A 144,179-nucleotide genomic window follows, 5' to 3' on the forward strand; every position below is an offset into this window, starting at 1 on the left:
CTAGATTCAAACCATTTTCCTGACCTTGATGTGTTTGTTCAGGTTAAACAAAAAGGGTAGAACATTCTCGGTGCTTTATTGTAGTACCTCATCTCAATGTCAACAGTCAAAAGTACAGAGTCCAGATAAATCTCCAGATAAATGTTTTGATCGTACATAGTGAACCGTACTATCATATTCATTTTGGAACATGTGAAATCCCAGAGAGAGAAAGACACATCAGTGGTCCGCCCACACACAAGGTTTCTCTATAAAAGTACAAAATCAGTATATGCATGTACATTTTCCACACTGCCTTCAACTGAAAAGTCGACCAGGATTTCAAACCATGAAACTCTTTTGCTGGGCTCTCTGTCTGTGCTTGTCACTTGTCTTCTCTAATGCCGCGCCAATGTGGGTACACACACACCCACACACACACACACACACACACACACACACACACACACACACACACACACACACACACACACACACACACACACCACACACACACACACACACACACACACCTCTGTGAGGTTAGTGCTGGAGGTAAGTTAAGGTAAGTTTCATTGAGGAGGATTTAAATGTATTTTTAAAACAACACAGACAATTAATTCTATTATATAATTATAGAATCCAGAATCGTGATTGAGGCGCTGCACCTTGCGGCGGCTTGCGCGAGCACCTCGTGTCGATTACACACATTTGAGTATTTTTTAGAGCTTATGCCGTATGTATATGTCACACACACACACACACATACGTGCGCGTGCTTTCTGCTTTCTTTGCAAGGCTTGTATTGATACTGCCCTGGCCACTGTCCATCCATTTTATAACTCTGTTTGCTATTTCACAAAGTTCACAGATGGATCAATTGGCCAAACAAAAGCAATACTTAATCATAGCATTCCTTCACAACTTCTGCCCTGCATTCATCCACCATTATTATTACTTTTGGATGTGAAAGTGATGATTTTAATAAATTGACTTATAACTTCCCCAGGCACCATGACGATGGAATGACTGGTGAGTCCTATATGTACATATTGTTGTGTATGACTATGTGTTTGCATTGGTGCCAATGTTTCTTCAGTTTCATTATACCTTTGTAAACATTTCAGCTGGATTCATTTTAATGTGTGTTTTTCTTACCTTTACATGTTAACACTTTCCCTTAATTCTGTTCGGCTGAAGAAGATGACGATGGACTCCATCTTAACCAACTAGACCGATGTGACAATATTGAGTTTGATGCCATTACACCAGACGAGAAAGGAAACACCTTATTTTTCAAAGGTGCAGACAATAATTCATGGGTGTCTTTTTAAACCCTGGAGTAAGCAATAGACAGTAATCTAAAAGAGACAATGCGTACATACATATATACATACATACATACTGGATACATCCATAGTACATACATACGAGAATCCACATATTTTTTAAAGCAACGGTTTCAGAAATGTTGAGTTAAAAGTATAGATATTTGCTTTGAAATGTAGTAAAGTTTAAGAAAAAGTCACAGAAACTGATTATACTTGTGCAAAGCTACTTGAAAAATGTTCTTAAGTAAGATAGTAAGTATTTGTTATTGGTTACTTTCCTTCACTGCCACTATCTTTCTGCGCTGTTTGAGGAGCGAGCTGTTGAGCAGGGCTCTCTGCCAGCTTACATGCAATGCAGATGCATTGCATGTAAGTAAATTGCTTTGGTACTATATTTAATTATAGTCTTAAGTATATTCAGTTTGGGAGGCTATTCTAGTACATTTCAAAGCAAATATCTATATTTTTTTCTCTACTCCATTTCTAACACCGTTGTGTTCAGGATTTATATTTGAAGATATCAAATGTAATCCACTGAATCAATCAGATGGCCATGTTGCTCCAACTTTAGGTCAATTCCTTTCACCACGAATGCAGATGGTTGGCCTCTGAATCATTTTGGTCTTATGGTGAAACCTACATTGTCTTAAAGAAGGGCACTGGATTTGACAAGTACTTTTACTTTTAATACTTTAAATACATTTAAGAGCAACTACTTGCCTCATTTTACTTAAGGGAAATCAGGTATGTTAATAAAGTAATTTTGTGTCATGGTATTTGTACTTTTGCTGAAGTAAACTACTTAATTGCTTACTACTGCTGATAGATAGAAGAATATTTAATTAATCCCTGGAGGGAAATTGTTCTGATGCGTGCTGCCCATAACACTGCAAATAGGCAAAAATAGCAGAGGGATCAAATAAAAACATAATAAAAATAGAAAGAATTTAGATAATTAGATGTTGTAGAAAGTATTTTCCAAAAGAAAAAAAAACGTGTGTGTGTGTTGTGTGTGTGTGTGTGTGTGTGTGTGTGTGTGTCTATATATATATATATATATATATATATATATATATATATATATAAAATATGCCTGGTTGTATAACTTTTAGGTGACCACCTGTGGAAGGGCTTCCACGGAGCAGCTCAGCTCTTCAATGAGTCGTTTAAGGAGCTGGACAACTTCCATCATCTGGGCCACGTAGACGCTGCCTTCCTCATGCACACCAACGAGAACCCCCAGGACCATGACCACATCTACTTTTTCCTAGTAGGTCGAGCCAAAATGCCACCATTCCTAAAATATCTCCACTCTGAGACTCAGATTTGCATAAAGTGGGAGGTGGTAGAGTCCTGATATTAAGCTGTACTCTCTGGTTTGACATGTTGATTCAGTATCAAGGAAGAACACATATCGACATACAGTATATAGAAAGTGTACTTTCCTCATCGAGGTTTTTTACAATTTTAATATTGAGTACTGATTATTGAATATTAATAATAAATGTTTAATATTGGAAAGGAGTGTTCAGGCACAGGGCCAGGGAATGAGGAAGAGGAGGCAGGTGGAAACGAAACAGCGCCATGCCGTGTTTATTGTTCAGTCTTTTAAATCAACGGTGGCTCGTGGGCCAAAAAGGAAACTCAGGGGCTCGCAGGCCAACATACAAATAGTCCGTGCGGATCACCGCTTCCGCGATCTCTCGCTATCTATCCCGATGGCTTGCCTGTCGGGCTGAACTCGCCCAGTCCCGTCTGACTCGCAGGCATGTCTTCCTGATTTGGGATCAGGTGAATCGGTCCCGGGATGGGAGCCTGCACCGCCTGTCCGCGGCGGCGGCTTGGCCACGCCCCCTTGTTCCACCACAAATATTAAATATTAAAAATATTTTGAAAAATATGCCAAACTATTGTCACTTCTTTATCTGTATAATAAACAAACATCTATACTTTTGAAAAAATAAATATATTACTTAATAATCTTTTTTCGAAAATATATAGATATTCTTTCCAATTTATAACAATATTCTGGTAATTTAATATGAAAACTATATTTATTTCAAACATATGCCTGGGTCATCTCTCGATTTTAGAGGTTTTTGGAAATTGTTGCTGAAAATATTCTTTACAATACTTTTAATTGACAAGAACAACGAGACAACTACAATTTCAATATATTTGACCTTCATACACATGAAATACATGTCAGTTTGTGTGCTTTTGCTGAAATCAATCATGCAGTGTATCTCAATCCCAAGCTACAGAACAATTGTTCTGTGCATAAAATTCTGTATATTTACACCAATGAACCATACATTTGCCATTGGCATCTTGTTCCAATGGCATCTGTCAAGAGGTGGGATATATTAGGCAGCAAGTAAACAGTTCTTGAAGTTTATGTGTTGGAAGCAGGAAAGATGGGCATGCGTAAGGATCTGAGCGACTTTGACAAGGGCCAAATTGTGATGGCTAGACGACTGGATCTGAGCATCTCCAAAGCGGCAGGTCTCATTGGGTGCAGTTATTAGTACCTACCAAAAGTGGTCCAAGGAAGGACGACCTGTGAACTGGTGACAGGGTCATTGGCACCCAAGGCTCATTGATGCGCATGGGGAGCGAAGGCTAGCCCGTCTGGTCCGATCCCAAATAAGACCTAATGCAACACACATTGCTGAAAAGGTTAAATGCTGGCTATGATAGAAAGGTGTCAGAACACACAGTGCATGGCAGCTTGCTGTGTATGGGGCTGTGTAGCCGCAGACCGGTCCGAGTGCCCATGCTGGGTATTTAACCGGGACCCGGTTAAATACCCTAGGAGTGACGAGGAAGGTGAAGACAGGGAGGTGATACCAGACGGACAGACAGAGGGAGCCAGAGAGAGGTATAGGGACCTAGCGACAGAGAGAAGGAGCCAGAGAGGGCTAGAAGGAGACCGAGAGAGACAGAGAACACCAAGGCAGGGCAGCATCCTGTCTTGTGCTGGAACAACAAGCCCGATCCATGGAGACCTCATCTTGCAACTTACAGGACTTAAAGGATCTGCCGCTAATGTCTTGGTGCCAGATACTGCAGGACACCTTCAGAGGTCTTGTGGAATCTGTACCGGGTCAAGGGGGCGTGGTCAAGCCGCCGCTGCAGACAGGTTGTGCAGGCTCCCAACCCAGGGCCGCTCAGCTGCTGGGGATCAGGCGAATCAACGGAGGTGCTCAGTTGAATCGTTCGATACCGGACCAGAAGATAATTGTTCTGTTTTTCTCCGCAGTAGAGGAGGTGCATGGTTTTTGGAGACACGGGATCAGACCCGGCAACACACACGCTAAGTGCAGCAGACCGGCCACGATACGGCGACAGCGCGCATAAGCGCAGACGCGCCGGACTCTCCTCCTGTTTGCTAGCGAACTAATGATTTTGCCTTTGGCCCACGAGCCACCTTTTTGTTCAATCTGTAGTAAATACACGCCGACCGGCGCTGAGCTGCCTTCGCCAGCCAGAACACCCGGTCAGAGTCCACGCCTCAATGGGTCAGAGCTGTTTGGGCAGCACGAGTGGGAGCGACACTATAATAGGGGCGGTTTTAATGTTGTGGCTGATCAATGTATATTCTCTTGTTTGAATTCAAATTGACAGAATGACAAGGTTTTCAGTTACTACGGCCATATTCTAAAAGAAGGATATCCAAAAGAAATACAGCAGGATTTCCCAGGGGTCCCCAGTCACCTGGATGCTGCTGTGGAGTGCCCGAAGGATGAATGCATCTCTGACTCTGTCTTGTTTTTTAAAGGTATTTTTCGATTCATTCCGATCACTAATGATGCAGTGGTTCACAATGGAAATGTTTTCTATTTTCCACCTTCATTCAAGAAACGCACATATATCTAGACGTAGGTGCCTGACAAGTAATGTTTGGAACGATCAATGTAAAGTATAGGCCGACACAAAAAAATTGTTTACTTGTTAAAATTATTTCACTCATTTACCCAATCTACCCTTTCTATTACCGCGAGCCTGAGTAAAATGACCCTGTACCGATTCATCCACACAGTTGATTCGCTAATAATTATAAAAAAACTAAACAATATTTCCTGCCTTAAATTTGAATGACGCCTAGGTCATGGTTGCCAGCCATGAATGTAGGTGGTCTATTTTTCCTGACATACCAATTTTTTCATAGACAGACAGACTTTTTTTTTTTAATAGACTCATCCTACTTTGATGAACTGCCCTCATGTAACTGTATAATATATTTACTTTATCAATGTTTCCTAGTAGTCAGTGGTAGAGTTACGGAACATTTTTTTTTGGATAGTTGAACGATGATACAGAATAATGGACACCATCAAGTTTAGATTTGTTTTTATGGACTGACCATAAATTTGTAAATAGCTGACAAACAAAACAAACAAGTTTCTTGAGCATTGAAAAATGGTAACCTTCTCTCCAATGACAGGACATGACGTGTACAATCATGACATCGTTACGAAGGTAGTGAAGAAGAAGACGTGGTCCCACTTGCCCAAGTGCACCTCTGCTTTCCGCTGGCTGGAACACTTCTACTGCTTCCATGGGCACAACTTCACCAGATTCCAGCCTTTGTCAGGGGAGGTGACAGGGGCCTACCCAAAAGATGCCAGGAATTACTTCATGAAGTGCTCGGACTTTGGTAAGAATAGCGTGAAACTAGACAATTCCTGGTGAAATTGTAAAAGTGTGCATACATTTGTATGTTTGTGCCTTCTGTGTGTATGTGGCTCGTAAACTGTGGGAGGAGTAGTTGCTATAATGATACTAATGTGATGTGGAATAATAGTAAGTGTGTAGCGATGCCATCACACTTAATTAAAAAATGCCCAATCCTTTTTCAATGAATGAGTTCCCACTTTTCCACCCATTTGCTCCTGTAGATGACTGGAAGGTATAGCAATATTACTAAGCAATACAGAGCAGTTCCCATATTGCAGTTGTTAAAATAAAATGATCTATGCTTCCACAGGTCATGGAGGTGGCTATAGTCTACCTAAATGCAGCCAAGTCAGTGTCGACGCCATAACTTCTGATGATGCGGGCAAAACATATGTCTTCAAAGGTAACAATGAAAACAAATGAGTTGGCTAAAGATGAATTCCTTGAGGACTCCATAATGTTCTCATTAATTTTAGGTCCCATCTACATGCGTCTCGACGTGGGCCACGACAGCATACACGCCTTCCCCATCTCCAGGATGTGGAAGGAGGTGCACGACACTGTAGATGCTGTCTTCTCCTACAACAACAAGATCTATCTCATCCAAGTAGGTCTTTTTCTGCTGTTTTTTTTGTCATAGGTGTGACAGAATAACCCCTCGTCACATATCTATTGCATTACATAACATTACATCATGTCATTTTAGCAGACACTTTTGTCAAAAGCGACTTAATAATTACATTTTGTTACAATATCAAACCAACTGTATGTCAGTCACAGCCAGCTAAACACTCACTTGGAGAATGAGCAGCATTGGTAGAATTTCCTTTTTTATTCAATTCCAACTGTCAGAAAATGTAACAAATTCAAAATATAAATCTCTTTTCTTCACGATTTTGCTTCATTTTTTTTTGTTTTTTGGTGTGTTATTAGTTGTTTGGTTTCACTTGCAGTGATTGTCCCGCATGATGGTTAGTTATTTAAATGCAATCTAATGACTGTAAGGCAGGGGGACGAGGTGGTGAGTGACATGTTCAAATCATGAAGGTCAACTTTATAATTTGAATTAAGAATCTTTATTTGTCACATGACCACACTACAACACATGCATATATATATATATATATATATATATATATATATATATATATATATATATATATATATATATATATATATATATATATACATACATACCTACCTACCTACCTACCTACCTACCTACCTACCTACCTACCTACCTACCTACCTACCTACCTACCTACCTACCTACCTACCTACCTACCTACCTACCTACCTACCTACCTACCTACCTACCTACCTACCTACCTACCTACCTACCTACCTACCTACCTACCTACCTACCTACCTACCTACCTACCTACCTACCTACCTACCTACCTACCTACCTACCTACCTACCTACCTACCTACCTACCTACCTACCTACCTACCTACCTACCTACCTACCTACCTACCTACCTACCTACCTACCTACCTACCTACCTACCTACCTACCTACCTACCTACCTACCTACCTACCTACCTACCTACCTACCTACCTACCTACCTACCTACCTACCTACCTACCTACCTACCTACCTACCTACCTACCTACCTACCTACCTACCTACCTACCTACCTACCTACATACATACATACATACATACATACATACATACATACATACATACACACACACACACACACTTTATGGGTGGTGGCCAGTGAAATGTGGCCTCTGCATTTTTCCCATCCTGGCTTGTCCTTCCTCCGGGGGGGCAGCCAGGAGCAGTCGACGCGCCCGGGGACCTCGTACCAAGTGTCCATCGCTGGTCAGATGATGGTGATGTGTGCATGTTTGAGCATGGGGTAAACATGCAAACTCCACACAGAAAGGCTCCTATTTGGGAGATAACCCGCCGGAGCACGGTGCCAACAGTGCCCCAGGCGGGAATCTAACCCAGGACCTTCCTGCAGGTTGGGAATTCCACTGGATGCAGTGGCGTGCCGATCTCTCAGCTGTATGCCCCACCTGCTAAAGACACAGATTAAAAAAACAAATAAATAAATAATGCAGGGGGGGGAATTGGAAATTATATATATCTTTTTTATTTTTATTCATTTTTATTTTTTTCGTAAAAATGAAAATCCCTGAAGGTTTCTTATTGTGTTCTTTCCATCAGAGGGATCAGGTCTACATCTACAGATCAGCTGGCCACTACATTCTCATCGAGGGCTATCCTAAACCACTGCAAGAAGAGCTGGGCATCGAAGGCCCTGTGGCCGCTGCGTTTGTCTGTGCTGAAAACCACGTTGTTCACATTATCCAAGGTACATTGAAATATGTTGAAATGTGTCAAGACCTTCGACTTGTAAACGATGAACAACCACAAATTGTAGCATTGACTTTCACCAAATTCCCACAAAATCAGGATTATCAAAGCTATAGACCTATTTTACAATGGAAAAGTTCCCTTTTGATTTACAAATGAGTAGTTAAATGTTTACCAGGCAAAAGAATATTGTGATATTTGGATTTTGTCTATCACCCATGGTCCTACTCAGGTTTCCAGTGTGTTAATTCCAAAGTTTTCTCTTTAAATCCAGTAATAATTCAAAGACAATTCCCTGTGTTTATCTCCCAACAGGACAAAAGATGCTGAACGTCGATCTCTCTGCAACACCTAGGGCAGTGAGCACAGAGACCCTCTTGCCTGTCTCCAACGTCAGTGGCGCTCTGTGCGGTCCTGATGGCATAAAACTTTTTAAGGGCTCAGAGTACTACCGCTATGAGAGCCCTGAGGTCCTGGGCCGGAGCAAGATTGCCCCTGAACCACTTAATATCACCTCAGCCCTCATGGGATGTCACGATTAGGTGTCAGAAATTAGGTGCGTAATGAATCATCATTCACAATTCAATCAAAACGGCGACAATCCAAGAGCAAAAAGTTATTTGGATTGGGAGTGAAATTGACACACCAAAGCACAACTGACTGATGAATGATGACTGCTTGGTAGATATTAAATGATAAACATACAGTTGTTTTTTTTCTTTCAGTCTATGTATTAATTTTGAAAACAGCTTGTGTTCTGTATATGCGAACCTGTTTAACTGTTTTCACATTAAAAATGAATGCAATGGAAACAAACAAATTGAGTGTCTCACTTATCCTTATACCGTTTAATTGATCACCAATTGGCCTAGTCATGATGAGTTATAAGATAACAAATTAATATTATTTTCAGAAGAGTAATTGTTGATTTTGTGATGTCAACTAAGTTTAGTAAATTTAACTAGGCCTGCAGACAAGAAAAAGAGACCCACAAATCCAATACTGGATTAACACCACTAGAGGACCTAATGAACGAAGAAACATGATCTTCCTGAAAATTTTTCATTAATGGTACCCTGTGTGTGTGTGTGTGTGTGTGTTGTGTGTGCGTGCAAATATGTGAAGCAGTACACATATTTAAAAAAAGAATCATACACAAGGTATTGAAATGTGTGACAAGGTCTACACTTGTGTAAGTCTGGGTATATACCCAAAGATATAACAAACTTTTGTCTATTTAGTTCTAATTGTTTTTGTACAGATTTTTATTATTAATCTTTAAACTTCTTTAAACTTAAATATGTTTTGGGTACCTCAGAGACCATATATTAACTTGGTGAAAAGGAGAAAAATGGGTCTGCTTTAATAATAATAAATGGCAGCAAAACACATCTAGTTTATTCGTTTTAGGTACGTTTTACCCAATTTGGTTCCTTGCATGTGAATCAACAATTGCATACCACAATCCCTGCTTGATAATTGCACATAAAGAAGAAGATGATTACCAGAAACGGTTAATAAACATGCATCATTATAATTTGACAGTGATGTCTTAATTGCTCTGTCAATTGGCATAGCTTTATTATCCAACGCAGAGTCATAGTGATCTACACCAATGCAGCCAGTAAACGGCTCGGCATGTTGTATTGTACAATATGTTGTATTGTTGTATTTTCATATCCTGATAAAGGTTATTTCCTTTAATCAAAACATTGTCTAGTTCATTTTGTGTCCATGTGCAAACATTCTGGATCTTGTTCTTAAGAACTGCTGTTAAACTCACAACAGCACACTTCCTACTGTAAATGATCCTGATTAAATGAGCCTCTTAACACTGACAGATATGGTGAATTAACACTTATATTTAACATTTTCTCATTAGTATTTTTTTCACAGTATTTTTCTTTGGCACTTATTTTTGAATATTGATATTCAATATTTATTATATTTTTTATTTTAATAATCTACAATTGGAAAATTCAGTTTAATAGCTTACTTGTCTATATTGTAATACAGACAACATTTATGGAACTGTTACATTAATTTGGCATTAGAATTATTATGGAAGAACTTGTCAATACTGAACCCTTTCTTTCCATTTAACCTTTTCATTTAAGTTTGCTACGTTTAGCTCTAAGAAACTGTATATACATGAGGTTTCTTTAAAACAACCATTTATTTTTTACATTAAACCAAACCTTGTCATTGTTATAAATTATCTTGTTGTGTGAAAGTACATGTGCAGTCTCAGGGACGCAGGTGACATTTGGTCTCGTGCGCGTAAATTATGATGTAATTACGCAGGTTTACATTACGATAGTAGTCGAACTTACTTCATCTTAGTGTTGACTTCTTTCCTTGGATTACAATTTCAGTAAGTTATGTTTCCATGAAATACAAAAAACGTTGTTGTATTTCTGTGAGTAATTACCATATTACAGCTTCTATTTTTCCGACACCTCGCTGGATCTTGAACAGATCACTCACTCGTACAGTTGAGTGGACTCGACTCGACGTGGTTACGAGTTTTTGTGGACGAATGTTTTTCGTATTCCTTCATGAATCCAGCAAAGTAATGGGGACCAAAACGATAAAATATCAAGCGAACATGACTTAGACTGTGTCTGTGATTTGGGTCACATTTGGTCAGTTTTTCAGTAATTTCTGTGTGTGGATCGATTTGGATGAAAGTTGAACCACAAGACGTTTGTGACCTATCGGTTCAAATGAGACGTACCTAACTAAAACAGTTTTAGCCTGAAAATGTCAGATAATTTAATGATAATACTAATACTAATACTAAAAATAATAATAATAATAATAACAATAATAATAATCCTATTATTTTATTATTTTATTATTATTATTATTATTATTATTATTATTATTATTATTATTATGTATGATCATTAGATAATGAACACATTAATATTAATTTTCTTAATTCATTTGTATTCATTATTACTTTGTATTAATCACAAATGTATTAGGTTTTAAAGGACGTTCCAATGGCTCCGATCCAAAACAAGGCACCCCTACTTCTTTTCACCCCGTCACGCCTGGCTCCACTCCTCCTCACTGCAGCGGCCATATTGGATGTCTCCACAAATCGCCTTACTGGTGGATCCCACTTCTACCGCTCTCCTACCGTGTCCGCAGGAATTGAGGATACAATCGTTACAAGAAGATATTATATCGGATGATTTCTAGGCTTTTGGAGAGCTAAACATTTATAATTAGAGAGCTAGAGAAACGCCTCCCCGGTGAGTTCCTCCCTCAATATGAGGCTTGTTCGTCTCTTCTTTAAGTTTGATGCGGAGATCCTCGTGTTGGCTGCCATTAATATCTCAACAGTGATGTGAAATCTTATTCCAACTGTACGAAATAGCCCAAATTGTTATTGTTTAGATGAAATTGTTGTTTGATGGTGTGCTGAAATTGCAAGAAGCTATTTCTTTTCATATCAGGGTTCCTTAACTTCAAGTTAGCCGGTGTTGCGGGGTCCGTTATAGTGATGCCGTGTTTCTAACTTAATTTTGTTTAATTTAAGTATATATCATTCGTATCCTCTAAAGGCCACTAAAGGTTAGTATTTTAAAACGTATTCAGTTCTGTATTACACAGACGTATCATTTGAGTTTTCACAACGTAAATGTGAGTTGTTGGTCGTTTTTCTTTAACTTTATGATGAAACGACATTTTGACGACGCCTATAAGCGTCGTTTCAATTGAACGTTAAGGGGAGACTTTAATCGGCGGGTACATCTTTTTTTTTAGTTTCCCACATAATAAACTAGAGTTTTTGGTCTTTATGATTAAGCTTGCTCCTTTGCGTCATTTTGACGGTGCCAAAAAACCCCAACACATTATGGGGGGGGGGGGGTATTGTTTGCTTCAGTTGGTATTTTTTTTTGCAAGCTAGTTTTTGAAGCATGATCTGAACATGTATTATTGGGCAATTGATAAGCATCAATTTTTGCCCAATGTCTGTGACGATAACAAGTTGTCATACATATAATTTTTGACAGCTGTACAGTAGATGGACTAGAAAAAGCATGTCCGTTAAATTTTCTCCTTATGATGTGTTTGTAATATTGAAACATGGGATCTTTGTTGCCAATTTAGTAATGTTGAAAGGCATCTCTGAGCATTTAAAATGCTAATGTCAATTTAATTTGTTTACATTTGTGATAGGCATAAACGTGCATTCCAGGTTTTTGGTGTGTCCAAGTTGAATATCTTTTCTTTTGTATCAAGCTTTTCACGCAAACCTAATGAACATGCAATGTCTCAAAATACAAATTCTGCAACACTAATGGGAGTTTTATTTGAAAGCTAGTAATAGGATAATAGGTGACCAATACACCCTGTACCTTTTAAAACTTTCTCTTCCACTTTACTCCCAATCTAGTTTAGACATGTCCCAGAAATAGTGACTTTATGTCTACTAGTACGTTCTATGTTCACACTACTACTTTTAAGCGTGAATACATGTAGTGTTGGAAGGTGAGGCCACTTCTGTCTGAAGCACGTACCTTCCAATTATTCTACTTTCATGTGTTCACGGCACCAATTTCAAATACTACCTGCCGTAACAGTCTATTAAGATAAAAGTGATCAAGGTATTCTTGGATTATAATTTGCTATTTGTTAATGGTAACAAGTTTAGTGCACTACCTTTTGGTTGCTATACCAGCTCCATTATCGTATCCAGTAAAATCATTTCTTTGTCTCTTTAAGGTCTTGTGATACAGGGTTGTCCTCTTTGTTGTTTGGTGAAAGGAGTGGAGGAAGCAAAGATGCCTAAACCGGTAAGTGTTAGTAGGTTCCAGTCCTAAAAACATGTTTTAACATTAAATTGAAGTGGAAATACAGACGATCATCTGTATTGGGACAATTACGCTGCAAGTCCCAGAATTCCATTTGATACTTGAACAGTTTTTCTGTGTTTATCATTGAATTCACTCTAAAGTTGCTTTCACACATGAAGCAAACAACTGGAGATTTTCTGTGTCAGATGTGTTTACACCTACTGGAAAAACTCTGTTTGGTTTAAGCGTGGGGCTGAGCCTGGATAGAGTGTAGAAGAGGCAGGATGCAAAGCAATTAGGCATTATGCTGCAGAGTTTTACAGCACGCCTAAGATGGCTGGCAAGGCTACTGACGTATCAGTAATTGTAATTGTGATCTACAATATAAACGAAAGTGGAAAGAAATATAAAGGACAGCAGAAAGGAGCAGGTACGCCCCGACTCTTTTTCACCCTCGGCGAGTGGCCGTGTTGATGAAGTCTCTATCATGCGGCAGTCGCATGATAGACATCATCATCACGCGACACGCCTACTTGCTCGCAGTGAGTTCTCTGGACAATCACCTGCTCTGTTCACATATACTGCTCAATTGGACATTAGGCGGACTTTGTACTAGGGTGCTGGCTGGATAAAGTCCATTTAATGTCCAGTCCAATTGATTCAGACGTTCACACATACAGCTCCTCTGGATAATGTCCAGATAGTTTCAAGGTTGCAGTGCATGTGTGAAAGCAGCTTTAGACGGTCAAATCATTTTCTTCTAAATTATGTCCTATTGATCGATTCGTTCAGCAACAATGGAAACATATATAGAGGAGCACATGCATGACACAAATACATTTATTGAACAAAATGTATAAAGTATAGGACATTATAGGATTTAACAAAATAATATTGGAGATTACCACTTTTTTAAGATTTTAAAAACAGCTTTTTTATTTTTTTCTTGATCCCCAACAGTATTGGGCATTCAACATTTTAAATATCTTACCCTCTAACAAGGCAGTAAAGGGGAACACATGTATAACTTTTTAAAGGATGAATAGAGACTATAGTTGACTAACAAAGCATGAAGAGAGATACTGGTGATGGCTGCTCCCACTTCACATTGGTCTTGTGCAGGCAAACAACAGCCAGAGTGTGAAGTAAACTGTGTGGCCCCTTAGGTCAATCTCCACCAGAGACACAGGCTTTCAGTTGCAACACTGCAGCTGTTGTTGCCAGCTAGAAGAGAGGACACCAGAGGTCTAGGATGAGAGCAACAGTACAACCAAACCATTTTGATGGTGTTGCTGTGTAGCAGCCCTGTTCCCTTTTACATCCACTCCCCCTTTTCATTTTCTTAGCTTGAATCAAGCACATGAGTGCTTCACGTGCGATATTGTACGTTGCTCAATTATCTGTCGCTTGGATCCTTGGAATTTGTAATGTATTATTCGCAGCGGTTGATAATGAATTGAGGCCAGTTTCCAGGCCAATAACTTTTTATTTTGTTTTAATTAATTATTTGACATTTGTGGTTTAGAGAACTGGTGCATTTGACTTCCAACCATTTTATATACAGTAAGTTTCATATATTTTTCCTCAGAGGAAAAAGATGCGTAATAGATAATGACTCGTCTAAAAATTCAAACTGAGTACTAGAGATGGTTTTGCACCTCATCTCGAGATATGTCTTGAGTGTGTGTTAACTATACAATCGTTATACAATTTATTTAGCTGTCTGTGGGTATTGTGTTCATTTGTGCATCCTTTATTGTGTGTATTCAAGAAGATAACGAGAGGCGTATTGTGTACATCCTTTTTTTTTTTTTTTTTTCTTTCATTCAATAAGGAAATTCAATAAAATACATCTAAAATAAAAACACCATGTTTTTATTTGCTTTATTTAGAGGAATGGAACACGTGATCGCTCCCGCTCCAATGTTGCTATTACACATGGAGAAGGGTCTCGCTCAGAGGAGCACCCAAAACTTATTTGCAGTTTTGATCAATGATATGATATTATTTTCGAGAGCTTTAATGCATGATCGGAATGACAGATGAATAGTACCAGGGCTATGACAGTTTGTATGAACCAGAGGTTATTGGTAGTGAAAAAGTTTACCACCCGCCTCTTCTATCTGATTGGCTAAGCGACCATGATGTGACATTGACGAGTGCCGCTGCTGTTTGGCTCGAGTCGCACGGGAGAGGAAGGCGTCATACAGAGGAATACAGACGATTTTAAGCAGTATGCTCCAAACCATAATATTTAGTGAAGTGTGGTTTTGAAGCACCAGAGGGCGATTGGCAGCTCGGGCATTGCACCAAAAGCTGCATTGGAATACGGTCCAGAAGATACCTATTGTATAGCAACCGGTGCCATAGCGGTGCTGGGTCTCGCTCTCGCTCTCGCTCTCGCTCTCGCTCTCGCTCTGGCTCGCTCTGGCTCGCTCTGGCTCGCTCTGGCTCTCTCTCTCTGTGTATGCGCTACAATTAAATACGATTTTTCTTATTCTAAATAGTAAAAAAGTATTGAGAATCAATCTATGGTGGTCAATGTTGATATTTTGATTAACCAAACAAATAAATAATAATTCAAAAGAATTAGGTACAGCCGTATGCCGTGGGTCTCTATGCCACCACCGAAGCAGCCCGCAGAGGTCGCTGCTTTAGGTTACGTGCACCTCTCCAGAAATGTAACTACACATTAGGGCGGCGCAAGACTACAAGAGCTGTGATTGATTCCACTTTTTCCCACTACGTATTTCCGTTTAGTTTCTGCCAACAGTAAATGCCAATAAATTGGGCAGATCAAAGAGAGGCTGGCTGAGGAGGTTTGAAAATAAGTCAATTTATATTATACATCATCTTCTCACTACAAAGACCAACAAATGACACTCAATTTGTAGGGTGAAATATCTGCGAACATCGGATGTGACACGATGGAACGTATCCGTTTTTATTACGTATGTGCTAAAATAGACTCGACACTGCCATCTAGTGTTTTGCCAGTCTACGTGCATAATTACCGATGCAGAACCATAAATACAAGCAGCGGCAGAGACACCCACGGCATACCCACGGCGACTATTCGATGCAGAACTATAAATCAGCTGATATAGTCAGGGAAAGAAGAGTGTGACACTAAAAGTGAGAGAGAATGGGGTATGAGTTTGTTGTGACAGAGACAGGGTAGGTATTTTTAGATGTAAAAAGTGTCAAGGTTATATGGATGGAGGTAGTGGGACATTAGTTCCAGGCAGCACTGAAACTGTTTACTAGCTGTTTACTGTTGGATGCCTCACATAATTCGCAATAGCCGCTTTTCCAAGGTACAGGAACAAAGTGAGGCCGTGAGCCTTCTGGAACAGGAACTTTAGCAGTCCCTGAAATAATTATTGGTTGCTTTCCTACCACACTTAGAAATCCATGTCTTGTTATGTGTGTCTTGAACCTTTTTTGTGGAAAACGTTTGCATGTTTAAGTACAATTCTAGGGTGCCCTGAAGTAAAATGCACCTTGTACAATCGGTGTACAAGGTGATAACAGAGGGTTAATCAGACAGACTGTGCTGCTGAGATCCCAGCAGGCCAGATTAGCAGCTCTACTGATTAAAGTGTGTCTGTGTTTTGCATGCTGCATGCTTGCCCATGTGTGTTCCTAATGGCCTCTAACAGCAAAGCCCCTCTAAACGGCTTACAGTAACTAAACAGCTGCGCATTTAATAAGAGGGCTGTCTGAGGAAGAACTCATCTTCAGAGCTGAAAATGAGAGGCAGACAAGAGTCGGGGACAGTGAATGGAAAAACATGTTGCACCTAAATACTGTCTAAATGAGGTTTGTAAACAACTTGTCCCCCTCCTGTCCCATTGTCCTCAACTGTTGCCATTGTGTGAGGGATAATGGTCTCTTTACACTACAATAATAATATCCTCTAATTCTCTATTCCGTCCATTTATTAATTGCTCGCCTCTTCTCTCCAGCTAGGCTGTGTCCCGTTGCAGCATTTTTATTTTTTTGAAGTTGTCAAGTCACCGTTCCACTCCACCACTGTGTTGACTTGAAGCTGGATGATGTCAAATGAGGACAGGCCTGCGATAGACACTCCTTCAAGTCCCCTGGGTTTGGCGGAGTGTGTGATTGGCTGTGTCAGAGCACTGGCATGCTGTCCTCCGTCCCCTCCCCCTTTTCTATCTACACAGGGGGGCGGAGAGACAGGATTAACCCACTGTCTGGCCCTTTTCTGACTTGTTTTTGGGCTGAGATGCACTTCTCTGTGCGTTCTCTTGCTATATGCTATAAGATGTTTATATCATTATTTTCATTATTTCTATACATTTTAAAATTCATTCAAATTTTTGGATCAGGTTAGATCCAGAAAACACCCAACTTGGTTCAGATTGTGTCAGTTCTGCAATATCTCCGGGGGGGGGGGGGGCTCTGGGAATGTAATAAATATATTTCTAATCGTCTGTTCTAGAATTTGAAGACCTCTAATTCAGAGTGATGTGCAAGCACTTCAGTTGTTTTACCGTGTCACTGGCAAAGTCTACCACAGTTTGCGCTTGGCAGGTGTTTATTTCGGATCTTGTCGGCTCATCCGAATAATTAATTGTTCGGTCATACTACCTACAGATTATTGGACCATAAAAAATACAGCACAACCGAAAGTATGTTTTCTTTCACATCGGCCAGTAGCCCCCACAAAGACATCAGCAAAGTGACTTTTTCAGAGTTAGCCATTTCGAAAGCGCAGCTCAGCCCTACAAACTTTTATTAACCACTCATTTCACATGCACTTAATGAGGCGACTGCTCCTCAATCCAACGCAAAGTCATGTGAACCGTGAGTGCCATTAGTGCTTAGTACATGCGGGCCACCACATGCACTAAAGCATGCAGTGTCCCGCCTGTTGTTTGGCTTAATATAGTCGGATGTAACTGAGATGTAGTGGTTAATAAGTGGATAGTGGTGGAGCCTAATTTACTGTATGAACTTTTGTAGAAGTAAATAAAGAAAATGTTCTTGGGCTTACCATGAAAGATACCCATATTTGAGAATCAATCTGAACTTGTGGAGATGTGCCCAGTAGGAACACCAATATAAGTTACATTGGTACAGAACCCAGCTATAAACTGAAGCAAGTCATATATATTAAGACTGGAATAATCAGCCCAACATACAAATGGTAAGTCAAGTATACTGCCTGGTCAGCCATACAGTGACTACTCTACCATTACACCTGATAAGTGTCCAATTTCCTTCTTTCCAAACTCCACCCTGAGGCGGGCTGAGAGTAGACCAATCATCATCGGGGGTAATTGTGATGTCACGGTGGGTCCTAAAAACCTGCCATGACTGCAGCACTGACTGATAGAAGGGAGTCAGCCCTGTTAAGTCCATCTCCTCGGTTTGCGGCAGGAACAGCTGCTTGTCATAAGAAAGGCGCCCTGCCCGTCTTGGCAGCACCTTCGCTGTGTCCAGCCAACTCAGTCCAAAACTGTACTGCAGCCTCTGCGCTGTCTGGAGTCGGAATGCCCTGACCCTGGATGTATGTCAATAAGGATGTCAATAAGGCCTTGTCCCCCCCACCTGGACTGGTAGATACAGGGCTCCTGCTCTGATCCAGTGCTGACCAGACCAGAAGAAGTTCACGATGGCCCTCTGGATCTACTCTAGCAGGCCTCTGGGTTAGTCTGTGCCATAGGGTCGAGGCAATCAAGTTATTAGCAACCAGTACCCTCCACCTGTAGGACAACTGGGGTAGCCATTCCACCTGGACAGTCTGGCACACACCTTCTCCACCACCCCCTCCCAGATCTGCATCTGGTACTGCTCCGAGCCTTAAAACCTCCATTCCTCTCTTTTCCTACCTCAGGCCCCCTTGTAAACTGGAAGTTGTTTTCCTCTCCCACCTTCCCACCTGCAAGGCCTTGCTCTTTTCCCAGTTTACCTTAGCAGATGAGGCCTTCTGATACATTTCTAAGCAAACTACTAACCTCTGGACATCATCCTGGTTGGTAATGAAAACATTGACATCGTCTGGGATGACCAGCTGCGGTAGCTCTGGTAGGCAGAGGCCACTCAGCCTGTTTCTTAAAATGTTTTAAAAAGGTTCTATAGCAAGGGAGTAGAGTTGCCCAGAGATGGAACAGCCTGTCTAATCCTCTCTGTACAGGGAGTGGACGGCTCACCCCCCCCCCTTGATCATGCAGAATGCTCTTTTATAAAGGAGCGCTACATATTTAAGAAAACTTAACCCTTTATGGTAGACCTTTTATGGTTGAAAATAAAAAGCCATGGTCCACACGGTCAAAAGCTTTCTCCTGATCAAGGAATAAAATACCAACATCGATGTTATTGAAATTACACAGGTCAAACAAATCCCTCATTAAAACAAATTGTCCTTGATATGCCTGGTATGCAATAAGACTGGTCTTTGAAAATCAACAGCCTCCTCCTTTCAGCCTATTGGCCAGGAATTTTGAGAAGAGTTTGCAGTCCATGCAAAGCAGTGCAACGGGTCTCAAGTTTTTAAGCAAAGCCAAGTCTCCTCTCTTGGGTATGTGAGATAGGGCTGCTCGCTGAGAGGAGACTGGTAGTGCACCAGTCCGCACAGACTCCAGCAGCACCTGGTGTAGATCGTCTCCTATCAGGATCCAGAAATGCATGTAGAACTCTGGAGGCAGACCGTCTATCCCAGGAGCACGCCCAGACGCCAGCTGGCCCACACCAGAGTTGAGCTCCTCCATTCCAGTGGCAGCGTCCAAGGCGTCACCTAACGCTCCCCGACCTCCAGCCGAGGCAGCCCCTGAAGAAGCTCGGCAACACAATCTTGATCACAGTCCTCCGCCCTGTAGAGGGTGGTGTAGAGGCCACCGCATGCTTCCTCATCTCCACTGGGCTAGTGCTCACCCTGCCATCCGGAAGACGGAGACAGGCCATCTGTCTGGACTGCTGAACAGCCTTCTCCAGGTTGAAGAAGTAGGAGCTGGACGCCGATATGGTCCGATATGGTCCATATCCCTGATGCTGAGGTAGTGAGCCCTGAGCATGGCACCCTTTACTCTACTGGAGGAAAGTGCTCAGCTCCTTCTCCTGCAGCCTCCCACCGGCAGGGGTGCTGCCACTAAGGAGGTTTCCCTCAAGGTCCCTGATCTCCTGCTCTAGTGTTTTTATGGCCTCTTTAACCTTGCTGGTGGAGTGAACACAGTGCCGTTGGCAGAAGACAGATTTGTGCTTTGCCTACCTCCCACCACTAACTCAAGGAACTAAAGTCCCCCTTTCAGCTCCTCCAGTTTTCCCAGAATAATTTAAAGCTACTGCTAAAAATGCCGTCTTGCGGCAACTTTACATTAAAATGGCAATAAGAAAAATGCTTCGCGCTGGGTGCAGTGCATAGCTCAAGAGTGACATGGTGATGATCTGTGAAACCTAGTGTGAATGGAACTGTTTAGTAACCTGGAACTGAGTGTGTGTGATATGTAAAGCCTGTCCAGCCGAACTGTCTGTCTGTCGTATGTTTTGTTCTCCATCTGTCCATGAGGTCATGCCAAGCTGTAAGTTCAGACAGACAGGTGGAAGAAACTCTGTGGGGTTCCTCACTGGTCCTATCCAGACTATAGTCCAGGGGCCGGGAACCTTTTTGGCTGGGAGAGCCATAAAAGCCAAATATTTCTAAATGTACCTCCTTGTGAGCCATATAATATTTAATAAAATGGAATGCAGCTTAATGCGTGTATTTTTTAGGTAAGGCATACATTTTTAACGTATAACACATCTCTGAGTACTTAAAAAAGCGCTATATATAATCAGTTTCTCTTTATTCTTAATATGTTGTTATACTGTAGCTAACCAATAATAAATAAAATACTTTTTTACCATTAATGCGACTTCTGGTGCTGCATGGTTTTGCTGATGGCCTTGTAGTCTGGTTTATACGTAGTGAGGTTAAGCTTCATGCAGGCATTGAGGCTTCCATCAGTTAACGTGAGCGTAGGTTGCTCTTAATGTTTCTCAGATGCGAGAAAGACTGCTCATATTCGTATGTAGAGCCAAACATGGTCAATACGGCAATACTCACACGCTGCATTGTGTGGTATGTGACGGGAAGCTCGTTCCAAGTTTTAAGAATCAGCTGGTCTTCAGGTTCAAGTTCAAGAGATTATTTGTTACATACATATAGAATTTTTTTCCATTTCCGTCCACTTGTGTTCAGCTAATTGGTCCGACTCGTGGCAGGGAGTTTTCTTAATGTTTGTCTGTCTTACAGAGGGGATCGGCGCAAGGGCTCGTATGCAGCCCAGCAGTGGAATGCCATTCCTCCCGCGCCCAAGAGGATCATTATTATCCACAATTATTATAATAATCCTCAGTGATATATATAATTGTGGCCTGCGTGCTGCATATTGAAATGAACAATAAAACTCTGGCCATGTTGGCGCACCACGGCCAGAAAGACTACATCTCCCTCCCTAAACCCTTACCTGTGAGCAGAGACTCTCACAAGTGGCGCCGGAGTCTTTGTGCTCCGCAGCTGGTGCTTGACTACGCCCCTTTGTCCGCCACATTTATATTTTGAATTTTATTTTCAAAATTGCAATTTCTCTTACCTGTTTTACTTTACAATGCCACAGAATAATTATTTATTACTTGTTAATTATGATGAAAATTGTCTGCGAGCCATATACTGTCATCGAAAGAGTCATAATTGGCTCGCGAGCCATAGGTTCCCGACCCCTGCTATAGTCCAATATACAGTTCCAGTCCCCACCCATCGCAATGTAGTCACTCTGATCCCCCCCGTTGCAACATTTCCTTAGATTTTTTTTTTAAAAGCTACACCCTCTGCGAGCCTAGATCGGGAGCATATACATTAATGAAACAGAAGTTAGAACCCCCTGCCTCCACCCTGACCATCTGAGCTCTACCTGTTTCTATCTCGCTTCTATCGGTGCTGGCCAGAACCCCATTTGACCCTTTTGAATGGAGGATCGCTGTCCCTGCACTGAAATTGGTTCAATGGCTGAGCGACAGCTCCCCCCCCACCACAAGGCCCAGTCTACCTTGATGGCTGCGTCACTGTGTTTCTTGCAGAAATATCACGTCTAACTTCTTTTGCTGAATCAATTCCGCAATCAGAGCTCTCTTCTGCTGCTGTCTCCCACCATTGATATTTAAAGAGCAAACCCTGAGCTTGTGCATGGGAGTATGTGTGGGAGAGAAAGGGGAAACAGTTGAGAGAACCAACAAAAGGAGAGAAATAACCCTGTGAAACACAGCCATTCAAGTACCTAATTATGTTTGGATCTTCTCATTCCCTTTCCACTGTTTGCCTGCAGGTTCGCTTTCCTGAGAGCTGTCACTTAAACAGATTTCCTAAACGGGGTGTCTAGAAACCCATCTATTTTATCTGAGGTATACAGGTCTTCATTTGGGGCCTGGGAGTCTGTCACTGACATGCCTTCTGAGTCTTGTCACTGACATGCAATCCCAGTCAGATCCTAATTCATTATTATCATTAGTCCGTCACATTAACATTCCTCCTCCGCCAGTCCGCTCTCTAGGGCCGGATCCTCAGCCCACTCCCTGCCACCAGAGCCGGCTCCCTTAGCTGGCTCCTCGCCCCTTGAGCTGGGCCCCTCAGCCTGCTTCCCGCAACCGGCCCCCCCAGCCCGCTCCCTGCCACCGGAGCCGAGCACTGCTGCGGCCCCTACTGCAGCGCTCCCTCCAGTCCCGCCACCGACAGGCTCCTTGGGTTGGTCCGGGCCGGGTAGTGCCAGCGGCGTAGAGACAGTCTGTCCACTCGTACCCTCCCCCGCGGCCAGATCGGGTGCCCGCACGCCGGGATCCGCTCAAGCAGGCTTTCAAATGATCATCAGTCATGTTGGAACGGTATTTGGACTTAGCCTTTTCCCACATGAAGAATATTAACTTGCATAAATAGGTAGAGCCGAATAATGCAGTCAAGGAGGTATCACATTTCCTCATGTTTAGGTACTTTTCCTCTGTGAGTAAGTTCCAAAACTGTCCATGAGACCTGGACTTCAGCTGAATGTCAGCCTGTAGTGTCAACTCATCCTCCACTGCAGACGAGTTCAGGTGAAACAGTGTTGCAATTTTTGATGCAAGTGAATTAACCTCAATATCTTCCCTAAATGAGTAACACATACGTGTAGCAATTGGCTCGGTTAAAGCAAAGTCTTGAAACCGTTTGTCAAAGTCTGACAGACAATTTTCAATCTGCTCTGTGTAGCGTGTACGCTGTCAAGTTGCGCACACGCCTTCCCTTGGGTCCAGCTCTAATGTGAGGTTTTGAAAGTTCCCCAAATCATGGCGCTGCAGCTTTGAGGGCAGAAGTGGCATTTTTCGTTTGAAAGCATTAACTGAACTGATCATGTTGACCACGGTTTTGTCTTTTCCTTGCAGCTCTAAATTAAGCTCATTCAACATGTTGGTCAGATCAGTTAAAAAAATATATTATAATTTTGAATGGCACGTGATCTACCCGCACTACCTTTGCGATCTGCCGGTCGATCGCCATTGACTTATTGGGCACCCCTGGCATAGACCGTATAGTAACCATCCCCATGTTTTATCCTAAATGCATCATGAACATCTCCCTCTTCAGAGACTGGATGTGCTTCAGTTTATCATCCTTACATCCCAGGCTCACTGTGCGGAACCCGCTCGCCATCATCCTGAAGCGCTGCAGCTCTCGCTCCAGAACCTCATGGGGGACAAACGGGGGGACCCCCGACACCGTAACCCGGGTGGAGGGCACGGTCACTTGGAGATGCACACGATTAATAAAGACACCGTTCTCGATCAGCTGGGAGACGAAGCGCTCCTCCTTTACAAATAACACCACAGATTTATTCAGCCTATAGCCAAAGGACAGATTACAATGTCCGATCTGCTCCCCCAGGGCCAGCAGAACCTCCTCCACACTCACAGCGGGGTCCGGCGCAACCCTCATTCCATGACGGAGCGAGAGAGAAGGCGACTGGCGAGACGCCATCCGCCAAACAAATCCCGCGCAAAACCAAAGCTCACAATAAATTGATAAATGACTAAACTGAGCCATAAACAACAACCATCTACAGAACAAAATGCACAAAAAATATGAAATAAGATTTTTCTCTCTCTCTCTCTCTCTCTCTCTCTCTCTCTTTGTGTGAGAAAGAGCTTTTCTAGTTATTCAGATCCTTAGTGTATTTCCTCAGCAGTTAGATTTTATGCAAATTGGCATTTGTCATGATGAGACATTCTGGTAAATTACTGTATTGACCTTAATATAAGACAGGTTTTTTTTTTCCTGGAAATAAGTCAGGGGAAAAAGTGGTGTCATCTTCTATTCAGGGTTTAGACTTTTAAATGTTAATATACGGTAGAATAATAAAACGTGCTTGAGGAGGAGGTTTCAGGTTTCAATCTGTTTCTGCACACATACCCTACAACTGTCAAAAAACGCCGACACACTGTCCTCGTCCAATCCACCACTCACTCTCCATTGCTGTCGTAGGTCACTGGGAATCCGAAATTCTCCCACGCAGTTGATTTAAAAGAAGCAAGCAGATCTTCTAGCTTGTCGGACTCATTTGCACTCGCCTGTGTGTGTGTGTGTGTGTGTGTGTGTGTGTGTGTGTGTGTGTGTGTGTGTGTGTGTGTGTGTGTGTGTGTGTGTGTGTGTGTGTGTGTGTGTGTGTGTGTGTGTGTGTGTGTGTGTGGTTGCGCGGGGGCTGCTTGGAGGGGAAGCCTGGCTGCTGGGCTTCTGGATGGTCCTGGCGATGCCTGTTGGGCAGACAAGCAAACTGCCAGCGGTTACCTGTGGTGGTTGCTGCACTGCTTCTCCCCTGGTGCTCCGCTGGACCCCCTAGGTGCAGCTGCTACCAGTCGGGAGAGGGTTTGTGCTGGGGCTGCCCGTTGGACTGCTGGTGGCTCCAGGGCATCTTCGACGGTCCTTCTGTGTCCCTTCCCCGTGCCGGAGAGTCCCTGCTCTGGTGTTATCAACCCCCACGACAGGGGGTTGATAACACCAGTTTATTGTAGAGATAAGGCTTGGTGGAATTATCCAGGAGCAGATGGAACATGTCATGACAGGGCTCCTATCCTGATTGAGTGTGTGGTTGGGGTTTTTATACCCGATGCTCGTTAGCCCAACTAACAAGCTATAGCTATTGCTTCTGACTTTTTTTTTTTAATAGTCATTTGTATCATAGCCTTCCAGTCTACAACTTTTACACAAGGATACAGTATTTGTCTCTAATTGCCGCAGTACACATTTGAGTCACTACGAGGCAGACTGTAGTCTGCCTAGTAGTACCACTGAACTACTGCGGTCTGCCTCGAATTCTCACTCAGAGGTGAGAATTCCTCTCTGTAGAGGGGGAATCAAATATCCAGTTTACTATCATATGGTTTATGATTATATGGCATATACCGTTTCTCCTATAGAGGCTCAAATGCAGAAATTTGTTGTGATATTTCAAAATTATTTTAAGTAAAATAACAATTATTTTAGATAGTTAAAAACCCCTCATTTTTAAATCAAAAGGCCGAAGACTAGAAACTATAATTTCCCACACTTTGCCACTTTAAAAAGAGGCTAGTAAAACTTTAAAACTAGTCACTTTAATTTATCAAGTATTGCATACCTGTTTTGCAGTAGTATACTGCAGTGTTTGTCTTACAACACTGTCTATCTTACCTTTCAGTATGACACTGCATTGTTGTGGCCCACAGCTATTTAATATGTCCACTATCAAGTTGACTCAGCATTATTGTCTGCATTTTATTTTGTCTTTCTTTTAGGTAAAAAGTTATATATTACTTATACAGTGGTACCTCAACTTACCACTGTAATTCATTCTATAAGAATGGTCGTATGTTAAAACAGTCGTATGTCGAAGCAATTTTTCCCATATACAACACGCTCATATTTTTCTATGATTTCCTTCTCAGTTTCAATGGGAGTCATTGCCTTTTTCTTTTTCCCATCATCTTCCTCTTAGGACTCATCATAAAGGGTGAAAATAAACAAAATACACAGCACAAACACAGTAAATATGAAAAAAATATCAATAAGCCACGAACTACGTTCACACATGATGTAGGTCGCGCGCTGACTGACTGCTGACTGGCCGCCGACACGCCAACTGCAAATTTCCATGCTCCTATCTTGGAGCGGTCGGTCGCAAGTCAATAACAATTTTCACGATTATTGCTACTCGTATCTTGGATTAGTCGTAAGAAGATGCAGTTGTAAGTCGAGGTACCACTGTACTACACTGCTTCTTTCCATTTTAGATTTTTAAATGTTGTTTAAAAATTAACTGTTTAAATACTATTTAAATTCTGTTTTTAAATACTGTTCTATTTTGATCACTACTATACCCTTATTTTACGTATTATGTAAAGTTGAGTTAGCGCTGAGACTAAGAAGCTCATTACTGGTAATAATGATTGCATTGTTATCAAGTATTTGACAATAAAATTTAAACTATAATAAGTTGGACTTAGTTTGAGTGCTCTCATTACAAAGCTATTGAACTTTGTAATTTAAAAAAATTAGATGTTAATAATTAGATAATGTAGATTAAAATAAATCATTAAGACCTGTTCTCATTCATATGACAAAAAACAATTGCACTTTGAAAGATGACCTCTGGTCAGGGTTCAAAGGACAATATCTCAGGTAATGAGTCAGGGTTAGGGGTGAAAATCTGAAATCTCTCTGGAATGTGATGGTGTTTTTTGTGAAGTTAGCCAGACACACTGCAATTTAATAAATGGGCGTGTTTACAGCCAAAATTAAACACGCCCTTTCGGGACACATGAGAAGGAGGTGGGATTCCAGGCGAATGGCAAACCGGCTGGGAAGTGCATGGTGGTTGGCTGGAAACTGACTGGATCTTGGTTGCAATTCAGCTGTCAGCCGTGTGTGTGTGTGTGTGTGTGTGTGTGTGTGTGTGTGTGTGTGTGTGTGTGTGTGTGTGTGTGTGTGTGTGTGTGTGTGTGTGTGTGTGTGTGTGTGTGTGTGTGTGTGTGTGTGTGTGTGTGTGTGTGTGTGTGTGTGTTGACGGTTGTTGAGTGGTCGCGCCACAGGGGTTGGTAGGGCAGCTTTAAGCTGTAGGTGGGTTTGTCTAGGCACAGTAAGAAGGTTACGACAGTAAGTCATCATTACATCATCTAATCCTTCTAGTGTTTTGGGACCCGTGTTCATGGGCTCGCAATGCAGGATCTCATACGGTAATAATCCTGTGGAGGGGTTTGTGCGGCTGCGCATAGCGGTTAGCACTAATGGTGGACACGTCACCCAGTCCATGCCTGTGTCTTCCATTGCTTTAGTTTGTTTTTTTTAATGTGCCATTTGCATGTTCTACCATTCCGCCGCTCTAGGTGTGGTAGGTAGGCCGCTAATTGTTTGAGGGCCCCATTTACAAAATGTGTTATCTGAGGAGATTTTCCGGGGAATCCTCCACCTAGGAATCTCCGTAATCAGTGCCTTAGCTACTGCTGCCGCATTGGCCTTGGCTGTCGGGAATACTTCTACCCATTTTGAAAATAAGTCAATCACTACTAGGCGATGTTATTTACCTTTGCATGGGTTGAGGGTGATGAAGTCCATCAAGGTGGTCGAACAGTGCATCCGGGACTGGTGTCATGGACGACACTATTGGTTGGCTGTGACCAATGTTGGTAGTGGTACAAATTAAACATTTTTTACAAAAACTTGGAGATTAATTTGTAAATCCCCCTCCCGTTATATCCCAATGCTTCTGTAGTTCTCTCACCATTCCCTCTTGTGACATGTGGTCCTTCCTATGTGTCAATGTTGCATAATAAGGGTATAAACATTTTGGGAGGAAGGGGTTACCATTTTGTTTCTACTGTTTCTACTGTGCATGACGTTGACCTGTTCTTTGTTTAGTATTGGGTTACCATCTTGATTTCAAAAAGCCCCTTAACTTCCACAATGCACTAAAGTCGTGAACAACCCCGCAAGTGTGTTGGTGTAGACAGTAAGAGTGTATTGTCTGTTTGGGTTTGGTAAACCCAATGTTGGCGCTGTGCTGAGGGCCCTTTTCAGGTCCTCAGACTCTGCGTCGTCAGTCCATTCTACTTTGTCTTGACCCCTCAGGTCATGACCGTGGGTCAGTCTTGCATAGTCAGTTATCCAGCTCCTGCAGTAGCAGGTGCACCCTAGAAATGACATTAGCTGTTTTTTTTGTTCGAGGGTGAAGTATTTTTAGAATTGCCTCCACTCTCTCGGGGCCTATTTCCTTCCCTTTTTCCAAGACGACATGACCTGGATATATCACTTCTGCGCAGGCTATTTGTAGTTTTGATTTGCTTATTTCTTTGCCATTTTTTGCAAGATATTTTAGCAATAATACAGTGTCTGCCTTGCAGGCTTGCTGGTTGGGGGAGCAGATTAATAAATTGTCGACATATTGGATTAATGTGCTGCCATATTTGAACGTAAAACCATCAAGGTTTTCGCCGAATGACTGAATACTGAATACTGAATACTGAATACTGCGGGGGACTCCGCCTACCCCTGGGGAATGCGGATCCAGGTATAACGTTTACCTTTAAATGTGAACGCAAACCACTGCTGTGATGTCTCTTCTCCACTGGTATACTAAAGAATGCCAAATCTGAATCATAGTAAACACCTTCGCATGCCGGCTACTTGGGCTAGTATGGTAGTGGGATTGCGGACCCCCAGGGCGCGACAATGAACAGCATCATTTACCCCCCTTAGGTTCTGTACAAAACGCCCATTCACCCCATCTGCCTTTCGGACTGGGAGTTTGGGTGCGTTACATGGGTAAGCGGGACATTGTATCACAATTCCTCTTTCTAACAACGAGTCAAAAAGGGGTGCAATGTCGATCTCAGCCTCCCTTTTTAGAGGGTACTGAGGTTTGCATGGCCTGTACGAAGATTTTGGGTGTATCTGTAGTGGGGTGGCTCCAGCCATTAGGCCCACATTGTTTTTGTCCTGAGCCCACAGGTGCTCTGGCACCGAGGCCAGGAGCACCTCTTGAGCTTCTGTCAACACGCACTGTGGCGGAGTCGTAATCTTGTTTGTTTGGCACCGGGTGTACAGCTCCGCGGACAAGGAACACCCAGTTCATAGGTTCTCGGTAGACCCGGCCCCTGGGTGACCACAAAGGTCCTCCTGGGGTTGTGGCCTCCCAATCCCCCATTCCGTCCAGGCGATCCATCTCCCCAGATCCTCCTAATCCTCGGCAGGATCTTTTTGTAACGATACGTGGGGCATGCGTCGTGGTATATCGAAAAAACAAACTCTTCCTCATCCAATCCTACACTTGCCGTCACTTGTGTCTCATCCCAATAGAGATATTTAGCCCTAGCCAGGGTTGTCTCTTTCCCTTTCTCAAAGTATTTACGCTCAATCTCCGGGTCAGCTTTTGCAGCTAAAATTGCTGTTACATGTAAATCTTCTGCGGGCATGACATCTCCTCCGGGACACTCTATGAGCATGTCGTAATAATTCTGTCGTAACTGACCATGGACCATCCATTTCTAAATCCCAGGAATAATACAACTTGTTGTATGGACTCGTATGGACGAGTGTTTCACTCGCCGGCCAGGGCCCTCCCCATCCTCCGTGAAAGGCTCCACCGTCCACTGTCCCTCCGGCCCCGATGGTAGAAATAGTCTGTCCATTCAGGGCCGGGACGGGTGTCAGTTCAGACAGCCATATGACAGAATGCCCGCCCCAGAATCTACCAAAATCTTTTAACTTTTCGGGTCAGATATCTGGAGTTAAGAGATCCAACGCCAATTGTCGGCAGGATTGCCATTGTGGTGGAAATTCTAGCCACTCAGTTGCGTGGGGTGAGATAGTTCAGGTTATGCAGAGAATACAACTGTCACTTAGTCTAAGTTTATTGCATAGAATATCGATCAGCAGGGAGCACTTCAAAAGTCACAAAGAAAAGTAAAGAGCAACTCCCCCTAACCAGCCGGCTGGGGGGGGGGCTTTATCACATCGGTCACATGGACTATTAATGTCACAAAGGCAGTTGCTGAGGGTGTAGTCATATACACAGGTCACAAAGGCAGTTGTAATTGTTTCAGCAGTTTCAACATATTTCATCATCTCGGCGTGTGTTAGGGGGTATGCTGAGTGAACCCAGGTGCAGAGAACAAGGCAGAGGCGAGGTGGCAAAAATAGTGGTTTACTCAAAACAAGTACAAAAAACTGGGCAAAAACAACTAAGAAGTCTCGGGAGCGTGGAACAAGAGCGTTGTCATGAGGTTAGACAAACTCAAGACTGAGCCCCCGAGGACACAAACGACAGGGTCTAAATAGGGACGACCAAACGAGACACAGGTGAAACATATCATCTAATGAGGCAGGGTAATCAGGAACAGAAATAGGTGAAGCAGAGCAACCTTGAAAAGGCAGTACTGACGGCATCTAGTGGCTGATGCTGGTAGGACCCGGGCGAACCCTGACAGCGTGCGTGCGTGCGTGCGTGCGTGCGAAGAAAACAGTTGGATGTTCGTATACAATATTGCCAAAGTGTCAAATAATGAGGTAAACTAATGACAAAGTTATTGCTGTGAACAAAACACTCAGGCTTCTGAATGCTCGGTTTCCAACGTTTTTTTCTATTCTTCATGAGCTGACGTCAGCTTGTCATCGATTTCTTTATGGTCGTCTGCTCCATTGGATTCTGTTGCCTAGTCTCATGTAATATTAGACACCTCTCGCGTGAGCATTACGTAATGTATCCGTAACAGTCATCTAAGTGGGAACAGACTCCATACTGAACTTTTCCGTAAAGCAGGCTATGTGGGAATGACTACTTACTGCCTTTGCCGGATATTTTTCATCCCATTTTTTATCCAGAAATGTCACGGATTCCATGTGGGAAAGAGGCTTATAATTATACTAATCCTTATCTACTGTATTTATACCAGAGATTTTCTTAAAATTGAGTCAGTACTTTCTAGAAAGGGTTTGACCTCAGGCCCATTGATTAGTCAAACCCCCCCTACTACCCTGCTTTTTTTTTTGGTGTGCTGTCAGCATGCTGGGCATACAACAGAGTATTTGTATGCAATTTGCATCCAGGACAGAGTTAGTCTGCAAGAGGAGTTCAAGTTGTCAACCTGCAATGCAACTCTTTATTAATTTTTAAATCATCAAGACTCATCATCAAGGCTACAATAACTCTGTTCTGTGGTTGCCCTGTAGAATGACAAGAGCACAGTTTTGGTTATGGAGAGCCACCACCAAACTCCCTCGGAGAAGTGTACATGACTTATCCCCATTGGTACTGGTGTAGAAGGTATTATGTTGCGGCGCCTCCAGGCACAACAAGGGGCCCCGAAGCCCCTGAATTCCACAGACCCGCGGACAATCCCCGGCTGCAAGAGATCCTCGGGTACCCCTCCCTGCGGCCTGAGACTCCCGGGTCCCTCATGCTCCTCGCGCCCAGCCCGAGGAGCATGACCACATCCCAGGGAGCACGAGGAGGCCCTGCGCCCCAGGGGCACACACATACAACCAACCCCCGGGCGCAGGTCCCGGCACAGAACCCGGGCCACGGGCGCAAGGAACATCCCCACGGTGACAGACCGACACCCCGCCCCAGCACCCGGGGCGCCCGCTGTCCTTCCTCCGGGGCCACAGCCAGGAGCAGTGGGCAGCAAACGTGGACGCGCCCGGGGACCAGGTGATAAGTGTCCATCGCTGGTCAGACGATGAAGTGTGCATGTTTTTGAGGGGGGTCCTTACTGACGTGAGGTGGGGGAAACCCCATGTGAGCACGGGGAGAACATGCAAACTCCACACAGAAAGGCTCCTATTTGGGAGATAACCCGCCGGAGAACGGTGCCAACAGCGTCCAAGGCGGGAATCGAACCCAGGACCTTCTTGCTGTGAGGCAGCAGTGCAATGCACTGCACCAACGTGCCCATCGAAGCCCCGCCGCAGAAGCAAAACACCAACAGCCACCCCCCACACCCCAACCCACACCCCCAACGACAGGCAGTCCCCCCCAGGGGCCCCAGAAGGCACTCGGCGGTGCTCTCCGCAGCCCTGCCAGGTCGCAGCACATCACAAGCCAGGCCACCAGGCGCAAGCCGTCAGGACTCCCGCCAGGCCGGGAGGAGGGGCCCACCCGACCGCCCCCACACCAATCCGCCAGCGACCGGCCACCCCGGAAAACCCCAGTGCTCAATGTGTGCTGTTGGTAACTGCAGTTAAATTTGCGGGGCTGGGAGTACGAGTCCTTAGGCAAGTCTAACTCAAATCACTCGCACCAGTCAAACCCAAATCACCCCCCCCCCTACTATCCTGATTTGCATTTGCATAGCTCACAGGCATTTTCAGTCTCCCCTGGACTAGGGACTGGGGGGCACAACTGCCATGCTTTAGAAATTTTAACCCCATGTAAATTCCTGGCAGTTCGTGGTAGTTTTCTGTGCTGCCTACAAATTCCCCTGAACAGTTGTTAACCTACATTTCCATGGCATTTGACAATAATCCCAGTAATGCAGTGTAGCTTCCCCTATCTGTTGCTTAAACTCCCTCCTCTGCAGGACACTGGCAAATAATTTTGCGTAGCAGTCTACCAAGCATGTAACTGAATCTCTCTACCCCAGTGGAGAGCTGTGAGGGCCGAGTGGCATTGGATCTACTCCCACTTGATAACATTTTTTTTTTTCTTGGAAGTCAAGTGTTGGACTTGGTTGCCCCAGTTCGGATGAACCATATTATTGCCGTGTGTCAGTAGCGTAGGCAGCCACATTTTTTGACACAGACTTTCATAGCAGATCAAAAGTTGGACAACATACATACAATGAATGTGTAAATTACTAATTTGTCTCTGTATGCTGTAAATACTTTTACAGTGTATATTACACTGTCAGAAACTGACCTTGCAATCAGAGGGGCATAGCTGCTAAAAGGCAGTCTTGATACATTGGCATTGTACTGTAATGCCAACATTTATGCTGATAGTATTGAAGCCATTTCTCACTTCTGGGCCACTCAGAACGTGCCACGTGCCACAAGCAGTTTCACTAGCAATGCCTAAGTACTGTTGGAAACTGTTGTTGAAATGGTGTGCTGGTTATCAGCAGATTACAAACGAACCACTGTGTGACTTGAAATCTGTTACTTGTACTTACTGAAGACTTTATTGACGAAACTTATGAACAAACAGTTGTAACAGTTCCAACTAATAGTCAGCAGTTTACAACTACTGACTATTAGTTGGAAAAAAAAAGTCCCTTTTTACTAAAGCACCTGCTACAAATCTGTAAAGATTTGACCGTGGACGGGTATGTGTCCCTGAAAGAGCTCCATTTCTTTCATGTCTTTTCTAGATCAATGTGCGAGTGACCACCATGGACGCAGAGCTGGAGTTTGCCATCCAACCCAGTACGACAGGCAAGCAGCTTTTTGACCAGGTAAACACCAACTGTACATATTATAGCAGTGGTTCCCAAACTTTTGACAGTCCCGTACCCCTTCAGACATTCAACCTCCAGCCGCAGTACCCCCTGTAGCACCAGGGTCAGCGCATTCTGATGTTGTTTTTTCCATGTTTATTTTGTTTAACAAAATAAATAACCTATTGAAAGAAATAGGCAACTAGATTCAAGATTCAAGATTCAAGATTTTTATTTGTCACATACATATACATACTTCCATACATATATGCAGTGAAATGTAATGTAATGAAATGTAACTAGTCTTGCCATCTGTGTCTAAAAATAAATAATTGTCCTTATTGGAGAAACATAAAATGACGTGTTCCTTATTTTATGGTTCAAGTTTTTTCTTATAGTTTAATGGTTTAAGGGACATTTTTCTTAAAAAACAAAACAAAAAAAAGCCTAAGCATGAACAATAAGGATGCAGTGGTCGGGGCATCCATTTTGTAAGGATCATCGCAATTGATTGTGCATTAGCCCTATTGGCTTTCGCCCGTCCCTATACATTTGCATAAAGTTGAAGTCAACCACCAAACTCGCGTACTCTCTAAGCAACCATACGCTTCGCTGCAGTCACAGCGATAGATGCACACTCTGCACAATTTGTAATTTTCCAGGTGAATTGTTAATTTTATAAATTGTAAAAAAAAAATTCACTACACGACTTTTAAAGTGGTCAATGTACTCACGCTACACAACTTTCTTTCTTGTGATTGGAAATCTAGGAAGTTGTTTGGTTTGCACACTACATGACTGATCGGTTAGAGGGGGTCACACATTACAAGATCTTTCACCAGGAGGAATCCCAGATGAGTCTGTCTGGTCTCCAAACTGCGTTTTGTCACGGAAACACACGTGATAAGTGATACGACGCGATACCATGCGCATGACAGGATTTGTTTTTTCTTCCTAAATTGATGTCCGCAAGAAACGAGTGGTCCAAGTTGTTTGTGCGCTGATTTGGAATGAAAAAAATATTAAATTGATTATATTAAATATTACACATAACATAATTTATGGACATCTATGTTTTGATTTCTTTGTATGTGTGGATTACTTGGGTTGTTACCGACATCAGGTAAAAGATTTCATGTCAATAGCCCCATCAGAAATATATATACTGAGAAAAATGTTGACGTGTTCAATACTTGTTTCCCCCGGTGTGTGTCTGTCTGTCTGTCTGTCTGTCTGAGATTATTTGTCACATACACATAAGATCATACATATATGTGTGTGTGTATATATGTTCAAGTTCAAGAGATTATTTGTCACATACACATAAGATCATACGTGTGTGTGTGTGTGTGTGTGTGTGTGTGTGTGTGTGTGTGTGTGTGTGTGTGTATACGTCTATGTATGTGTGTGTGTATATGTGACCCACTGCAGACTTAAGGTACATTTGGTGGCTTTTGACTTTTTTTCCCTTATCACTTGAAAGTGAAGAATCAGAGCTTCAAAACAAGGTGTCACTTGTGCAAATCAAGCATATATTTTCAAAGCTATGACTTAATGACAAGGGTGTGGCAAACTGTGATTCTGAGATAACCTTCAAAGTTTTCCCCACACTTGGCTTCATTCAGCCAGCTCCCAGAATGCAAATGGTTGGAGGACCAACACAGCCTGGCTACTTGTGACATTGCTACTTGACACCCTGCTGAATGGGGCAATCTCTGCATTGTGTTGATTAGCGTCATTGACACACATCTGTTGTTTAAAAAAAAAAGCTTTTATTTAACAGTAAGAATATACATCACATCTTCCACGTCATTTGAAAGTGACGAATCAGAGCTTCAAAACAAGGTGGCACCTGTTCAAATCAAACAAATATTTTTTAAGCTATGACTTGTGAATGACAAGGGTGCGGCAAACTGTGTTTCTGAGATAATGACCCAGCGTCATCGACACACATCTTTGTTTTTAAAAAAGCTTTTATTTAACAGTAAGAATATACATGTTTTATAAAAGTGGGATTATTTAGAAGTTTAAAAGTCCGGACAACACAACAAAATGTACAGTCTGTCAATAATATTAGTCTTTGTATATCAACCTCGGTGTGTCATTAAATATATAAATGTGCGTATGCCAAATTTCTTCAAAGTTCATGGAGTTATGTGGGCTAACCCTAACCCTACCCCAGCTACACTCTGGGAGCCTGTTTGGGGCTGCCTCTTTTCATTTTCTTTTCACCCCTGGCTGCATTTGCATGTAAACTTGTCCATTGTTACTTCTTCATAATCTGCATCACCAACCTCAACAGACTAACTCACGTCATCAACATCTTCCGTTGTTAAACGGGTGTACCGTTTGTCTCCTCCAGTGGTTCTTGAAAATATTCTGAGATTGCGGGTTTTGCTGCGGGAGGGGCTGTGTGTGTGTACACACATTTTTTTGGCTTTGTGACCTGGTGCCACACGTTGTGGCTGCCTGCACAGGCGCTCCACGTTGATTATGCACATTTTAGTGTTTTTATCCGTTTTATATCACTATGTCCACCAAAAAGTCATTGGCATTGATCTCAAATGGCCGCGATGCACTCATGTATATAAAAATTTCCCTGAAAGATCAACTTTGGGACTTTTTATCCGCGGCTCCAGAGTGGCCCCCAGAGATTTTACACATCAACGCTTTCGACAACAACAATGGAGCCGCTGTTCCACAGCTGGGCCCATGGAGGATGCGCCGCGGTTAACGTGGCGGCATTCGGATCAGAAAGAGGACACAACCTTGCCGTCCACCTCTGCCAAGCATCATTCTTGCTAATATCCAGTCCCTGGAGAACAAGATGGATGACCTTCGAGCGAGGATTACATTGCAACGGGATATGAGAAACTGTTGCGTCCTCTGCCTGACGGAGACATGGCTGAACCCGCTGGTGCGGGATGAAGCCATTCATCCAGCTGAGTCCTTCTCCATTATCCGCACCGACAGATCAGGGGAGTCGGGGAAATCCAAGGGTGAAGGCGTCTGCCTCATGATAAACAGTCGCTGATGTAACCCCATCAACACCAAGACTCTCTTCCGCTCCTGCTCGCTGAGCCTCATGATAAACAGTCGCTGGTGTAACCCCAACAACACCAAGACTCTCTTCCGCTCCTGCTCGCTGAACCTGGAAGAGCTGACCATTTCATGCCGTCCATTCTACCTTTCCCAGGAATTCAGCACATAATCACATACATCGTCATAATCACAGCCGTTTATATTCCTCCGCAAGCAGAAGACTATTGGACCTATATGGGTCCAATATGATGTGTAGTGCAGACTTCGGAACTAACATCCCGAAGTGGCTGTGGTGGTTGCTGGGGACTTTAACAGGGCGAACCTTAAAAAAGTTCTGCCTGATTTCCATTAACATATCAAGTGTGCCACCAGGGGAGATAGAACTTTGGACCACTGTTACACACCGTTCAAGAACGGATACAAGACCGTCTTGCTCCCTGCTTTCGGGAAATCGGATCATTCAGCTATCTTGTTGTTTCCTGTTCACAAGCCTTGCATAGCGTGTAGAGCGTTAGTGATGAGGGATGTAAATCGGTGGTTGGACCAATCAGAGACGGCGCTTCAGGACGCTCTTACTGACGCAGATAGGGACATGTTCCAATCAAGTTCCAGTGACATCAGCTAATTTACGGAAGTAGCTACGACCTTCATAGCCACGTTAGCGGACAGCATCGTTCCCATGGTGAAAGTTCGGATATTTCCAAACCAGAAACCGTGGGTCGATAAATCCATCCACGGTCCTCTGAATGCTCGCAGGGCCGCTTACAGCGACGGTCTTGTATCTGAAAATATGGACAATTACAAAGTGGCGTCATACAATCTGTGGAGGGCGGTGAAGGACGCTAAACGGACGTACAGGGACAGAGTGGAGCGACAGATGGAGAATTGGGACACCAGACGCTTGTGGCAGGGGTTGCGGATTATTACAAATTACAACAGCAGCTCCTCCCCAGCCACGAGTGTGGACACCTCCCTAGCCAACGAACGGAACTCCTTTTATGTGGTTTGAGTCTGGCAACAACACTGCTAGCTCGCCAGCTCATTGGAATTACACCGCTGGGGATGAGCGAGCACTCTTGTGTCCGAGCATAATGTCAGGAGGGCTCTGATGCGTGAGAACACCAGGAAATCTGCGGGCCCAGATGGCATATCCGGGTGAGTACTAAAGACCTGTGCTAACCAGCTGGCCCCAGTGTTCACAAGTATATTCAACTCCTCCCTGGCCGAGTCGGTGGTCCCATCCTGCTTCAAGAGGACCAGCTTCATTCCTGTCCCGAGGATCGCCTCTCCAGCCTGCCTGAATGACTACTGTCATTGAGAACACCGAGGCCCTCACCTCGGTGGTCATGAAGTGCTTCAAGAGGCTGATTAAGGATTACATCTGCGCCTCCCTTCCCCGCACCTTGGACCCGCTGCAGTTTGCGTACCGGCCAAACAGATCCACGGACGACGTGGTCTCTCAGGTACTCCACACCACGCCCATGCACCTTGATGGCCGGAAAGAGGCCTATGTGAGATTGCTGTTCATCGACTATAGTTCAGCTTTCAATACCATAGTCCCCACCAGACTGGGTGTCAAGCTGTGGGAGCTAGGACTGAGCGCTGTGTGCCTGGATCCTGGACTTCCTCTCAGCCCGGCCACAGGTGGTTAGGGTGGGGAGGCACATGTCCAGCTCCCTCACCCTGAACACAGGATCCCCCCAGGGCTGCGTCCTCAGCCCCTACTGTACTCCCTTTACACACATGACTGTGTGGCCAGGTCCAGCTCCAAAGCCATCAAGTTTGCTGACGAGACCGTCGTGATGGGCCTGATCAAGGATGACGATGACAAGGCCTACCGCAAGGAGGTGGCTGACCTGTCACTCTGGTGCCAGGACAACAGCCTCCTCCTGAATGTCAGCAAAACTAAGGAGCAGATTGTGGACTTAAAGAGGGGATAACAACCAAGGACGCACACGCAGTTGGGATTAATGGGGCTTCTGTCCACAGGGTGAGCAGCTTCAAGTACCTGAGAGTCCACTTCACAGAGGATTTATCATGGACTACACACACAGACACTCTGGCGAGAAAGGCGTCTTTACCACCTCAGGCAGCTGAAGAAATTCAGGGCCTTGGTGAGGATCCTCAAGTCCTTCTAGTCTGGAGCAGCGGAGAGCATCCTGACAGGCAACTCACTGCATGTTTGGGAACTGTACTGCTCAGGACAGGTGGGCACTGCATAAGGTGGTGCGTTCAGCCCAACGTACCACTGGAACTACCCTCCCCTCCCTTTAGGACTTATACACAAGGAGGTGTAGTAGCAGAGGCTGCAGGATCATGAAGGATCCTCATCGCCCCAACAATGGACTGTTCCAGCTGCTGCTGTCGGGCAAGCGCCTCCACAGCCACACAGTGAGGACAGAGAGACTTGGACAGAGTTTTTTTCCCGCAGGCCATAAGGACTGTCAATGCTGAACTCAATGAGTCGCTCACATAGGCACCACTGCTTTACTGTACTGTATGTAGCGTACTGTACTAAGTTACTTATCACTGTTCTGGGTTACTGCATACTACACTGTATTGCTGCTCTGTTCGGTGTTACTGTATTGCTGTATTATGTTCGGTTAAGACAGTGTTTCTCAAATAGTGGGGCGCGCCCCCCTAGGGGGGCTTGGAGCGATGCCAGGGGGGGCGCTGTAACCCCGGAGAACATGCTTTTTTTTTTTTTTTTGCCGCAGGTAGGGGTTTTTTGCACCGAACAAGAGCACAGCTGGAGAGCAGGAGATACGAAGGAGATACGAAGTGCAGATAACAAACCCTTAAGAGACACCATGGAAAAATATATAACAGGGATGAAAAGAAAGGCGGAGAGAGACGGAGATAATGAGACAAATGTAAGTCTCCCGAAAGCTAAGACGAGGAAATATGACGAAGCGTATGTAGCGCTTGGCTTCACTGTGACTACGGTGGGAGACGAGGAAAGACCGGTATGTTTACTGTGTTTAAAAAAAGTTGGCAGCGGACAGCATGAAGCCAAATAAATTAAGGCGTCACTTAAAGACATTACACCCCAATCACGCTGATAAGCTGCTTGAGTTTTTTCAGCGAAAACGTGCCGAATATTGCCAACAATCGTCCCGCTTTGTGAATGCCACTTCAGTAAACCAGCGAGCACTGTTAGCATCATATAAGGTGGCGTACCAAATTGCTCAGTGCAAAAAACCCCACTCCATAGCAAAGGAGCTGATACTGCCTGCAGCATTAGACATGGTCTCTGTCATGCTGGATGACGCAAGTGCTGCATAAATAAAAACTATCCCTCTGTCCAATGACACTGTCGCCAGACGTATAAATGACATTGCTAACAATGTTAAAGAACAGCTGGTAGATAAACTCAAAGATAAATGTTTTGCCTTACAGTTCGATGAAGCAACTGACAGCAAAAAAGACTGTTTGTTTATCGCTTATGTACGTTTTGACATGACAAACTCCCTGTGTGAGGATCTACTTTTTTGTAAATATGTCAGAGATAGAGCCACAGCTGAAGAGCTATTCAAAATGCTGGACTGCTTCCTGACTGAGAAAGGGCTAAAGTGGGAGTACTGCATTGGTGTTTGCAGTGATGGTGCACAGACCATGGCAGGGATGAGAAAAGGACTTGGGGCGCTCATCAAGAAGGCCTCACCTAATGCTGAGTGGATACACTGTGTTATACACAGAGAAGCACTGGCATCAAGGCACCTTTCCTCTGAATTAAGTGAGGTTATGACTGACATTGTAGGTGTAGTCAATTTTATAAAGACCAGACCACTAAAAATAAGAGTCTTCTTTGCTATATGTAAGGAGATGGGAGCTGAGCATCAAGCTGTGCAGTTTCACAGTGAGGCAAGGTGGCTGTCACGAGGAAAAGTCTTGTCCCGAGTTTTTGAGCTCAGAGAGCAGATAAGAATGTTTTTGGAGCAGGAACACAAGTATGACCTCGCAGAAAAATTTAGTGATGAGAACTTGCTGGCAAAACTGGCCTACCTGAGTGACATATTTGGAAAGCTAAATGAACTAAATCTACAGCTTCAAGGGAAAGATAAACACCTCCCTCACAGACAAGAACAGCTCTTTCACTCGAAAGGTTGCAATGTGGGGCAGGCGACTTGAAGTAAATACTGATTCTTTGAGAACCTGCATGAATTTGTTGACACTACTGACTATGATGCCACCTCAGTGATTCCATATATTAAGGAGCATATTTCATCACTGATGGGATTCTTTAAAAAAGTACTTCCCTGAAAACAGTTCCCAATATGACTGGGTGAGAGATACTTTCAATGCAACAGCTCCAACTGGTTTCAGCTCTGTAGAGGAGGACCAGTTCATTGATATGAAGTCTGACTCCACATTGAGACTGAGGTTCACATCACAGACACTGAGTGAATTCTGGCTGTGTAGAGAGGCAGTATCCACTCTTAGGGCAGAGGGCCATGGGCATTCTTCTTCCTTTTGCAACATCTTATCTTTGTGAGACTGGCTTCTCTGCTGTTGCTGCACTGAAGACCAAGTACAGGTCCCAGCTAAACATTGAGCAAGAGCTGAGAGATGCAATATCATGCTTCAAACCCGCTTCGAAAAGCTGTGCACTGCAAAATGTGCTCATTAGAGCCATTAATCCTGACTTCCTCATTTTGATAAAAAAAAATCAGCACAAATTGTTTTATTCGTTTTTGTTTTATAGGTCAAAGTGTTTTATATATTGTGCTCCTGAGTTAATGTTGCTGTTAAATTTGAATTTATTATTATTTATTGATTATATTTAATTTTATTTTTCAGTATCAAATGGTCAAAAAATGTTAACAGTTTAAATAAGGATTTAATTTTTTTTTTAATTTCAGGGAAATTTATGCACTTTAAGTCTTTTCTGTTACAGATTAAAAAACAATGTTAATAAAGTTATTCTTTGTTGTAAGTTGATATATTTCTTTCTTTTTTCTTTTTTTGTTTTCTTTAATGTTAATAAGGATACAATGTTATGCAGAGGTGACTTATAACAATTTTATAGACAAATGATACTATTTACAGTCGCGGCAGAGAGTTGGCGGGGTGCAAAATGTTTACTTCTTCCGAGGGTTAGGGTTAGGGTTTTCTGTTTGTAACAGAAAATAATTGAGAAGCTCTGGGTTAAGAAACCATTGTGCATAATCTCCGGGTGCGTTCCAAAGACATTTCACTGCATATATGTATGAACGTATGTATATGTAGATGACAAATAAACTGTGTGTGTGTGCATGTGCGTGTGTGTGTGTGTGTGAAGAAATTGCCTAGTTGAAGCTCAAATGCTGTATGATAGTACCTACAAAGAAAAGTTTTGAGTGGCTTCTAACTTGTTATGTGAAACCTCACCTTTGTATCTTCTCAAAACCTCAGATTGGTTAAACCACTTTTTAAATCAGGTATGGTTTGAGATGATACTTAATGAGTCACATTGTTTTGTATTTTGTGTAACAGCTTTTCATCTTACCAGCATTTCTCACTCCCCACATATGAGAAATCAATAAGAATTACTTGATTGTCTCTTGCTGTTGATGTTGGCTAGAACCGTGGGGTAAATAACATAGACAAACACTTTGTATTAATTAAGGTTGCACTGTTAACTAAACTGAATCAAATACAAACATATACCATTCAGCAGATCACGTTTGACTTCGTTCTGTGCTATACCCAGTTCTTATCCAAATCAGAAAGTAGATTTTGATGGTTGTAGCTCCAGTTCTTGATTGTTTGTTTTTAGGCGTTTTTGTGCCGAACAGTTCAGGAGACTCCCTGAGGGGAGCGAGGAATGGGTAGGTCCCCCTAGAACTAAATACCGTCAGGCTTTTTTTCTGGTTGTATCCGCACTTCAGTGGAGCTCTGAAGTGACGTCATCCAACGAGGTTTCAGCGTGGGTTCCGAGTTGTATTTATTCGGTAACGTTCACTGATTTCACCTTTATAAAATGTTAAAAAAAAAAAATAAATAAAACGTTATGTGAGAAATAACCAATCCAGTTTCTGGATATTCACTCATATTAGATCTACAAGACTCTTCACCCAGAGTGATGCAACTCGACAGGGCAAACTCAGTCCGAGGGACCGCCAAGGGGCCTTGCACTTACGTCTGAACCTAGCACCATGCACTTACGTCACTGAAGGTTGCTCTTGTGCCGATTAGTCCCTGCCCTGGAGTAGGAGCTAAAACATTTTTCTAAACTGAAGTTAAAGAAAACTACGGATGTTCCTAGTTCCTGCAGTGCGGACCCAAAAAAGGGACAGTTCCTCATAAAAATTCTTAAAGCTATGAAAAGGTTCCTGTAGGTGCGAAAACAGCTTTTTTTTTGTTTTTCCTCCCAGGTGGTGAAGACAGTGGGACTGCGGGAGGTCTGGTTCTTTGGCCTGCAGTACACGGACAGTAAGGGCTACATCACTTGGCTCAAACTCAACAAGAAGGTCTGTCTGTTTTTCCACCTCCTTTAATTGCCCAACCAGTGGAAACATCACTTACCTTCACTCTTTAATTTCCTGTCAGCTCGTTTGCCTTTTGCTGTCTAACTGTTCAGTCTTCATGCATCTGTTCAACAATATTAAAAGATCCTTAATTTTACATACAATATATAAGGCCTTAAAAAGTTAAAGTTTAACAAAAAATTGAAGTCTTGAATTTAAATTCATGAGGTTAGGGTTAATTCCAATATCAACATTTTGTCAGATTTTTTTTTTTTAACCATATCTTTTTTTTTTTTTTTTTTTTTGCCAAATGTATTCAAGTTCAACTGCATCAGTCCACCTTTCTGATGTTTTAAAATCCTAAACCACCCACCTAACCTTAAACCGCTACGTGTACCTGTTCTAGATTAACCCTATACACTTTAAATTTTAAAATACAGTTTTATTGCCGCTGTTACATTTTTTAAGTAATTATTTGTGGTCGACCAATATGGGTTTTTCAATGGCTGATGCCCATATTTAGAGATCGGGGTGGCTGATATACACCGACCAGCCACAACATTAAAACCACCTGCCTACTATTGTGTAGATCCCCCTCGTGCTGCCAAAACAGTTCTGACCTGGCTAACAATGTTTAGGTAGGTAGTACGTGTCAAAATCACACTGCCTCGGCCGGCTTGCCTTCTTCCCATAGTGCATCCAGGTAAACAACGCACACACACTTGGCCATCCACATGATGTAAAAGAAAACGCGATTCCTCAAACAAGGCCACCTGCTTCCATTGTTCATGGTCCAGTTCTCGCGCTCACTCATACAGTTGCTCATTGTAGGTGCTTTCGGCGGTGGACAGGGGTCAGTATGGGCACTCCAACCGGTCTGCAGTTAGGCAGCCCAATATACAGCAAGCTGCGATGCACTGTGTGTTCTGACACCTTTATATCATAGCCGGCATTAACTCATTCAGCAATTTGAGCTACAGTAGCTCTTCTGTGGGATTGGACCAGACGGGCTAGACTGCGCTCCCCATGCTCATCAATGAGCCTTGGGCTCCTATGACCCTGTCGTTGGTTCTCCGATTGTCCTTCCTTGTACCTTGTAATTATGAATGAAAAAATAAATAATGAATGGTGTCATATTAAAGTCTTGTCGGGAAGTAGTCTCCTTTACAGAATTGCAGGATTTATAATTCACAAGTAAAGTATTCACACAAAAACATTCTGTTTTTACAAAATTAAGCCCCATAACAACGGAAAACAACAGGGAGACAGTGTGGCGCGGCGCGGGGCAGTCGGGACACACAGGGTTTTTGTTTGTAACGGGATGGAATGGGACTGTCCCTTAACTCTGTGTTACAAAGATTTGTTTCATACAAGTTAGGAGACACGCACAAAAGAAAATGGAAAATAAAAACACAGCGCTGCAATGTGCATGGCGGTTTTCCTGTCTGGAGGAGAGAAAAAAAACGTGTGTTTTGCAAACAGAATTACTGCTGTTTTCTTACAAAGCCAGTCAGGGAGGCTCAGCACTTGCCATCTTTAATGAGCTAACAGCGAATTAGATGAGTGAAGACAGCGAGTGAGTAAGAGGAGGCGGGGCTATGTGGGCACTGCAGTTACACGGGGACGATAGAAAATGTGTTTGGGACAAACAGAGATCGTCCCCGAGATCTTTGGGACGAAAAGGGATTTTTGTAAGTATGAAAAACTTAAAAAAAAAAATAAAAAATAAACGCTTAGCAAATGACAAACTGAACTTATCGCTGACTACAACAGAGCACGTTTTCTCATGCTGTTACCATGGTTACCATCACTGGCTCAGCACGAGACCTACGAAATGTATAAAGATTCTGAAATGTTCCCGTAGGAGCAGTGCATCTATCCCCTCAGTCACATACGGCTTGCTGGCAGGACCTCGCAAATATGTTGTGCTGGTCACAGCTAACTGAGCTAAACACATAGGACTGAGAGTTTCTGTTGCGCTGGTAACCGCTAACAGAGCTAAACACACAGCAGGTCAGAGTTTCTGTTCAGAGGAACGTAACGTTAAACAGTGAACTGCAATGTATGTGACAACACATCAGGTTTACTGTAATAATGTCAAGGTTTCTAAAATGATTTACAGTCCAGGACTGCTTGTTTATTGTAACATCCAAAACTCTGCAATCCCTGCTCATTCTCTTTTATGTACTTAAATACCCGGACTCTAGGACCGCACCTTGACCCTCAAGGTGGTCCTCTGATTGCTTAACTACAAATAGCATTGCCATACTGAAAATAAACATTAACTTCATACAACATTTACAGTAAATATACGTACTAAAGTACATCAGCCAGTACAGTTTGGACGTAATAGTACTTTGAGGTTGGAGTTACAGACACTTTACATCAGTGTTTATGTTACATTTTACCAAACTTCTCTCGGAGATAAAAGTAAACAGATACATTTATTCCAGTTCTGTTCTGAAGTACACTGCTGAGGTACTTGGACTTGGATAACAAAGTGTTTGCAGCTGTTATTGATTACAAAATCACTGGATGCAAAGCAATGTGGTGTGAAAGGATGTGAACTAAGCATTACACTATTGTGGTACTCAAAATATTTTCACAAGGTTGGCAGGTCTGATAATATTTTTAGTTTTAGTGCAGGATAACAACAAAGCAGTATACATTTATGAATCTATAATACAATTGGACATACTGAGGTGATACATTACAAAATTACACACAAACGGGACACATGCACCGAATTCCATGTAGCATGCTCTCACTGTGTTTTAGAAGGCTCCCTTTGAAACTGTGCCACTGTATGACGTGTGAAAGAGATTTCACTTGGGGAAGAAAAGACTGAAAAGGATAACGGGATGCTGACACAGTTGGACGACTTTCCATGAATGCCTTCAACCCTCATACTGCCGAGCTGTACTATCTCTGCATCCTACTGCACTATGTGCCTGGGCCAACTGCTTCCAGGACCTCCAACCTGTTGGCGATAGGGTCATGGAGACCTATCTGGCAGCCTGCATCGTGCATGGCATTGTTGATAATCACCACCTGGTCAATTCCATTATGCAGGAGGCTGCAAACGTCACATTTGGCCCACCAGTGCGTGAGGTATTTGCCAACGTTCATGTTCGTTTTCAGAGGGGAACACTTGCAGTTCTGGGAAAGACACAAGTGTGAGCTGTGCTAGGACTTCAGCCCAAGTTCGAGTGAGCCAGATGAAGTAATTGTGAGTAAAGGGCTGCTTGAGCTGAAGAACCACGTTGAGAGGCATGGCTTTACGCTGAGAAAGAACTTTGGCCTCCCTGAGCCTGATCCAGTTCATATCCAGCCTCATCCAGCATGAGAGCACAACATCAGGCTCACATCACTAATACAGAGGACCTTCTCAATGACGAGCAACGTGTAGTTGTCAAGACAGTGAACAGTGTGGAACAGGGATTTGGCAAGATGATTGCAGTTGATGCAAGTGCTGTGACTGGGAAGACATTCATATTGTCCCACATCCTCAGCAAAGTCCGAGCACAAAGCAAGGTAGCCCTTGCAACAGCTGCAAGTGGCATTGCGGCTACCCTCCCGCCTAAAGACAGTTTCATACAGTTTCTGTGAGAAAAATTGGTGCCCATCAACGTGTCCTGAAAGATTTTAATTTCCCAGACAAATGGGAGAGATTCTGGCCAAAGATTATGTGTGTTGATTGTGCTTAAAAACAACTGATAAGCAGGCTTTATAGAGAATGACATCATCAAGGCATGTAGATTTATAATATTTTTTATTGAATATTAAAAATAAAATAAGTCCCTTCAGTTAACATTTTAAAAATAAATAAATATTAGGAATGTTACTACTTGAATTCAAATAATTTCTGTTCATGAACAATAAGTAACAAGCGCAGTCGCTTTTATTAACATTTCACTAAAATACAATACAAAAACAATACATTTGGCAAGTAGGTCTAAATAAATAATAAAGTTTGTGGTATTGTCTGTCTTCGTTGGGACTTCCCGTCGACATATTTTACACAATGAATATTTACCGTCTGCTTTGGGTTGTAACTTAAATATATAAAAAAAACCGTCAAACTATGGATGTTTGTGTTCCAACTGCAATCTCACTATTTTGCTAACTAAAATATGCTGCGGTAGTCTGTATGTGCAGCTGTCATATAACATGATGAGCGTGATCTGATCATGCTTATTATTTGTCAATGACGTACAGTGGATGTACCGGAAAAGGCCAGAATCAGCAGGTCAGACTTGAAAAAATGAATAAATAAATTGGAATCGGCCAAGAAAATTGCAATCGGTTCATCTCTAACTAACTTTAAGAGTAACTTTACGCGATGATGCATTTTAAGGGGTATGTCCTAAAGAGATTAATTTGTATACTGTATAAAGTAAGTCGCAGTAGCTCGCATATGATGGGATTAGCCTTGTTACAAGACAGCTAGGGTGTGAGTCATTTATTTGCAATAACTCAATTGCTACAGACAATTTACTACAGACAATTTACTGTTACACAATTGTTGTACTCAAAATATTTTGCCAAGGTTGGCAGCTCTCAAATCCTTTTCATGACTCATTTCTTTATGATTTTTGGTTCATTGTCGTTGCCTTTTGTCTGTGCAGGTGACACAGCAGGACGTTAAGAAGGAAAACCCCCTGCAGTTCAAGTTCCGAGCAAAGTTTTTCCCCGAAGACGTCTCGGAGGAGCTCATCCAGGAGATCACTCAGAGGCTCTTCTTTCTGCAGGTAACCAAGGCCCACACACTCTCATGGCATGCACTGATGACATCATCAAAAGAAAGCAAAGTACTTTGTGAATAGATCTAAGAAGTTGGTTTGGCTTCAGAGAAGAGTCAACAGCGGTTGACACAGATGATCCGTTTTTCGCTGGCGGTTGGCAAAATTTCTGCTTCAACTTGGAAACTGTTTCAGAAATGAATGAACAGGAAGCCAATAGGGAGACAAATATACAGTAGGTCAAAAAGGTCAAAAGTTTGAAACGCCTGCATTGAACGCAGACAGACAGGTACAATTAGGTGACAGTCCCCATTAATATTGCCTCTTGAGAAATCACTTTGGAAATGCAAGACTGATGTCATATTTGATGAGGCAACTAACAAGGTCGATGGGTTTTACTTTAAAATAGTCTAAAAATATGAACTCCTCTAAACCCACCAATATTTAAAAATGTCCTCTTATTTTGGCGTACCCAAATTTAAAATCTTATAACAGAAGAATTGTACATCCGTATTAACCATATCAGAGCAAGTGAGTTTTCAGTTTTTTGTGTCAGTGGTTTCCCAAACTGTAATATAGACGCAGGAAAACATTATGGAGCATTTTGATGACTATAAAAACTTTTTCCATCACTCAAAACATTGTGGCTCATCATTTTGCTCAGACAACAGATATTAATTTGATGGGTGGCCGGAGGGGTCTCCAAACGTCTCATCTGATATAAGGACTAATCACTACAGCACATTAATACCTATATGAAATGAATACCTAAACAGAAATGTGAAAAATGAATTTTTTTTTTTTTTTTCTTTTCAACAAAGGTGCACCAAGGCAAAAATATATACAATGTGCATAGAAAAAAGGGAGGGGCGGGGTAACTATGTACAGTAAAAAAAAAAAAAAGGGAAATTGCTGCTGCCTGCCTAAGATTGCATAAAAAGTTAGTACATTTACATTTACATTTAGTCATTTAGCAGACGCTTTTATCCAAAGCGACTTACAATTGTTCAAACACCGACGGACGCAGCCATCAGGAGCAATGAGGGGTTAATTGTCTTGCTCCAGGACACTACAGCATGCTAGCAGGAGGAGCCTGGGATCGAACCAGCGACCTTTAGATCACTAGACCACCAGCTCTACCGCCTGAGCCACCATCCCCATAGTACCTGGTACAGGTCAGTTATGGTTTTCAGCAACCCAGAGCCTCTACATTCCATGCTCTGTGTGCCATTCATTGAAAATATCCCTTGTTGCCACAAAGCACAATGGCACATCACATGACCCACAGAAATCAGGTGTTTCCTGGTTGCAGAGCCTGCACTTCCTTCTGCCTGCAGTGGCTGCTTTGCCTTGAGTCTTGCCTTTGCCTTGAGTCTGCCTTGACTATCAAGTCCCTCGATAAAAAGAACTTGGGCTTGTGGGAAGCTGCAGGGTCAGAGGGTGCAGTTTATCCATGCCTCAAATGATGTTGACTGGTAGCCAAGGTCTGCAAGCTTCTCAACAAGGGCCTGCCGGAACACCTTCTGGGACATTGCAGGATCCTCAACACTTTGTTGGGGGAGGATGTGGGCATTCAGCACGGCAATATCCACAAAGTGGAATAAAATTGTCCGGTACCACTTCGGGGTCTTGTGGATGACACTGTAATACCCAATGAGGGCATCAGACAGGTCACCATCCCCTATGTGCTGGTTGTAGTCCTCTCCATTTGAGAGTATCAGTGTTAAAGTCCTTGTAAATGGTGGAGCACATGGACACCACGTCTCGTCTGTCCATCCACTCCACAAACAGCATGCAATCGACTCACGAACAGTTTGGATGAACAGTACCCCAAGCTCCAATCTTCTTCGTCAGAAGGTCACCCAAAAAGGTGAGAACTGGTGTAGACGTTGTCAACGTAGAGAAAGGTACCCTGTGCCCAGACGCTTAGTCCATGAGTGCCATCACTGAGTCATAATTGAGCCCCTTCCCAAAGTCAGAGGATTTGCCTCATAAACGAAAAAGTTCCATATGTCGCCACACTTTGAATCAGCCAGTATAAACAGCTTGTACCCCCCACTTGGTAGGCTTGTTCGCATGTACTGCTTGATTGATATCCTTGCCTTTGATGCCACCATAAATCAAGATGTGCTGATGGGCTTGGAAGTGCAACTTGCATGCATCTACCCTGTCCTTTATCTTGCATGGGGCTTTATCTTTCCAAGACTTATATGGAGAGCTCCGCAAAATGGCAAGGAATTTGTTCCTTGACAAGACAGAGGGTGGGAATTAGAGACCGTAGAGCCAAAATCCTCTCAGTAGTCCACCAGTGCAGAGCACTTCACCAAGCCATTTAAATAACCATGGCAATGAAGGAGAACATGTCCAAGATGGTGATACATTCTTCCCCTCTTGTCTCTAGGCCTGTCTTGATAACTGCTTTTGTTGGACGATATATTGTCCCAGAAATAATTGTGATAAAAAAATGTTAATAATAAATAAATGTTATTTATTATTATTATATACCGTATATGTGACTCACCACAGCAAATGCCACCATCTCGCGCATTTCTAAAATCTCTCAACGTATTTTCAAAACTGAGTTTGATTTATAAATAGTAGAAAAATGTTAAGCTGTGGAGTTAAATATTCCCGTAAGATTACATCGAAAACACAGGTCACTTAATGAACAGCACTGAACAACGCCGATCGATGGTTTCCTTTAAAGCGACCATCCAGGTGAAGATCATTCCTCCATATTCCATGTGATATGAAGTCACAATGCGAAACCGTTTTGATAGGATTCAACCTTTAAATCGTACTACTTTTACACATGGAGCCATTGTTGTCAAATGGCGAAGAAGACGAACCCTTCGCGTCACGCACCTACAGTGGGGAGAACAAGTATTTGATACACTACCGATTTTGCAGGTTTTCCCACTTACAAAGCATGTAGAGGTCTGTCATTTTTATCATAGGTACACTTCAACTGTGAGAGACTGAATCCAAAAATAATCCAGAAAATCACATTGTATGATCTTTAAGTAATTAATTTGCATTTTATTGCATGAAATAAGTATTTGATACATCAGAAAACCTAATATTAACCTAATATTTGGTACAGAAACCTTTGTTTGCAATTACAGAGATCAGACGTTTCCTGTAGTTCTGAACCAGGTTTGCACACACTGCAGCAGGAACTTTGGCACACTTCCTCCATACAGATCTTCTCCAGATCCTTCAGGTTTCGGGCTGTCGCTGGGCAACACAGACTTTCAGCTCCCTCCAAAGATTTTCTATTGGGTTCAGGTCTGGAGACTGGCTAGGCCACTCCAGGCCCTTGAGATGCTTCTTACGGAGCCACTCCTTCGTTGCCCTGGCTGTGTGTTTCGGGTCGTTGTCATGCTGGAAGACCCAGTCACGCCCCATCTTCAATGCTGTTATTCAGGGAAGAAGGTTGTTGGCCAAGATCTCGCGATACATGGTCCCATCCATCCTCCCCTCAATACGGTGCAGTCGTCCTGTCCCCTTTGCAGAAAAGGGGACAGGACGCAGAAAAGCATCCCCAAAGAATTATGTCCACCTCCATGCTTCACGGTTGTGATGGTGTTCTTAGGGTTGTACTCATCTTCTTCTTCCTCCAAACATGGCGAGTGGAGTTTAAACCAAAAAGCTCTATTTCTCATCAGACCACATGACCTTCTCCCATTCCTCCACTGGATCATCCGGATGGTCATTGGCAAACTTCAGTTGGGCCTGGACATGCGCTGGCTTGAGCAGAGGGACCCTGCATGCACTGCAGGATTTTAGTCCATGACGGCGTAGTGTGTTACTTTTGGTTTTCTTTGATACTGTGGTCCCAGCTCCCTTCAGGTCATTGTCCAGGTCCTGCCGTGTAGTTCTGGGCTGATCCCTCACCTTTCTTATTATCATTGAGGCTCCACGAGGTGAGATCTTGCGTGAAACCCCAGACCGAGGGAGATTCACTGTCATCTTGAACTTCTTCCATTTTCCAATAATTACGCAAACAGTTGTTGCCTTTTCACCAAGCCCATCCCAGCCTTGCAGGTCTACAATTTTATCCCTGATGTCCTTAGACAGCTATCTAGTCTTGCCCATTGTGGAGAAGTTGGAGTCTGATTGATTGAGTGTGGACAGGTGTTTTTTATACAGGTAACAAGTTCAAAGAGGTACAGTTAATACAGGTAATGAGTAGAGAATGGAAGGGCTTCTTAAAGAAAAACGAACAGGTCTGTGAGAGCTGGAATTATTACTGGTTGGTAGGTGATCAAATACTTATTTCATGCGATAAAATGCAAATTTATTATTTAAAAATCATACAATGTGATTTTCTGGATTTTTGTTTTAGATTCCATCTTTTACAGTTGAACTGTACCTATGATAAAAATGACAGACCTCGACATGCTTTGTAAGTAGGAAAACCTGCAAAATCGGCAGTGTATCAAATACTTGTTCTCCCCACTATGTGCCACTTCAGTAAACAGACTGTTAAAGCGCAGCATGGGGGTGTTTCGCGCTCACTTGTCTGTGAAAACTTTCTTCTCCGTATCGCTATGGATTACGCGAAGCGGGTGGCAGAAGCTCTAAATCATATTTCGGACCTTAATCTGACCAGTGCGATAGATCCAAGTCAGTGTTAGCAGCGCGTACTGGACTTCATTTTCAGCGATGATAGTCAGTTCTCCGCCAGCGACGCGCAGAACAACAGTGCTGCTGAATCTGATATTACTCCTGACTTGGAGAACATTTCAAACAGCGGATTTCAAACTTAATGTGACGATGAAATGGAATATTTTCAAGAACTACCGGAGGAGACAGACGATACGCCCGTTGTTATTACAACGGTAGAAGTTGATGATGTGATGGAGTCCATTGAGGTTGGTGACAGATTTTCAGATTTCAGATTTTCTGAGACTCATAATATTGATAGACTCTACATTTTGTTGTGTTGTCCGTACTTTTAAACTCCAAAATAATTCCACTTTTATAAAAAATTTATATTCTTACTGTTTAATAAAAGCTTTTTTAAAAACAAAATTAGTTGTGTTGTCGAGCTGTTTTGTGATTGGCCCATTCAGCAGTATGTTAATTAGCCATGAGGCTTTGTTTGTCTGCCAACCCTACTTGTATTCTGGGAGATGGCTGAATGAACCTGGTGTGGGTAAAATTTTGGAGGTGATTATCTCAGAATCACAGTTTGCCACACCTTTGTCATTAACAAGTCATAGCTTGAAAAATATTTGCTTGATTTGCACAAGTGACACCTTTTTTTGCCACTGATATAACGATAATCTATAATGACATGATAATGCAAGTACACCCTTTCAAATAGCAATTAACTTTTAATTCTCAAGAATATTCAGACATAATATAAGTAATGTAAAAAAATATCCTAAATAAAATAAAACCACGCAAATAAAGTGTGTGTGTGTGTGTGTGTGTGTGTGTGTGTGTGTGTGTGTGTGTGTGTGTGTGTGTGTGTGTGTGTGTGTGTGTGTGTGTGTGTGTGTGTGTGTGTGTGTGTGTGTGTGTGCGCGCCCCGCCTACGATGAAACTCTTGACACAGAGCAGATGAAAGGACAGAAGCAGCGCGACAGTGGTTCTTTCTGTTCATTCAGCTCAGTTACATTAATTTGAAAAAATACGTTTGTCTCAGATTTTTTTTAACCTTAATACAGATTTGTAGATTTTAGTATTTATCAATAATTTTCCATTTGTATTAATTGCATTATATGTATTTGTGAATTGTGACACATAATTCCTTCCATAACGTGTTTTGGAAATGAAATGTTTTTTGAAATGTACGACATTTCGGCTAGATTACGTCATTAAGCTGCTGCTTTTGTTCAAAGCCATTTCCATTTTTCCAGAAGTTCAAATATAAGTAGAGTAGATATGGATATAAAAAAAAAACAGATCGATGTTACGACCAGCAGAAATCAGCAAGTCGTTTTGATTGTATATTCGCATGCGACTTGAACGCAACATCTGTAGGAGTAACATTGGCTGAGAGTCCACCCTGGATTCTAGCATAGATAAAACCCAGCCAGGGACAATATTCGTGGTCACTGTGAAAACTCCAAAAAAATTACCTTGTTGAGGTACTGTTTCATTTTTGGCACGTTGATACTTGGAGTAGCGGCGTCGCTCCCAAGCGCTGTAAAAACAAACACGCATGTAGTTCTAGGTCGTGTCCATATATCATACGATAAGTCAATATAATTATTATCGCGACAGGCCTACTTGTCTCTGGGCCCCAGTTTCATTGGTATTTGTCACCAATGTCTGGAGCATATCAGTGGAAAAATATCTGGAAGAGTCCAAGCTGTCTCATGCGTGTGAAGACCAGTTCAGCAGGCTCAACTTCCACTTCAACCACATCATGCCATCGCTGTCACCCTATGAGGAGGGCACTAGGAGAAACTGATCCTCTGGTTGACCTGCTTCTCCCTGTAGCACCTCTGGTAGCATTGAAATGTCCAGCAGTGGGGGTGGTGGAAGCAGCATACCCTGATCCAGTGGGGGTTGTGGACCACCCACCAGGAGGGAGGCAATGGTGGCTGCAGAAGTGCAGAGCCACTCCTTCCGTCTATTGGGGTCAGCAGGGGAGGGAGTTGGTCGCTTGGCCTGATAAGTGGCAGGCTCCTGATCAATATTGGAATCCTCGGTTGACCTTCAAAACACGATGATACAGTTATTAGACAAATATCCCCAATTGATCATTCACAATCTTTTATCTTGTCACATGTGTACTATAATCCCATTATTGTTAAAAGTCCAGATCAATTTGTTTACCAGAATGATTTGAAAAACAGCATTTTGTCATTGAAATTTTAGCTGCACAAAAGCTATTCTACTATTCACTTCATTTGATACCCTTGTAAATATGTAGAAAGAAACTCTAACTAAAGGGGTTCAGGAGCTGCCTGGCCATGGCTTTGTTGATGGTATGGTGCACTCCGGTGTCATTGCAGCTGGTGGTGGTGCACTGCCGGCCGCTCACAGCACCGCTGTCAGCAACTCAGCACCGTCCTCACCCGACGCTACACCATTTATTTCGTTTAATCATTTAATAAGTAATAATACGTTTATTAAATCAGTCTGATTCTCCTCAACCGTATGTACCGTCACGTTCCCATGATCACGGCATTATGCCGGAAAGCCGGCATCTATCTAAAATCACACACAGGGGTGGCATTGTTCCACCTCCGTTTGGTTCAGTGTAAAGGAGCGAAGCCGTTTCAGAGACGGATCTTCTTTCTGTCAGTATTGCGGGATCTGTGTATAAAAGTGGTTATTGACTATGATGGGGGAGGGGGGGACTACAAGACATTCAAGAGGTGACAAGGCTGGGTTGTTTGTGTAATCATCGTTCTGGGAGGGAGTTGGGTCCTTGGCCTGATGAGTGACAGGCTCCTGAGGGGAGGGGAGGGGAGGATGTCTGCCTGCATCACAACAAACACAAACACTACTCCACTGTAGTTATACACATTCAGTGGAATATACCACCAATGAACACTAAATGAACACAAAACTACAAAAGAAACTCAACAATACTAAAGAGGCAAGACAAAGGGAATACAACTTATTAAGGATTGGTCACATTATCAGACTTCTAGACCGATTTGAAGGTAGGGAGTCACCATCTGCTTTGATTGAACTCACTGCATTGGGATAGATTATAATTTAACACTCATTGTTCGAGTGAGTGAGTTAGAGTAACCAATCGATACTTATGTGGCATACTCATGTTATGTAACGTTTCACCATGAAACCTACCCATTAACACAGAATTAGGTCATCTGGGCCGCACAATGTGAGATCTAAGACCCAATACCTTCCATAATATCCAAATAGATAAAGCTAAGAAACTGAAAATAAAAAGGGGAAAAAAATAAGAAAAAATAAAATGTAGTATATTGGCTTCTGAAATAGAACCCAGAACCTTTGTTTTGGCTTGGAGTCGACCTCTCCGACCACTAGGCTAACAAAAGTTAGAATGTCTTTTCTTTGTTTTTATTTTTTAGGTGAAGGAGGCCATCCTAAACGATGAGAACTATTGTCCCCCTGAAACAGCTGTGCTGCTGGCCTCCTACTCTGTCCAGGCCAAGTATGGCGACTACAGCAAAGAGGTCCACAAGCCGGGCTACTTGACCCACGACAGGCTGCTGCCCCAGAGGTACAAAGACCCAGAACACTTTGTTGTCCCATGTCACTGCATATGAGCATGACCTTCTCCCCTCGTGGCAACAGGAAGCAGACTTCTGATCAAGCGTCAGACACTCCTCTGTACTGGTCAGCACAAATCAATATAGATAAAGACATCCTGTAATTTTGTATACATACACTACTCACAAAAAGTTAGGGATATTGGGCTTTCGTGTGAAATTTCAGGATGAACCTAAAATGCACTATAACCTTTACAGGTGAACTTCATTTGACCTTCTCTTAACTTTGGAATCCACATGTCTAACTGTTCAATGTTTCAGTGATTTTTGCACAACTTGCTGTTCTCTAACAAGGAGCTGAACGGCAAAATTCACAACAGGTGTTTGATCCATGAATCGACTTTGAATCGAATTTCCTGGTTCAATTCGTTTTTATTGGTATTGGTATTTAAACAGTCCTCATCATCATGCTGTTCACATTTTGACATCATGAGACCAAGATGACACCTAACAATTGATCAACAGTACCTCGCCATTGCGAGGCTTCAAACAGGATGTTCTCGGAGGGAAGTGGCCACTGAGCTTAGAGTGTCACAGAGTTTCATCAGCAGGTTGCAACAGAGAGACTGGAAGCGTCACAGAAAGGCATAGACGTGGACGTCCTTTGGCCACATCCCACACTGATGACCGCTTCATTGTGAACAGTGCCCTGCGGAACCGGATGATGAATACCACTCAACTCCAGGCACATTTAAGGGAGGTGAGAGGCACCTAAGTGTCACGTCAGACCATTCGAAACCGTTGACATCAGCGTGGTTTGCGTGCTAGACGACCTGCAAGGGTACCTGACCACACCACCAGCCACAGGCATCATCGTCTTGCACGGGCCAGGGAGCATTTACGCTGAACGAGGGACCAGTGGCCTCAGTGCTGTTCTCTGATGAAAGTCAATTCACGTTGAGCAAAAATGATGGCCGCCAACGATGTTGGAGACGTCGAGGAGAGTGCTATGCATCAGCCACTGTTGTCAACAGACGGGCCTTTGGTGGTGGTGGTGTTACACTGTGGGCAGGTGTGTCTAGTTAATGCAGAACTGCCCTACACTTTGTGAATGGTACAGTGAAAAGGTCCTACTACCTGAATAACAACATTAATCCAGTCATTGTGCCCCTGCATGAACAACACAGGCCTCATTTCATCTTCATGGACGACAATGCTCCAGCTCATCGAGGTCGCATCATTAAGGAACGGCTGCTGGAGACTGGGGTACCTCAAATGGAGTGGCCTGCACTTTCTCCAGACCTGAATCTCATAGAAAGCCTATGGGATCAGCTGAGTCGCCGTGTAGAGGCTCGTAACTCTGTACCCCAGAACCTCATTGACCTGAGGGCCGCCCTTCATGAAGAGTGGGGTTCCAGGCCTCAGCAGACAATAAGTCGACTTGTGAACAGCATGAGACGTCGTTGTCAAGCTGTAATTGATGCTCAAGGGCACATGACAAGTTATTGAGACTGACATTTTTTTGTTGTGGTATACCCACCACTGTGTTTGGCTTTTGTTTCAATATATTGTTTGAGATGAGGAAATCCCCATTGCATGCTTCTACTTAAATGCCCTACTTTCATGATATAATATCACTGTAATGTGAACTTTTTACATTTTCCATAAATTTCACCCGAAAGCCAAATATCCCTAACTTTTTGTGAGTAGTGTATGTTTTTTTTAGAACGGTGTACACCAAAAATCAGAAGTAAAAGTTTCATTAAAGTAATCTGTGAGATTATTTTGTTAAATACCATATTATTTACTTTTTTTTCTTTTTAGCTGGCAATTTTGCGCAGGAACACAAAGATTGGGCATGCACAAGAAGTGCTTTCACTTATTGCCGTGGTGAATTAATAAGTTAGTAACTATAAATAAAAAAGTAATAAATAAATTAATAAGAAAGTATAGCTAATTGAGATCAATAATCTGTCGATATGGATGAACCATCACAAAAAAGAACAGCACCCCTAGATGGAAATATATCTCCACCACCTTATGTGACTAAGAAAACAAAAAACAGTAAATAAATCAGAAGGCGTAATTTCAAGAAAACAAGGTCTCAGAGTGAACCAGGAAAAACTCTCAAAACATTACAGTTTTTAATGGAATTCAGGGACTTCTGTACCCAACACAGGACACAACACAGATGGATTGTAATTTAATGAAGATACTTCCTACCTTGTGGCACTGATCACTCTTCAGTGCAAAACGCATGGCTGCACACTTTATTTTATTTTGTGTCTGTTATTTAAAAGTAAAAAAACATAGAGGCTTAATAGCTAACCAAGGACGGCTTACTGAAAAAGCCTATCCCTCCACTTCACAACACATACACTGATGCACACATGCTGTCAGTAGAGACATGTCTCGTACTCTGGAATGTTTGCTGATGTCCTGTGTCAGAAATGCTGCTATGTCGCTAAACATTCTTTCAGGTTAGTGTGTGTGTGTGTGTGTGTGTGTGTGTGTGTGTGTGTGTGTGTGTGTGTGTGTGTGTGTGTGTGTGTGTGTGTGTGTGTGTGTGTGTGTGTGTGTGTGTGTGTGTGTGTGTGTGTGTGTGTGTGTGTGCAGAGTCCTGGAGCAGCACAAGCTAACCAAGGAGCAGTGGGAGGACAGAATACAGACCTGGCACGAGGAACACAGAGGAATGCTCAGGTGTGTGTAATTCCTGTTATTGCATGCCATTGTGTAATGGTAAGGCAGAGCCAGGGGCATACAGGCTCATGTTTGTCTACTGTCGCCTTCATCCACATTCTCGTCAGAAAATAAAAGGAACATTTATTTGTGTAATCTTATATATATATATATATATATATATATATATATATATATATATATATATATATATATATATATATATATATATATAATTTATTTATTTTTTTGTTATTTTTTTGTTCTGTGAAACATTATAGGGAAAATCCATTTTTGATTTTGAACAAAAAAAATCTCCTGTGCTTTGGTTCTGCTTTGCTGTGATTCATGTGAACATGTGTTATGGCATTAACAAGATTCTGAACTTCCTCCTCCACCCCACCACTGCAGAGAGGACTCCATGATGGAGTACCTGAAGATTGCCCAGGACCTGGAGATGTACGGGGTGAACTACTTTGAGATCAAGAACAAGAAGGGCACAGAACTGTGGCTGGGCGTAGATGCCCTGGGTCTTAACATCTACGAGCACGAGGACAAGTATGGGGAACACAATTCACACATGACACAAAGGCTACGTTCACGCTACAGGCCTGAGTGGTCATTTCTGATTTCTGTTTGCTCTTTTTATTATTTGGCTGCTTACATTCAAATTCGCGTTTCAATATGGCCCGTATCTGACTCCAGTGTGAATTGCTCACTTGTGAAATGACCCATATGCATGTTCATTTTACATTACGTTCATGTGAATACAATACACAAGAACCTCAACAAAATACATGAAGTTGCAGCTTCTGGTTTAATAATACACAAATTTCATTAGTGTACAGAGGAGGCTGGATTATGACCACAAGTGATGTAAAAATCACATCAATTGTAATATGAGTTTATGTGAGGTTGCATTGCCACTCTCTGGATATGAATCTGATTTAGGATTTATGTGAAAGTGGCCCAGGTCACAAGATGAGATTCTATGTTATTTTTGCTATTCACATTGGTCCAAAAAACAGATCTGTGTCACATGAGTGGGGAAAAAAGTAGTATCTGAGCCACCTGTACCTGCAATGTGGATATGGATATACCCATATACGCATGCACAGAAAAGCCAAAGCGATTTTGCATTAATTCAGAGAACGCTAGATCTGCCAGCCATCTGAGCCTCAACACACTAACAGTGACTGCTTTGTTGCTTTCACGGCACCACTAAACAAAATAATTTGTTTTCAGAGGCCAAAAACTAGAATTTCACTGTGCTCATAGTGAGATTTTTGGTTCCATGGTACATGGGAAACATTTATTTATTTTAAATTTCTATCTGTCTGTCTTAAACTGTACTGTCAGCAGGCATTGCACATTGTACAACACAGTATTTATATGCCATTGCATCTAGAACACAGTCAATCTGAAAGTGGAGTTCAACTTCTCAACCTGCAATGCTTCTCTTAATAAATTCTTTAATCATCAAGAACTACTTGCAATAATTCTGTCCTGTGGACACCCTGTGGGATGACAAGAGCACAGTTTTTTTTGTTACACAAGACCGCCACCAATCCCCCTCTTTGGAGAACAATCTTACCATGTTTTGGTTTGTAAACAACTAATCACTTCTCCAAGAGGGGAGAATTACAACGATGAAACCAATACACATTGAAACAGACAATAACATGTACCTGGAAAAACAAACATAGAAACATCAGATGACAAAATGTATCGAGAAAACATAATTAAGTCCAGGAAAACTGGAACAGCGATTCGGCACGTGGCCTCTTCCTTTGATAGCTATGGCAGTAAAGGAAGGCGAAGGGTGGGTAGCGCCTCCAAGCAGTGGAAAAGGCGCCGCAGCTACCGAAGTCCTGCAGCTGTATAGACACTCCACGACCACAGGAAAGCTCAAAGCACAATGCCCTGCAGCCAAAGAAGACCCCTCAGCCCCCAGAGAAGCCAGGAGCCCTTGGAGCAACACCCTGCACGGTCCCTCGGAGCATAAACCGGTCCTAGAGAGCATGAGAGATTCTGTACCCCTGAAGGCGATGCCCACCAACGGGCCCGTACAAAGGCGAGGCCCGCCCTATGCAACCGGCTCGATGCCCCACCCGGCCACAAGCCCCGAGCGCGCTCCCATGTAGCTGAGTGCACATGGCACACTCTTTGTCCCGGGGGGGCATCGGAGCCCCGCCAGTGCATGCAGACAGCCAGATATGGGGCAGAGAACTCATGCAATGGGAGCAAGGCCGACAGCTGCCTCCCGTACCGCAACCCACACCTACTACTACGTCGAGTAGCCTCCAAGGGCCCTGGAGATTACCCTTATTTTGCAGTGTTCTACTGCTGGCTAGATGTGAAAAACATGGGAAATTATTTTCTTGGCCCAAAATGGGATTATAGCAGATTTATGTTCTTCAAGATGTTTTCTATCTCTGAACTTATTTCCAAAACTGAGTTTGATTTTAAAATATTTGATAAATATCATGTGTGTGTGTGTGTGTGTGTGTGTGTGTGTGTGTGTGTGTGTGTGTGTGTGTGTGTGTGTGTGTGTGTGTGTGTGTGTGTGTGTGTGTGTGTGTGTGTGTGTGTGTGTGTGTGTATGTGTATATATATGTATATATATATGTATATATATGTATATATATATGTATATATATATGTATATACACACACATACACTCCTCTTCCTCTCCCACAATCCCCTTCAGGTCATGATATCCAGCTTCCTACATCCCTTTCCTCTCTCCACCGCTGCCCTTCACCTTGGTTACCGCTTCTCATTCTTTCCTCTTCACCCCCTCCATTTCTCCTAACCTTTCCTCCATCTTCTTTATCTTCCATTGACACTCTTATGCCTACCATACATTAGAAGACTTTGAAAAGACTGAAGTCTGACACCCTCAAACATCTAAAGACAAGCATCGTTGCAAATAGCGCCCTATTTACAAACACTGTAGCTAATAGCCACACACAGTTAGAGTGACAGTAATAGCGTCTCTACAGATGCAGCAAAAAAGGCAGCAATTTGCGATAGTCTTCAGAGAGCTGGTGAAACTGAAGCCCATTTCTCAGTGGTGTCAGGCCCAGACTTTCCAGTTATCCATTATCTGTAAATAATATTTTGACATTATTATAATTCGTATTACTGTCACGGCATCTGTAGGTAGTGGAACGAGCAGCAGTCCGTGGTGGTTTTCAAAACTTTCTCCAAAAGCAGCTTGTTGAAGCTGTGAATAATTTATTGTACAAAAAAGGCGTTACAAACGTTGACAAAAACAGTTCCATAATTCCTGTTAAACTCAAAAGATATCGAAAAAAACAACTAAAAGTTATAGGGAATAGCTATAAAGTTGTCAAAACTGGCACTGAACCACACATCAAACCTGCAGAACCATGGACAGCTCAGCAGGCCGCAACCTTTCCCGTGTAGCTGGCCAGAACTTGGTAGCCTAAAATGTATAAAATCAACTGTCATTATTCCTAGATTGTAATATTTAGGGCTGCCCGCTGAAAGTCGACTAGTAGAATCATAAGTCGGATACCCATCAGTCTACTGAGATTCAGTTGTGGATAAAACAAATAGAAGCTAACAAAATGCACAGAGTTAACATTTCAATGTGGAATGATAAATAAGGGGAATCCATTGATCAAACAGTGTGGGGATGGTGCATGGAGGAAAGGGGAACGACTTGTAGATTTGTTAAGATTATTTTCTATGCATAACACATGGAGAGGGGTTGCGCACGGTTTCATTCCATACCGTTCCATACGTGCATGTTTCGTTCCATAAGGAGAAAATAAAATAAAGTAAAATAACCTAAAAAAAGAACACACTGTTTTGTCGTGCCACTGTCGAGCACCCCATTGCTGGCGCGTGCATTGTCAGTACATCGTAGGGAGACAGGTGCACAAAATTGGCCCTATGTTTTGGGACTCGGACGCAATTCATGGTGTTATTAATGGCCGCAATCCATTTCTTTGTGAATTCACCCAAGTTTTCAGTCAGACTATAAGATTTTGCAAAGACTGGGGATCTTGCAGGGTCACTATTTGCAAGACTACAATTAGATTCCTTTTAAGATTATTTCCCATTCTTCTCCTGGTGGAAATCTACAAGAAGAAAAACTATTGAACAATGGAGCAGAAACAGAAGCAGCTTTTGGCCATAGCTGCCCTTGTGTGGTTTGTTCTGAAAAACCAGCCAAACCATTTACATTATTTATATCATTATGTGATGATGATGATGATGATCATCATAATAGTAATAAATGGCTTCTTGCTTCAGGTTGAGTCTACTTTTTTTTTTTTTAAATAAGTTAATATATACATATTCTTAACATACATAACATTCTTAACATATTCTTAATATGTTTTTATTTAATTATTTTAAGTTTTGAGGTTTTAATATGTATGGAGTGTCAAGAAGCACAGACTGCGTCGTTCTTGCTCCTACCCGGAGTCCCCACCATGTTTACTCCTGTATCTACACGGTTTGCTGCTTCCTTTTTGGTACTGGAGAGAGTGCACCTATTGGTTGTTGACAATGTAAAAGTCATTGAACTTCACTATTTGCATTAGCCAAGACTAAAAAATTCAGCTAATTTTAAACATGTTCAGATTCTATTGTAAAGTCAAGATGAGAAAAAGACTGATTGACTGACTGATTTCAGGTGAAAGGCCTGCATTAAGCGCGCTCCCACCACAGTCAATCATTTGATTTATGATGGTCAGAAATTCTTGTGATCAGTTAACCCCATGTGATACGGGACTCTTGCAGTTTGGTTTTACACATTTTGAGTTTTAAGTCTCTAGCATTTGCTAGAATCCCAAGATGTCTGATCTCCTGTGATCACGGTCCTGCTATATCCTACCCTAAACCTTACCCTAACACCCTGTTCACTACTGGGGTGGAAAATAGGTATTTGAAATGATTGATGCTGTCTTTTAGAAGTGTTTTTATGTATCACGTTGTGTGGTAGGCTTGGTGCTATCCTGTTCATCTGTTTGTGCCTTCTCATACCCAAGACATCTGACATGAAATTGGCTCAACTCTGTAATTCCACTTTTTCTGTCCTAATTCCATCCTAATTCTAGAAAGTTTTTGAAACTTGCGGAGTGCAGCACACCCTGGCAACACTTTATTTCAATCACTTGGGTAGGGAACTGCTGTAGTTTCAACCCCTGCCTTTCATGTGTCTGCCATTTTAGCCTAGGACCTTTCGTTGTAGTCCTTGTGCCTGGATGTTGCTGACAAACCCCTGCCTATTACCACATGTACCTCTTGGGCGCCATCTGCCGGCCGTGTTTGGTGGACACACTCCAGAAGAAAATGACAAGTGAGACAAAGAAGTTTGAGCACTGCCACAAACATTAACTGCACATCGTTTCCATCTCTTCTCTTTTCAGGTTGACTCCAAAGATTGGCTTTCCCTGGAGTGAGATCAGAAATATTTCCTTCAATGATAAGAAATTTGTCATTAAACCCATTGACAAAAAGGCTCCAGTGAGTATCTGCTTGTGTACTTCTATTTACTACTTCTTTCTGCTTCTCATTTATCGTTTTTAATATTCATATATATTTACATTTTTAATGCTCAAATTTACAACTCACACGGCCTTTTACGCACACGGTCCTTGACGGAGAAGTTCCCACATGGAGAAACAATCTGAAAAACTTGTAAAGTCCCGTCAGAGGCGGGAGCATGAAGACGGAATGGGCAATGGGCGGAATATGCATTAGGGGACTGTTACGGATACGGTAGGGTGCTCTCCAGTACCGGTGCAGTTGGTGGCGGTGCACCGCAAATCTCCCGGAGCTCACAGCAGATTATTTTTACGTTTTAGAAAAACACTAACAACTGCCGATTATGTTGTTTTTTTGCGTGTGTGTTGGTGACTGTTGATAACCGCCAATTGCCCGATTATGAAATTACCGGCACAGCCCTACATTGACTGTTATTGAAATATGACCGATAAGGTTCAAATGTATCCGGTAAAATAAATTATTTTCGGACACTGGACCAAGTTTTAAGGTTTCAAACCCACTAAAAAAGGCGATTGACACCTTTCCCATTGGCAGACGAAATGCATTTTTTTTCTGGTGCAACGTCAATGTTCAATGTCTCGAACAAGTCAGAAAAGGGTCGTGTCATGGTGCCAGCGTGATTGGCAACAAAACAGTATGGGAGACAGCAACTTAAACAAATAACAACATAAAACTTAAAAACCTGGCAAAAAAGGTTTTTTGAGCTTTTTAAAACAATCGGATCGTTTATGAACGACCCAACATTACAGTAGAAGGTGTGTGCATCGGTCCTTTGCCAGTGGGGAGCAGAGGCCGGCTTGGGGCGATGCTGGAGTGGCTTGGAGCCCGGCAGGGAGCGTGGGGTTCTCTGCTGTGCTCCCCACAGTCAAAACATTTTATGGTCGCACATGCGGAAAAAATTCTGGTTTTGGAATGGAATGATAGACGGATATTCCTGTCTATTAATGTGCCAGCGTCTGGAACTTCAACACATGTCGCATCGCGCAGGTGAAGGGGCCAAAATGAACGGCTTACCCGGGTGTCCATTTCACATCAGAGCAGATCTGACATGAAGCCGATTAAAACCAGTGTATATTGCAGGGTCATTTGACCCGGGACTGACACCCAAGTCTTTTCTTTCCTACTGATGAAAAATGCCGAATGTTAGCGGGTGTTAGTGGCTTTTTGGTACAGTTGTAAAGGGCTATTCGCTAAAGCATTAATTTTCACAAAATTCACGACCTTGGTCTGAAAAGACAAACGTATAAATAATAACAGTAGTCTAGAGTGGGAGCCCAGCCTCCCTGTCAGGAGAGAGGTGATAACACAGGTGATAATTGCCTCCAGCTTTTACAAAATAAAGCATAAACCAACGGAGCCTGCAGTAAAGTTAAAGAGAACAATGGAGAGATGTGGGTGCATGGAGAAAAGTCGCAAAAGTCTAAAATAAAAGCACACCTTGTCTTTTTCTAATTGTCTCGCGCGGAGGGCTCTCTCTCCCCAGATAGATGTGTCTGCGCTCCCAGTGGGATGGAGCTGATTTTTTATGGAGCGGATGTTTACGTTTTTAGTTTCAGACAAGTAAGAAAATCTGAAATAAATCTTCAATAAAAACACACTGAGCGTCTCTCCACATGTCTCCTAGTTGCCAAGTTGCCATTTACTGAAACGCGAGCTCTGTCCTTCTCCCCCCGTTACGTCACATTCAATTTGCAGGCAATGTAAGAGTTTTAGGTGGCTGTGGCTAATTGCATTACCAAAGATAAGTAAAAACAAATACATTTCTTAAATCAATTTACTACATTATTATAGTTACTATGTATATATATATATTATAGTTATTATATTAATATTCCCCACACATTAATTCACAGAGTATGCCAACCTACAAGGTGCCCTTTGAATGCAGTTCAATGTGGAAAACGCTTAATGCCGAGTTCAGATTACAAGTTTTTGGACATAGCCGAGCAAAGCCCCAGATTTAAGGCAAATCATAGCACGCTCTTGTGAGTGTGTGGTGTGAACTGCTCACAATGTGCTCCGGCTGCTCGCTGAGCGCTTGCCAATGGCGGGTTTCAAGCGGGTTTATTATTTGGTCGTGTCGGGCTCTACTAGGCAGTGACGCGCTGACGAGCTACAGCCAATGACAGCAGACACTGAGTGTGGGGGAATGGAGGAGTCGAGAAGGAGAGATGGAGTGACGGGAAGCAGCCTGAAACACACAGCATACCTATTGTACTTTTCTACTTTAGGTTTTTAATATATTTCTTATTTAAATTCTGCTTCAAGAATGAATAAAAAATAAATAATCCTGTCGCACACATGGTATCGCGTCTTTTCCGGTGTCACTTCTCACGTTTGTTTTTGTGACAAAACGTAGTTTGGAGACCAGGCAGACTCACCGGGGATTCCTCTTGGTGAAAGATCTTGTAACGTGTGACCCTCTGTCGCCGATCAGTCATGTAGTGTGAAAACACAAGCCTTCAAGATTCCCGATCACAGGACACAAAGTTGTGTAGTTTAAACAGTACAGCGATCTGACGACTTTGAAAATCATGTAGTGTCCCCATGGGATAAGCCTTAACAACATGTCAAATCTCCTTTTTGGGTGAAAATGGGATACTCATGATGTTGTCAGGGTGACGTCATAATACATGGTTTGCTATCAGGCAGATATGAAACCCTGTATTATTTTGACTGGAGAAGTACTGAAGTCAGCGTTATGCTCTGGATATACTATGGCATTTACAATGTAGTTTTTAAATATAATGTGATCCAACTATCAAACCTATCCCTTTTTAAAAAGATCAATTTTCAGACTTTATCCCAACTCCATCCCAACACAGGACTTTGTGTTTTATGCACCTCGGCTGCGGATCAACAAGCGCATTCTGGCGCTGTGCATGGGCAACCACGAGCTGTACATGAGGAGGAGGAAGCCAGACACAATCGAGGTGCAGCAGATGAAGGCCCAGGCAAGAGAGGAGAAACACCACAAACAGATGGAGAGGTACTGCTATGATCGTGCACGCACTAGCAGTAGTAGCAATCCAATGCCCTATTGATTTATAGATGTATATACATGTATGTACTGTGTCATTCACAGTGTTTATCCATGAATCCAAACTCACATTATTCATAGGTGTGTGTGTGTGTGTGTGTGTGTGTGTGTGTGTGTGTGTGTGTGTGCTTGAGCCCCACCTACCGTGAAACTTGACACAGAGCAGATGAAAGGACAGAAGCAGCACGACAGCGGTTCTTTCTGTTCATTCAGCTCAGTTACATTAATTTGTAAAATGGATTACATAACGCACATAATACATAATTTTTTTTATGGATTAAAGAAAAAAAATAATCATTCTATGTATATATTTATGTATCTACATATATCTACCTATATATTTGTGTATTTATTTATATATGTGTGTGTATGTGGATATATGTATGTATGTATATATACTAACATACTAGTTGTCGACCGATCAATCGGTGGACCACGGGTATATATGTATATAGTGCCCACCAAAAGTGATCCAAGGAAGGACAACTGGTGAACAAGCAACAGGGTCATGGGCCCCCAAGGCTTATTGCTGTGCATAGGGAGCAAAGGCTAGCCCTATGATAAAAAGGTGTCAGAAAATACAGTGCATCGCAGTTTGCTGCATATGGGGCTGCGTAGTTAACCGCGAAAGCGGCTACAATGGGCACGTGAGCATCAGAACTGGACCATGGCGCAATGGAAGTAGTTGGCCTGGTCTGATAAATCACGTTTACATTTATCATGAGGATGGCCGGGTGCGTTGTTTACCTGGGGAGAGATGAGATGGCACCAGGATGCAGACCTGCCAATCTGCACGCATTTTGCGTACCAACCATGCAATTCTTGGTCAAAATACGCAGGTACGAAATGCCTGAAACTGAAACTAGGCAAAAAATATGTTATTGTAATTTAATTACGGAAAACAATCAATCAATACTAAACAATGGCCGGTGACCGCCCGATCATTGTCAGATATACATATCCAATTCTGTATCAAATTTACACAACCGATACTGTGCTCAGGTACTCGTTAAAATGCTCCAATACTCAAACCCGATACCAACAAAATGTAAAGTAGTTGTGTAGTTGATACTCAAAAAAAGAAAGCGGAAAAAAAGAAAATGTCGGCTGTTTGGAGGTACTTCAAGGTAAATGAAGATTGTATCAATAATTTATCACCTGACAATATTCTAAATTGTGCAGACTGAGTATCTATCGCTGTAACTACAGCGGAGCGTCTGCTCTGGTTGTTCCTAGTGCAAATAATCTCTTGAACTTGAACAATCTCCGCTTGTGATGACAGGTTAAACTATTTTTTTCTACACTCTTGATGAGTCCCTCAGTAAACTGAGTTGATTTGATTCAGTTGGTTTAATGCACGGTGAGCCCAGGAGGAATTCCAGTGAACGAGAGTGAGAAGTGTTGGTTTATTATTATTACTTTTTTTCAATGATTACAATTTATTTTGGATTGGCAAGTACCATATGAATATAATAGAAAGTTATATTTGCACTTAAAAGTGAAAGAGACTTTAATTTGAAGTTTGAACTGGACATTTCTATGTTACAGTTATATGTTGTGTTCTGCTAAAACTCAGTGAGAGTTACAGGTTGCATTATACTGAAACTTGGTGACATACCCATACTTTATTTTACTGGAACTCAGTGATAGTTTCATGTTCTATTATTGTTCCATAGTGAATAATGAATAATAATAAGCAGTGTCAAAATCAGCAATCTCACTATGGTGGTAATTGAAAATTGCAGCGGTAGTCTGTATGTGCGACTGTCCTATCAAGTGAGTGTGATCAGATTATGTGATATACAGTATTTGTCAGTGAAATAGAACAGTTATATCAACTGAGACTAAATTATAAGAAAATTTGATTTCCCTGATCGCAGATATAAACTCAAAATTATCGGAATACAATGTAAAATATATTTAAGTCAATGTTTTATTATGAACATAATAGAATGAAAATCGGAATTGACCAATAGCAGAATAGGCAGGTCAAACATTAAATCAGGAATCTGAATCTGCCAAGAAAATTGCAATCGGTGCTTCATTAGTTGGTAAACACATTCAGTAACTTAACAAGATAATACATTTCAAGGGGTATATCCTAATGATATGTATTTGTATACTGTATATAGTTAGCCGCAGTAGCTGGCATATGATTTCATGAGCCTTGTTACGATATGGCTACAGTTTGAAAAACTGATGGAGTAATTTTGCTGCAGTTACTCAAACGCCACAGAGACTCCCTGTTACACTATTGTGGTACTAAACATATTTTCCCAAGGTTGGCAGGTTTGCCTATGGGAAGAAGGCAAGCTGGCGGAGGCAGTGTGATGCTCTGGGCAATGTTTTGCCAGGAAACCTTGGGCCCTGGCATTCATGTGAATGTTACTGTGACACGTACCACCAAACATTGTCGCAGACCAAGTACACTGCTTCATGTCACTGGTATTCCCTGATGGCAGAGGCCTCTTTCAGTAGGTAATGCGCCCTGCCACACTGCAAAATTTGTTCAAGAATGGTTTGAGGAACATGATAAATTTCAAGGTGTTGACTTGGCCTCCAAATTCCCCGGATCTCAATCCAATCTAACCAACTGTGGGATGTGCTGGAACAACAAGCCCAAACCATGCCCCCCCCCCCCTCGCAACTTACAGGACTTAAAGGATCTGCTGCAAAATCTTTGTGCCAAATACCACAGGACACCTCAGAGGTCTTGTGGAGTCTCAGCGGGTCAGAGCTGTTTTGCCAGCACGAGGGGAAGCTACACAATATTAGGCAGGTGGTTTTAAAGTTGTGGCTGATCAGTATATTTGGCCTTCTTTTATTTATGTAGTTATTACATTCATTGATCGTAAAAATGTGTATGCATACATTAGGTCTCTAGGTCGCCTGCCACTACCACCCTATGTGGAAACTGAAACCCAAAGTAGAGGGCAACCTTATCCTTTGATTATTTGCGTTATTCGTTATTTAAAAAAAAAAAAAAAAAAAAAAAAAAGGTTATTGACCCCTGGTATAGAGAATAGACTAGTGCTGATTGACTCAACAGGCAGCCTGCGGGCCAGATGCCGTCCTTTAATTTGTGGCCCCTGCCACATCTGGTTATGAATTAGAGATCAGACCCGATCGGATCGGGCAAATTCACAGTCTGAGATTTTTTTCTTGCTGGTCGGGGCTTTATTATTAAGTGGCGAGGCTACGGAGTTGGTAGTAAATACTGTACATGAATACACAATGCCAGTCAATTTTTTGTGTCACATGCCTACTACAAACATTTCTGTTGATTCACAAGTATTACACACTAGGGGTGCAACGGATCACAAAACTCACAGTTCGGAGCATATCACGGTTTTGAGTCACAGAATCGGGTGATTTTTCGGATCGGATCATCAAATAAAAAGACAAAGATAACTTTGCTTTCTATTTATTCTGTAAAATACTTAAATCAAGGAACTTTTGCCCATGGTCTTAGATGAAAACAACATTCGAGATGTCCAATGTTTAAATAAAATCTGAAAACATATAAAATATTCAAAACTCAATTGTTAAATTAAAGTGCAATATGGGGCATGCATGAGACCATGAGAACATGGTAGTGATTGGGAAAAATAGCCTTTGTCCACATCATCAAAACAAAAGTAAAAGAAAGCATAGCAGACCTAAGCTTATAACTTCAAATTATTTTTCAGAAAGATAAGGATGTCTACATTGTGTGGGGAAAGGGTCGACCTCTTAGGGTGGACCACCAGTGCTATGTCCCCTGCCATGGAGAACACCTTCTTGCTAGGAATCCGTTGCGGATATTGATTTGTCCGATTACAATTGTCATCCAATCATTTTGAGTTTATATCCATGTTTGGAGAAATCACTCAAGTCTCATTGGACATCTCTGCCGTACGTCAATGACAAATACATCACGTGAACTGATCACGTGATAGGACAGCTGCACATTAAGTCCCTCCCCTAGCTGCTGCTGTATTCACAACTCATTCACGACATATTGTAAAGTAGCAGCAACATAGCGTGACATACCGTAAAAAGGAAATCCATGTGGTAACCAGTAGCGGTGCAGTATCTGCGGTGTGGAATGCAATATACAGTACATATTTGACTGCGGCGCTGTTTCGCCTCCGTATGCCTCCTCTTCCTCATTCCCTGGCCCTGCGCCAGTACGCACCGCTACAGAATATTACAAAGAAAAAACAAAGTTCAATATAAGTCCATCCAGTTTGTTGCACAGTGAACCCACATTAGAGAGAAATGTTGCCGGTAACGGTGTGCAAAATCGACATGGGCGGAGACGCACAACGCAACGACACATTTCCCTCTCCACCGGCATTACACTGTGTGTACAGGGGCGAGTGTGCCTTTGAGCAGAATGTCCAGTAATTCCAAAGATGTGGCGATGAAACTGGAAAATAAACCTGACCATCACTGAGGGAATGTCTTCTAGTGCAGAGGTTCCCAACCACCAGCTAGCGGACCGTGCTGGGCCATGAGGTATTTTCCACCGGACAGTGAAAACACTGGCTATATTTTTTTCAGGAGCAATCTGCGATTGGCTCCACAGCAGACCAGCAGCAGGAAACAAGGTAAATTAAATACATCTAGAGTATTTATTTGCTTTTTTTAGAGTAGAGAGCTGCAGGTAGTATTTTTCCTTTTACTAGCAGCGCTCTCCTCTGGCAAAAATACCATCTGTTTTTCTGCCCTTAATTTGGTAAGTAACTTAAAAGCAGTGTAATTAGTAAATTATTGTTTATTGTTCGAAAGTCTAGTTTTGCTATAACTAACTAAACTATGAGCTAACTAACTCTTTACGTGTGTAAATATTCTCATATTTTTTTATTCAAAATGTTAAATATTCAAATAAAAGTTAGTTATTGAGAAACAAGTGTTTTTCTTAACAAATCAAAACTCGATATACGAACAATGGCACATAGCCATCAATGCTTAAAAAATGCATATGTTTAAATCGAATCATTAATATCAAAAGTCAAATCAAATCGTTGATTTGGAGAATCATGACACCCCTAGTCACAGGGCATACGTTCGTGGACATCTATGTGGAAAGGCACGGGGCTGCACCGCCTTTCTGTGTAAATGTAAATTATGAATGGAGACTATGCATCATTTCTTATATATGTGCTTTGTGGATGAAACAAGCATGTCCACGTCTCTTGATATCATCACATCGACTCAAAACTTGGAATGCTTGCTGACAAGATGCCTGCATTTAACATTGTCTAAACTTTGCGAGGCTTTAATTTGAATAAAAGTTAAATAAAAATAAAACTTCTAAGTGATGGGAGAAACAGGGGCTTGTAAATGTTCACCAAACGGAACCCGACCAGACCCAGAACATTTGTCCTGAGTTCCAATTAGAACCAACCATTAAAACATTTATTAATACCCATAACTGTTTTTCCCTAGATATTACAGAACCAACCCGATGCATGCCTGAGGGGAATAATAAAACGTGGACTTGAACCGGGTGCGGGTCCGGGTCCCAGGTCAGGAGCTGGTCGACCCAGGAAGACCTCTACACCAGACTACTACTGGTCTGTGTATATTTTTGGTACCACACCAGCATTTTGACTTCCATTGTGGATGAAGTCTGTGTATTGACATGGATTGTTAACTGCTGGATCTGTAACTGGATGGATGAATTATGAATTGCGAGCGGTTGGACAATGATGCTGCATAACTCAATAAAATACATCTAGTATATACTGTATATATCTATAAAAATCAATCATAACATTTGAACCACCACTAAAAACAACTAATATTGTGTAGCTCCTAGGGATGCAAATTTAAAGGAATTCCCTTGATCGATAGTTGTTAACCTTAACAATTGTCGATTAATTGATAACATAAAAGCTAATGATGTCACCAGGCGGTGAAGCCATGGTGTACCTTACAGATTTTGACTTGGCATGAGCGGCGCTTCTCCTCATTTCATTTCAAAATGGAGAAGTTCGAGGCAAGACTCGCTGAGCTGGTTCGCCATACAGAAATATTTACAACATGTCTGTGCGCGAGTCTGGTGCAGATATGGACAACGAGATGCTTATAAAATGACTTAACATTACTAAAATTCTACTATACCTGTATAGGTTTGTTGTTCCAGCACGTCCCGCAGATGCTGGATCTGACCCTAACCCTCCATCCATATGATGTAGAAGATACGTGATTCATCAGACAAGGCCACCTTTTTCCATTGCTCCATGGTCCAGTTCTGATGTCATGTAACCATTGTAGGAGCTTTCAGCGGTGGACAGGAGTCAGCATGGGCACTCTGAACAGTCTGTGGCTACGGAGCACCATACGCAGCAAGCTGCGATGCACTGTGTGTTCTGACAACTTTCTATCATAGCCAGCATTAACTTTTTCAGCAATTTGTGCTACAGTAGCCCCTCTGTGGGATTGGACCTGACGGGCTAGACGTTGCCCCTTCCGCATGGGCACCAATGAGCCCATGGGCGCCCATGACCCTATCGCTCAGATCCTTACGCTTGCCCATTTTTCCTGCTTCCAACACATCAACTTCAAGAACTGACTGTTCACTTGCAGCCTAATGTATCCCACCCCTTGACAGGAGCCATTGGAACGAGATGAGCAGTGTTAATAACTTTTAATGTGGCTGATCGGTGGCTTTTTGTTGCTGACAGGGAGTGGATGTTGTCTGTAACTTGGGATGGACAGTTTCAGGAGTTCAAATGTAAGCGCGTGCATTTATGATAACCTGCGCGTGCATGTATATTCGGCGCATGAATGTTCCCTTGAAAAAATATGGAGATTATCTTCACATAAACAGTAGCTAATTATGTAGTTGTTTTGCCCTATAGTCTGTGGACCAATATTGATTGATTGCTCTTCTGTGGCTAATGTTAATTCCATAATGATCCTTACTCCCTGAAGTCAAGCAGCAGAAGTTAAACGACAGTATTCAAATACTACTGGCCCATTTTTCGGTGAACTAAATATGCAAGAGTAGTCTTACATGTTAGTTTGTAACGCAGGGCGTTGCTTTGCGGACGGGCCGCTTGAAAACAATCTTTTTGGCAAACATTGAGTATACCCACTTCTCCAGGCACCACTACACCACTGTGTATTGGACCTCTACCTCTGACACCTTCCTATCAGGGCCCAACTGGAGAACGAGAAGAAGAAGCGAGAGCATGCGGAGAAGGAAAAGGAAAGGATAGAGAAAGAGAAGGATGAGCTCATCGAGAGACTGAGACAGATCGAGGAGCAGACGCTTAAAGCCCAGAAAGGTTTCATGTCTTCCACATCTTTTTTCTTTCTTCTCATGATTTTGTGAGCAAGACCCAATGTTTTTCTCTCTCTCACACTCACTCACTGGGCCTTATTCAAGAATATGTGCATACAAATATTCTTAGATTACTGAGCTGGATACGCAAAATTCCCACCCGATTCAACACGTGTGCGTACCAGCCACATTTATTCTTAAACACATGTGCATGTTGAATCTGAACCATTCTAAACTGTGTGCGTAACTGCTAATTAGAATAAACCATGCTGGGATTTCGCCATATAAGGAACCTGCTAGAGAGCCTCAGAAGTAAACAAAAAGGAGGAGCCGACTCTACTGCACATGACTGGCAGTAGAGTCGGTTGTTGGAAATATGCTAACTATGCCATTGTCACACCTGCTTGGAGATTAATATTAATCCTTCAGTGGTGGAAAAGTGGACTCATAGCGTTTACTTACATTGGTTAAAGTACAAATAAGCACACACAAAATGACTCGAATGAGTAAAAGTGAGAGTACCATGGTGATGTTTGTACTTAAGTGAAAGTAGATACAGAAGTAAAAGTTCTAGCTCTTAAATCTTCTTAAAGTATTAAAAGTACTTGTCATATTTAGTCTGTAATGTGGCACAAGGTACTGCTGAACCTTTTTTCTGCACAGTGTGGTCAGCACATCCCGATTTGTCTTGTTTTTGTGCTTTGACATATGAATACGAATCTTGATTTTAATATACACTACTCACAAAAAGTTAGGGATATTTGGCTTTCAGGTGAAATTTATGGAAAATGTAAAAACTTCATGCTACAGTGATATTATATCATGAAAGTAGGGCATTTAAGTAGAAGCATGCAATAGTGATTTCCTCATCTCAAACAATTTATTGAAACAAAAGCCAACAACAGTGGTGGGTATACCACACCAAAAAATGTCAATGTCTCAATAACTTGTCATGTGCCCTTGAGCATCAATTACAGCTTGATAACGACGTCTCATGCTGTTCACAAGTCGACTTATTGTCTGCTGAGGCATGGCACCCCACTCTTCTTAAAGGGCGGCCCTCAGGTCATTGAGGTTCTGGGGTACAGAGTTACGAGCCTCTACACGGCGACTCAGCTGATCCCATAGGTTTTCTATGGGACTCAGGTCTGGAGAAAGTGCAGGCCACTCCATTTGAGGTACCCCAGTCTCCAGCAGCCGTTCCCTAATGAAACGACCTCGATGAGCTGGAGCATTGTCGTCCATGAAGATGAAATTAGGCCTGTGTTGTTCATGCAGGGGCACAATGACTGGATTAATGTTGTTATTCAGGTAGTATGGGCTTGTCACTGTACCATTCACAAAGTGTAGGGCAGTTCTGGATTGACTAGACACACCTGCCCACACTGTAACAACACCACCACCACCACCACCACCAAAGGCTCATCTGGTGACAACAGTGGCTGATGCATAGCGCTCTCCTTGACGTCTCTAACATCGTTGGCGGCCATCATTTCTGCTCAACGTGAATCGACTTTCATCAGAGAACAGCACTGAGGCCCACTGGTCCCTCGTCCAGCGTAAATGCTCCCTGGCCCGTGCAAGACGATGATGGCTGTGGCTGGTGGTGTGGTCGGGTACCCTTGCAGGTCGTCTAGCACGTAGACCACGCTGATGTCAATGGTTTGGAATGGTCTGACGTGACACTTGGGTGCCTCTCATCTCCCTTAAATGTGCCTGGAGTTGAGTGGCATCATCATCCGGTTCCGCAGGGCACTGTTCACAATGAAGTGGTCATCAGTGTGGGATGTGGCCAAAGGACGTCCACGTCTATGCCTTTCTGTGACTCTTCCAGTCTCTGTATCTCTGTTGCAACCTGCTGATGACACTCTGTGACACTCTAAGCTCATTGGCCACTTCCCTCTGAGAACATCCTGTTTCAAGCCTCGCAATGGCGAGGTACTGTTGATCAGTTGTTAGGTGTCTTCTTGGTCTCATGATGTCAAAATGTGAACAGCATGATGAAGAGGACTGTTTAAATACCAATTCTAATTGAACCAGGAAATGTATTGGTCGATTCATGGATCAAACACCTGTTGTGAATTTTGCCGTTCAGCTCCTTGTTAGAGAACAGCAAGTTGTGCAAAAAGTACTGAAACATTGAACAGTCGGACATGTGCATTTAAAAGTTTAGAGAAGGTCAAATGAAGTTCACCTGTAAAGGTTATGGTGCATTTTAGGTTCATCCTGAAATTTCACCCGAAAGCCGAATATCCCTAACTTTTTGTGAGTAGTGTATGTATACAGGTACTCCTCACTTGGGCTGAGAGAGAAAGAGATCTGATGCTTTGGAGGCCTGGTTTAGTGTCATATTGTCCGGTTGACGTCAGACACCCGGGCCAACGTCGCTTCATCAAGGTGACCGGAATTAGAATATTGGGTTGTGCTGGTTCAGGGAAATGTTAATAACCTGTTTTTGTGGATAATCTACATACACATTGCAGGTTTGGAGGTCCGTAGAGTAGACATACATACCAGGATGTTCCTCTAGGAGTGGAACTCGGTCGTTAATTGAGGAGTACCTGTATATATCTTTTTTTACTTAAGTAACACGACTGTTAGAAATGTAGTCGAGTAAAAAGTATAGATATTTGCTTTGAAACATACTGGAGTAAAAGTCAAAAGTCTGTGAAACTGAATATACTGAAGTGTATTTGAAAAATGTACTTACAGTACACTGTTTGTGAGTGAGGCCCAATCTCTCCCTCATGTGTGTTTTTGTATATGTGAGGAATAATCATGTCTGTTAAAGGGTGTTTGTTAAAAGAGGCTTGGTATTATTCATGGTTTCTAACTCGTGTCCCCCCTCAGAGCTGGAAGAGCAGACCCGCCGTGCACTGGAGCTGGAGCAGGAGAGGAAGCGGGCGAGGGAGGAGGCCGAGCGATTGGAGAGAGACAGACAGGCCGCGGAGAAGGCCAAGGCTGAGCTGGCCAAACAGGCAGCCGACCAGATGAAGAACCAGGAACAATTGGTGTGTGTGTGTGTGTGTGTGTGTGTGTGTGTGTGTGTGTGTGTGTGTGTGTGTGTGTGTGTGTGTGTGTGTGTGTGTGTGTGTGTGTGTGTGTGTGTGTTATTTTAATCAGTGTTTGTGTACTGTTAACGGTCTTAGTGATGACAAAAGTGTCTTTGAGGCAGGACAATTCGAGTATGCACATTCCCATTAAGGATAAAATGATTAATGGAATAATCGCCTGACAAAAGACTATAAGGTTCTTATTTGGAGTTTATCATTTATCTGAATGAATGTTTTATTTAAATCATCTGTCTTCTATATCCATCTAACCGTCCATGTTTGTTTATATTCATACTCTAGGCGGCTGAGCTCGGTGAATTCACAGCTAAGATTGCTCTCCTGGAGGAGGCAAAGAGGAAAAAGGAAGAGGAGGCTAACGAGTGGCAGAACAAGGTACTGCACCCCCAACCTTAAGCTCTGTTTTACAGTATGTGCTTCATGGTGGCTTCTGGCCAAGATAATAGTTCTGTCAGCTTTAATGTAATAGTCATCTCATCTTAAAAATGTACATTTCCAGCCAAAGGTTCAAACAGTCTCCTCAATTAAATGGTACAGATTTAATAAAATTGTAGTCTGAATCATCTTTGCATTTTGATATTGGGATTTGTCTATCGATTTCTGTTCTGTTCCTATTATTTTATTATTTATTTACTTATTTTTCAGGCCTTGTTGGCCCAGGACGACCTGGAGAAGACCAAGGAGGAGCTGAAGACGGCCATGACTCCGACACCTGTACCAGCTGACGACCATGCTGAGAGCGAGCACGACGAGCAGGACGAGAACCACGCGCAGGCAAGCGCCGATCTCTCAAATGAGGGCGTCAGCCACCTGGACCTGCGCAGTGAGGAGGAGCGCATCACCGAGGCCCAAAAGAACGAGAGGGTCAAGAAACAGCTGCAGGTAGGAAGGAAGATGTTATTGTCATTTGTGAAAGTTTGTTTGTATTAACTGTATATGATACAATATGAGGTCACATTACAAATAATTGTTTCTCTAATATTTCTTCCATGTAAATACAAGTAGTCATCCCCAAAATATTAATTTAGTCAATATCGCCCAGCCCTAACCTGTAGCAGGCCTCTGAGCAAAATTCTCTCTCTCCCTTCTTGCCAGGCGCTGAGCTCAGAGCTGGCTGAGGCCAGAGACGAAACCAAGAAGACCCAGAACGACATGCTGCATGCAGAGAATGTCAAGGCGGGTCGGGACAAATACAAAACCCTGCGCCAGATCCGACAGGGCAACACCAAGCAGCGTATCGACGAGTTTGAGTCCATGTGAGACCCCCTCCACCCCACCCCTCCATTACCTGCAGCCACTGGCTCCTCATGGACAACAGACGCTGCCATGCTTCTAATCCCACTGCTCATTCTTGTAATCCCCCTCCCTCTGCTAAAAAAATGTTAGAATTCACACAAAGAGCACAACCGGAAGGTCCCGGCTGCCAGCTCATCTTTGCCAAAGTATTGCCCTCGCGTAAAGTCCCAGTTGCGTCCGATATCCACCTTGGCACAGCCTGTCAGAAAAAAAACTGAGGAATGTGAATGGAAGCAAATTGACTCTTTTTATTTTAAAGCTGTTATTGTTGTTTGTGCTTGAAACGGCCATATGCAAAGCTCTAGTATTATCAAATATCCCCTGCTAAAAAAAAGTGTTTCCTGATTTCCTTTTTTGTTTGTTTTTTAATTTTTAAGATTCCTGTGCTCTGTTGTCATTTGGTAAGTTTTATGAATGTCCGGACGTTTTAAGTCATCCACAGCGAGGTCAGGAAGGTCCCGTGTGTGTGTGTGTGTGTGTGTGTGTGTGTGTGTGTGTGTGTGTGTGTGTGTGTGTGTGTGTGTGTGTGTGTGTGTGTGTGTGTGTGTGTGTGTGTGTGTGTGTGTGTGTGTGTGTGTGTGTGTGTGTGGTCGCTCTTGGGTCACTATGTTAACCACGCAAGCTTGCGTTAGGCCGTGGAAAAAAAAAAAAAAGTGTTGGTAAAACTATACAGAGTTTATTTGGAGGTTTGGTTTATTTTGACAAAACCCTAATTTAGATTTTGGTTTGATTGTGGCTTGAGAAGTGAGATGAACGGAACTGGAAACAATTCTCAAACGGCCCTTTGAGGCACAGACGGACAGTGTCCCTCCCCAAACCAGTTTTGGTTATCTTGCAGTCTGTGTATTTTCTTTTCATTCAGTCCTACCTTAAACATTGCTATTTGGCTCTACGCATGAAAGGATTTCCCGAGTTGTTTTGCGAATGAGTGAATGAGTTACTATGTTGGCTGAGCGAGAGAGAGAGATCTGATGCTTTGGAGGCCTGGTTTCGTCTCATATTGCCGGGTTGACGTCAGACACCCGGGCTAATATCGCTTCATCACGAGGACCGGAATTTGAATATTGGGTTGTGCTGGCTCATGGAAATGTTAATAACCTGTTTTCGTGGATGCTCTACATACACATTGCTGGTTATGAGGTCCAGAGTGTAGACATACATACCAGGATGTTCCTCTACTGGGACCTCGCAAATGGTGGCACCTTTTCTTTTTTTACTGAAACATTAAGTTTGACAAGTTATAAAATCTGGGGTTGACGGTTTCTGGCTGGGACCCCTGTGGTGGAGAATGCAGGCTGACTTCACCCACCACCACACTCCACTTCTGGGATGGTGGGGAAAAAGGTTCTAAGGGGTATTTTTGGGGGGAAAAAATTCTCAATATAAATTAATGGTGTTGATCGTTATGCTATATGTGACAGCAGGTGGTTGTTTGCATGTTAACAGCCATTTTAAGGATTAGGTTAACACTTGTCTGGAACACCGGAGGCCTGCCTTTAAGTAGAAATCTACAGCATTAAATGGGTTGTGTTTGCCTGCCATAATTAACAGATCAATAAGTCTGCTTCCAAGTCATATTTTGTAATGAGTTTAAAGTAAATAGTAACCTCACAGTGGGCATTGATCAAACTGTCTCTGGCTCCTGGGACCCCCAACGTCTTCTAAATCCATGCAGTTAAGTGTCACATTTACTTTGTGGTAGGATTGCGTTGGTCTGCCTGTCCCCTCCAATGGAGCCAGTAGTAGTGATGATGCCCACTCTGAGACCAGCTGTCACTCTTTGCTGTGAAGGATTTTTGTTTCCTAATGCTCATGTTAGTTTTCTTTTAGAGGGCACAGATATATTGCTGTCCACTTTATTGGTTCACAAATAAAAACAAAATGAATTGAGTATTTTGTTTGCAAACAAATTCTTTTTCCTTTTTATTTTTGGCCACATGCTGTCTGGCAAAGGTTTTGCTCAACATCGAGCTGAAAGAGTTTTACATATTTAAAGGCAAAACCATTAATAAAGTTACTGATTTTGCCTTTAAATGTTTTATGATTACCTCAAAAGGTTCCTTTTGTGCTCATTTTGTTGCCAATTGTCCAAGATTGAATCATCCGTGAGATTTATTGTCAAAATTGAGTTTGTATAAAATCTAAATTGCATTTAGTATTGCTAGCTACGCATCCTACAGTATTTTCACATTAACAGTAACTGTTAATTACAAAGTCAGTGCAATGGATCCGGAAATCTTTTTGCAGCTTTTATTTTAGCTGTGTTTAAAAAAAAATAAAAAAATAGCCACTCTTACATTTAGTCACTTAGCAGACCCTTTTATCCAAGGCGACTTACAAGGGAGAATAACATTCAAGCTACATTGCAACAGAAACATTAGTGTAACAATAAATAAATACTGCTAAGTAGTGCTAAGTAATTGTAAGTTAGGAGAGGAGATGCTCTCTGAAGAGCTGGGTCTTCAAGTGCTACTTAAAGACAGAGAGGTCCCTGCTCTGGTGGTTTTTGGCAGCTCGTTCCACCAACGTGGAACTACAAATGAGAATACCCTTGATTGCTGTGGTTGTGCAGCCGGCAGAGCCAGGCGACACTCATTTGACGAACGCAGCATCCGGGGGGGTAACATGTGCTCTTACAAGAGCATTTAAGTAGGCGGGAGCGTTCCCAGCAATCACTCTGTAGGCCAGCATAAGAGACTTGAACTTGATGCGGGCGGCTACAGGTAACCAGTGGAGCTCCATGAGCAGCGGAGTGACATGTGCCCTCTTTGGCTGGTTGAACACCAGTCACGCCGCCGCATTCTGTATCATCTGTAGTGGCTTCACCGCACAAGCCTCAAGCCTGTTAAGAGGGCGTTGCAGTAGTCGAGGCGGGAAATCACCAAGGTTCTTACCAGCGGTTGAGTGGCATATTGGGTCAGATACGGCCTGACTTTTCGGATGTTGAATAATGCGAAGCAGCACGACCAAGAGACGGCGGCAACATGGTCCAAGAATGTCAGTTGGTCATCGATCATGACACCTTGATTCCTTGCAGCCTTGGTAGGAACAAGAGATAGTCAATTTTGAAATCAATGTTGTGATAAATACCTTAAAATACCTTTTGCTGCCAAATTATTTTTGTATGATCATTGCACTTTCTATCAATGTTCTAGAGATTTTACCAAAGTGGGTATTGTAATGCTTCAATGTCTGAGTGAAATTAAGGACCATAATGCCACAGCCCACACCTTTGACATGAATATACCTGATGACACATTTTTCATGTCTGTTTTGGAAAATCCAGGCTGTTGCGAAACCTTGAAAAAAAAAACCTGGTCCCGATGACAATTACTGTCACTACAACACTTACAGGTACATCTCACAAAATTAGAATATCATGAAAAAGTTCAATATTTTTTGTCACTCATTTCAGAAAGTGAAACCCATATATTATTACAGAGTGAAATATGTCAAGCCTTTATTTCTTGAAATTTTGCTGATTGTGGCTATAGATAATGAAAACCCAAAATTCTGTGTCTCAGCAAATTAGAATATTACATAAGATCAATAAAAAAAAAAAGGATATTTTAAACAGAAGTGTCAGGCCGGAAATGGGTCCACTCCACATCTGACGCCCACTCTTCCTCCCTGGCTGGATCAAACAAGGCCTAAGAAATATATTTCCAGCATTTAACTCTTCCTGAACTTATTGCCATGCCTTTTGCATGAATTACTGCATCAATGCGGCGTGGCATGGAGGCGATCAGCCTGTGGCACTGCTCAGGTGTAATGGAAGCCCAGGTTGCTTTGATAGCAGCCTTCATGTCATCTGCATTGTTGGGTCTGGTGTCTCTCATTTTCCACTTGACAATACCCCATAGATCCTCTATGAGGTTTAGATCAGGCAAGTTTGCTGGCCAATCAAGCACAGTAACACCATGGTCATTGAACCAGCTTTTGGTACCTTTGGCAGTGTGGGCAGCTCCCAAGCCCTGCTGGAAAATCAGCATCTCCATAAAGCTTGTCAGCAGAAGGAAGCATGAAGTGCTCCAAAATTTCCTGTTAGATGGCTGTGTTGACTGTGGACTTCAGAAAACACAGTGGACCAACACCATGACAGCCCAAACCATCACTGACTGTGGAAACTTCACCCTGGACTTCAAGCAATGTGGATTCTGTGCCTCTCAACTTTTCCTCAGACTCTGGGACCTTGATTTCCAAATTACATGCAAAATGTACTTTCATCTGAAAAGAGGACTTTGGACCACTGAGCAACAGTCCACTTCTTTTTCTCCACAGCCCAGGTAAGACAGGCTCAGGAAACCTTTGCATGTGTTTTGAGTTAATTAGCTGATTAGGGTGTGACACCATGACTTTCCAATATTGTATTTTATATATAATATTCTAATTTTCTGAGACACTGAATTTCGGTTATTCATTATCTAGAGCCACAATCATCAAAATTTCAAGAAAAAGGCTTGAAATATTTCACTTTGCATAATGAATCTATTTAATATGGGTTTCACTTTCTGAAATGAGTGACAACATTTTTTAACTTTTTCATGATATTCTAATTTTATGAGATGTACCTGTATTTAGTCAAATACACTTGATTACTGAGCCAAATCTGTTACCGTTGGTTTCTCCACATATATTTTTTCTAAAACATGACAAGACAATATTACAAATCCCAAAATGTGTGTGCTGACTAGTCAACAGGGAAGAACAAACTTTAACACTGGCATGGTCCTTTAACCAAGTATGCATATTTAATTCGTAAAATATAGTAATAACCTTACTGGACACTAAGTTGCATCATAGTTGTTTTTAATGAACAATTGTTATGGAATACCTTACAACCATTTAGTTAGTGTCATTCTAAAGGAACACTATAGATAACATTTGAAGAAAATAAAGGAGGTTCATTCCCTACAAGTATTACTGGATCAATAAGTGTTGCAGTATCTAAGTAAATATAAGTGAGGTTTAGCTAAGTAAATATAAATTTTTGAAAATTAACATTAGTGCTGGGCAATATGTCGATATTGTGATAAGAGACTAGATTTAATTAATTTTGGTTATTGTAAATCATAATATAGTTACAGTAAATGTTGTCTTTAAGGCCGCATTACAGTAATTAAAGTGATGCTGTTTTCTGAACTTCAGAGACTGTTCTAGCCCACATAACTAATGATTGCATAATAAATATTTGTATGTACAGTAAATATCGCATGAAGGCACAAATAGTCATCCCCAAAATATCGTCGAGATGTCCATCGAAAAATGTGATATTTGATTTGTTAATATTGCCCAGCTCCCATTACCATTCTGCTGACGTTCCAAAACAACATGCCCTGCACTCTTAAATTTCCTCTGGTGAAATGATAAGCTAATCGTTAAGCATACAAAAATTGCGAGATACAAAATGACTAACCAATAAACAGTGGAATCCCCAATTGTACGTGGAGACCAAATTCATCATTGCGATTTAAACGGCATTGTTCGGCAATTAAAAAGCCAGTTAACACAACACTCCAAAAAGACAAACGCAGCTATGCAAAACAAAGGAACGTGCAGGAAAAAAATTAAATAAAATCTAAACATGCATAACAGTTAGCTGAACATAGTTCAGAGTATCAGATGTGTCATAAGCACAATGCCATGAAGAGGCATTACTTTGGGCCCACACTCTGATCCCACACCAGCACACAGTGCCAGGGGGACCGAGAGAAGGCGCTTCTTCAGTACACAAACAAAAGTTATTCTTTCCCCTCTCACCAACGCGAAGTGGTACTGTACTAGTTCACAGTTACACCACTTGTACAATCTGGTGCGTTGAATTTATAGAAAAGCTTTGTGGGCTTTATGTTGCTGGCTTGAGACAGACTTGTACAGTGAACATCTCCGAAGTAGCAAAGCATAGGCTGGGGTCTGCCTGATGAATTCACTCTTAAAATTAAGGTACACATATTTTTTTAAGAGAAAATTATAAATTGCTTTCTCATTCTAGATAAGAGCATTTAAGGTTTAAACTAGAAAAAAGAATTATAAAAATGATGACCCCAACCTTGCCATAAATATAACAGGGTGTTTGCAGGTATCATGGTTCAACTTTTAAAAAGACAAACACTTTTTAACAAAATGTAGGACTTGCTTTTTGGACAAATCATCTATCTTATTTAATTTAAGTATTGCATGTAAGTTTATATTTGGTACAGGGCAGAGGTAAGGAAATGGGGTAGGTTATGAACCATATGGATATATTGGTAGATGGCTTCTTTTACATCAGATAGTGCTATAATAATTCTAACCATTACTTGTATCCAAGGATAGGTCAGTGCAATGATTTAAACGTTTCTCATTTGGACAACAAAACAAAACAAAAAAAGAATCAGACAAAGTGTTTGTTGAAAAACCTCATTAATTCAAACTTATTATATAGATTAAACAGCTTTTGCTGCCTAATAAGATAATATTTTTTAAGGACCTGCAGACACCCTGTATACAATATTCAGCCTTTTATCCACTGAGGGTAAGGTTGTATGCACTACACGATTTGCTGCAAACCATAGTCGGCGCAATTTCCATCAAGCTTTTCAACACGAGCCAGCCTTGAACCCAGACCCAAATATAGAGGTGGAAATACCTAAACATAGTAGGTAGCGACCGTTCTTTGTTTCAGCTCATCACAAATTGAAAATAGTGGTCTCAAATCGTTTTCCACAAGATGAAACGTTGGAACGACCTCAACAGGAGCACTACCGTTGCCAATGTACTTTTACGTAGCAATACGTCACCATTGACAGATAAGTAATGCATCAACCAGTCTATGTACAGTACAGAATGTCAGCAATTTAGTTTGTGATACAATTTGTATCAAACAAAGGTGTGGTTTTTTCAGTTGAGCGGGGTTCCAACTGGCATCTGCAGTAGATGAATGGAAGACAGCTCAGAAGAGTGACCGGCTACTAAAGCCAAGAGGGGGGAGTCTATTAAATATATTTACAATACATACACAGGTCCTAAACTGCCGACGCTGAAGCGTTCTCCTCCGTCTGTAGCAGATACCAGAGCTGACTCGATATAGAGAGAGACCTTACTAAAACTAAGGTACACAGAACAGGGTCACCCCCATCTCTCCAGCTTCCACTGTGATCAAAATTCTGGCATCACCTTGGATGACACGACCATCAGTCCTGCATCCATTTTAATGCCATGCAGAAAAAATCCCCATCAACAGCGGCACAGGACACAGCCAGATTTGACGACTCGCGTTTGTTCCAAATTTTAGACTTGTGGACCTTGCGATGGCTGAATCAAACAATCTGCAGACTGTGAAAGTCTTCTGTTGTTTGCAAGCCGTCTGGCCACCATCGGACTTTCCCAAAATAATAAATATGGCATCGTTCCAAAGCGATAGAAGGGATATTTTACCCAGATCTGAGAGAAACAAGACGTATACTGCACGGGTCTTCATGTTCCCAGAAAGCACAAGTTGGTTAAAATGGTGGGAAAAATTGGATGAAATCCTCGATTAATGGTGTGCTGTTCTTGTTCAGTGATGGCTTTGGACAGCTCATCAAAAGAAAACTAGTGCCGAACAATGCCTAATCAAGTTCCAAATAAATTAAATAGATTTGAAAAGGACGACTGCTAATGTGAGGTGTATATCAAACTAAATGTCTGCGATTATCAACGTCATATATTTGGTCAAGATACTCTTTTAGGAGCTCCCTCCAACCATCACTCTCTGAAAATCAATTTCCCCCAAAACCTACTTGCTGATTGGTTGTCTACATTGACAGTTCCTCCTTCATCTCAATTACAGAGTGCAAGCCACTGAAGCATTGCTCGAGTAGTCAGTCTGCTATGCCCCTCCCTTAGTAGCCAGTCTGGGCTTTCTCGGCCAGTATAGCCGCTGCCAACTGCTGAGGGTCCATGATGTGGGGGCTCCTGGCCATCACCCGGCTCACCAGCTCCGAGGGGAAAATGTTGCACAGGTTGAAGTATGCCTTCTCCCGGGCGCCATCGTATTGACCGTGCGGCAGCGAATCCGCGCGGTGGGGCAGGTAGGAGGCAGCATGGGAGGACAGCAGCAGGTGAGAGGGTGGAGGGTAGGGTGTCAGGGAGGTGCTAGAGAGGTGGGGTTGGTGTGACTGAGGAGGCGGGCGGCTCAGGTAGTGCGTGGGGGAGGAGTGACGCTGCTGTGGGCCGTAGGACTCCTGCCTCCAGGGTGGGGCATGCCAGGTTGACTGGCAGGTGTCCGGTAGGCTCTGGAACACAGACTGCTCATACCTGGATGGCGGCGGCAGCTGCCTGTAGTACGAATCCCAGGTGGATAGAGCTTTCTGTCGGGGATGGGGGTTGGAGGCAGAAAGGTGCTTGTACAGGCGGGAGTCTGACACACTCTCTGCGTGGGTGGGGGCCAGGCAATGGCCTATTGGGGACCCTGGTGGTTGGGGGCTGCTCTGGGGAAGAGTGTAATAGTCTCCGGGGCAGCTAGAACGAGCAGTGAGGGGCTGGTGCTGCAGATGGGGTGGCAGTGGGTAAAGAGGACGCTTGGGAGGGTTGTCCGGGGGTTGATCGTGGCTGCAGCTCTGCCCACACGCAACGCCCAAGTGGTAGTTATGAACTGTCATGCTGGGCGGCATGCCATGTGGTATGCTGGTGTATTCTGTGGGGTGGAGCACACGAGGCTCATTATTGGCCACAGTGTGATGTGGATACAGATGCCCGTGGTGACCGTTATAAAGGAGGGGGTCTTCCAGCGCAGAGTCGGGAGGGAAGCCCGGGCACAACCGCTCACCGTACGAGTCACAGCTGCTGCCGCAACTCACGCTACTTTCACTGCCACACTCTGAGCCTGTTGAGCCCATGGATCCCGCAGAGCCCAGCCGCAGGTCTGTTTCGTTGGGGAAGCGGCGGGACGAAAGAGCAAGGCTCGAGAATGCCCGCGTCACAGAGAAGTAGCTTAGATCTGGCAACTCGCAGTGAAGGTAAAGCTCATGGCCGGGGGTCGGAAGAAGCCCATGGGGTGTGGTGGCTCTGGACAGCTGGTCCTGGGCCAGACCAGATGAGGGTCCGCCAGGGGACATGGTTACACCACTGCTGCTGCTACAGGGGCTGATCTGGTTTCCTTCCAATCGCCCTTTCGCCAACAGCTTCTCCTCGGCATCACTGTATGACAGAGCCCGGATGCTGGGGTCCGACTGCCTTTTAGGGGCTCCTTTTTGAGAATCAATCGTGCTGGCCGGCACACTGTGGCTCTTCACCAGCCCGGGGTCCCCCTGGTTCTTGGCAGTGACACAGGTCTTGGCGCTGGCACGCAGCTCATCTGCTACGGCGCGCTGGGGCTGTGTGCCTCTCTCAGGGTGGTAGTACTTACACTTGTGGCCATAAGTGCACTTCTTCCCTAGAAGAAGGAACATAACACCAGATGTTTTGGTTTGGTCACAAAGGCATTTGTGATGCATTGGCATCACAATAGTCGAGGCCATTAAGGAAACCATGCATTACATCAGATTAGTGTTTAGAGTTAGGTTGCACAATTAAAAAAGGACCAGGATTATGTACTACATCCCATGAAATATTGTAGCATGCAAAGTGTTTCGATTAACAATTACACAATAAGTGACCTTTAAAGTACAGATTGTTGGCTTTCGTTTGGGAGTATTTACATGAATATTGGTTTCATAATTATATAAAAGCAACCCTTTTACAGTCTGATCCCAGTCAGATTACCCCCGGGCCCCATGCCTCAGTACATGCCTCATACAGTCCCCTTTTTTTCGGGTAAGCCAAATAATTTGGACATAAGTTTTATGTTCTTCTGCCTAACTGTCCGAGGAGAAACTACTGTTAAACTTATTCACCCATATCTCCTCCATTTCTGGCTTGATAGTGAGGGCCAATAGCCCTTTTTAGACCTTGACTTCCTTTGACTTGCACTCATTTAGCCATCCATGTATCCTATGGTAGTAGCAGTTTACAGTGAGTGGTTTACAATTGAATCTAGTCTGCAGCTGAACTCCCATTGATAAATGATCCAAGAGGTTGTTTTATTGTCTTGGAAGAGTAATGGGGGTAAGTGAAAATATGGTGATACTCATGGGTGAGAGACTTCAGAGCATAAACATGATCAGTCCGAATACTTTGGGTTACCTGAAAGGGGGGGGGGGGGGGGCATGAAAAGGGTTCTTATTTCAAAGTTATGAAACCAATATTCATGAAAATTTAAGAAATCATGTCTCTTTTCATTTATGTTTGATATGATGATTGGTGGTTGTATTTTTGTATTATGGCTATTTACCAAATATTAAACCCTAATTTAGCCTGACACCAGACCTATATCTGTCCATGTCTGTCCAGTCCTTCGAATGGTCCTCAATATGAATGTGTTTGTGCTCTTACCATATGGGCAAGGCTGTTTCTTCTGTTCAGGCATGACGGGTCTTTTCCTCAGGAAGTTGTCCAGGCTGGGACCGTGACGACCAAGTGGATCGTCTGGGGGCATGAACCTAAGGTAGGAGGAAAGAAAAGGAGGCAGACTTGACTTTTTTTTGTCAACACATCACATCCATGAGGGTTCAATTTCAGTCCTCGTGTCCAGCCCAAATAATTTCACTAAATCAGACATTCCCCTCCCTCCTTACTTGTCGTTGACGAAGGAGTACATGAGCAGTCTCTCGTCGATGAACTTTTTCCACTCGGGCTTCTCACTGGCCAGGTCGCGGTAGTTGTCGTTTGAGACGATGATGCCGTCCGACTCATAGGCCAGCTTGACAATGAAACGGTCATCGTAGCAGACCACGCGCCGGCCCTGGACGCGCCGCGATGGCGTGAACACCAGGATTTTCTCCTTCTCCTGGCGCCGCAGGATGTCCTGGTCTGTGGAGATTTGGGGGTAGACGATTGCAGTGAATTTTAAGAGGCTGAAAAAGAATAGTTGAAAGCTAAATGAAAATTTCAAAAACTACTAAATAAAATTTACTGATCCCCCTATTGTTAGGTGTGGCGGACCAAGGGGCGTGGTCAAGCACCGGCTGCAGAGGACAGCACGGTTCTGTTTCGTGCGGCGCTGATTAGGCCGAAACGGCCTAGGCAAGGGAATGAGGCAGGGAGTTTTCTTAATGTTTGTGTGCCTTGCAGAGGGGATCGGCACACGGGCTCGTCAGCCGACCAGGAGCCAGGGAGCGGAATGCCATTTCTCCGGTGCCCAAAACCACCACCACCACCACCATTACCATCATCATTATTATTATTATTTATACTTCTGGCCTGCGAACCTTTTGTTCCTCAATATAATAAAAACTCTCGCCGTGTTGGCAACCCACGGCAAAAAGGACTCCGTCTCCCTACCTAAACCCCTACCTGTGGTTCGTGACACATTAGAATTTTTGGAGAATATTAGTGTGGGACCAATAATGAAAGAGGAATGATGATTGAAAAGAATTTGCTCAAGAATGATCATGATTCTTCATTGTTGGTTGCTAGTATAGAAGACTAAGGAACAGGAAAAGCATCCAAAGTTTGTCAGTGTGTGTTTTATCAAGGTTTCCCGCACCTCCAACACCCACCTGTTATTGGGGCGTCAGGGCGGGACTGTTCCTTCCTCCAGGCAGGCACAAACACTGTGACGTCATGGTGCCCGCGCTCCAGGAACCAATCGACGGCCAGCTGGATGCCCTGGCAGGAAAACACTTCTTTGTTGCCGTGGCTGCAGGTCACAACACAGAGGCAATGGGTGTTCAATTAGAATTTGGTTCAATGAGAGACACGCAGATGTAGGCTGATTTGTAACAATGCCTAAATTTCATGATATGAACAGAGATTTAAAAAAGACGTACAGAGCCCACCAACCTACAAACTTAGAATGGAACATATACTGGAATGTGCAGACGATAGGGGGGCAAGACCATGACAGAGGAAGTGTTCCCATTACACACTACTCTTGGTGTGTAAAATAAATAAGTTGACTCAAAACGTATTTCTTTTAAGTTTCGGGGTAAAATAAATAAATCTACAATAAAAGCACACTTCGTTTGGAAAAAAGATTGCTGCAGATTTTCCACCATTTTGCCGAATGAACAATGCACTCTTTACGTGCATTTGCGAATGTAGGCTAAAATAAAGAAATGAATCCTGATTAATTAGATATTCAGCTATAATAAAACACTAGAGAGCTGTGTGGCGTTACCCACATGTGATGGCAGTCTGACATAGCAAGATGATGACCAAACGGCGTCTGAAATGAAAACTCATTTAGCTGCACGGCTATGTGACAGGACAGGAGGCAGTTTACATTGCGGGCACAAAATAATCTCTATGATCGGCCTGCCTCGGAATTCTTAGAAAGAATTCTGGGAAAGCAAAACTCCTGCAGCCCCCACTACCACGTTCACACGCACACTCTGCTTCCTCTCCCACTCCGCCATGTGCACACCCACACTATTCTCCCTTTCCCATTTGGAAAACAGTACTGTTAGTTTTTTTTCCTTTTGTTTTGAATAGGCTATAAACAGTAAATTTTGTAGAACTTAAACAAAAAATTAATTTAAAAAAATTTAGATTTTACTTTTTAATGTTGACACAGAGAACCCGTCGACAGTCGGTCGATTAGTCGACACAATGGATGGAAGATATTTGAGTATTACAAACGTACTGTATGTGTAATACAGTACATGTATAATTAATTATTTAACACTGATATTGTCTGCATTGTCTCTGTAGTGCATTTATTTTTAATTTAAAAAATCTATCAACGAAATAAATGCCCACGGGTAATCAAAAAACGTATGAATTTAAAACAAATAATTATAAACAACATTATTAATAATAATAATCATAATAATAATAATAATAATAATAATAATGAACTGTGTCATATTGAAGTCTGGTCGGGAAATAGAGAGTCTCCGCCTTCCAGATGTGCTGGATTTATTATTTACATGTAAAGTATTTACACAAAAACATCCAGTTTTTACTTAATTAAGTCCCATAGCAACGGAAAGCAACGGCGAGATGTTGTGTTTCGGCATGGGACACAAAGGCAGGTACGTGCAGGGGGGGGGGGGGGTGCCTGAGCACCTGCCCCCTTATGTCCATGGTGCCCTTGATATGTGCTGCGTTTTTTTGAAGCATAAACAGGCATTGATGTAGCGGATTTCCACCACCGGGACGCCCACGATGGCGCCCATCAGGGCACCCATGATCTGCGCTCCACTGTTCATCACCCTGCCGCTCCGTTCCCTTATTGAACCAAAACTAAAAAGAACCGTGTTGTGCTGAATATTTGTGTTTCATACAAGTTAGGTAACACAAAAAAATGTATAGATAAAATCTAAAATAAAAAGACGCGAGGCGCACCGCTGTCTGGTGGACAAAGAAAACATCCACTCCAATTCTCTGAATTAGGTTAACATTTTGCCTCAAATGCATAGTACAGTGGTACCTTGATCTACGAGTGCACTAACATATGAGTTTTCTGAGTTACGAGTCGTCGTTCCGTCGATTTTTTGTATTGATTTCCGAGCCAAAATGTGAGTTACGAGTAGCGAGCTTCATGTACTAGTTGGTGTGGCCAGCGAATCCAGCCAGCATCCCGCGTCTCACTCTTTCATTTCACAGGAATACCTGACTGTGGAAGCATCTCTTTTGTGTTTTTTGCTCGCAATTTGTGCGTTTTGTGCAGTTATTTTGCAAAAAAAAATAAAAAATCTAACCATGGGTCCTAAGAAAGTAAGTGCTGAGAAGAAGCGGGTGATTAAATTAAAGCATGAAATCATAGAAAAACATGAGCGAGGTGTGCGTGTGATGGAATTGGCGAATTCTTTTAAGTTAAGCGAAAGTGAAGTGAAAAAAATTAAAATAAATTGTAGCAATTTAGTTCAGCAATAAAGTGTAGCAACAAACGAAAGCGACCGAAAAAGCACAAAACAAACTCCTCCAACCACCCTCCACCACCACCAGCATCTTCCGTTAGTCCAAGTCGTCCAGTTTATTTCTATACATTCTCTTTTATTATGTATTATTATGTTTTTATACAATATTTGTTATTTATAAATACATTTTTCTTATTTAAAAACACGTAACAAAAAAAAAATTGGGGTGGTTTTTGGGGGGCTGGAACGGATTAATGGCATTTCAATTAATTTCAATGGGGAAAATTGATTTGCTATACGAGCAGACTGAATTACGAGCTCTGTCTTGGAATGAATTAAACTCGTAAGTCAAAGTACCACTGTATTTCCAAAAACCACTCCTGCTATTTTCTTTCAAAAGCGGTCACGGAGGCTCTGCACTTGCTATCTTTAATGACCAAACTCCATAACAAACCGGAGCGAATGAGACGAGTGAAGACAGCGAGTGAGTGAGAGGAGATGGGGTTATGTGGGTGCTGCAGTGTGCCAACTTGCTGTCAAAGAAAAGAGAGAGCTTCAGAGTTTCAAATATTCAGAATCGATCGTATAGAAAAATCTATAATTTTGATAACACAAGTCTAGAGAGTTTTTTTCAGATAATCAGGCGATCAGATTATCTCAAAATGCGCAAATATCGGCCCAATTGAATGGTCCACCACTAGTCTACGGCCCTATCTTTATTGCAAAAACCCACCCAGTCAAATTCCTTGTAAGGGCAAATTAATTTGGCAAGTACTTACAATTCCTAATCGATTTAGGCACAAAGCCCCAAAACAGTAGCTACACAGCCCAACAGCCCACTCACCTCATGGCTACGTTACTTCCGTCCACCACCACTGGACGCAAATTGTCCTGGTCACTCAGGGAGTCTGCTGGGCAGGGTGAGTCTGGTCGCTGACCATCCAGCGAATCGGTACAACCGCAGGAGGGAGAGGAGGATGAGGTAGAGGCTGTGGATGATGCAGCCAGCAGCTCGCCCTCTGACTTGGTGCCCAATTTGACTAGTTCTCCCAGTATGTCGTTGATGAGGGTGTCAGGCCCCAGCTTGGACAGCACCAGGCGTACCGTCTCCTCGGAGTATCCCAGTTTCAGGGCAAAGTCCACCTTGGCCTGGTACTCCTTCATGCTGGACTGGGTGGCGGAGGCATCTCCAGGCTGGGCCTCAGATACTGGCTCTGTCGCATTGGAGGTAGTCAGGGCATTGGGTGGGTGCTTACATGAGGAATCTGAGCAGATATCCCATTCAGACTGCGGTGGAGAAAGAACAGGGGGTTCAGGTGGTCCCTCCGTGCCCAAGTCCACGCACTGTGTCCGGCAGAGCGGCTGGTGGGCATTCTTTGTGAGAATTGACCCTCCCTCGTTGCCGCCTGATGTGGCGACAGTCGCGTCAGAGGCCGTGTCGATCTCTCCATCAGAACTGCTGGTGTCCTCTGCCTCCCCAGGAGAAGGGGAGCGGGTGGTGCTGCTGTTACAGGAGCCCTCCCCATGCTCCTCCATAGCAGGAAGCCCAGCGGCACAGCCAGCCTGCCGGTTGGCCCCCTCTACGTGGAGGTACTCCAAATCCTGGTCCAGGTTGAGGATGTGGCCTGCTCCATTCTCTGCATGGTCCTTCAGGCCCATGGGTCTGTCACAGGCATCCAGCGCACTGGGCTGACTGTGGCCCACTCACAAAGATTGACTCATAGATGCCTAGAGAGAGAGGATGGATAGTGGAGGAGAGGATGGAGGGAAGGGGGATTTTTCAATGACTATAGCCAAACTATTAGCTTTGATTGCAACTTCCCAGATTGGTATTTTTCCTATATGAAAAAATATTTACACAATTTACTGAAATTTTATAATGTCATTTTATTTAATATTAAGGAAAGGTGATAGTCAAATATATCATTAGAAGCAGCTATCTGCCATTTCACTCTGCACGCATCAGTCAAATGATCAATACCTCCTGTGCCAGTTCAACCCTTATGAAAGGTTTGAAATATAGTTAAGGATTAACTGTATGACAGAAAGGGAAGTATGAGAGAACAAAAACACATTGTGCAAAAAGCTCAGAAAGCCATTTAGTCAAATTAGTGAGAATTTGCATTGAGCCATGTCGGTATTTGCCACACCTGAGCAGCTCTGACGGCAACTTTGTCACCTTAGTTAAATCGAACCTTTCCCCAGGCGGTTTCGAGCAAGTTTTGGTCCTGAGTGGAAGTTGTTTACACCGGCAGCAAGCGGTTGTCTCAGGCAACTTGAAGACTCTGGTGAGGCGCCGACTAGCTGGGACAAAAGAGCGCTCTCTCCTATGCACCCCAACCCTAATTAATGTACCCCCAGCTTTCTTTCAAGCATGGCCCCAATGAACTTGCACAGAGCCACGCCACATCGAATTAATGGGAGAGCAAGGTGTTTAATAAAAAAAAGAAAAAGCAGGCAAACGTTGGGCCGTGGGCTGACCCACACCCCCACCCTACTCCCACGTGAATTCTACCTGAAAATGTAGGAATCATAAGGTTCCTCCCCACAGGGGTGAGAAGAGTCACTCGTTTCAGCAGGGGTGTTCTATTAAAGGAGATGAGGCATGGGACACAGGGGGGTAATCTGACTGGGATCAGAGATTTAGGGCCAAATCCCTGAAGAAAGTGCTGTGAAAGATAGGGATTTCGAAAAATGTAATAGCTTCAGCTGAGCTTAAAAATTTTAGTTTAGGATACAATAATAAATACATTTTATTTGTATAGTGCTTTTCACAATGCTTAAAAAGACACTTTACATTAAAATGACATTGACTAAAACAATGCATAAATACAATTTTTCACTGTAGTGAAAGAGACTAATATACGAGAATCAATTAATTTTTTTTCCCAATGACTTTAGTCTGAGTTTCAGCTAGAAACCCAGGAGGGACAAAATTAACAAGTTTGCTCATTAAGTCAAGTGTCAACCCAATCACCAGAATGCACGTTATCTTGATAAAATGAGTTGAGCTGGGTCTGCCTGCGTGTGGTGGGGGTGGTGGTGGGGGTTGCAGAGGGGTGAGGTTGGGGGTGGGCTCAGTGGGTTCGCATTTTATGAAAAAAGGGCTGCCTAGCAACATGGCCAGGCTACCGTTGCTAAGCTACATCTGTTAAAAGCACCCCCACACCCACAACCCCCTTCTTCCTCGAAATGCCAAGACCATGGCGGTGGTGTTTGACGTGCACACACACGCACGGCTGAGGGAATAAACAAAAACACATACTACAGAAAATAAAATAAAAAAAATCACTACCTACATACAACTACTTCAAACACTTTCACGTCAACACAGTCTTGCAGTGGCACATTTGCACACAAGGACACCGATGAAAACCCATTAAACACACAATAAATGACTGTTCAATAAACAGCTGTGTTCTGATGGGAACGTAGGAAGGATAAGCCTTTTTAGTTTATGAGAATTGAGCAAGGAACAGCATTATACAAAACATTGTTCAGGCCTACAACAACAGAATACTGTTGCATGCTGGACTGCACAATACAGGTTTGCTAATTTATTTCAGTTACCACCAACGTGCAATCACCTGGCTTACTTGATCCAACCTTCACATTCGGATTGGATATATTAGTATCTTTTAAATATCAGGAGAGCTCCATACAATATTTGGGGGCTTTGCCTTGACGGAGGCTGTAATGAATATGTAACTGTTTTGTGTGTTGGGAGGGCTTAGTGTGGAAACATGGGGGGCTGACAGATGTCTGCTGGGCAGCACATGCAACTGGTACTGCCTTAACAGTCCCGCCACCACGGAGGTACAGCCCCTACAATTAAGTTTAAGGATCCGTAGAGAAAAAAGGCAGTTCAGGTACTCCTCACTTAACAACCTACCTGTTTAACGACCGTTCGGACTTAAGACCAGTTTTCCAACCAGTTGGTATTGTACGCTGCATACAATACCGCGGAGTATTGTATGCAGCGCGGTGTCTCAGCGTCAAGCATCTCATCGCATACACCCTATCTCAGTCTCATTCCCGCAGTTGGTCAGTATTCATTACACTCGCGTTCGCAATCTCAGGGTCCTAGCTTACTGACCAATTCGCTTAACGACCTGGTCGTAGGAACGGTTAAGTGAGGAGTACCTGTATTGTTCTATCCCTAGTCTAAACTAATACCCTAACTTTGTGACTTGCACCACTTCTGGAATGAATGATTGAAATTTGACTTTCACAAGAACATATGATTTGACCAAAACTTTAATAAGATAGTCACCCAAGTAAATATATAAGTAGAGTCATATTTGTGCGAATTTCCATCAAGCAACACCCATCAGTGCCATTTCAGTATAGACTTCTAGGATCATAGGATATAATCAAATAGGGTTGGGCATTATTGACTACTGGTGCTTTCATAAGATATTCAGATGCTTAATAGATAAAGAGAGGGAGCGAGAGAGAAAGAGAGAGAGAGAAAGATACATAGCAAGAGCGAGAGAGGAGAGACAGATAAATAAAACAAATATAGATGTCTTGTCTCATATCACAATATCGATAGATCGCCCTGCCTTACAATGAAATGCAATCCATTCATTTCCTCGAGTGTAACTTCCGATTTTAAAAAGGCACAAGGTAACAATTAAAGACAATTATAGTATTTGTACAGCTGACTATGTTAACTTGCGACTTAAAGCATACCCAGAGTGGCGGGTATGCTAAAGTAAAATACATATACATATACATAATACTGCATAGTAACAGTATTATGTACACCAAATGTAGTCGTTCTTCCAGACATCACTTTGACAGTCACATCTTATGGATGCCTTGGATCAATATTATGGCTCTGGCTTAGCGAGATAGAGTTATGTAATTTGTCTCTCCTCACTAATGGAGTTATTCGTAGTGGCAAATTTCCCAACTGCAGTAAATTGGACATACTTACCCCCGATGTCAGGACCTGGTTCGCTGTTTAACAGACAAAGTAGAAATGACAGGGTGATGGAGGCAAACTAGCTCATTCCAGCGTATTTAAATCCACAGAACATGCTTTGTTGGAATTTTTACGCTAAAAATATTGTGCAAGTCTGTCAAAATTCTCCCTGGAGCCTCTCAACAACAAAATCCGAAGAATGATATTTTTCCTGAACAAATATATGTAGGACATACGGCTCTTGAGGGCCTTGGTCCCTCGTCCCTCAGTGTCAGTGTGTTGCCATAGCCCTTTTATTTATTTTTTTTACCTCAGATGCAGACGATTTGGACGATGAGGAGCACAACAGATGGGACAACAATGTCAACCATACCCCAGCAAGAGTGGCTGCCCTTGTCCAATAGGAGTGCAGCACACTCACAATGGAACGCACATAGATAGGCATGCTTTGGAAGCGGGTGGGGGGATCCACCCAGACGCGCGCGCGCGCCCCTGCATGGTCGATGGATCAACGAGGGCTGGGCAGCAGAACAATAGAGCCACACAATGGGAAGCTGGGGTGGGCAGCTGCTGGGTGAGGGGCTGGGGCTTTACGGGCCCTGGGGCAGCAATGGAGAACGCGTGGCTATGGAGAACTGTAGTCAGTCTACGCCCTTTGTCTTGGACTGGGGTGTGGGGAGGGGTGACGGTCAAACGGAAAAGAAAGGGCCAAGGTGCGCTGAAAGTTTTGCCTGGCCTTCAAGAGTGCATGAGGAAAGGGGAGAGAGCGGCTGGACTAAAAGGCAAGTGGGATAAATGTGGGTTGGGGGGAAAAGATCAAAACGTATTATGTCCAAATGAGTACGAGGACATTATTACAGCACCATTAAGGGCAGATCACTTGGAAGCTTAATGCTGGGGTTCTCCTATTCTTTATGCCACAACGCAGGCTTTTGCTATGTTAGAAACAGAACAAATGACCATTAGACATCTAACAAGAAATAAAGCAGCAAGGAATTGGAGTGCAGATATACGCATGACACCTAGGGTAAGAACCATATTTTGCATCAGGGTACAAAGGAAGTCAACAGGATGTAGAAAAAAAATAGAGCAAACATCTCACCCTACATGTGCGCATTAAAGTGTAAATCCATATTACCATCTGTGTTGGGCGGATTGCGCTGCACAGAATTCCATTCAGAGCTGTCTTTTTCAAAATTCAGGTTTACTCTCGTCTTCACTCTAAGACAGCTCTAATTTATGCCTTCTTTGAAAGATGGATTTTTCTTTTCTTGGTCACTTGAGAGGTGGTGAGGACATTCCAGCTGCCTCACTTCTCGTGCGTGCCTGACATTTGCATCCTTGTCAGCAACGGCGGACCCTGCCACCAACAATGGGAACAGCATATAGAGGAGCATACGCATAACAGCAATACTCGTCTGAACGTCTGTTTTGTATAAATTGCCAGAGTTAAAAAAAGTAAAAAACAGTCAAATAGGGGAATATTCCTAAACAAATAAAAACAATATAAAACAAATTTCACCACTTTAAAAATTACGTCACTTTGTTGTATAATGCCCAAAAGGTGACAACAGTTGACTGTAGGCTGGTTTTAAGACAAACTTACATTATAGTCACTCATATCTGTCTTAGTGTATTTCATCAAAAGAACCCCAATTTTGCAAATTTCAAAATTACAGGCAACTTATTGTCAACAGAAATTAAAGCAATTACAAGATTTACATGATCAAGAAGAAATGGTTCAGATGTTATAAAAGGCTTACCCGTAGAGCACGCCTGACCTAAATATTCAAATATTCATTCATTCATTCATTAAAGTGAACTGGTTAAAGCAGACAGCTTGCTGCTATGGAAGAGGACAACTTCAGAGAGAAAGAGGCAGCTGACCCACTGCAAGGCACACCAGTGAAATCCAATACAAGCTCCAATGGGCTTCAGCTGACAAAGAGCAAATACACGCTGAAGACCATCTGTCGTAGTAAACAGGTGGGCACCTCAAACAACTGTCTGAGCAGCTACTACAAAATATTTTTCCTTTCTAAGACGGCAAGATAATGAGGGCATAAGTTGACGTTGTTATGAGCTCAAATTTCAAGACATTTTCTGATTAGTCCCCTTACAAGTGAACATAAATAATAACTTTGACAGTCAAATCATGCTTCAAATAAATCTTAGTATACATTGCCACACTATGGATAGGGGTGTGTGTGTATGTATATATATAGGTTTTAACACACACACACACACACACACACACACACACACACACACACACACACACACACACACACACACACACACACACACACACACACACACACACACACACACACACACACACACACACACACACACCTTTCGGGTGAAATTTATGGAAAATGTAAAAAGTTCACGCTACAGTGATATATCATGAAAGTAGGGCATTTAAGTAGAAGCATGCAATGGTGATTTCCTCATCTCAAATAATTTATTGAAATAAAAGCCAACAACAGTGGTGGGTATACCACAACAAAAAATGTCAATGTCTCAATAACTTGTCATGTGCCCTTGACAACGACGTCTCATGCTGTTCACAAGTCGACTTAATGTCTGCTGAGGCATGGCACCCCACTCTTCATGAAGGGCGGCCCTCAGGTCATTGAGGTTCTGGGGCACAGAGTTACGAGCCTCTACACGGCGACTCAGCTGATCCCATAGGTTTTCTATGGGACTCAGGTCTGGAGAAAGTGCAGGCCACTCCATTTGAGGTACCCCAGTCTCCAGCAGTTGTTCCCTAATGATGTGACCTCGATGAGCTGGAGCATTGTCGTCCATGAAGATGAAATTAGGCCTGTGTTGTTCATGCAGGGGCACAATGACTGGATTAATGTTGTTATTCAGGTAGTATGGGCTTGTCACTGTACCATTCACAAAGTGTAGGGCAGTTCTGTATTGACTAGACACACCTGCCCACAACACCAACACCACAGGCTCGTCTGGTGACAACAGTGGCTGATGCACAGCGCTCTCCTTGACGTGTCCAACATCGTTGGCGGCCGTCATTTCTGCTCAACATGAATCGACTTTCATCAGAGAACAGCACTGAGGCCCACTGGTCCCTCGTCCAGCGTAAATGCTCCCTGACCCGTGCAAGACGATGATGCCTGGTGGTCTCGGTCTCGGTCTCTCTCTCTCTCTCTCTCTCTCTCTCTCTCTCTCTCTCTCTCTCTCTCTCTCTCTCTCTCTCTCTCTCTCTCTCTCTCTCTCTCTCTCTCTCTCTCTCTCTCTCTCTCTCTCTCTCTCTCTCTCTCTCTCTCTCTCTCTCTCTCTCTCTCTCTCTCTCTCTCAATAAATACATCGACACTAAAAACACACTGTATTCGAGGGATTGAACCTTTAATACCGGAGAACGGCTCGCAAGTTACACGCAACTTGCGATCCATGGGCGTACACTTAACATGCGTGCGGAAAGGATCTCCTGTTCGCCAGTCAGTCAGTGCAATGCATGGAGAAGGGGTGTTTGGGGAGAGTCACGGAGAAAGTGTCCCAATTACGCACGGTTTTGTTCCATATGCACTTGTTCTGTTCCATAAGCAGACGAAAAATAAAATAACATACATCTAAAATAAAAACACGCAGTTTTGGTTTTGGCCTGCCAATCGCGGGCACTCCATCGCTGGCACGCGCATTGTCAGTGCCATCGGAGCTGCAACTTAATCAACATCCGCCACCATGTCCAAATCCTCCATCAGCTTCCTTTCTGTTGCACCGCTGCACACAAAAGTCCACATATTGTAAATCCTCTCTGTGCGCAAGTGAATGAGCTTCGTTCGTTGCCCCCTGTGGTCCCACGGATGGACCGACGATTGGACAGACGGGGGGGGGGGGGGGGGCTTGTGATTCTAGAAAATCCCACAGATGCTCGATCAGATCGGACCCTAACCCGGCCATCCACATTATGTAGAAGAAAACATGATTCATCAGACCAGGACTCCTTCCTCCATTGCACCATGGTCCAGTTATGATGCTCAGTGCGCATTGTAAGCACTTTTGGTGGTGGATAGGGGTCAGCATGGGCACTCGGACCAGTCTGAGGCTATGCAGCCCCATACACAGCAAGCTGCGATGCACTGTGTGTTCTGACACCTTCCATCATAGCCAGCATTCATTTTCTTCAGCAATTTGTGCTACAGTAGCTGGCAACGTGCATCAATGAGCCCATGAGCGGCCATTGACCCTGTCGCCAGTTCACTGGTTGTCCTTCCTTGGACCACTTTTGGTAGGTACTAACAACTGGATACTGGGAACACCCCACAAGGGCAGCTGTTTTGGTGATGCTTTGACCCAGTTGTCTAGCCATCACAATTGGGCCCTTGTCAAAGTCGCTCAGATCCTTACGCTCGTCCATTTTTCCTGCTTCCTCACACATCACCTTCAAGAACTGACTGTTCACTTGCTGCCTAATATATCCCACATCTTGACAAGTGCCATTGCAAAGAGAAGAGCAATGTTATTCACTTATCCTGTCAGTGGTTTAAATGCTGTGGCTGATCTGTGAAGACCAAGTACACCTCTTCATGGCAACGATATTTGCTGATGGCAGTGGCCTCGTTCAGCATAACAATGTGCCCGGCCACACTGCAAAAATGGTTCAGGAATGGTTGAGGAACATGCCAAAGAGCTCAAGGTGTTGACTTGGCCTCCAAATTCCCCAGATCTCAATCCGATCAAGCATCTGTGCTTGATCGGCGACTCCAGCTCCAATTGGCCCTGATGGAAAAAGGACACGCTAATTTTGGCCCCTTTACCAGCTAGATGCAACACGCGTTTAAGTTCCGGACGGAATATCCATGTATCATTTGATTGTTTCATATCCGATATAGAATTCAAAATCAAAAGTTAATGACTTTTTTTCCTGCATGTGGGACCATGCAATGTTTTGAGTGTGGGGGCCACAGCCGAGAAGCCCCATGCTCCCAGCCAAGCTCCAAGCCACTCAAGCACCACCCCAAGCCACTCAAGCACCACCCCAAGCCAATCTCGGAACTGGAGAAGCATCTCCGCTCCCTGCTGCCGAAGGACCGCACATCGAACACGGGTGCAGGCATAGATACTCAATGCTGCTTCTGCTGTAGTGTTGGGTATTTCACGAACAATCCGATCATTTTAAACGGCTCTTTTGTAGGAACGAAGTGAACCGAGTCTCACTGGGCCATGAGCATTTTGTGTTTTAGAGTTTTATGTCATTGTTTGTTTAAGTTGCTTTTCTCCCTCCTAATCACACTGGAACGACACGCCCCTTCTCCGGAGTGTTCATGACGTCAAATGTGAGGCACCAGAAAAAAAGCGGCATTTCTCCTGGCAATGGGAAAGGTGTCAATTGCCTATTTTTAGCAGGTTGACCCGGATTTAAAAAACCCAGATCAACCCTTTAATTTTGGTGTGAAAACGGTATAATTGTATTTGTATTTGTATTAACACAAAAAATATTTCTTCACTAGTTTGACCCTTTTTTTTTTTTTTGCTCCTTGGAAAAGTGTTTGCTTGTATTTTAAGTCTGGTTTCTTGGTTTGCCCTCGTCACTCACAATAATCTGCCTAGTCACTAATCTAGACACAAATACAATCTGCAATATTCCAGCAATTCATGCAATATTCCATGCACATCTTTGCACATATCCTTGCTATCTTTTCCTTTTCCAATTTCGATTGTCATTACCTTTACCTTCTGTCTACTTTGTTTTGAACTGATTTTGCCCTTTTATCATTTCACTGCACCATACTTGTACAATGCATTATTATGCAAACTTGTACATTTTCCTATTTTGGGGTTAGGGGAGAATGAATTGTTGATAGAGGGTTTACTGTATATTGCCAAATCCTTATATTTTTCAGTTAAGTATTAGGTTTATTGTGTATTGCCACATTTTCAATTTATTTGCCCACGGTTATGATGTGAGCTGTTATAACACTGCATTGAAAGTACTCGGTTCAAATATATGACGGTTCAACTTTGTTATTTAATATCAGGCTATTTCTGGGAAATACACTATTAACTAAATTACTTTTCAATAACTTCCTCAAACACAAATACACCACTAAGACAATTTTGCACAAACAAAACAACACTTAACTGGACGAAGCCCAGGGCCTCCTTCACCCAAACACACACAGGTGTAACAATATTCCCAGGATTTCTCCACACATGTTAATGTAAATTGTGAAAAGATTAGAGGGCTGCGTCCCATCAGTGTGAAAGCCATAAACTCTACACAGTGTGTGTTCGGGAGCAACGCAGGGGCGTGAACCGCCGGGGACCTGAACGCCAAGGCGGACCCGCACTGTCACGACCTCCGTCCAGCATCCACAAAATACAACCCCGGCTTCCCGGGAGAACATGTGGAGTTTCGATGTACTTACGACATCTGGGCACATCGCCGCAGAAGTGAAGAAACAAGTGGGTTTGACCAAACGCTCCCGAACACACGACCGACGCAAAACATCCGGCCGGACTGCAGCGTGACCTCACCGAGTAGCGGGAAGTTAACGACAATGACATCACTTCCGATATTTTGTTTAGAAAGTAAGAGTTTCGAGGCAGCCATAATTACAAATGTATTGTTTATTTGATTGACCGAGCCGCTGTATAATATTTTTAAATACATTTGAATCAACCAAATTCTCTCTCTCTCTCGCGCTATATATATATATATATATATAGTCATTGCTCTATTGTAGGCAATTGAACACGACACATTTAGGAGAAAAAAAATTAGTAATGATTTAATTAAAAATAAATGTGGTTTTTTTTTCCAAAAGCACCTAAAATTGCTGGTTAAAATGCTATCTTAAGGTCATGCTTAAGACACTGTATTAAAATGAGAATCCAGAGAAAGGTAGAACAAAAATAAAAACCACTTGTTTTTTGGAGTGCTAAAAAAAGTTAATTATAAAAAATATCAACAATTTTAAAATAGAACATAATAGACAAAAAAAAAAAGCACTCGACGAAAAGAAAAGTACAGCATAAAAATAAGGCACTCCACAAGTAGCAGCTTCAATAATGAGCACTTTCCTTTTTATTTCGGGTCTAAACCGAGACTTTTACTGTGAAATTGTTGCCTATAAAGGGAGTCGGCGGACAGCGATCCGGGACCATGGGCAGGAGCCACAGCGCCACCCTGTGGTTATTTGCACGAATAAACAGTTTACGTAAAATTCGCCGCACAAAACGCGCAGAGGACTTGTGCAGTGTTTTTGTTATTGCAGAGTTGGACCATTTCACTTCAGAAATACTTTATCATTCGCAGTGTATTTAAGTCCTGTTGTTAGCCATTCTGTAACACTTTTATTTCAAATGTTTACTGATACTGATATGTATAAATAATAGATTTACCAGATGTTGAGATTTTCATTGGGAGGGACAAGGATGGACAGGATTAAGAATGAGTACATTAGAGGGACAGCCTAGCTTGGACAGTTTGGTGAAAAAGTGAGAGAGGCCAGATTGAGATGGTTTGGACACGTGTGTAGGGGAGAGGGGGAGTTACATTGGGAGAAGGATGCTGAGGATGGAGCTGCCAGGCAAGAGGAAAAGAGGAAGGCCAAGGAGAAGGTTTATGGATGTGGTGAGGGAGGACATGCAAGCGGTTGGTGTAGTGGAGGAAGATGCACAGAACAAAAGGTATTGGAGGCAGATGATCAGCTGTGGCGACCCCTAACGGGAACAGCCGAAAGAAGAAGAAATGTATAAAGAAAAGATCATCGCTTATTGACTAATAGCTTTCAGAAACCACATTTAGTCCTTCAAATTTGTTTTGCCACAATAGCTAATAATTTAGCAACTGGGATAAATACATTTTGGGCTGCCAAAACAGGTGACCCTTCGAGGTATGGACTCACAAGACCTCTGAAGGTGTGTTGTGGTATCTGGTACTAAAACATTATCAGCAGAGCATGTTGTTCCAGCACATCTCACAGATGCTCGATAGGATTGGACCCTAACCCCAGCCATCCACATGATGTAGAAGAAAACGTGATTTATCAGACCAAGCCACCTTCTTCCATTGGTCCACGGTCCAGTTCTGCCGCTCACGTGTCCATTGTAGGTGCTTTCGGTGGTGGACAGAGGTCAGCATCTGACCTCTCTGCGGCCCATATCCAGCAAGCTGCGATGCACTGTGTGTTCTGACACCTATCCATCATAGCCAGCATTGACTTTTTTATCAATTTGTTCTACAGCAGCTCTTCTGTGGGATTGGACAAGATGGGCTGGACTTCGTTCCCCACACGCATCAATAAGCCCATAGGCCCATGACCCTGTTGCTGGTTATCCTTCCTTGGGTCACATTTGGTAGGTACTAACCATTGCATACCGGGAACACCCCACACATCTGTCATTTTGATGACGCTGACCCCGTCATCTAGGCATTACAATTTGGCCCTTGTCAAAGTTGCTCAGATCCCTACGCTTGCCCATAGTTCCTGCTTTCAACACATCAACTTCAAGAACCGACTCTTCACTTGCTGCCTAATATATCCCACCTCTTGACAGGAGCCATGGTAACGAGATGATCAATGTTACTCACTTCTCCTGTCAGTGGTTTTACCGCTGTGGCTGATCAGTGCACACACACACACACACACACACACACACACAAACACAGCTCCCCAAATCAAGATGTAGATTCAATTAACAATAAAAAAATAATAACAAAATAACAATTTGGTATTTTCACTAAGTATGGAAAAAATTACACTACACTGTAAATTACTTAAGGTTTTATTCAATGAAAAAAATACCTTGAGGAAAATACAGTAACTCCCATAGCACACAGAGAGGACATAAATTAGAGACTTACGGTAGAGACATTTGAAGGAGAAAAAAAAAAAAAAAAAAAAAAAAAAAGACATGGGCTGGCACCTTGGCAGTACACAACATTTTCGCCACGTTTTTTGAAATGCCAGAGCTCAGCCATTGCGCGGCGTGTGTCCCCCAGTGGTTTATAGCATGAATCAGTGAATTTACACTCAAATTGTGTGGATTAAAAAGTGAGTGAGAGGTCAAAAGTTATTCCCTGTACACGAACCTCAAAACCATAATACAAAAACAGAATAATACAAAATATAAAAAACGGGGAAAACTGCCCTCAAGGAAATCCATAAATATTCATAATCGATGCACATTGGTTTAACAAAACATTACTCCTGTAAACATTTCCAACGTAAGGATTGTGCATTTAATACCACTGCAGCCGCATACTTATCTTAAGTATTACATGATATTTAGTCACAAAAAAATAATAAAAAAAGAGGATTGCAGAAAACAAATCTAAAAACAAAATATTAAGAGTTAAAATATTTCTGCTTGGATGCTGCTTTTCTAAAGTACTTTTGTAACAGTTATGAAACCGTGTAGCCTTGACTTTATCTCGCACTGTCGGGTTGAGTTTCATTCCAATGTTTGGCGGCCCTCGCTTTAAGACCAATGCACCGGGAAAAAGGAAAGGCACCGCCTTAGCTGGGAACGGAATGAACGGGGGGGGGGGGGGGGGGGGGGGGGTAATGGCAGGGTGGGGTGTTGGGTAAAGGTTCCCCGTTATTTATAAAGTGCGCGCACGCATAGGGATTTGTCCTTTTCTTTTTTTATATTTGAGCTCACTCAAACCAAACACTCTGTCCAGACTGAGTGAGAGGACGACTATGTATTTTGCAACAGGAGGTCCAAAATTAAATCACATGGTTGGTTTGAGTTAAAGTGTTAATACAGTTTTTTCCCCCCCCCACAAAAAGCCAGTATGCTTTTACAAGGGCTTTCTCTTCGAACGAAGACCGCCTTAAAGCCAAAAATCTGAAGAATCTGCCGAAGAAATTACAGAAAGGGATCAACTCGCGATTAAGCCGAGCCGCACGGATTTAAGAATTGAGAAGGGGTGGGTAGATTGGTGGATCCTGCTGGCTCGTCGATGTTTTACTCCCCAAAGCACCAGCTCTACCCTTCCTGCAATCCACTGTTTCCTCAAGAGGTCCGTGTGCAACACAAGTGAATTCTGTACATTGGTCATCATGCTACGTATGAGGAAAACAGCCAACAACCTACTAATTCTGCAGTTATAATTCACAGTTTATACTAGCCCTGGTCATGACTGACGCTGCAAGATCATTCTGGGGGATACGCCCTGCATTTATAAGTGATATTTACGTGTATGTAATTTACATACAAAATGTACAGTGTATGAAGGGTTGGCTAAATTCTGTCGATCACACAAAACAACAATTCGACTGAAAATCAGGGGTTACTTTTGCCCAGCAAAACCCGTGAGAGGCATTGCGGCACGTGTGGAAAGGAGGAGTGTGACGGGGGAAAACATTCCCAGGCTGGGGTTTGTTGTAGTGAGTATATGTACAAGGTAACGTCCGACACCCTGTAGTTAGTGTAATGGACGATGGGGGAAATTAACCCCTAAAAATTTAAGTTCTAATGACTTATCTCTACGTTACAGAGAAGGCAAAAAGTGAGGAGGGGTGTTTCAGGGAGGAGAGAAGGTGTTATTGTTACCTGAAAATCACTCACACTAAAGAGTAACAAATAAGCTAAGAAGACCCACTGAGTGTCGTCACACGCCTCTTCTTCATTCCATCAACAGCTACATTCGTCCCGTTTCCTTCCATCCAAATGTGAACTCTTTCTTCCTCAGTCATTTTTTCTCAGACGGCTGCATCCATCCGGTTCTCTGTTTCCACTTCAAAATGCAACTCTCTCCACTTTTCAATTAGGTGCACACTCGACATCTATCTCTTGGCTGCGCTAGCACACACAGACAAAGACTAAGTATTTACGATGACACGTGCAGGCTTGCCCTCGCTAGGTAATGGATCCCATGTCACACGGAGGGAGACTGGCTCAACGATGGATGGGAACGGGGCAGGAGGTACCAATGAGAGGCGTTTCCGTAATCAATTTACTTTTACACAAACAGAACCCCCCCCTTCCCCAACACACAGTTCAATCTCCCCTTTGACGCCCCTCCCCTGATTACAGTCCAATACAGTTTGTTTATAGAACAACACAAATTGTTTGCTTCTGTGGGAAGCTGGGAGGGAAGAAATCACTTCTTTGCAAAACGCTGGAGCGATCTCCACCACTCCTGCCCCCACATAGCTCTTGCCCATCCCTCCTGGGTTTTTGAGCACGGAGCTTTGGTTTCTTCTGCTTCATCGTCGTCATGTGGTATCGTTGCTACCATTGATCTGCGGGTAACCAACCACATGCCATTACCAGCTCATCAGGGAGGTGCGGCCCAGTGTCATGAAGTACACCTGGCTGGCACCGCCGGAGCGCACAGAAGCAAAGAACACCTTAAAAAAAAAAAAAGGAACAAAGATTGAATTTGATGTTATTGCAGGACAATTCTCATGATGTACAGGGTCAGGCATAGTCCAAGGTTTTGAAGTATGCCCTTTTTATTTTTTAACAAACTTATGGAATTTATTTTTTTTCAGGTCAAAGACTTTAAAATGTGTACAGGCTATAAAAACCCATACAAGTAAAGGGAAACAAAACTCAGCCATAAATATTGCACAGAAGTTCGAAAAAATAGCTTTCCAAGCCCAAATGTAATTAAGGTTAAAATGAATAAGAAACAATGTCTCTGCCTTTCAGTACAATCCGGTGCGCCAATAAATTGCTGGACAGTATTTTATAATCGATTGGAGAATGCATTTCACAATATTTACATATAAAGAAAACTATTAAGTACACTTTGTTTTGCAAATACATTTTTATTCATTGTCATTATTATATTGACATACTATGCTGACTGTTTCTTAGTGACATTATTTTGGTACGAAAGTACAAAACCATCAGTGGGAAGAGTTCAAGATTCAAGAGGTTTATTTGTCACATACATATACATACTTTCATACATATATGCAATGAAATGTTTCTGCAACGCACCCAGAGATTATGCACAATAGTTACTAAACCGAACATAATAGCTAACCTAATTCCTACCTAGCTAACTAACTGAAACTAACTGATTCCAAAAACGCAATGCAGTTAGTGAATAGAATCATATAAATAAAATAAAAATAAAATACGACTCAAAAGGATAATACAAAGTGGGGGTACAAAATAGAAGGGAATAGGGTAATGTATATGGGATAGGCTATTTGTATATACATATATGTGCAGTAAAGTGCATGTCTCACATAAGTTAAATATTGACCCTTAACGCTTGAATTCTAAGCTGCGGTCCAGTTTCCACAACAATTATCTTGGGGTAATTGTACCATTATATCAGGAGCTCACCGCCCAGTTATATATACATAAAAAATACATATATAAGTCAAAAAGGTTAATGTTTTGCACCCCCTAGAGCATCTAGCACCCCTAGCTGTTTCCTATACTGCCTTTGCAATGGAAAGCCCTGCTTCCACGTCACGGGTAGTGAATACCAAAATTAGTTTTAGCCCATTCACTAGTCAGCATTTTACATTACCCCCTGACCATCTTCCTGATATAGCTCACATTTTTAGATGCTTAATAATGTCTCTATTTTTCAGGATTTGGAAAATTCAAACAATATGTTGAGGAACATACTTCAAAAGTATCTCCTGGCCTCGCTGACAAGTACAAAATCTATAGTAAGTTTGTATTTGTTGAATCCATTCGCGATAGGGGTTTTTCCAATGGCCGATGCCGATATTTAGAGAGTGGGGCAGTCGATATATAATGCCAATATCATGTTTTTTTGCATCTGATAAAATACAATTTAATAATGATAACAAATGAGATACTGAAACTAAAAAGTGTTTCAAATCTTTGTTTCATACAAGTTAGGAAACACAGAAATAAATAGATCTAAAATAGACACACATCAAAACCGGCCCGGGAACACACACACTGTGCACCTCTGTCTGGAGGACAAAAAAACCTCCACTCCAATTCTCATTGATAGGTTTACCTTTTGCCTCCAATGCCAAGTATTTCCAAACAGCACTCCTGCTTCTTCTTTCAAAAGCAGTCGCGGAGGCTCTGCACTTGCCATCTTTAATGAGCTAACACCATAACAAAGCGGAGCGAATGAGACAAGTGACGAGAAGAAAACAGCACTGTGAGTGACTGAGAGGAGGCGGGGCAATGTGGGTGCTGCAGCGAGTGTGTGTCAACTCGCTGTCGGAGAGAAGAGAGAGCGATTTGTTTATCGGCTTCGTGAGCGCAGCCATCGGCCGATGTTGATTATCTCAGAATGCTCAAATATCAGCCAAACTAATCTACTGGCCGATCAATCGGTCACAATTAAACTGAATTAAAAAACACTAAATATGCCAACATTTTGTAATCTGGCCCTTGAAAGTAGGCATATACGCTGTTGAATTTGGCTTCCAGTGGAAAAAAAAACCCCTTGACCTTCTGTAGTGAAAAGAACTATTGCATGAAATAATCTATGCAGTTATTTTTCTTTAGGAATGCATCCTGCATCTCACCTTGTCATTTCTCTCGCAAAGGAATTTGAGCCTCTGGGCCCGCTTGTGCATGAAAACGCCGTCCAGGTGTCCTGTCTCAACGGAGCGGATCTCAATGGCCTTCTCGCCCCAGCCCATGATCTGGTTTGACCTAATGTAGGCTGTATGGATGCAGAGAGACAGAGGGAGGGAGGGCGAGTCAGGGTCTACAGTCCAATATGTAAGGCCGTCACCATTCAGACATTTCGGTTCAAAAGTAATTGTCATGCAAATAATTGCGATAAATTATTAAATTGTCTTTTTTTAAATCTCATTTTATGCCAATAAAATAGTATTCAATTATGAAGAAGAACATATAAATTCTTTCGTTCAGAATTTCCAATATCTGCTTAAAATGTCCGTGAGATCCTGATGGAAAAATGATCGTGTTGGTGATTGATCAAAGTCAGCTCAAATAATCATGATTACCCAATTATTAATAATTGTGTTTAAAAAAAAAAAAGCTCTCGATAGAAAAATCTGCATTCGATTGTCTACAAGACTAAACACAAGGAAACAATTAATAGAATTAAAGGGAAAGGCTGTGGGAAGGGCTTTTTTCTTTCAATTAGCCACATATGTATTACATTGACCATAGGGTTTGGAAAAAAAATAAGACATTCTAATTCACTGTAACTAGACAAAATGTTTTTCTGACAAGCCACATATTTCTCTTGCCGGTACACAGAAGGCTATTTTCCAGTGCATTCATTAATATTCAAAGGAAATGTCACAGGGCCTTGTTGGTTCGAATGAGACTCGGCCAATTAGAACAAAAGGCCAAAAATAAGCCCTCTGGTCAGGTTTCCACCCACCTACAGAGGTGGGCATCTCCCCCCACTGCAGCACCACGTCCTTGGTGATGCGCCCGTAAGTGTTGACATAAACGCCCTCGTCCTCGTAACACACCAACAGTTCAATGCCGTCAGTGTTGGGCAGGATGATGATGGCGTGGGACTGGATGCTTGTCTGGATCTGGGAGGAGGAGGGGTTAACGTGAGATAATACTTTATAGAAAAATGCAAGTTTAAAGAACAGTACAAGTCAAACAAAGGGAAAACATAGAATTTTAATTAGTTACTACTCAGTATGAATGAGCTATCATTAGGAATTATTACTAATGATAGCTCTTGTATCAAGTGGTATGTTGTAATATGGTATAGTATGTATAATATTCTAGTACAACATAATGTATTATAATATGTAGTATTGTTGTTAAAGTAGTAGTAATAATAATAATAATGATAATAGTATTAATGCTAGTAAATATAATACCAATAGTATTAATAATAGCAGTACTATTACTACTAACTATTATTAGTATTATTGTTCATAATCAGTTTCATTCATCATGTACATATACTCTGAATTTGTTCTGGTGAGGTGTGGCGCGTTAATTGCTGACCATTAGAATAATAAAAAAAAAAGGTTAACAGTCTGGAAAAATTTGGAATAAAATAAATACAATTGAGTAAAACAAACAAACAAACAAATAAGGAATGGACAGAATGAGAGAAAGGAGTGGAGCTGGGGGGGAGAGGTCAAAGTAAGCGAGACGGAAAAAGTTAGAAAGCACAAATAAGGGGGTCGAGAGAGAAGGAGTGAAAGACTCACGTGTGTGGGCAGGTAGATGTCGTACACTGCGCCAGAGTCCACATCCACGGCATGGAAGCCAGAACAGGAGCCGTAGATGACCTTTAACCTCTGACCCTCCTCCACAGTCAGGTCCACTAGCAGTGGCTTGTGCACCAGGTCGCCAAAAGACTAAAGAACAGCAGGAAAAGGCCAGATAAGCTTTTTCTTACTCCAGAAGGTGATTAAAAACTCTACAATATATCCCTTCAAGGAGCAATCAATAATATTTTATTCCGGGAGCTACCATTTGTTGTCGATGCTACAACAGCATAGCAAATATATTACAATAATATAAACAACAATAATACAACAATCTTTTCCCAAAAAACTTTATACAAGTCTGTTGGGTTGTTCAAAACATTTGAAACTGCTCGCAAAAGGATATGTTACCTTTTAACTTGATATTATCAAAGGTTTGATTTTATTTAGCAGTAAGTTACATGTTGTTTTAGTTCCGACGGCTTCATTGTTGCCGATTGCTCCTATAAATCAGCATATTTCAGCAAATCATCTTACCTTGAAGGCCATGAATTTGTGGTAGGGTTTAGGAGCCCAGGCGTATACCTCGACAGAGCTCTTCAAAGCGAGCACCAAGAACTTAATCCTCTCATATTTGACTAGAATATGAGAGAGAGAAAATAAATCTAAGTCAATAGCTTATGAACAAAAAGCCGCCCGTTTACTATGTCCACATGTTATTAATTGCCTCACTACCAAACACAATATGGTTCTTTCAGTAATAGACTTTTAGAAATTATGTAATTGAAACGCCATCTGTCCTGTTGCGTACTTTTAGGGCACAACATGCGTACATTTTCCAAAATCCAAACTAAGAAAAGAAACAAAGAAACTATTGAGCCTTGAGAAATAAAATAACACACACACACACACACACACACACACACACACACACACACACACACACACACACACACACACACACACACACACACACACACACACACACACACACACACACACACACACACACACACACACACACGTTCTAGGACCAGGTCGTTAAGCGAGGACCCATGTTATTTCATGGTAAGGGGGTGTGGTGATTGCAAACGCAAGTGTGGTGAATACTGACAGACTGCGGGAACGAGAGACTGAGAATGGTGATGCGCAATGAGATGCTTGACACTGAGACGCAACCCATGCAGAGCGCACACCATGGTATTGTACAATACCGACTGGTTGGAGAGCTGGTCGTAAGTCTGAACGGTCATTAAACAGGTAGGTCGTTAATTGAGGAGTACCTGTGTGTGTGTGTGTGTGTGTGTCTATATATATATATATATATATATATAAATAAAACACTAACAAGTTAAAAAAGATGGCAATTGTGATACTCTAAAGTTGATATGACATGTTAAATTGACAACACAGGTAACAAAAATAGAAATAACGAGGTATTTATTCAATCTTTGACTACATGGTTGAATGTGCTTAAAGATGGTGGTGGTGATGGTGGGGACGCACCAACTTTGTAGTGGACGCAGCCCTCCAGGTCGCCCACTGTTACCCAGCCCTGCTTCTTCTCCACTTCTGGGTCATTGTGCAAAATCTTGTTTCTCAGCCATGACAGGTAGTACACTCGCAACTTGTTCTTCTTACCTGAAGTGGTGGTGATGGGAGAGGGGGAGTGAGGGAGAGGGACAGAGAAAGAGATTCAGATTAGCTGCGAGGCAGGAGACAGCGGACCTGCATAAAGAAATTAAAAACTATTGTGCCAATGAATATCCCTGATTTAACTCAATGTTCATTGTACCCGATATAGTGACCAACACGTTGAGTCCCTCCAGGACGTCCATTTGCTGGATGCGGCGCCGGTTGATCAAAGGGTAAACCTTCCCCTGACCGCTGCGGTCCAGCAGCATCAGACCACTCTCCGTGCCCACCAGCAGGTTAACACCTGGACAGACACACATACACAGGCAACATTTGGCCATTAGAAAAGCCCAGTATACATCCGTTTTCCAAATCTGAAAACGTATCCATACAGATTCCACATCAGTACCATCCTAATACTAGTAAAGTAACAACATTATTATATGCATACAGAGATTAACTTACCCCAGAGTGCGGCGCACAGGATCTCGGAGTTGAATCGCTTCTTGTATTTGCGGATCTCGGGCGTGTCACTTTGTGGGCGCGTGTTGACTGGGTTCACGTTGACCACTGAGCCTTTGCGGGACGGGTCGGCTCGCATGGCGTCCGAGAGGCGTCCGTCTTGCCCGAAGGCAGCTGGGGAGAAGAGGGCAGAGGGGGCGAGAGGAGGAACTAAGCATCAGATGAAAGGTAAAAATCTGAATCCAGGAAATGAGTAAATGAGCAAAAGGCATCCTGGGCCAAGACCAAATATAATCTCTATTTATTATTATTATTATTATCATCTTTTACAAATAATTATATTATTGATAATTTGATGAATTTGACTTCTTCTTGTCAGATATTTATACACAAATATTTGAGAAACAATCATAAGTGGACATAGCGTTAACATAATCACCTAAATCCCAGACGATAGAGCCTCATATCACCACATCAATTATATTGACACATCACCCAGCCCTATCCTGATACACCAATCTTGGAAACTGGAGACAGACTGCACCAACAACGCCTCTCAAACACAACAACAAAAAGGAAAGATAATGTGATATTCTGGTTGACGAACCAGTAGGCATATGAGTAGAGTAGGAATATGAATACATGAATATGGCCAACAGTGTATCTGGATTCCGACATGAAGTTGACTTGATGCATTAAGTTTGCACACGAACCAATCAGGAAATGCTGTTGTTGTTCACACCTGTATGTTCACACTGAGGCTGCACAATATGATGTACACTGACTGTAATATGTTATTATATCACAGCTCCTTCAGTCAAATTTTAGAATTGTGCAGTTAGCATATTAAGGGGCTTGGCGCAAAAGGGGACGTAACTGACATTTTTAGAATTGTACAGGAGAAACCAAAACAAACTTTTGATTGATTGTCATTATTTCATGAAGAACAGCATATATGAAACACTTAAACGTTATATTGGTTAGCCTCAAGTGAATTACTATTTTAAAAGATAACAAAATAAAAATACAAGCACCAAGCTCAGTGCACTTTGTGTGTCAAATGCAGCATGTTTTCAATGCTTGCCATGGAGAGAAAAAAAAAGAAAAGCATTCATATTCATATTTTTATTTGAAATATTGTCCCTTTAAGCATTTTTAAACTAAGAGTGCAGTATTCCACGCATGGGCTCCTTATGGGGACCTACCCATATTGTTGAGAGAGCTGCCACTGGACGGAGAAATCTGAAGGAGGCGGGGGTCGATGAAGGGAGTGAACGAGGAGGAGGACTTGTGTTTGGTCATAGTGTTGCTGGCTGACTGGGTCTGACAAAGCAGAGGGGGGGGGGGGGGGGGTCATAAAGACAGTTAAAACAAGGCAATGTCAGAAAAAGACTTAACACATAAAATCTTTGTCCCTCATTATTATTTTTGTTTTTCTGATATACATCTGGGGACTATCTCATTTGCATAACAAATCAATAAGATGTAATACAACAGAAAGCAAAAGAGTTAAAACAAATTGACATTGTGGATCGAAAAACACATTGGCATGCAGCGAGTGAGTCAGCATGGACACAAATGTTACATTGAGGATAACATTTCTCAAAAACAAAGAAAAGAGAAATACACCAATCGGTGGCTGTTGTATTGAAGTGTTACAGGAAAAGCTGTGAAAATGAAAAAAAAAAAAAAAAAACTGCCTGTAGGAAGAGATCAGAGTTCTATTCTGGCACCCAAGAGGAACCTCTTCCACACGCCACAAATGTTTTGCGGCTCCCTTATTTTTTGGAGAACAGTCAAAAAGATTTGTAAAGGTTATTTCTTCTGCTGTTAAGTTGTTACGACAAACGGTGTGTATGCTAGAGTTACACCTATCGAAAGCCAATGGGATACAATTTTTACGGGGGGGTAAAAAAAGATTGCAGCTTCTATCTTGCTTGAAATAGACTTTACATGTTCACACCTGACATGCAACCACCCAATTGAACTAATCTCACAAATGAACCCAAACCCCGGGGAGTTCATCCTCCATGCTGTGACCATGTTCCACCACCAGCGGGGGCAAACAGTGTTAGCAGCGGAGTGCATTGAGGAGCAAGAGGACAAGTGTTGCAACAGCCCAAAGGACAAGCACTTGTTGTAATATTTGGATTCTATGTGAATTTCATTCCTACAGCCCTAGTGCCAGGTGGGTGGGTGCAGTGTGCATTAAGGATGCGGCGCAGCGGACCCTCTGCGCACCCTCCCAACTCCGAACCAAATTTCACGAATGTCAGTTTCAGAGCCAGCGAGCCAGTCGACTCTGTGGAGGGGCCCGCACCCCCCATCGCACACTGCATTTGTTTACCGGCGTATCTTGACCGCCACAATATGGCCACCATGTTGGACAACATTACCACCCAAAATATGGGGAGAATCGCAAACCTGTGTGTGATTTTGAAGTTCGAAATCAAACGCTTATTTCGATCTATTTTCGATTTTGAATCGGATTCGTGACACCCCTACGAGTAACTAATACAATGTGGGTAATATAATTACAGCTACCATGTCAAGTAACGTGCGTTACCATCCGAAATTACGTTATAGAATAAAAAAAATATAAAGTTATATAAATACGATGACGGGCTAAGTCAGTTGACAACTGTCAGCTGAGTCACGGAATTCTTGTGAGACATGGCGAGTGACAGTACATTTTCAAAGTGGATGTATTCTCATGACTTTGAATTTACAAAAGAAAGGAACAAGAACATAATTATAAAATGCAATATTTGCATCGGCAAGTCAAAGGAACTCTCACAACGAGACTAGTCTTGGATAAGTACTCTCGCTTCCAGTTTCAGCCCTATACTGTATTCCTAATTAGGCAATACAATGTTGCCTCCACTGGATATATAATAAACTGCAATACCTTGAGCATCTGCTTTGATTAGGATGATGTATGATGAAAGAGCCTATAACAAAGGTAATCTTGATTGGAAGGAACACTGTAATGATCTCAAGGCTGCCTCCCGTACCCACTTCTATTTTATAATGCCTAGTTGGACTTCTGTGCAAATTTTGGTGAGTAACTTAAAAGTAGAGTAATAAGTAACTTATTACCTTACACAGAAAGTAATATTGTAAAGTAACAAGTGATATATAATTAATTACATTATAAAAGTAACTTGCCCAACACTGAGCACAGGCGACATTTTGAAACACAAGTAGAGAGCTAGAATCACTGTTGCCTTCAATTGAGCTTGATGAATGTCTTAACAGAAGAACGGAAAGCTCTCTATAGACTCAGACACATTCTCATGGGACCAAAAAGTGATTTCCATGTCTTATATACTAACTCCTCAGTCGCCCAAATATATGAACCAGCTTATGTCATAACAAATTGGGAAATATTTAGGGATGCACTGATTGTAGCCAATGCAGATCCCGATGTTTTCCAAGACCCCTGAACACAGCGTCTCTTTACAGTACAGTTTTCTGAGTTCCCATAAACTCTGCATCAATTCCTGCTTGGAGCGCTGCAGAGAGCCGTGTCCACGTCTTCTAAAATCGATTGCGGATGGCGTCGTTCTCTCAGACGGAAAAATAATAATAAAAAAATGCTAAAATAGGTCGCCAAATATACTTTTAATAATAATATACATCAGCGACTGCAACCGGTCAATGTCAACAAGGCGAATATCGCCTGATACTGATGTAGGGCCAATAAATCCATAGCGGAATTGTAGTTAATAAGAAATTTACTCGGTTTATTGAAGATATTTGTGAACAGTGCCTGCATTGGAAAAAAAAAACAAAAAAAAAATGGTAATATTCTTTCAAATTTGTTTGATTTTCACTTCAATGCCAAATTCATAGGATGAGTCACACGGCTCAATACAATGGGTTTTACTAAGACCAAAAGCAGTTCTTGTGATGAACAATTCACTCATGATGAGTTAAAGACCAGCCAGGTGCTAGAAACAGATTAAGAATGAGTAATAAGCTAAATCTATTAGATCAACTGCCATGTGCCAACTGCAGGCATGGATCTGAGTATGTACACATCCCATTCTGTCCAGTCCTGGACCATTGACCTAAAATGATGAGTGAATTTGAGGTGGGGGTTGGGGGGGCGGGGGTGGGGTGGGGTGGGGGGGGCGGTGGACATACCTCCATGGCAGTGAGCTCCAGGGGGTTCAGGGGGGACATGGGGGTGCTGGCATGGCTGGATGACGCGGGGAAGGAGGAAGAAGAGGCCATGGATATGGAGGCAGAGGAGGAGGAAGAGGAGGGGGGTGGGGAGGGATGGCTCTGCTGGATAAGGTCTGGAAGGTGGTGGTTTATGCGGCCAGCCAAGCCATTTTTCTCCGCTTGGGCGTGGCTGGCCCCTGAGGAGGCGGGCGACGCATTTGCCGACCGCTTTAGGTCACTGGCGCTCTGGAAGCAAGAACAGGCACACTTGTTGGGCTCCAACAAGCATGTGGGGATGCAGTTGCCGGCTCCCTGTCACCTCACTTAACACCAGGACCCCCAAATACTCGCATCATACACAATTAATCAAGTTCCCTTGGCGTCATCTGGTATTCATTTCACTCTTAAAAGGAAAGGTTTGTTTTCAACCCAGGCCTTGTTAAAATGTTTGTTCCCATCATTTATCACTCTTGCTTTACTATTGAAACACCTACGACTCGGCTGCAGGTTCTCACTGGGCAAATGTTAAAGCCTTGAAAACATTTTTTATACCATTGGCATCACATTTTATCTAAAACTAGTTTTTGCAATTGCCACAGTACTAAAGTCTAAAGTGAAACATTGATTGCTGACGTTGCCAGTGAGAAGCGATGCAACTTCCTGTTTATCGTGTTTTATCTTAGTGGAACTGTAACCAAAAGTGCTAATTTGTTGATAAAAAAATGCACGGTTTGTGACCTTTTAAGACTGTGACTATATTGTCATTTGTCATTTATTTATTGATTCAAGATTTAAGATTCAAGATTTTTATTTGTCACATACATATACATACTTTCATACATATATGCAGTGAAATGTAATGAATTAAGTAATGAAGTAATGAATTAAGTAATGAATTATTGCATTATTGTTTTGCCTATTATGTAGATGTGAGCTGCTGGGACATAGCAATTTCCCTTCAATGATGAATAAAGCAACTATCTATCTATCTATCCATCCATCTATCTATATTGTGAGATTTAATGTTTGCGCCGCTCAACTGCACAGAAGCACAATGAGAAGCTGCAGCAGAGCGGCAAGTTTCTCATTAGTAAAGCGTTCAGGGAGGTTGTGCTATGAACGGTTATAAATGATGGGTAGCAACATTTTAATAAGGTTTAGGTTAAAAAAAAAAGCCTGACTAATGAATGAAATAAATAAAGCCAGCTTTTCAATGCATTTTACACTATCCTAATCAAGAGACTCAAGTTACTATCAAAATATGAGAATATGCAACAACAACATGGCTGGTGGTGGAGTTGTGTGGAGTTCAACAGGTTGCTCATAAACTGACGACCAAATCCAAGGCATATGTTTTGAAGAATTGGGACGTTGCCTTGATGTTAACGTTAGTAATCTGCATTGGTCTTATCCAACGTTATTGGTATTTTGAAAGGAAATGCTATCAATGTTTTACTAAAAGAGGGCCAGCTATAACCACCTTTTTTTTTAGCTATTGATTGATTTTTTTATAAAAAATCTCTACATTGGAAATCTAAGATTTCGAGCTGTGTGTATTGTCCTACCTGTCTGATGATGAGCGTGCCATCCTTGGAGGGGGTGGTGGCTTGATCACTCTCTGAGTCTTCGGCCAGCATGGTCTTCAGGGACTCCGTCTCGCCATTGCTCAGCCTCCTGCAGAAGCCATGGGAAAATCTGATGTCCGTAACCAGACCCGTGTTATTAGTCATGCAGGAAATCATGCAAAGGTTTTCCAATCAGCTATAGCAACAGAACAGGGGGCCTCAATACGGTTAACGATTTTCCAATATGTCTCAATTAGCTCAGCATTTGTTATAATTCAAGCGCCAAACAGTGGCACTGAAAATGTCATTTCACAGAGGGAGCAATGGATCTTGTGAATACAGTGATAAAACTATTAGAGAAAGCAATAATGAGGTGACAATGAATATTCAAGATGATTGGAGGCAATGACCGCTTTTCCACCAAGGTACAAGAACCACAAGGTGCCGTTTAGGCCCTTCTGATAGCAGTTCCTAAAAGAGTTCTTGGTTGCCTTACCACCAGACCTCGGAACTGTGGAGATTATGCAAATCAGGAGAAGGTAACGTCAAACTAGCAGTCGTTTGGTTTGGTGGGATCATTTGGGCATGTGCTAATCACATAGGTCCCTATACTTCAGGTTATCCATTAGGTATATTTCTGGCTTTCCATTTCCTTTCATAATGCAAAGTAGCAAGTACTACGACCAAGTAGTGAGTGTTAAATTAGTTGTTTGCTGGTATTTAAAAACAGTAATTGGTGTGCTTTATGATTCTCATGTAGCCTAAGTTCCCAACTGCCTTGAACTAGGTTCCTGGTTCCTGAAACGGTCCCTGCGGTGGAAAACGGCCTTGTTACTGCTGGAAATTTCTCCAACTCAGTGCAACACTGATGCGACAGATAGCAAGGACGGCCTTTAAGCATGAAGTGAGGCTAGTGTGGTCACCATTGGACTTACGTAGCCCGCGAGTCTTCAGCTCCTGAGGTGGACTCCTCTCCCGCCTCCTGGTCTACCTCTTCCTCATCCTCTTCATCGGTGGTGCCCGAGTCCTCGCTGGAAGAGGAGTAGTCCGTCACCTTGTGGGACGGCCGCACGTCGTCCACTGCACGGAGCTCCTTGGCCAGAGCCGTCAGGTCCTGAGCAGAACCAGAGAGAGATGGTTTTTTTTTTTCCCCGATACCCAACCAAATAACAATCAAATCCTTAAACAGTAAAGATATTTGTTAACTATGTATAGTATACTGGAAAATACAATCTTAAGATTAAATATACTTCAGGGGTGACCTCTCAGAGGGAGAAAAGTGGGTTTCTGCGTTGAAAGCATCAGATCACAGAACACAGTCTGCAAAAAATAATATTTTCACAATTTAAGCATTTTTCATAATTTCTGACTGAACCTTCTTTGGCTGTGGCACCAACCAAATGAGCTGTTCGTGTTATAAAATTACAACTTGCTAAATCCCCTAGTTGTCTTTTTTTTTTTTTCCATTATGAAATATTCAGAAGTAACCCAAACCTATGGTCGCAAGCTAGATGGATGGAGGACATTTTCTTCTGATAAAGACTGAGAAATGAGACACCGTTTTTCTCCACCAGCAAAGCCAAGTGAGTGTTTTACAAGCACGAGGAAGACAGGTGGGGTGTGTTTGCATTCAAAATGTCCTTCCAGTCAAATCCATGTTTAGGAGGAAGCACGAGAAGGTTAACTCTTTGAGTGGTTTTGCTGAAGAGAAGCAAAATGATAGGGCAGGAGGCAAGGGAAGAAACGACAGCAGTAGTAGCAAGGCAATGAACATAACTATTTGCAGAGTGCCGCTATAGATATTCAAAGACGTATCCACAGAGAAGCTGAGGTGTCTTTTTCCCCGTTTTAATCACATAATGCAGTACACGGGGCAGTGGCAGGCAGACGTTAGAGCAATAGCTATCTCATCCGGTTTAATAGGCTTATCCCATTGGCCTACATCATACGATTCATGTGACGTGGCGCACAGTGGGTTGTCGCATTATGGGAACAGTTCATAGTGGAGAAAAAGTGGGGGGTAAACCACAAGGAAACACAAATAAATAAATTAAACAACCGTTTTTTAAATTATGATGTCAGCTGGTTGCACCAAGGAGTGACCTCATCCAAAACCGACGAGTGTAAATTGTTTCCAGACAGATGCAGTGGCTCTCTTAAAGCTGCATGAAGCATTAAGCCATTTCTGCTCATTAAATTGGAATGTGAAGGAGTGCTAAATGCTGCAGATCTCTTGAATCTTAGATATATCTAAGATAAAATGTTCACTGGCTAGAAAACTGTGCCAAGCAGCTCAGAATTGTACGACAACCTGTTTAGGTCAAAATGGGGGAGAGTCCATACCAAAGTAGACTGGCGAGGAGAATCCAACATCTAATAAACAACAATAACAAAAATGGTAGTGTTGCAGAGGCCAACGCAGTAACGACAGAAATGAGTTTGAACAGTTTTGCATGTTATTGTACTTCTTTGATGCGGAAATCCAAAGTGGTCCATTTATTCCCATACAGCACAATGTCCACAGCAGTTCCATCCTCATAGCAACAAGGGGCCGCGCGCAAGCGTGTCAAAAACCCTTTGCCCTTCCGGGTCAAACACCTGCCAACAACATGGTATTTCCTACCTATATACCTGAGGTAAATTTGCAGACATGCGCCACCCAGTGTTACACAAACAAAATTACAACATAAATTCAAAACAGCAATTTGGCTCTTACATGCTCATAAGGTTTTGCTTGCAATTTGCGCTTGTTTTGCATCTGATTGCAATTATTCATGTTGCAAAAGTAAATCTGTACATCAGGGGGGTGTCTCCATTGGAGAGTCATTACGCATTAACACCACTGCTCTACACTTGCCTATTAAATGAATTATCAGCCTTAAATAAATATAAATATTTAAATAATTGTTATTTTGATTTTGATTTAAAGTGTTTAAAGAAAATTTAATTTGTGCATAATATCTCAAATAAATATGCGCAAATAGCAGCTGCGCACAAAGGCACTATTTGCGTGGCAGCGCCGTTCGTGGTGCATTTCACCGTTTGTGGCTGCTCTGTAAATTAGACGCTTGCTTTTTTTGTTATTTGTGCCGGTTTAGCGGCTGTAAAAACCACACAATTGCCTTGCGAAATCGCCACAGAATATTCCTGGCACCCCTCGACGTTCCCATATTTCTTGACCGCCATAGGTAAACGTAAAAAATCTTCAGAGTGAGGGGGTCGGCTTTTGTTTTTATCAATTCAATTCAAATTCCTTGAAATTTGCGAATAAAGAAGACTACGCAAAGGTGGGAAGTACTTTTCATTTTGTTTTTATCAGTTTGACAACAACATAGGTCTGGTCCTTCCTCCCTTACACCCCTTCAATCATATAATGTTCCCTGTCTTATGACCAAAACAATTCACTTGACTTGAAAATCCTTAAATTGGGTAGTCTGGAGGGGGCATTAGTTACCAGGCTAGGAATTTATTTATTTTTTCTAGGCACAGTGATGGTGTCTAAGTAGTAATTTCAGAAACGTACAAGCTGCTTTTCTAATTTCACAGAGAGGCACAAACACAGAAACAGAGCCTTGGCTGAAAGCTGATATTATATTTGCACCATATTCTCAACCATAACACTACTCCATACAAAACTGTAAAGACTTTAGTTAAGACTGTGGGAACTTACAGCTGGCCGGTTAGCTCTGGCAAGGTTTTTGTCATCAGGTCTTTTAACAGCATTCTCTGGCCGCTGGAGGGGCGATCCTTCAGACTTGGAGGACGCTTCGAGACGGGACAAAAGTAAATATTGCCGTCAGGAATGAGGGAAAGAAAGAAAAAATAAAATGGAGGGACCATATTGTGTAACTGACCCTCAAAAACATTTCATTCTAAAACAAGGATACAATTATTAACATTTACATTCAACAAACACTGTATGAGTCAAGCGGAAAGGGGGGAAATGTTTAGTACAGGGATGTTCCAGTTAGGGTTATTGAAGAAAATAAGCAAAAATAGATAACTAGGGATGTAAATATATCGATACAGATATACATGTATATGTGCTCATAAAAATGAGCTGACACCGAAACATGACAATGTTCCCGATTTCTGTTTATATATGGGTAGTTGCGATGACGTGCATTTTTTTCAGTCTGCTCAAGTTTTTATCCCTGAATTATCAACATTTGTCACTTTTCTAGCATCACCACTGGAGGGGGCTATTTGTGTCCACAAGCAGTTATTGTAACCCTAAAAATGTTGACATAAAAAAGTTATATCTTATAAAACATCATATTATATAAAACCATGTGAACATTCGCAGATGAGGACTGAGGAAATGCTTAGTCATCACAGCAAGGCCCAAAAATGACCATTAAGACAAAACAAATTGGAATTATCTAACACCCAATCATCAAGATTTTACTCACAAAGTGCTTAAATCCCTATTTAATTTCAGTACAACAATTAATGAGGTAGAAGAGGGAGTTTCTTAAATATAAAGAATCACCATTTATATGAAAATAGATTTTATTGTATTCAAATTTTTTCAAAAGGGTTGATGTCACACCCAGGGACAAATTTGAGGTAGAGTTTAAATTAAAAATTCATCACCAATATCTATAACTGGAAGAACAAAAACACTACATACATTTTTCAACAGATTCCTTGGTATGCAACCATATTGCTTTCATAAAGAAAAAAACAAACAAACAAAAAAAAACTAGAAGCACCCCATAGCTCAACTACCGACATACATTTTTTATAGTTTTACACCTTTATCGGTTATTCACTTTGTAGGGACTTTACAGACATATATCGTTATAGTTGTGAAGCGACTACAGTACCAGGGGACTCACAGCGTGGCCGGAAGCGGTCACCGGAACAGGCCTGGGAGCTGGAGTTTGAAGAGCCGGAGGAGCTGCCGCTGCCTGGACGCGACTGGAGCTTCTCCACGCGGTCCCACAGCGGCCGTGGCTCGGCATTACTAATCACCAGGGAAACATTAGCCAACACACCGGGACACGGAACAAGTCATTTTGTATTTCTTAAGTCATCTTCATCTTAGAGTTTTCGTTGAGGTTTAAAAGATATATATTTTTTTGTTTTACCGAAACCAGTGATTGACAGAGACTTTTAAATTGGTCCAGCATTGATAGAATAGCTCCAGCCAACTGCCTTACACATAGGACAATGGGGCAAATTTGGGATTGACTCCCGATGATCAAAAATAAGGTTTCAAAAGTTTTCTTTTTTGACCCGGGTTATCCTAAAAATGGAGCATATCGGCATTAGTAAATCAGCACCATTGACAAACATATTTGATATGGATCTCCTGTGTTAGATGTAGCTACCTGCAGAAGAATAGTTAAAAACCTGCTTTCTAACAATCTGCGAATCTGCTTACACTGACTTTGACTGGTTGAAAATTGGCATCTCAAAGAAACTGACAATCAAAAAGCATCAAATCGGTCTAATTGTACTGTGATGTGCGTGGGGATCTCAGGTTTTAGTCTCTTCCACTGCAGGGGTGCTAATAGGGGTGGTACCTGGGAATCCCCAGGAATCTAACGATACTATCGTGATACTTGGGTCCCGATACCTGGGTCCTGTGTCTTTACATCTATGGAAATGATCGCATCTGAAACTGTCAGGAAGAAGACAAATGTTGTTGCTGACGCACCACGTAATTATTTGTAGTCACGTTTGTTTTTCTTCGGGACTTCCTGGTGCTAATTCCAGCTCCGCAATGTTTCCATTGAAAACACAAACCGTAACCAAGAACTAGCAGTTTCATTGATTATTTGATTTTATTATTGGAGGACCAAAAACGAATTTGTATTTTAAATTTGTATAATAAAATAGATAGGTTTTCTGCAGTTGCCTCAATCAAGACAAAATACAGATCAAAGCTTCACATTTAAAATGAGCTAAGAGTGGCAGTCTCATAGCTGCATCCCCGATTTGAGAAGATCTGCAGCACAAAGCAAGCCCACACCAGTCACTGAAAGATTGCAGGGCTAAGCATAATTCTTGCAGAGAAAATGTTCAGGTTTTTGTTTAAGGGAGTTGGTAAACTTGCCATTTTCGTGCAGACAGGCAATTTTGAGAAAATCCTTTGAAAGCAATGAATGCTGTTACACAATAAAAATTCTGAAGATGCATACGAGGGTTGCCGCGGCTATCGGTGTTAACGGTGTTAAAGTGTTCGGGCATACACCAATTACATTACTTGCCCACTGCCCTCACCGTCGTTTCGCATTTAATTTTTTATAGGAATAAAACCCAATTTAGTTCATTTTCACGTATCAGCGCAGACGTTAAAATAAAAAAAAACTCTAATTTGTAAAATACTAAGCGTGTTATGAACCCTTAGTCGGATGCTACAAAAATGAAAGTGAAAGCATCTGCTTCTTGCACACACAGAAGAGTGGCAGCACAGTCTGTGGAGTCAGATTTCACTTATCACAGGAAAAGAGGACAGGAGAGAAGAGGAGAGGAGAGAAAGAAGGCTCTAGACATTAGATCGGGACATGTTCCTTCCATGCGTAATCTCCCATGTGTAATTTGCGCCCGTGTTTAACGGGGACACTTCTCCGCCGCTGCTCCCTGTTGTAAAATGTCCGGTGTAACCGGTAACACCAGTGTTCTGAGTTTATTAACCGGTGGAGAAAATTCCTCACCGTGACATCCCTTATGCATGCTGCAGTTTCACTTTTAATGTTTCAACTGTAAAAGTGACTTGTTCCTTATTTCATTTTTTCACTAAGATGTCACACACTGAAGTTGCAGTTCTCAATTAATTACAGACAATGTTTCAAATAAAAAGGAGTTTGAAAGCAAAGGGCATGTCTGAGAGTGTGTTTATGTGGGTGCATGTAGGTGGCGGTGGTGGGGGGGCTTGAAAATATTTTTATCTACAAATGGGGGGGGGGGGGTTTGGTTTGGGGAAAAACTGATCGACACTTACCTGCCAGCGTTCCTCTGAGCACCTTGGTTGATAGGTTGCGTTGGTAGGGGGGACTCTCGGCGAGACAGCACAGGAGACCTGGACGTCGTCCTCAACGGGACCTGACGCGCGCACACGCACACACACCAGCATTTTGGCGTGTCAAAACATCTCTCCAGCCAGTATATTTAATCTCAACTGCAGCTTCCAAATATAACTGCATATGAGTGAAAGAAAGACACCAGCACTTATTGTAACCATGTAGTGTTTGACAGGGATGACAAATACAGATAAACCGAAATGATCACTGAATGACAATGAATGTGAGCAGATGAAACACTCAGTGCATTTACATGCACTCAATAGCTCGATAAGCTCAATAGTTGGATTAAGGTAATAATGTGTTTAAGAGGTTTAGATGTGTTAATAATGGATTACATACCGATTTTACATGGCTCTACTGAGAAATCCAGGTGTGCTAATGGGGTAGTGCTTGTGCCTATTTCGAGTTTAAGATTAAGATAATCCGGGTAAGGTATTCACATTACAGTTGGAAAATTCGGAATATTGCCTTAACTTAATTGTCTTCAGCTTATTCAGGTGCACTTAAACGCACATATTGAGGAAAAGCAGAAGGGTGCTACTTTGGATACAAATGTTTTGAAGTGGAAATCTATAAGATTATTCCCTAAAAAAAAACAAAAAAAAACTAAACATATTTTATACGTTTTTAAGAAACAGATACATTATAAGAAACAGCCATTCAATGTATTTGAGTTACGCATGTGCTCCTCTATATGCTGCTTCCATTCTTGGTGGTGGGGTCCGTCTTTCCTGGCAAGAATGCACTTATCAGGCACACGCAAGAATTGAAAGGCAGCCACACTGAATTTGATAAAGCAGCATAGCTAGTTGCGCTCAGTAACTGTCGGTATGGATGCACTCATAAAAAGGAACAGCGTCCCCGATGAAAAGAATCTTACCTCCTCAAGCAACCAAGAAAAATGAATAATCAATCGATCAGAAGAAGGCAAATGAAAGGAAGTGACAGTCTTAAAGCAAAGACGAGGACAGAACCAGGATCTTGGGGAAAAAAAAAAAAAAAAAAAGCTATTTTGAATGGAATTCTGACCATAGTGTAATCCACCCCAACACAGATGATCTTCTGGTTTTACACTTTAATGTAACAAAAATAACACTGACCAGTATAGTATAAGCATTAGTACACAAATCAGCAACTGATCTTGAGTGGAAAAAAAAAAAGTAAATTAAACCCAAACACCATTCTTCTTTTACAAATAGCCAGGTCCATTGTTTTGGCTTGAGCAAAGCCCTAACTATATACCACCCAGTAAAGCAGCCGATCAAACAACAGGTAGACAGGCCATGGCTAACCAGCGGGACAACTTAACTGATGAACATGAGTGCAAATAAACTGAGATGGTGGGGACGGCAGGGGAAGGGGTCAGGTGGGGTCGGATTGGGAGGAGTCTCCCACCGGCTCCTGTCCTTACCCTGGGAGGCACTTCATCGCTTTGGGCTGGGGCCTGGGGGTGGTGGTGGTGTTGATGGTGATGTTGTTGGGGAGGTTGGGGCTGGGGGTCAGGGCGTGCGGGCGATGGGTGGTGTTGGTGGTGGTGATGATGAGAGTCCTGGGAGCGCAGGTGCATCTGTGCAAAGGCAGGGGCCACACTGCTGGGTTCGCTGAAGGACTGGGAGCGTGCCACCACCGCGGGAAGAGGCACGGCGGGCGGAGGAGGAGGAGTAGGAGGAGAGGGGGCAGCACTGTTGCTGCTCTTTAGAGCAGCCAGGTGGGACCACTGGACCTTTCAGGGAGGTGAGGGGGGACAAGAGGAGAGGGAGGTGAGGGGGTTGAAACAAGCAGACAACACTGTGAGGCATGAGGGTCGATGAGCACACACACACACACACACACACACACACACACACACACGCACACGCACACACACACACACACACACACCCAGCCCTACACATGAACGTGCTTAGATATAGACTTGACAAAACAGAAATGGTCAGAGGTGTCTTTCAAACAGAATCAAGAGCTATGAAACCTATTCAGTTCATGTTCCCTTTTAAAACAAATGTGGTGGTGGTAATTTTATATTTTGGTGCCATAATTAGTCCTTCTGGTATGCAAATAAGATTATATGGCATCTGTGATAGTGGCAGTTTAAAACAAAGGCAGAACAATGGTTTGTTAATACTAGAGCAGACCTGCCAACCATGGGAAAATGTATTTAGTACCACAATAGTGTAACAGGGAGTCTCCGTGGTGTTTCAGTTACTGCAGCTAAATTACTGTCAGTTATTCACACTGTAGCCGTCTCGTAAAGAGGCTAATCACGTTGTATGCGAGTTATATGCAAACCATATACAGTATACAAATTCATATCATTAGGATATACCCCTTGAAATGCATCATCTCGTTAAGTTACCGAACATGATTACCAACTAGAGATGCAACGATTGCAATTTTCTTGGCTGATTCCGATTTCTGATTTATTTATTTTTTAAGTCTGACCTGCAGATTCAGATTTTTATCGTTTAATATGTTAACATTACGGTCACATTTTGGTGCTTTATTATAACTCTTCCACTTCCCATTTTACCCCACAATGGAGCGTTACACCTCCACCTTTGCCCAGCTACAACACACAATAAGACAGTTTACAATGCATGCAAAAGTGACGTATGTGCTGCAGGAGTAACAAACGGTGAATGGAGCAACGGAAGAGAAGTGTGGGGGGGGGGGCGGTTCATAGGAATGAGGAATAAGCAGGTCACAGGCTCCTCTGGCATTAGGTATAAGGTCCAAGTCCTCCGCTGAGGGACTTGAACATCCAAAATGCTAAACCGTCATGCATGTCATTTCCTTAAGTTCGTTTGGACTAGGGCGACACATTGTTGCGTACTCTTCAATTCCAGCCGAAACACGTAATCGAAGAGTCACAGTTTAGTGCTTAGTCAACCAAATGATTGGAGGGATTTGAGTATCTGGTTACATACCGAAGGAAGAAATGAGAGGTTTATAATAGTTTTGTGACATGAAAACAAATCCTCATGGGAAGAGTTTTAATTTCAGTTGATGCTCCTTTGTAAAAAGATTCAATATGCTCGCACAGTTACACCACTTCTGTTGAACATTTTGGAATGAACATTTTGAAAGAAGAGTCCCTGGATTGTCTTGATGTGTCTTGATCCAAGACCACTTATCACAATCAGAATCGTCTTTATTGCCAAGTAAGTATACACGTACAAGTAATTTGTCTTAGTGTTCTTGGAATTTGTTCCACAGCGTCGACAGGGGAGTCACACAGGGCGATAAGGGTGAGTGGGGCTGCATTCTTCCTGAAGTCCACAACCATTTCCACTGTCTTTACAGAGTTGAGCTCCAGGTTGTTCTGGCTGCACCAAGTCACCAGATGGTCAAGCTCCCACCTGTAGTCCCCCTTCCGCTTTCAAAGCGGCTCGGGTCGCACCACTGCTCAAAAAACCCTCACTCGATCCCAATCAAGTAGAAAACTATCGGCCGGTCTCTCTCCTCCCATTCCTTTCCAAAACCTTAGAGAGGGCGGTCTCTAGACAGGTTACAGAGTACCTGTCAAGAAACAACCTTCTTGATACACTTCAATCTGGCTTCAAAAGTGGTCACTCCACCGAAACAGCCCTGTTGTCTGTGACAGAGGCCTTAAAAACTGCTAGAGCTGCTGCCAAATCCTCGGTTCTCATTCTGCTAGACTTATCAGCTGCTTTTGACACTGTCAATCATTGCATACTCCTGTCCATACTCTCAAGTATGGGCATAACGGGCAGTGCACTTTCCTGGTTCAAATCTTACCTTACTGGGCGCTCGTTCAGTGTGACGTGGCGAGGCCAGCTGTCTGTGCCTCACAACCTCACCACAGGGGTGCTCCAAGGCTCGGTGCTAGGACCCCTCCTCTTTGCCATATACACCACCTCACTGGGCCCGATCATCCGCTCACAAGGCTTTTCATATCACTGCTATGCGGATGATACTCAACTCTATCCGTCCTTCCCGCACGACGACCCGACTGTCTCGACGCGGATCTCGGATTGTCTCGCTGACATATCCACATGGATGAAGGATTATCATCTTCAACTAAATCTGGCGAAAACGGAACTGCTGGTCTTCCCGGCCAAACACGGTATTTATCACAACATTGATATTAAAATCGACTCTCTATCTCTTGTTCCTACCAAGGCTGCAAGAAATCTTGGCGTCATTATTGATCACCAACTGACATTCTCGGACCATGTTGCCGCCGTCTCCCGGTCCTGCCGCTTCGCACTACTCAACATCCGAAAAGTCAGGCCGTACCTGACCCAATATGCCACTCAACCGCTGGTACAAACCTTGGTGATGTCCCGTCTCGACTACTGCAACGCCCTCTTAACAGGCTTGCCGGCCTGTGCGGTGAAGCCACTGCAGATGATACAGAATGCGGCGGCGCGACTGGTGTTCAACCAGCCAAAGAGGGCACATGTCACTCCGCTGCTCATCGAGCTCCACTGGCTACCTGTAGCCGCCCCCATCAAGTTCAAGTCTCTTATGCTGGCCTACAGAGTGATTGCTGGGAACGCTCCCGCCTACTTAAATGCTCTTGTAAGAGCACATGTTGCCCCCCGGATGCTGCGCTCGTCAAATGAGCGTCGCCTGGCTCTGCCGGCCATACAGCCACGGCAATCCAGGCTATTCTCATTTGTAGTTCCACGTTGGTGGAACGAGCTGCCAAAAATGACCAGAGCGGGGACCTCCCTCTCTGTCCTTAAGAAGCACTTGAAGACCCAGCTCTTCAGTGAGTACCTCCTGTCCTAACCTACAATTACTTAGCACCACCTTGCAGTATTTATTGTTACACGAATGTTGATGTTACACTAATCTCTGTAGCAATGTAGCTTGAATGTTATTCTCCCTTGTAAGTCGCTTTGGATAAAAGCGTCTGCTAAATGACTAAATGTAAATGTAAATGTAGGCAGATTCATCCCCGCCAGAGATGAGCCCAATGAGGGTTAGGGTTAGGCATACAAATTTCAGGAGATTGACAGACTGGTGGCTGGAGGTGCAGCTGTGTACAAGGAGAAGAGCAGAGGAGAAAGAACGCAGCCTTGAGGGGAACCGGTGCTGATGGTCTGGGAGTCCGAGACGTTTTTTCCCAGCTTCACATGCTGCCTCCTGTCAGACAGGAAGTCTGTGATCCACCTGCAGGTGGAGTTAGGCACGCTCAGTTGGGAGAGCTTGTCCTGCAGAAGTGTCGGGATGATTGTGTTGAAGGCGGAGCTGTGATGGATTTGAGGTGGGAAAACACAAGGCATTCGAAAGACTTCATCACCACAGAGGTCAGGGCGACGGGTCTGCAATCATTAAGTTCTGTGGTCCTTGGCTTCTTTGGGACTGGGATGATGGTGGTGGATTTAAATCAGGCTGGTACATGGTACGTCTCCAGTGAGGTGTTGGTCAGATCGTTGGCCAGGCGTGAGTTGTTCATGGAGTTAGGCGTTTTTGGTTTGAGGTTAGTGATTTGTCTGAACTTTGCACCTTTCCAGACAGATGCAGCGTCATTGGCTGGGAACTGGTGTTTGAGTCTCATTGAGTACAGTCGTTTAACATCTCGCACTTCCTTGCTAAACCTGTAGGGTTGGCCCTAACCCTAACCACTTTAAACATGTGCCCACCCCCACCTAAACACCTCTTCCTTCTCTGACCTTAGCTGTCTGAGTTAAGCTATGAATCAGGGCTTGTCCTTGTTGTAAGTCAGCCTGGTGCATGATGGTACACAGCTCTCCTCACAGAAGCTGATGCCTGATGTCACAGCCTCTGTGTACTCATCCAGACTGTTGATAACAGTCCTGAAAACGACCCAGTGGGTGCAGTCCAAGCATGCCTGAAGATCCTCCACAACTTCACTGGTCCACTACTTTGATGTCCTCACCAAAGGTTTGCACAGCTTTAATTTCTGCCTTAATGCAGGAATCAGGTGGACCATGACGTGGTCAGAGTGTCCCAGTGCAGCTCGGGGACCGGTCTAATAGGCACTGCTTACTGTGGTGTAATAGTGTTCCAAAGTATTCTGCTCTGTGATGGGGCATTTGATAAACTGTCTATATTTGGGGAGTTGATGGCTGAGGTTTCCTTTGTTAAAGTCGCCATGGATAATAACCAAGGAGTCAGGGTTTGTCCACTCCATACACCGTATCTGGTCGGCGAGAATGCGCTGTGCGTCCTGCACGTTGGCTTGTGGTGGTATGTTAACACCGACCAGTATGAATGAAACAAACTCACGGGGAGAATAGGAGGGTTTGCAGTTAATAAAAAAAAGATTCCAGATCAGAAGAACAGTGCTGTAGGATCACTGTCACATCATTACACCAGCTGTTGATAGTGTAAAAACACAAACCTCAAACTTTCCTTTTTCCGCCGGAGACTTCTGTGTCCAGATACAATCTGAAGAGTTGAAAGCCTTCCAGCTGCAGAGCAGAGTCCGGTATCGCTCTCCTTAACCATATCTCCATGAAGCACAAAACAGAAGATGAAGAAAAGTCTCTGTTCTTCCCCAACACTAGCTGAAGTTCTTCCAGTTTGTTTCTCAGTGAGCGCACGTTAGAGAGAAATATTCCAGGTAACGGTGTGCGATATCCGCGGAGGCGCAAAAGCACATCTTCCTCTCCTCCCGAGTTTCATTGCGTGCACAAAGGTGAGCGCACCTTTGACCAGAATGTTCATTAATTCCACCGATGTAGCGCTGAAAATGGGAAATAAATCCACAGGGGTTGTAGCCCTGATGTTCATGAGCTCTTCTCTGGTGTACGAGCTCCCGGAATTGTCACAAAAAACGAAATTAACAAACAAAATAAGACAAAACAACGTGCAACGACACACCGAGGCGACCTTAAGAGGCGCCATCTTGGATCTATCTATCTATTTATGCAACACAAATACATTTAATACTTTAAGACCTCTTTAAAGCAGATTGAAACAAAATCTCAAAGATTTGTGGACGATCTGTGGATCATCTCTTATTCAAAAAAGTATTGGTACAGGGTTAGTGCTGGCGCCTTTAGTGCTGGCGCCTTTATGTAAAGAACAAAAAACAAACAATGCGCCAAAGAGAGGGCGAGGGTAGATAGGAGGGGGAAAGGGTGTTTACCTGTGGCTCCATGGGCCGGTGCATGGCGGAGGCCTCCGCTGCAGAGCCGCCTCCGTTGGAGAAGGGTTCAGAGGAGCGGGGGGGCAGGGGGGGTTGCTTGAGGGGTGGGGCTGACTGCGGGGAACCCTGAATGTTCTTACGGTAGCGCTCGTCGGCCTGGAGCACGTGGAGGAAGAAAAGAGGACAGATGGGGAGTTTGATGGGGAGTTTGATTAAACAAGGATAAAGACAGAGGCCAAGATAAATGAGAAGGGGAACCGTTCTAAGGCAAAAAAAAAAAAGTCTTTCCACCCAAAATATGACGCCAAAAAGGCTTTGGCATCATTTCTGTTCCGGGATCGATGCTCCATTTGATTAATTGTTCTTTTTGCATCAAAACACTTCCCCTCTGCTTATCTGAACAGTAGTCTTTTGGAACCCTTTGGCATTCCCAAAACTGCCGTGACCAATAAAAAGGTCAACACTGAAGATAATTGCTTTGCCATACACAGTTCTCACATGCTCGAACCCCAGTCAAAGCAGCCAGACACATGAAAACAAGTAAGATGATCCCAATATTGTTTTAATAACAAGTTAGATCCATGTTAATGCATGGCCCCATCGTTTCACAGGGCTCAAAACCTCCTTCGGTTTCACATGTTAGTATGTGCTACAGCCATCCACATGCAATGGCCCACGACACACAACAGTAACATAGCCAGAAAACAGCTGCAGTGCTCTTACAAATAACAAAGACCAACAGATAGCAATTTAAAATTGTATTGAGACGGGAGAAAAGAAAGGAAAAAATACAACAGAATGTGAGGGACTGCCATCAGCGGCCACTGCCCAAATCCTTTCAACAAGTATTTATTTTTTTCCGAAAGCTCGAGTGAAAATTATATTAAAACCGTGCAGGAGAAAGTCAGCAAACAGCTGACGTGTGACAATAGGGTGCAGTTGGACTATTCACATTGGGGAAGGAAAGCAGCAGGACCACTTTTTTTTAAGTCTATGTGCAAGCTCTGTCAGATAAAATGGAAAGAATAATTTCCATGGTTTTATGAATATCTGATGGCTCCAAAGTGAAAATTGGAATGAAAACAAATTAAAAAAGTAACTGCCAAAAGATTTTAGTTGTCAGTAGACAGCACAGAGGCAAAGCGACAGTGTGTGCTAACGATCAGAAGAGGAGTGGAGCTCGTTGCATTGAGGCTGGGCAGCAGCGGCCGTGAATTTGTGGTTTTCCATTGGATGGCGGTGCCCACGGCCCATGTCATACAATTGGTGTAGCTGTGCGAGAGCTGCTTTTTTCGTTAAATTAGATCTCTCATTGGAATAAGGCTTCAAATATTATAACAGTCAACAACTACATTGTGGGTCTCTGGTAGCAATGCACCGCTCAATGGTTTTGGGGCCTAGGGCTAACCACTGCTGAATATGATCATCAAATTGGTGATGTCAATCAACCGGTGCCTCTATAATCTCCAGTTCTTATACCCTGTTGCCTGCAGTCTTGCCTTGCTTGAAGCCATTAATCAATAGCGCTAAGGGGTGGGACAAAAATAATAATACTGCATTAACAGCAATGTTTCTTCTTGATATATGTCATCGATACACAGGCACTGTATATATACTGTTTTTTCTCTGTTAGCTTTTTCATTTACTTAGCAAAGGTATGAAATGCCAAGCTGAAGGTATTTCTATAAAAATGTTTTTATAGAAATAGATGTAGATTTTATATAGAAAGAAATAGATTTTATAGATGTTTTAGCTCGTATACGGTTTGGAAAATTCTGTGAAATACACCACACTTAGCGATAGTATCATACAGTATTGGGAGTGACCTGGTGATTCCCATCCCTAATAAGTGGTGGCTTAGGAAAGTAGAGATGGAATACGACTGGTTATATTTAACATTTAATGATTTTTTTCTTAAAAAAAAAAGAGGAAAACCATTAGTTGCTGCTCACACTACTTTCTATAGTCACACAGGCAATGTGAAGGCAAGCAAGACAGAGCTAGAAGAAGCAAGACAGAGGAGGTAAGGTGTTGCCGAGGAGGAGGTTCACCTCTCTGACAGGCTGAGGAGTAGGGCTGATAGGCTTATCGGGCACCACATGTTCTGCCTGAGGGGGTTTAAAGTCACCCGTGGTTTCGGTCTGGGGGACTATGGGTTTGGAGCCAGGTGAGGGTTGGCTGGGATATGGGTTGGCCATCTTCATCGGGATCACAGATTGGGTCTGGGCAGCGTCTGTGGCGACGGGGTTCAGGGCGGCAGAGCCTTCACTGGGGGGGGTGGGACTATTGAGGACCTGAGCTTGGGGGGTCGGAACTGTGGCGGACAGCAGGGACTTGTCTGGGTCAGGGAGCAGTTTGTTTGAGTCACTGGTCATGCTGTCATTGATCTGTTGTTGTGTTTTCCGGTCATGCTTGAGTGAAAGCAGGTAGGCTTGCTCCTGCTGCAGGCGCTTGTGGAGCCGCTCAGCTTTGCGCTGTTCTTCCAGCTCGCGCCACTTGAACTCCTGGTGGAGGGCGGGCAAGTTGAGTCAGGAGAGAACAGTGGAAGAGGAGAGCACCCCCTGCTGGCAACCACAGAACACCCTCCCTGACAACACTTCCACCGGTATCTTTGCAAATTCTCGCGATACAAATACAGATTTTAGATCCTGTCCGGCTGCCTTTTATCCTCAACACAGGCCGTAAATGTTTTAAAGTATATTTTATCTTAAATTCATGTAAAGGCATTTAAGAACATGTGAAAATTAGCACTGATTCACACTCATTTCAACGAGTCAGTATTAATGCTCAGGAAATACAATTTCCTACCAAAACCGCAATTCTCAAAGAGAGGATCAAATGCAGTAATCATTGTGATAACTACGGTGAAATTAATAATTATTTTACATAAAAACATTCAACACCTACATTAGGAATGGTCCCATATAATAAAAATAAAACTTGAAAAGGACCCGGAGGAGTGCTTCACTTTAGCCTTATCTGATTTTGTACACATTAATGTTATGTTTTTTTTCCCCCAAAAGTAAATCTCTTTGCTCAGAGAATCGACCCCACTTAAAAAACAGGCAGATGGAAACTCCACTAATGGAGTATTTGACAAAAGGGATTAAGAAGAGGACTGTGTGTGTGTGTGTGTGTTTCCCCCTCACCAGCAACATGGCCTGCTCGTGGAGCAGCTGTTGCTGCAGCATCTCCAGGTGCCGCTGCTCCTCCTCCAGCTGACGACGGATGTACTCCTGTCAATCAAAACAGAGCAGCCTGTGTGACTGGTTGGAAGCCAGGAAGTAGAAAACGTGGGCTGGAATAGAGCAACTAGCTTTACATTTTGAGTGCTCTCTCTCTCTCTCTCTCTCTCTCTCTCTCTCTCTCTCTCTCTCTCTCTCTCTCTCTCTCTCTCTCTCTCTCTCTCTCTCTCTCTCTCTCTCTCTCTCTCTCTCTCTCTCTCTCTCTCTCTCTCTCTCTCTCTCTCTCTCTCTCTCTCTCTCTCTCTCTCTCTCTCTCTCTCTCTCTCTACACACACACAGTATATATAGTAAAGACAGTTTTTTTTTAAGAATGTCATATTTGGTTTGTTTCAAACCTTTACGATTTTGTGTGGTGACAGTTTGAATAAAAATAAAAATAAACAGACTTGCTCGCGGTCGTTTCTCCTCTTCTCATCTTCCACTCTTCGGCGCTCCTCCTCCTCTTTCCTCCTGCGGTCCATCTCCTCAATGCGACGCTTCTCCTCCTGCTCACGGCGCCGCTGCTCACGCTCCTGCTGCCTCCTCATTTCCCGCTCGCGGCGCTGTTGCTGTTCGGGGTTTAGACGCACATAGAACACAAATACATTAAACGGCTGTTTCTTACAAAGTACCAGCTGAGGAAATGTGTCTGTGTGTGTGGACTGCTGGTTTATTTACTCATCTAATAAAGCTCAACAGTGGCCGCCCACCTTGTGAATGGCTCAGTTTCCGGAATGAATTTCCCATTCATTCAATCTTGCCCACTCCTCTATAAAGAGTTTTAGGCTTGGAACCAAGCCAGCCAACTACAAGGTTGAATTGTGACCGCCAAACATGATTCGGAGCAAAAAAGAAAATTGGAAAATGAAAATAAATAAATAAATAAATAAAAAAAAGGTACAAGACTGTACATAATTATTTTAAGAGTGAAGGAACTACTCATCCCATAAACAATTGCGAATGATACCTTTCCAAAGACTTCCAACCTAACGATAGTTTAGCGCGATAATTGTTGAATTTAACATCTCATTACTATAGTGTTTATATTGTTAATAACAGTATAGTAGTGTGGTAAACGTAACCTAACGTTTACCACACGTAACGTTTACCCCCGTCCGTCCACGGGACCACGTGTTGTTTGGTTGTCCTACTAATGGCTAGTAAAAAACGAAAATATTTGTAGTAGAATAAATCGTGTCATTATTTTTTTTCAAGTGTGTTCCTTTTTTCCCAATCAGCCTGTAGCAGAGGGAGTAAGCGAACCTTACATATTCGTCAGTTAATTGATAACATGAAAGCTAAATATAGCTTATGAAACAAGGAATACAAAATGCATATTATATTCCTCAATCAAAGATTTTTTATAACCTTTGAGAAACAGGCATTCTTGTAGCATAATAGAAAATTATGTTATTAATCATATGAAAATAGAATATGTAGAATATGCGTGGGGGCTACTTAACGTGAAAAAAAATAATTTGAGCTTGTCTCGTCTGTCGCTAGTAGCATTAACATAATTCCTCAAGTAGCCTGTTACCAGACTGAATTGTCGATTCGTCACACTCAAGTTTCCATCTTCACAAGAATCAGTCCACTCGGTGGAGTGGGCGGATTCAAAGATCTGGACCCAAGCAAATGCGAAAGGAGACGGTAAAACTGTCTCTAGCAGGGCGCCACTATGTTGGATCTGTATTCACTGATCCTGCGAGCATACTCCGCTCTCGCACAGCATGTTTTGCAGATTGTGCAGTTAATTGTTTAAAGTCCCTGTAAAGGGAATTCAGGAATTTGTTTCTAAACAGATTATACATGCTATAAAGTAATTGCATGTGTGTAAAACATGTGAAAAGACTGAACGATGTAGTACTGAATTGTAGGGTTAGACCGTTAAACTGTTTCTCACCACTTTTGTGGTCCCATTTTTCTGCGCGGGCCTAAATCATGACTCGGCGTGATTATTCTTGACATGGCCTCTCCCCTAACATTATACAAAGACCGGATCGGAATTGGAGCATCAGTGGTGAAATAAACTTAGTTAACTTAGTTAAGTTAACAACCCGGCGTTTGGGATAAAACACTGTTTTGGGAATCAACACCTGGAATAAAAAGGCGTCTTCAGGGAGACACCAAGTCTTGGCACTGATCCCGTGGGTGCGTCGGACCCGAGCACTCAATTAGAAGGTCGAGCACCCACGATCTAATTTTGCCTTACAGGAACTTTGGTTTGAAATATTGTTGATTAAATTCTTATGACACATAAAATACAATAATATAATTATACAGCATATTATGAAAAAAAAAACATTTTTTTTGTAATTGTTTATTTAAAAACATGCCAATAGAGATTGGAGCAGTAGCAGCGCCCATCTCCACAGCCTCTCGGCTGCGTAATGGAGCGCTGGCGATGTAAGCCACTGTAGCACAGATTTCGAAGTGCTTCAGGATCAGTAACACAGTCTCCAGTTCCAGGAAGTTGATGTGGCATGTGGATAGGGACCCCACCACACTTACCGCCTGCGTGCGGTAGGTCCCGCCCCATCCCATCAGGGAGGCATCTGTGGAGATCTGCGTATAAAATGAAATCTGACCCAGACGCAGACCGTGTGTAAAGGTCTGGGGCTCTCTTCAGTAGGCCAGATCCAGAGACTGTGGCACCACCAGCAACAGTAGTCGGTGGCGCACCGAGTTCAACTGGAGCCCTCAAAAACATTGCTGGATACTGCGCTGTGTAGGAGGCCTGAATGCACCACTGCGTGGGCTGCAGCCAGCAGTGGCAATAACATTTTCGACATATTTTACGCAATGATATATTTATCGTCTACTTTGGGTCGGCTTGACTTGCTGAGCGTGGAAATTAACAGATCTGCGGACTTTATCGAAATGATCCACCCAGCACTAATTCAAATTGTGCTTGGCTTAGTTTCAACAGACATTATGACCGGAAAGATTTGATACTTCACCAGATTTTCCCAGTCAGAACTGCAATTACCGAAAAGGGAAAAGCTGATAAGAATACATACAAGTAACAACCTGGAGCCAAACTGTTGCAGACCAGTTGCGCCACACGAGACCACCGTGTCCAAATCCTCCATCTTCCTCCATGCATAAAATCAATAGAACAAACAACTTTTATATAAATCCACAGTTTTTTTCTTTAAGCCATTTAAGTGCCATGTTCCAAAGTAAACAGCTTCATGATAGTGTGGTGAAGTTCGCGAACAATTAGAATCTTTTGGGTGAACTGAACTGAATCAATTCCCTAAACGATCTGTTCATCAGTCAGTTCAATTGAGCTCTCAGTCAGTTTGAATGTGATTCAGAATCATGTTCGCAGTGAGTGTATCCCTGCGAACGAATCAGTGACTCAGAGAAACACTGATTTGTTCGCAGGGATACACTCACAAATGAATCCCCCGTTTCACCCAAAAGATTTGAAATGTTCGCGAACTTCACCACACTATCACGGAGCCGGTAAAATCTATTCTCTTTGGAACATCGCACTTAAATGGCTTATATAAAAACTGTGGATTGATATAAAAGATATTTTTTCTATTTATTAATTACATGGAGTTAGCAGATGGTGGATAATTATAGACAAAATAATTTAGTTCAATATATTTTATTGCAGAGTTTGCAGTGCAGCCAGTGTGGCTCACTTCCGTAATCGGGCGGCCCACTTCTGTAATGTGGTTTTGCATTTGTGGTTTCTATTAATGTGGTTGATTCCTGTTAATGCAGTTCAATTTTTCGTAATTTGCTTGTGTTTTGTCTATTTGCATGTGTTTTCTTAAGTTGCAGTGTGTTGACCTCTCAGGGGTCAACACACTACCTCTGATCCTGCCTCCGTCTCCATATGTACCGACGGCTGAGCGGCAGCGTGTACCAAGAATGGCGGTGACCCCCCGCGCAGCCAAGGGGGTCCCTCTTGGATGCGGCACGTACCCAGCGTTGGGGTGAAGTGCGGCGCGAACAGCCCACCGTGCTATTAATCGCATGCTGCGCACACCCAATGTGGGTTTGTTGCAGCAGAGGGTTGGGAGGCGATAAACCTTTATTCCCTTGATTAAACAAGGGCTCGCCACTCCTTTTATATGCCACAGCCACTGCAGACTGGGTTGCCAGGACATAGGTCCTGTCAGGCGGCAGGCCGCAAACCGGTCCCACGCCGACGGCAACAGCGGTTTCCTGGACATCCAAGATCCCACTGAGGTCAGGAGGAAATGGTGAGCCCGCCTGCTGCACCTCAAATCCCGTCACAACCAATGTGAAGGGGCTGTTCACCGAAGCACGGGCCTCGGTGGGGGCAGCCCAGGAGCCTGGGTAGTAGCGGTCGAGAGAGAGCATGGCAGGAACCATGGGTTCCGTCACTGTCTCGATGTGCATACTGTACACTCCACCTACCATCAGATCCAACCCAGCCTATCCCATGCTTACACCATGCTTGGTGGTATAGGCATGGTTATGTTCCGTGAGACTGTGAAAATCCGACCAGAGAGAATGGACCAGTGGTTCCCCGTAGGTGGAGCGGGCCGGTGTGGTGAATGCCGGGTCCTCGTCAGATATCCTGCTGCCGGGGAAGGTGTCAGACCTGGGCAGAGACAGTGGCCAGAAGAAGATGTCCTCATCATCGATGATTAGGGAGTCCTCATCAGAATGGAATGGAGTGGAGTAGTGTCCAGCACCTCCACGATGGCCTGGTCCAGTGGAACCTCTGTAAATAAAAAAATCTTCTGCAGCAGGCCTGCTCGGCAGCGGACCTGGCAGGCATCGCACAGCCTCGCAAAGCCTCAGTGAGCCCGCGAGGGCCGGCTTCGCTCCAAGATAAGCACTTGTCATGGAGGTCGCCCGACTCCACCAGACCGACGCAGAGGCAAGGGGCTCCTAAGAGCCGTTGTTGGCTTTATAAGCACCATATCAAGATGCCGAGTTGAGTTGACTCGACGATGGTGGTCTTAAGGTTGAACCTGATGCTGAGTGCAGAATTTCTCTTTCATCAGTGGCCGCTGACTTGAAAAAGGAGACGAGTAGCAGGCGCCGGGGGCTTATATGGCTATGCTGCGCCATCCTGATTGGCTTTAGTGAGGGTATGAATAAATAATCATCAGTCTGCATTTGCGGTTGGATGTATACCGTGAGCCCTAAGGGGCTCAGCCTCCTGACATAGAACATGTTTTTCGTCAAACAAGATTGATATCATACTGACTTGTGGCTTCTACATACAGTATCCCAGGAGCATACAGTATACCATTGTTTCACAATTTCATAGCTCGTGCTTAGTCTACCCTAGATGGTTAGGACATTATGGCTCATAAAAAAGATGCTCGGTTCAGAACATGAATGGGATTTTCCATTCCTGAAACTCACTGTTGAGCTCTATTATATTTTCATTATTATTTTAACTCTATTTCTTATGGGGTAAGGGTTTATTTAATTTAATATTGCATTTATTATTATAATTACAGGTTAAAATGATCCCATTATATATGTATTTATTTATCAAATAGCAGGGTGGGGTGTCTATTACTGGGGAAAACAGAAATATTGATTTACAAATGGACTTTTCAATCTTTCTTTTCAACAGTAATAAGCAAGAAAAGTGCCAAATATATTGTATATATCTTTAACAAGATAATCTCAGGGATTACGACTTCACAAGCACAAACAATCACTAAACCACACATCTCTCCATCCTCCATCCAAACCCACCCTCCCTTCTCTACCTCTTCCAGCCTCCTCCTCTGCTCCTTCTGCTGCTCGATGCGTTTCTGCCTTTCGGCCAGCAGTTGGCGCTTGTATTCCTCCTGTTCGCGGAGCTGCTGCTCCTGCAGGAGCTGCTGGCGCCGCAACGCCTCAGAGCGCTCTTTGTTCTCCTGCTGGAGGCGGATAAAGTCGCGGCGCAGCGTGGACTCGCCCGGCACGTTGACGATAGAGCTGGTGTGGAGACGCACAATAGGGAGAACTGGAAAATCATCTCAAATATCTCTCGAAGCTCGTCTATATGCCTCGGTACATCTCAAGCGTGCTGAGGGAAGGGTTTAATTAAGGCTACAAATCTTTACTTCTCCAACCGGCCACATTGATGAGATAAATAAAATGGATAAAAATCAACATTAGATGATTGTGATAAGTTACCAGATCACTACAACAAAAACATGTAAAAAGAAGTTGAACGTTTCCAAATGTGACTTAACCATTACATCAAATTTACATATTTCCAAGGGAAAATACAAAAGGG

At 42.8% G+C, this 144,179-nt stretch overlaps 4 protein-coding genes across 13 annotated transcripts in view; 2 read left to right on the forward strand and 2 right to left on the reverse strand.

Annotated features, from left to right (window-relative positions):
• Nucleotides 1-1,004: 1,004 nt before the first annotated feature.
• Nucleotides 1,005-9,058, forward strand: hpxb (hemopexin b; the record flags this gene model as incomplete). The annotated part of the gene is made up of 9 exons (XM_079996591.1): nt 1,005-1,011; nt 1,180-1,281; nt 2,423-2,580; nt 4,938-5,091; nt 5,758-5,970; nt 6,301-6,393; nt 6,467-6,597; nt 8,176-8,323; nt 8,641-9,058. The coding sequence occupies 9 exons, from the start codon at nt 1,005-1,007 to the stop codon at nt 8,865-8,867; spliced, it is 1,233 nt and encodes a 410-aa protein (XP_079852717.1). The 3' UTR covers nt 8,868-9,058.
• Nucleotides 9,059-11,434: 2,376 nt separating this feature from the next.
• LOC307248118 (radixin) lies at nt 11,435-80,749 on the forward strand. The gene is made up of 15 exons (XM_080024373.1): nt 11,435-11,588; nt 13,066-13,136; nt 33,501-33,584; nt 42,965-43,060; nt 47,686-47,808; nt 55,827-55,978; nt 58,584-58,667; nt 59,058-59,204; nt 64,056-64,152; nt 67,020-67,183; nt 74,384-74,514; nt 77,361-77,521; nt 77,864-77,956; nt 78,227-78,463; nt 78,677-80,749. Exons 2-15 carry the CDS (start codon nt 13,125-13,127, stop codon nt 78,839-78,841), a joined length of 1,746 nt encoding a protein of 581 aa, XP_079880499.1. The 5' UTR covers nt 11,435-11,588; nt 13,066-13,124; the 3' UTR covers nt 78,842-80,749.
• A 2,930-nt stretch (nt 80,750-83,679) lies between these two features.
• On the reverse strand, nt 83,680-104,152 carry LOC307247885 (putative ribonuclease ZC3H12C). The gene is made up of 6 exons (XM_080024022.1): nt 104,068-104,152; nt 93,584-94,467; nt 90,436-90,575; nt 89,512-89,746; nt 89,270-89,376; nt 83,680-88,271 (listed from the first exon to the last, which is right to left on the reverse strand). The coding sequence occupies exons 2-6, from the start codon at nt 94,396-94,398 to the stop codon at nt 86,740-86,742; spliced, it is 2,829 nt and encodes a 942-aa protein (XP_079880148.1). The 5' UTR covers nt 94,399-94,467; nt 104,068-104,152; the 3' UTR covers nt 83,680-86,739.
• Nucleotides 104,153-106,432: 2,280 nt separating this feature from the next.
• The window catches only part of LOC307248220 (mitogen-activated protein kinase kinase kinase kinase 4-like), a 96,864-nt gene continuing 59,117 nt past the window's right edge, over nt 106,433-144,179 (reverse strand). The window contains exons 12-32 of one of the 10 annotated variants that reach the window (XM_080024534.1): nt 143,665-143,875; nt 138,352-138,513; nt 137,870-137,956; nt 136,772-137,224; nt 134,721-134,876; nt 129,045-129,356; nt 127,552-127,652; nt 125,429-125,568; nt 124,270-124,364; nt 121,535-121,713; nt 120,600-120,708; nt 119,014-119,280; nt 116,070-116,187; nt 114,868-115,038; nt 114,563-114,706; nt 114,274-114,408; nt 113,305-113,405; nt 112,768-112,917; nt 111,969-112,128; nt 111,136-111,275; nt 106,433-109,005 (exon numbers count right to left, since the gene is read on the reverse strand). In XM_080024534.1, the coding sequence (XP_079880660.1) occupies nt 108,922-109,005; nt 111,136-111,275; nt 111,969-112,128; nt 112,768-112,917; nt 113,305-113,405; nt 114,274-114,408; nt 114,563-114,706; nt 114,868-115,038; nt 116,070-116,187; nt 119,014-119,280; nt 120,600-120,708; nt 121,535-121,713; nt 124,270-124,364; nt 125,429-125,568; nt 127,552-127,652; nt 129,045-129,356; nt 134,721-134,876; nt 136,772-137,224; nt 137,870-137,956; nt 138,352-138,513; nt 143,665-143,875 (3,475 nt within the window). In that variant the 3' untranslated portion in view covers nt 106,433-108,921. Of the gene's footprint in view, nt 109,006-111,135; nt 111,276-111,968; nt 112,129-112,767; nt 112,918-113,304; nt 113,406-114,273; nt 114,409-114,562; nt 114,707-114,867; nt 115,039-116,069; nt 116,188-119,013; nt 119,281-120,599; nt 120,730-121,534; nt 121,714-124,269; nt 124,365-125,428; nt 125,569-127,551; nt 127,653-129,044; nt 129,357-134,720; nt 134,877-136,771; nt 137,225-137,869; nt 137,957-138,351; nt 138,514-143,664; nt 143,876-144,179 lie in introns of all 10 variants that reach the window. The other 9 variants (XM_080024541.1, XM_080024537.1, XM_080024540.1 and 6 more) reach the window with 9 other exon arrangements.

Source organism: Zeus faber, assembly GCF_960531495.2.
Source record: "Zeus faber genome assembly, chromosome: 2".
In the NCBI taxonomy this organism is placed as follows: domain Eukaryota; kingdom Metazoa; phylum Chordata; class Actinopteri; order Zeiformes; family Zeidae; genus Zeus; species Zeus faber.

Bases quoted from the DNA above. Each gene is read 5' to 3' on its own strand.
- LOC307248118 (XM_080024373.1), top strand. The intron at 74,515-77,360 runs GTTTCATGTCTT...GTCCCCCCTCAG, and splicing joins GACGCTTAAAGCCCAGAAAG to AGCTGGAAGAGCAGACCCGC. The intron at 77,957-78,226 runs GTACTGCACCCC...CTTATTTTTCAG, and splicing joins CTAACGAGTGGCAGAACAAG to GCCTTGTTGGCCCAGGACGA.
- LOC307247885 (XM_080024022.1), bottom strand. From the start codon at position 94,398: ATGGGCCTGAAGGACCATGCAGAGAATGGAGCAGGCCACATCCTCAAC. The intron at 89,377-89,511 runs GTAAGGAGGGAG...CTCCTACCTTAG, and splicing joins TACTCCTTCGTCAACGACAA to GTTCATGCCCCCAGACGATC. The intron at 88,272-89,269 runs GTAAGAGCACAA...TCCTTCTTCTAG, and splicing joins GAAACAGCCTTGCCCATATG to GGAAGAAGTGCACTTATGGC.